A 137,672-nucleotide genomic window follows, 5' to 3' on the forward strand; every position below is an offset into this window, starting at 1 on the left:
TGAGAAGGAAAAAAGGACTGGAATTTTGCAGATAGAAAATGCCTTCCAATGACACCTACACATTATGTGTTTCTACTCCTATAAAAACAAACAGAACTGTGAAAAGAGGCCAGCTCTCTCTCTAATGGTTCTACAATTCAACGTAAATCAGCTGCATGCAGATCTGGAAACTGCAAAAAGGTGACAAAAAAGCAACAGCGGAGAAAAAACAGGTGTAATACTGTTATTTACATTTAGTCTGCTCAATACATTACCTAGAATATATATTTTTCATTAAAAACAATCAGGGGAATATTTGTACTTCTATTCACTGTATACTCACATGGATTGTGTCACAAACAGGACTGAGGAGTCAACCTGCTGCATGAAACTGAATTTAATTACAGAACTGAACAAACACAAGGAGAGAAGGACTTACCAGGAAATGTCTCTCTTTCTCCTTGCTTATAAAGAAAGGAGAAAGAGAAAATGGGAACCAGGGAAGTATTGAAGAGGTTTTGGAAAACAAACTGGAAGACTGAGGAAAGACTAATAAACATAGATAATACATGTGGAACTAAAACCCAAACACTAACATATGAAAACTAAATGTAAAGGGAAGAATGCTACAAATCGATCAAACCCCAATGATTATAATGGACAACAAAATAAGCTGAATGTGGTTAGCCCTTTCTTACATAAATCAACCTAGAAATGAACAGAATGATTACAATATGAAACCCAAACAGCCAGAGTTCACAATGGCATTTCTTCATCTCCAATGAAGCTATGTTTAAGGATTTCATCACAATGACTTGAGGAAGAAATGTGAAGGCTGACAACATCATCCCACTGTGGTGACAGCATCATGTTGTTGGGGCATTATGAAGCAAAAGGGACGGGTGTGCTTCACAAAACAGATTCCACCATGAAGAAATAACATGGTGTGGAAATAACAAAGCAACATCTCAAGACATCAACAGAAACATACACACAACAAAAACACAGTGTTTGTATTTTTTATGTAGGTAATCTCTTTGGGAAATGAGGATTCATGATTCAGTCAGTCATATCAAGAAGAGATGCTCCCACAGATTAAATTCTCCCCTATAGGGACCTTTTTGAAAAAAAAATTCTGCTCTATTTTTTATGTAACAAAAGGTCATATTTGGAACAGTATCATCATTTGAAATAAGAGGTGATATTGATATCATCATCATGCATAAAATCTGCTTCATAATTCTCTCAGACCATTATTTTAAAAGCAAATATGGTGAATAAACTCATTGTAGCAACCCTTTTCCTTTTTGTCGAGCAAATGCTTCAGATTTAACTGACATCTCACTGTCAGAGATCACTTCTCAGTCATATTTATGTTTTTATATTTTGCTGGTCTCACAAACCAAACGTTATGGTCTCAGGAAGTGAGATCCACTCATGAACACATTCATGCACAACACTTCTCAGATTAAATGGATGGATTTTATTTAGGGGTACCAGAGCAAAGAGTTGAATACAAATGCACAACAATTTTTTCAGAGGGCTGTTTCTGAAAAATTGTTGAAACATTGTCCTGTTTCCCTCTCTCTCTCTCCACTTTTGCATTTCTGTCACATAAATCCCAGAATAATAACCAGACATTTGTGTCTGTAACCCGACAAAATGGGGAATAGTTCAAGGGATGTAAATACTTTTGAAATGTATTCATTATGAAGAACCTGCTCTCTGCATACTGTCTTACTCTCCTGATACTAATGTGAAAGAAACAACATTTAATGAGACAAAATGGTGAACGTTACCTGCAAATGAAGAAAAAAAAACTTCTCCAATGTCTGGAACTTTAATAAATTATTTTCTTGTAAAGACTTACCTTTGATCTCAGCACAGGGTTTGTTTACCTGCTGTTTGCAACGCTGGAGGTGTGATTAATTAGGTTAGGCACGTCTGAAGTACACCTATCCACTTTCATCAGTAGAATGAACATCGCCTGCTGGGATCTTTTCTGTTCTTCTATAATAATCTAATAATAATTAACAATTATCTGTCACCATGATCAACGTGCTTGTATCTTTTCAGACAGTGCTTGGCTTTCTTCAGTTCAGTTGGAGGCTTTTAGGCTAAAGCCTGCAAAGGGCTTTAATCTGACCAGAATATGTCACTATGGATTCACCCATATGGTCATCAGCACATGTGATGGTCGTCATGAATGCACCCAGAATTAACTGGAATGTAATGTCTGCAAAAGATAAGCAACAGCTACGTTTTCATCAGAAAACACAGACAGACAGGCAGACAGATTAACCCTTGTCCATTTTCTACTCAACCATTCTCAACCCACCAACAAGTATGGTGGGTTGAGAACCAAAAAAAAACAGTGCCAAAAACCCAGCGTCTGATTTCTGGAACAAGTTCTGTGTTTTGACAGCTAAGTGAGCTTCTGACATTTAGAAATGAAAGGTTATATCTACAGTATGCAGATGACCCTTTCTTAACAACTGGAAGGAAGGCTCTAGGCACCGTCAAAGATGACACCTAACTGCTGGCCGATGGGGCGCATCTCAACATGGTATTTCAGGAAACAGTTCACTCCTGATTTATTGCCCAGGGTTCCTCAGTGATGGTGAGCATGGGTAAGAAAGCAGTAGCTCTGGTGTAAGGCCGTTTTCCAGGAGTTGCATTTGTCCGCAAAAATAGATATTTCATCATGTGCACTGTGCAAGATTAATGCTTGACTGTGCAAACAAACAAAGCCCCAGTGTGACTCAAGAGACTTTATCCAGTCTGAATTCTTTCAGATCATTAAACAAATGCTAATATCAAAGAAAACTGCAATTTAAAAATAAATAAAATTTTTATTACTATTATTATGTTTCTTTTATTGAGGGGAAAAAATCTATCCAAACAAACCTGGCCCTTAGTGGAAAAGCCCCCAAAATGTAACACTGTAACTGCCTCTATGGTAACAATGGTCATCAAGAGTTAGAGTTGAGCCAAAGCTCTGGCGGAGCCAGAGTGGTTTGAGTTGATTTTTCTTGATAAAGTTTTGTGTTTAAAAATGTATGTGTTTATTCCAGCAGGAAGTGTAATGATTAGTCATTAGCCTTTTCAAAGCTAACACCAGTTTACCTTTGCTAATGGACAGCAAATCCAGTGGGTTATCAGCCTAGCCATGCTAGTCACTAGCCTCTGTGATGCTAACAAAAGTGAGTAACCTCCTTCTCATTGGTCCCCCTGAGTTTTTGTTACTGGCCTATTGCTTAATCAGACCAGTGGTAGCAACACTGACAGATTTATCTGCAAGGGTAAAATAACAGTCCATTTCTCATTGTCGGTTTAGTTGAGTAACAACTGCTGAACCCTATACAGTAGACTTTGTTAAAATAGATAGCATAAAACCTATAGTACATTATAGAGGCTGATGCTGACTGTCAGATAAATTACATTTATGTTTTTTCATTCATTTACATTCATGTACAGTATCTTACTACCAAATCAGATGAGACATTTAATTACAATGAAGTAAAACATGAGACCTTCACTTACAAACACTGCTGTCTGCACCGACAGCTCTTGAGAGGATTTTTTATTATTATTAAATCTGTCAAATTACATCATGCTGATTTGTATTTTACGTATTCTGAGTTTCATAAAGAGTTTAATGAAGTGCCAAATTCAAAGGATTGCTTGACATGAATCGGTGTCAAGAAGATAATTACTTTAATTAATGTCAGAAAGACAGAATGTGTGGACATTACCCTTGAGATAATACAGCGCCCTTTATACATAGTCACTGTTAAGATGTGCAAAAAGCAGGAAATAAGTCTCATATTGATTGGCTGATCAGTGTTCCTGGGAACCTTTAGTCTGTAATCGTTGACTTCCTGTTCCCCAGGACAGAAAGTCAAAACGCCAACAGAGAGCAGCATCTTGCTATCACCAAGTCTCCACAACAACCACTAAACTGAAACTTTCTTGTCCTGCAGTCATAAGCTCAAATATGTAGAGTTTGTCAAACTCTTCTGGAACTTCAACTAGAGTTGTGTTCTTTGTTCAAATGTGACAAAGATTGAGTTTTTCAGCAACAAACACTGTGGATAGGAAAATATGGCTGCTGTTATTTATGGAGAACGTCTGATTGGTTAGGAATGTTTCTCTTTCAACACTCAAGGAAACCTTTATGGAGGACATCAACAAGTCTTTACTAATAATAGAAAACCTGTGAGGTAAACTTGGCCAAATTAGGTTATTACTTTGATGATGATAACGGCAAACATTTTGGGGTTTTGATTACAAACATGTACTCACATTAAATGTTTTTACATTTCTCCGTTGTAGATTATTTTACTGCAAGAAAAGATAAACTTAAATTACTTTAGCCATGAGTCATTTGGATCATTGTGTTGTTTGTTTTTTTTAGCCTTTTGAAGTCTTTTAGTTTATTTTTTATACTTTGGTTTGTAAATTATTTATGGTTTGCTCACTCTGTTTTCTGTTGTAAAGATTGCACTCACATACGGCTCTGCTGAATTTTCACATGTGAGGCTGAAACCAGGTTTTAAAGTCCATTTTAGTAAGCAAGGCAAAATGTAAAGGCTGATAACACTTCATAGTGGATGTTAAAGTCCAATAAAATCAGGCTCTTCAGTTACAGATTAATAGAAGTAAACTGATTTTCACCTTAAAGAAAATTCCCTTTTTCAGATAAATGTCTGTTGTGTGTTTTCTCCAGAACTGGCATATGTATTCCTTTTTCTGTTTAAACTGTGTTATACATCTTTCATGCTGTGTAACAAGGACTTGTTTGTACACTAGTGAACACCACACATACACTGTGCATCAGAATTGATCTTTCATCACAAATCATGCTCTTCTCCAAGACCCTACAAAATATTCTTGTTGGATTATAGATGTGTCACAGTAACTTCCTCTGCCATGATGTTTCTATGAGCTCATTCCCAATGTGCTTTGCTCACAAAAGTTTCATACATAAAAACCCAGCATTCACTGAGGTTAGAGACCACAATTTTTAGTTTTCTAATACACTTAAAATAGACAGTATGGTTTTGTGGACATGACTCAGTGTGTAGTAATGGCAATTGTAGCAGTATTGCTAGCGTTAGCAACTACCGGTAATAGGCGACATCCAATGTATATCAAAATACAAACTTTAAAACTGCTAAAAATCTGACACCACTCCATTTCTGTTCACATTTTGTGAAGAAGGAAGTTGCGCTGGTTTTGGTTTTGTGTTGATTTCTTCAGTTTCTCAGTTCTTGGTGCAGTGCCACCGTAAGCGAACCACATCAGCAGAAAATTTAACAAATGTTACAATTTTGTTCCCCAATGGAACTGAGTCTACCAGACTATCCGGTGTGAAAACACCCTAACATACAAATAATTTATGGAACTCTAATAAATATAACCTAAAACTCCAAGAAAAGAACAAAACCAGAGCCCAATCTTGAGGACCAGAACACCATTTTTATACAGCATGTTCCAGTGTGAACGTAGGACCTGCAGACTTGTTGTCAATGGAAGCATGCTTCACACTGTAGGCGTAGCAGTCAGTTCCAGTCCTGGGTTGTGTGTGATGTTTTACAGAGGAACTGAAGAGAAAACCTTCACAGTGATTACTCTGAATTGTTAGCATGAAACAGGATTGATGTAAATAGTGTGTGATCAGGGCTGTTTTGGCATCTTCAGTGCAAGACCTGGCAACCTACTTCAATTTAGCATTTCACAGGAGAGACGGACTGTAAGCAATCAACTTCCAATCGATGTGACAGGAGAGCAGCCCAAAGAAAGTTACTTCTCTTCTCTTTAGAACTTCCTACCTTTCATCCGAGCTGTGACAGAAAGGCTGGCTGAAGTAAACACCTCTCCTACACTCATCTCTGTTTGTTCCTAGCTCTTATCTAACCCTGCTGTCAGATTGAGCAGCAGCAGCGAGCTGAGTAAAGAGCCTGCGGGCTCATGCAGAAAAGCTACAGTACAAACAGTCAACTTATCTGACTAACTGTTCCTCACTTTTTCACTTCAATGAAGCAATGCCTGGAAATAGAAGAAATGCCTTGAATCTCCAAAAGGACATGTGTTTGTTACGATGAATGAGTGACAAATGTTTGACAAATGAATTAATCCCTTATCCAAAGGTATAAATATCACACATCAATTTATTTGCATTGACTAAATCCCAGAACAATTAACAAAAAGAAGTTTGCATTAGTTTTCTCCTTTTCAAGACAGTAACAAGAAAATGATTTTCCTTCTGTAAATTTCCTGCATTAGTATGCTGGAGTTTTGGCCCATTCCTCCTGATAAACCAGTGGAAACCCGTGGAACTGGTTTGATAGGTCTCCCTGCTCACACATCTTTTCATTTCTGACCACTAGTTTTCTCTAGTACTTTGTGACAGATGCTTTGAAAGCACAAGCTAGCTTATTGATGATCAAGAGTGCATCAAGTGGCATTTTTTCCAGGCTGCTTCAGCTTTTTAAGCTGCATTTTATTTTGAATATTTTAGATATAACAAATCTGTGAATGGAATCTTCCAGAATGATCCAGAGAGGAGGCCAATCTCAGACTGACGGAAGATAATGAGTTAACGGGTTGATGAGTTTATGGCTTGTAGAAAATGGCCTGAAAATGCTTCCCCTAGCTGCTGATAAAAACCCATTTTACACAAAGTTCTCAAACTTCTGTTAGAATTCTTGAGCAATAGTTTTCAGAGAAATGTTTCAGGTCAAATGTGAGTCACTTTTTATTCTCCAGAGGAACCAGGGAACATCTCCTGGAAATCCTCCAACAGAGAGCTTGGGTCAGGAGTCACTGTGGTCCGGTGTCAAAGGTCAGCGGCTGACTTAGCTTCATGTTTAAGTGAAATCAGTGCTACAATGAGAGAAACTCTGCTTCTGCAGCTTTTAATCAGTCTTATACTGATTAAACATAGGGGAGCTGTAGAAGTAACTTAATGGTTAATGTGAAGCTTCGCCCTGAGGCTGTGGAGTGTGAACATCAATGTGCTTTGCTGCTGTCACAGAACAAATTAATTCCTAATAACAATGCGGCACAGTCCTAACAATCCAGCATATAGCCCATAATTAGAAATGAGCTATTTTTCTCATATGCAGCTCCAAACTACACCAGAGAGCATTCTCAGTCACCAGAGAACAGGAGATCAAACAGCCAAACAAGCATTCATCATTGTGGTTGCTATGCAACACAAACAACCCATGAGCTGTCTTCTTAGTTTCACTGATCTGAGCTCTAATAACATTAGAATAGTAAAAAATTCACTGTCAGTGGTTCTCCGCTCGCTGCCAAAGAGGAACATGAAAAGCTAATTGTGAATTAGTATGCTGCTGATGCTTCATACTAAAAACGAATTATATAATCATAGCGAAAAGATTAATAAACCAAACCACCAACAGCAGCGAGACACAAACATCCTCACACCTAGTGAACTTCTCCACATTTGGTTCCAAACACAAACTTCGGCTGGATGTTTTGATTTTATATGAAACACAACAACACAACGTAGAACATTTATTTAATGTAAAGAGCAAGAGAAATGAAACTTGGAAAACCATCTTTCCACAGATGGCATCCTCGCTCTCAGTCAGCCGAAAGCAAGGACATCCACATACACAGCTGAATGCTAAAAGAATTAATCTCTTCTTTGATCTGGACTTTGACTATACCATGCTGACACTTTCTGAGTTTAGCCCCTAGCTTTGGTTCATCCACAGGCTCCAAACTCTCAACATGGAGAAATGATTGCTTGCTGGTGACATGGACTCTGTTGATGTTTTAAACAATTGGGTTACTAATTTTTTGGCTATGACATAATGTACCAGATCAATTATGAAGAAAGCTGGTAAGCTATGAAGCTTACCAGGAATTGCATGACAAAGTTCTTTTCTACACTAAGGGAAACACCTGACTTGCTTGTCAAAAGAGGATCCTGGATTCAAAAACCTCAAAAAAATTAGAATTGGTGTTCATAATGTATTTATTTTAAAATTAGTTTGTTTCACACATCATCTGACATATGCTCATTTTACTATTTACAAGGCACTGTGGCTTAGTTGGTCAATGTGCCTGTCTAGGATATCCTGGGTTGAAATCCTAGCAGTGTCTTTGATTATGTGTTCTGCTTTAATGGTAGATGTATGCAAAAACTCCTCCAAAAAGGTTAAGATCAAGGACATAAAGCTGTTAGTTTTGGATTTCTACCCTTTGGCAAGTTTCGGTTTGACTTTGGCAGTTTATAACACAAAGTTGGCAGATAGACAGGACATGTCTCTGAGAAGGTCATAACACCTCCCTCCTACCTCGAAAATTCTGGTTTCCGAATATATTTGAATGTGGAGCAGAGGCAAAATGTCTTTGCCAGCAATAAAGAGAGTTAGCATAATCTACCCTGCTGCTTCTGTGATTGAGGCTCTACTTACCTGCCAGCTTAACTAGAAATCTATGTCTTAGTAGGTCAGCAACTTCCAGGCAAAAGAAACACGTTGGTCAAATTGAGAGATTCCGTTAAGCTTGAATCTACACAGCAGTAGGAACAATTTGGGGCTTAACTGTCTTTTCCTTCACTATATTGTTTGCATAATGACACAAAAATAAAGTATGAAAAAGTTTGACTCATATCAGCACTAGGCAGCTCACACATCCACATAAACGCTCTCATAAATCAGCATTGTCTCACATAAGAGCAGGTGTCAGTTGTTTAGGTCTGTAATAGAGCAGCTAAAACAGAACTAACAAGCTGGAAGCTGCTCACCTCTACCTATAGTGGCCCAGTTGGACACACTTCTGTCAATAAATTGATTCTCCCTCCATACATGCATACCAGGACAATGACAGCTGTCCAATTAAACCGCCTGGTTGAGCTGTAACTATTGCTATAACTATATCTCAACTTAACTGTGCATGGACACACTGTGACACCATGAAAAACATAGCAGAGGGCACTCATTTTACTCTATTGATTTAGCAGAGTTTACATACACCCACACACACAACGCTGTCACATGATTTATGTAGTCTCTGAATAAGTATTTACCCTCTACAGATTTCATCTGTATTTCCTTTCAGAACACCAAATAAACTTCCATAACAGGTAAAAATAGCATAAATAAATACAACATGAAGTTTTCAGAGGTCAGAATAAAAACTTATTTTTCTGTACTTGCTTGATCATCCTTCATGTTTGTTTTCCTTGACCTTGCTTGCTTTAAGTCTCAATCTTAGGCATAGATGAAGAAACATATTATTTGACTACCACTAAGACTTTGTTTTGAATACTTTAACTGAGAGTGAGTCTGCATGGCACTGGTTCCCACATGGAATAGGAATAGATTCTTCCATGTGTGTGTAAGATTGGTGTAGGGGGCAGCAGAAGGTAGAAGTCTGGCTTGGTTAAAGCTAGGTTCATCTGGTGGATGAATGGTTGTGGAATTCTCTCTAATTGTTCAGTGTTTTTGTAGTCATATACTAATTTCTGTCACCGCCCTGTGTAAAGTTAACTCACAAAGTTCCCGACGTGAAATAATTTAGGAGTGTATTGTATATCCACATTTCAGGTGATTTGCAGAATTTTAATAGAATTAATGATGAAAAGATGAGGATTTTGACTTTTTTAGGCCAGACTAACCTTGCCTGGATGGGTCAGTTTGACCCCACTCTCACAGTCTCTGTGTTTTCATTACAAATATGTGCAAAACAGTGTTTCCATTAAATAAGAAGCGTAATTAAAATCACATGTGATGAAGTTTGTTCACACAATGTCATTAAAAAAACATGACCTGTCATGATCCTTCAACTACATCTTCTCATCATTTTCTTTGTGCTTTGTGCTAGTGCCAACATCTAGTTTTTAATCATGTGACTCCTGTGATGTGAAATAAAGTGTTTCCATTGCAGTTCAGAGAAATAAACCAATTTTTATGTGGCCAAAAAAAACAACAAAAAACACTTCATCCCAGTTGCAAACTTTTAATTGAAAAATGTGTTTTTCCGTAATTGCCGTGTTTCCATTAAGCAAATTTATTTTCAAAATGTCAAATTACATAACTATATGGTCAATGGAAAAGTTTATATAGTTAATCATCACCAAGGCTTCAGTCATTAGCCTACATCCAATATATTTCTTCCTTTTCACACAACTAACTACCAACATGCACAGTCTCTACAGAAAGAACCCAACAGAGGATTCAAACCCATGACCGTGTTGCTGCAAGGCAACGTTGCTACCAACTGTTACACCATGCAAATTGTCTTTTAATTAATTGGATTAATTGCTTAGAGATATTACGAAGACGCTGCTGGATGGCCTGCTCCTGCTTGTTCCTCCTCACTTTGCTTCCCTTTGTTGTACGCGGCGTTCCGCTGCTTCTGTTCACGTTGCTGTGGGGTTTCCTGCAACATTTTCCTCTTCTATGGCTGGGCTTCATTCTGCTGCTCAGCTGAGGCCGTTTAAAAACTTTCTATGGGAATGGGATCTATTTTAAGTTGTCATGCACTGTGAATTATTTAGTATTAATTTAATTTGTGTCTGGGTCAATTGATTTCTTAAAAGTAAAATTATTGGCCTCCCTAGTTTTTTTGTTACACTTGAATTTTCAAAGTTACCTGAGTAAATAGTAAGCACTTTTTTTAAACAAATGATTAATTTATCTATGTAAAAATGTAATTGTCATTCTGCGACAGAATGCCTGAATAACATGGTAAAAAAAAAAAACTCATTTAAATAGAACCTGGCGATATGAAGTTGACTGCTGACTTCTAACTGAGTTTTGGTCAGATTATAAAATTTGATTATTTGATATATCTAAGTGCTTCAAAAAAACAAAAAGTAAAATTAACCTTTAAGTGATTGAATACTCTAACAAAGCACTATGTAATGTTTTTTGCCTCATAGTTAAAATACTTTGTACCTGTGATGTAAAGTTAATTTCAGGTAGCCTTCTATATTTTTTGCTTTTGTGTAATTTTTCAGAATCCAGTCCATGTGCTATGTTTTTGCCTTTCCACCAACAATTTGTTAAACTGAAGCTCTGAATTGTAGGGTTGCTTGACTTGGTGGGTTTAAAACTTAGCTGTCTGGTTTTATATATTCATACATGATCCTGATTGGGAACACCCCTCTTACTGTGTGGAATTCACGAGGCACCACTGATCTAATAAGATGTCAGATATTAAGTAAACCTAAACATGTAGTCTTTAGGTAGGAAATTAGCACATGTTTTTTATGCTGTAGTGATGTTGAAATAATGATTTCATTATCCAAAACCAACCAATAAGCCCCTGTTGATAAAATATAACTAAACGTTGAATTCTTGATCTAAATAATTTTTTGGACCACTTTGACTATGTGACAACATTAAGTAGGCCAAAAAGATATCAAAAAGCAACACATCATAACGAAAAGAAATTCAAGAATGGATAAGAAACAGTCAGTTACAAAAGGGAACAACTTTGGGATTTCAGCAAATTAATGTGGGAGGCAAAATCCAGAAACAGAGAAAGCATGAAACAGCTGTGAACCTAATCAGGTGAACATAAATGAGTCTAAGGGCAGATTGAGTCTTCCTGGACGTCACAAAAGACCAAGCATTTATGACCCTGAAACTTTAGTTTGAATAAGAAGTTATTGATAATAGTTACTTTAACTATCAAACAAATTTCATACGAAGTTAGCTTGTTGCAGCCCTCTAGAAATTGTCTCATGGTGTGAGTTACAGAGCTTTATCAGCTGATATGGAAGATATGGAGACCACAGGAGTCAGTGGGGTGTTACAGTAAGCTTTATGAACCTGGAGCATTAAATCTAGCATAGATGACACAAAGCGCTACATACAATTTCTGATGGCACTTCATGGCCTTCTAAAAGTTGTTAGAATTTCTAAATTGTATGCAAAAATTCTATTAAATATTTTTCATTTTCCAATTCCTTTGCTGTTGCCAAAGAGCAATAAAATTTCAGTTGTCCTAGATCGTTTGATGCTCTTGGCCTTAACTAACAAGTCAATAATTTGTTTGACACCTACATGAATTGATACAATTTAATGTATACCAGTAGCTACACCCCACAGTGTGAACTATTAATATTTGCTGCATGTCTGTAGGAATGTCGGCTGCATTGTGTATGATATAGCTTTGCAAATTATGCTAAATAAAAATGTCAATTTCTCTAATGTGTGTTGTTAATCCCCTTTGTATATGGTGTGAATTGCAGAGGGGAGTTAAACATTTTGATCCCCCTTATCAAGGATTTGATCCTGTTAATATATGTATGACTAAACGGTCAAAGAGGAAATAATTCTGCTCTCCTTATTTCCTCAATTCATGAATTTATTCAGAATAATGCTGAAGGATTGTGCATTAGCAGATCTTACTAACGTGCACCACACCAGTTCAGACAGTCATGTTTGTCAAGAATCATATCCATCTTGATGGAAATGATTTTCTAAATGTTGCTCAGCTCTAAAACTAAAATACTGGTCCAGCCTTAACAAGACTATTCCATACTTACTACACTGAAAAAAATAATTCTTTGGATGAACATAAAAATATAATGGAAAGAATTTCCACCTGATTACTTTGCTTTATTTCCACCGCCATGTAATTGTGTTACTCCTATTTAAAGCAAATGTGTTGGCTCAATTTAATTTATTAAGGTTGATTCAACTCATTTATTATAGTTGGACCCAATATAATTTAAAAGAGCCAGCCCAACTAATTACTTGGTCCAGCCCAAATAATCTACTTGACTAAGATTAATGCAAATTTAGTTGAAACCAACTTTTTTTTCTTCCATTTTTTTCTCTAAAGTGCTCGTGGCTCGTATTTTTTTTGAGACAGTAGGCAGACAGGAAAGAGGGCGAGGACATGCGGCAAAGGTCGCGGGGAGTGAAACCAGCGACGTCCTCGTTGAGGCCTCCAAAAGTGGGGCATTCTAACCCCCTGCGCCACCACAGCACGGCCGAGAAACCAACTTATGTTACAGTAGTACCTTCACACTACTTAGTTAAGTAGTGTGAAGGTACTGTTAAATATAAGTTAGCTCAACAAACATGCATCATGCTGAAAGAAAGCCATTTAATCATGTGGAAATCCTTTCCATGATTTAATTAAGTTGATTCAAAGACATTTTTTTAAGTTACATCACATTAAGTGTTTTAAGACAGGACTGGGTGAAAGGGTAGAAAGAACACTCAACAATTAGAAAAGGTACAACAGAACTGTATTTTCAAAACCCAGCCACCTTAGTGTATTTTCATGCTGTAGTTTTTACAGCCATTTGCAGCCATTTACATGCAGTTCTTAAATGCCAATAGTGCCCTGCAGAGAAAAACAAATATCTATAGTTTAATGTGTAACTAAAACCGCTTTGAAGTTTTCCCAGGCACAAAACAATTATGTCGCGTGATCTTACATAATCTCTCATGATACCCTGATCTCGCTAGACCCTCTTCGGAGGAAAATGAATCTGACTAAATTGAATCACGTTATCTCAACTTGAATACATGTTATTCAAGTTGAGGCAAAAAACAATTGTCTCGCGTGGTCTCGTGTGATATCCCGTGATCTCACTCGTCATTTTCAGCACAAGACCAGTCTGACTATAATGAATCATGTTATCTCAACATGATTAAATTTTATAAACTTTAATTTGTTGAATTTCTTGTTTATCCAACATGATTTTATCACATTTTTGTTTGAAACATGAAATTATTTAGTTAAAAGTACATTATATTATTTTGTTAATGTGATAACCGCATAAGTTCTTTTTTTTCAGTGCAGAATCTTGGGAATATACTGTAAATTGTTCCAAACTCAAAGATACCAATCCATTGTTATGCCAATCCATTGACAATCTGAAATACGTTCTGATGTCACAGTAATGTGACTGATCTAAACTTGAAAAGAAGATTCTTGATTTACAAGATTTAAATGACAAAACATAAACAGGCTCAAGAATCCTGAAACACACAGATGTGGACAGAAGAAACATCTTAGACATTAAGATAAACATCAGTGAGAAAAAATGTTTAAAAATCATACACTGGTACTCTTGTAGCTTTGTTCCAGCTTGTCTGAAGCTAAATGCAGGATGTTTTGTCTGCAGGTGTCAGAGAGACTTCTACCAGAACCCGCCCCATAGGAATGTCTGGAACTTCAGAGGAACAGGCCAATTATCCAACCGCACTTTGATATCTCCTTACACACCGCTGCTCAGGCAGGATTCAGAACCATGAAACACTGATTAAAAATATGGTCATCTAAGGCTGGAAAGTCTTTCTAATAACTAATGTTGAGGTTCTGTAGAATGAACAATAAAGAACAAAACATTTAGAGACACAATCAAACTTAGAACCTGAGAAACACAGCGCAGCCCTAGTGAATACATGTGAAACAGAAGTAAAATCACATTAAAGTCACACAAAAAAAAATTTTTAATAGTAGTGGCTGCAAGATGGCTGCATTTACAAAGCATTTGATTGTAAACCATTTAAATGCCTTTACCCTTTAAAACTGGGACTTAGTGGGAACAAGAACAATGTTTGGCACCTTCAGAGCAAAAAAAAAGTCCACATGTATTTCAATAAAAAAATGACAAAAAAAAAGATGTTCTGTCTCAGAAAAAACCCTAATTCCTGAAGTAGGCTCCTGTAGTGGAAACAAACTTTGTCCTTTTTGTGTGGACTTTGATCAGGACATATTCTTTAAGTCTCATCTAAAACATGTTTTTAATATATTAAAAACTACAAATATCCTGTTGCAAAGTGATACAGAGAAATGAGTCCATCCATGCTTTTTCTAACCTGGACAGGATGTTAAACAGAATATCTGTCCTTTGTATCTCTTGATTTTTTTGGTTGCTTTGATATAACAAATGATTAGTCACCTGTTATGTAAGCGGAGTGACCACATACTAGTAAACTATAGATTAGATAAGAGGCCGATTTTTAGTTGCATTAATAATCTCTCAGATCTGAGATCTTATGTAATCTTGCCAGGAATGGTGCCGTTATGAAAGATCAATCCACGTCTGGATCAGATAGTTTGTGTTTTTCTGTGTTCAGGGCAGAACTCAGGCAGAATCGACCCTCTATGCGCTGAGGGTAGGGAACATTTTTATCATTTCCCAAAGGCAGTGCAGACAGAGAAGTTGACGGTGCTTGACTGTTTTGCATAATGAAAGAAAAACAAAAACTTGTACTCCCCAATCCCAGGAACAAAGGATGGGGTCGAACCCCTGTGGTTACATAAACATGTTGGAATTATTCTGCAAACAGAGAAAAACAAACACGGATCCAGTGCATGACGATTATCTGTTTCATACCATGATCAACCATAAATCAATTTTATTGACCAGGGTATGAAAATATCATATACAGTAGAGACAAAAAGAGCTCTAATAATAGCTATACACATAAGAATATAATCATAAACATGCCATTGAAGCTACTTTAATGCTACTAGCGCCACCTTGTGTACAGTCTTTGTACTTCCATGCCCTAAGAGACTGATTGTGCTGTTATAGATCATCAGAGTTCAGCTCATCACAGCAGGTGGAGCATTCCCTGTTATTATTCTTGAACCATCCCTGATAAAAGCTCAACTTACTGACCCTGCAGACGCTTCTTTTATCTAGTGTCTAGAATCCACTTCTCTTTACAAATTATCTCCAAATCCTGAAGGTTTTGATGTTGTTGCTTGGCAACCTAAAGTTTCAGCTTCTTTTACAGATTTTCCACAGGGAGACAGGTACAGGTGTTCCTTATTGAACTCACCTTTGTAGTCTTGGCTACATCTACAGGGTCAAATTCCATTCAAGGCAATTCAGCTCAATTCAATATATATGTAATTGTCTTCTAATTATTTTTTGCAGATCTTGAAGGCTGTGAGGAATCTCCTGTAGCAGTCTGTATTACCACAAATCTGAAGAACCCTCTAACAGAAAATCATGAAGTTAATCCACAAAGCTCCAGATTGTAGACTTCAGACTGTTATCTGTTATTTCTTCATTATTTTGGAATTATGGAGCCATCAGCGGTCTCTTTCATACCGACCACCTCGTGGATTGCCTTGTTGCTGTCTGTTCCAGTCTTTTACAAATCAACAATCTAGTTCCTGGTGGAGAGCTTTAAATGGAAGAGGGTAATTCTGGTAAACTACAACCTAAAGGTGCTCTGTGGGATTGGAAGTTTGTAACTGTGGAAATCATTGGAGTACACTAAACTTGTTGAACCAGGCAATTTTTTTCCAATCAGTTATTGTCTAATGTTGGTGAGTTTGAATAAGCAGTGACCTAAATTTTCTGTTGTTAGCTGACAGGTCTGGCACCTATGTTGTTTCCTCCTGCTGTAGCATATCTGTTCATGGACGATACTTTACATATCTCAGTTGCAACAAGTGATTCTTTGAGCCACTGCTAACTTTTTTCCAAGTCAAACTACTAACTTCAACAAGGCATTTTTGTCAAAACAACTACTACTTACTGGGTTTTCCCCCTTCTATTCCCTGTACATGTGAATTATGGTGGCACATGAAAATTCCAGTACATCAGCAGTTTCTGAAATAACCAGGATAACAACTAATAACTGTTCAAAGTTGCTTAAATCTTCTTTCTTTCCCATTCTAGTGCTTGATGTGACCATACTAATTTAACAATAGTCAAGCAATAATTGACTAACATGATGAAATAAACTTCATTACATTGTAAATAAACTGCATATAATTTCATCTGAATCTGTATAGACTGAAGATATCAGAGCTGGACACTCAACAACTTTTATTTGCTGCACCTTCAGCAAATAAGGTGGACTGGGAAAAATGGAGGATTTATTTTTTCATTAAGGTTGTCAGATCCTCTTGCCTAACTTTTGTCTTCTTCCATGTTTGCCTCAATGAACTTAAAAAAAAAATCTTTGAATATTACAAATGCCATTCTGGTAGGCTTCCATGTTGTTGGCTAAAACGGGCTTTTGGAGCTGGGGCAGGACAGAGCACACAGGCATTGTCTGGCCCATTGATAAAAAGGGAGAATGCTGACTGTGCTGAACTGCAGTCAGTCTAACTACATCCACACCCAGTGTGTAGCTGCTAAAAACCCTGAACCCAAACAGACTGCCCAAGCTTCCCCTGGGCCAGGCAGCCTTTTGCAGCCTTTTGCAGCCTGTCCCAGTTGCTCTTGGCTTGTGGCTGCATGGTGCCACTAAGCCCCCCGTGTTGGCTAGCCAAAGCCCAGAGGGATTACACTAATGAATACAACGGGAAACCAGTGATGGTGAAACAACAGGCTTGTGAAAATCCCCAAACATCTTCTAACACACTATAGCTGAGAGCATGAACATTTATAGCACTTGTGGCCTTGATTCTGTTATTTGTTCTGTTTTTACTGTTACCCTAAAATAACATGTTAAAATGTCCAAGACAGTTGTGAAGCAATAATACTGAATGCCTGTTCAGGTACAGGAAAGGGAGTCAAAGCAACTCTCCCATCTCAGTAAAAACCACCTGCAGGACTCCATTTTGGGGGTTCCCTTTGTGTGAGACATGTTGCCTGTAACGGATTTGGACCTAATTTTTATTTTTGCAGACCTACAAAAACATCTCTTGGATCATTCAGTGTAATCTACAGGCATTGAAGATCAAAAATTATCAAAAGGTTTTTGTTGCATCAAAGCATGTGGGCATTGCCAAGCCACAACATCTGACGTCTCACTATCAAACAGGATTCCACATATAAGGGTGGATCTGTACCAAACATGCATCTGTCATCGCAGAACTCCCTGTGCATTTTTATTACCACCTCTTAAAGCTAAGAGACGTTTTGCGTCCCATTCACTATGACTGTCTCTGTTATTGGTTCTTGCTCCATTGATCCTGGGAATCATTCTACCTAAAGCTGGTCGACAATCAGCCAGGCTGCAGAACAATCCAGCAGCATTATGTCACTGACTGGCTGAACAGATGTGTGTATCTGTTTCATGCAGGTAAAGTTGCTCTGTGTGTCTGTAGGCCAGATTCCTGTCCTTTTTGTTCCTCACGTAGAATTCTTCCATCCACCCATAGTTTGTTTTGGCAGCCATGTGAGTCTGGTGTGTTTGGAGGGCATTGGGTCGCTCCAGGGTATGGTAGTAATGGTGCACCCCCCTCTGTCACCTCTGATTCTGCTGACAGGGTCCAACCCACCATGAGATAATGCCATTCCAGAGGGATTGTTGTTAAAGCCCGTCTTTCTGGTCCTCAGGTATATAAAGAGTTGTCAGCTGTGGAGCAGGGGACGAAGCACCGTGGAAACATTCTTCTCTCAGATTTTTATTGTTTGCTTTATTCTCCTATTCCTGCTACGTCTGCAATTTCTGTCCTACTGGACTCTGAGTTCTGCAGGTGAACCTGCCAACCTGAGCCAAACTAAGCAAACATAGACCAAACCGCCTCCCATCACAATGGATATTGCCATCCAGCACCCCTGGTTCAGACGTGCCCTGGGCTCCATCTACCCCACGCGACTCTTTGACCAGTTTTTCGGAGAGGGAATGTTTGACTATGACCTTTTCCCCTACACCAGCTCCACCATCAGCCCCTATTACAGACACTCACTTTTCCGCAACCTTCTGGATTCCTCCAACTCTGGGATCTCTGAGGTAAACACAATTAAGACCCTGACAGTTGAGAACAAATTAACATTTATTAAGCTCTTTATATTCCTCTTAATGTTAGCTGGAGTGAAATGGATCTTCTGCTGTGTTGTGAAACACACAAGTTTTTTCCACAGTGCTGACTGAACCTCTCTATCCATGCGTGTTTCTTCAGGTGAGGTCTGACAAGGACAAGTTTACAGTCTACCTGGACGTCAAGCACTTCTCCCCCGATGAGCTGAGCGTGAAGGTGACTGATGACTACCTGGAGATTCAGGGGAAGCATGGAGAAAGACAGGTGATGCTCTTGATTTTTCTCCAATCAGGACTAACTTTTGGTGATAATAACAGTTTGACAGCGTTCAAGTCTGATGTCACTAGAGGGATACCAGGAAAGAAAAAAAAGAAGGAAGAAGATGAGGATATTAGGGAGAATAAAGGAGAACACAAGGAAAGGACAGATAAGGACAGGAAAGAAGAAGCAGAGGTAAGAAAGACCCAAGGGGATAGAAGGATACAGGGATAGAAGAAAAGATGGAAGGAAAAGAGGAATGAAGAGGGAACATAAAAAAAGGAAAGAAGGAAAGTGAAGGAATGAGGGGTCAATCATTGAGGAACAAAGAACACAAGATAGGAAGAAAAGAACAATGTATTGAAGAACAGATAAATAGATGAGGAAAGGAAAAAAAGAAGCAACACTGAAACCCAGCAACAGAAAATTAAGTCTGAAAATTCAACCATTTTTCAAACTTAGGTGGACCTGAAAAATACTGAATGGTTCTCTAAATGTTCTGAGTACCACTAAATGTGAATACTCATTAGTTTTCTCGCATCTTAAATGTGACCTCATGTTCTAAACCAATGGCAACATATGGTATACTGTGTCTTATGTTCTAAGATATTTTCTAGTAAAAGCTAAAGCTATAAAAATATATATCCCCAGCTCTTGGGAGTACAGCCAATCAGCGCAAAGGAAAATGAATGGCGCTCCTCAATTGGCTAACAGCAGCCAGTAGTATGTCAACTAGCATTGGGCCTAGGTATTTTAGTTTCCCAAGCTACATTTTCTTTCAAATATTTTAGATATGCTTCAGGAAAAAAAATCTGCCAATGGACAGTTTTTACACAAATAATTTGGCATTAAGTTCCACAAAAAAAAAAGTCTAAAGCGATCTGAACTAAAACGTCATCGAGCCAAATCAGAGGAAGTCTCCAGAATCTAATTAGATTCTGTACAGTCTAATACTGTTCGGTAGGGTGTAAAAATACCATTTCATCTAGCTCGAAAACACAGTTGAACTCCACTTTGACTTAAAACCATCAACCATAACCAGATTTCATAAACATTTTGGGCATAAGACACCTTGTGGAGAAGCCTATATTTAACATATGTTCAAATCTTTAAGAAGTCACTAACTCTGTAAAACATTTATTGTATTTCAAACTTTTGAGATTGAGCTATGGCAAAGTTCGGTCCTAATATTTCTTCTTAAAACATAAATTTATAATCCTCAACCCATTCCTTATGGCACCAACTGCTTTGTTTTTCAGGACGACCATGGTTACATCTCTCGCGAGTTCCATCGCCGGTACCGCCTGCCCACCTTAGTTGATCAATCAGCCATCACTTGCACCCTGTCAACTGATGGTCTGCTGACGCTGACTGGTCCAAAGCTATCTGGAGGAAGTGAATCTGGTCGTGGTGAGCGTAGCATCCCCGTCACCCGTGATGACAAACCCAATGCTGCTCCATCCTCATAGACGAAAATCGGTTCAGTTCCCCAAGAATCTGCTAGTCTGGGATGGACAACCAGAGATTTCTTCTGCTACCCTTCCTAAGAGGATACTCTTGTTCTTCTTCCTTCATTTTTTCTAGTTCCTCTATAGCATCCTCATTCAAAACTATAGTATCATTGTTTTTAAGTATAACATAGATCAGCCCTTAGGGGTTGCTAAGTAAGGTGCTCGAAACCCTCTTCTTTTGTCCTACCCTGTAAGGTAGTGTAGACCTTGTTCATTGAATATCTGCTAATAACATATAATAAAGCTGTATAATTAACAAATTGCAACCAGTCTATTCATTTATTCCCAAAGATTCAGCTGAACTTGGGATGCATGAATAACAGAAAGACTAAGTGGTCTGTAATCAAACATTTTTCATGGTAAAGCAGGTAAGTACAATTCCAACATCCTTCTAACATCTGGTCCTTTCCTGGTTTGGTAAGATCACCATCAGATTTATGACAAGACATAATGTAGGACACTCCTCATTCATCAGCTCCTAGAACCATTTTCTTTATTAGAAATCACTTTCTATTAGACTTGACAAGTCCTCTAAATCATTGCAGAGGAATTTTGGTCCAGTCTTACAAGGTTGCAACAGTTTGTGTCATTACAGTATCAGTGTAGTCCATAAACACCACCTCAAAAAACTGCTTGGATACAATGTTTAGTGAAACATATCTCTAGGATCTACAGTAGTTGAATTTCGCCTTAACATGATGGTTCTACATGTTGTGGATGCTCCTACCACCATGTGGTGTAAATATTGTTTTCAAATCTTTTACATTATTAGTTAGTCAGATGGACAGCTGTAAAGCTGGCGAACCCTGATCAGGCCATAAGAGACAATAAAGGTGATAATTAAAATGGCATCGATAGTTTTAATTTATGGTATGATTAATTGTTTATTGCGACAGGCCTATCCGGGATAGAAACTTTCTCATCATTTTTGATGCCTACACACCAGTTAAAATTAACATTATAACTTATATTTCTCTATGTTGGATTGGTGCAAGGATAAGTAGGTGTACAATGGATGGATGAGTACTGGGATGAGTACCTCCTTGCAGGTGGCTGAAAAGCAGAACAACAACAGAAACACAATTCTCTGTGGAGTGTAACCATCATCTTTATGGTTAATAAATAAATTAAACATACCATGAATATTAATGAAGAACAGTGTAGCAATAGAAGTATAAAATCAATCAATTCAGACCCCTAAAGGTCAGCTCAAATCTAACTGAAAGACAGCAATGGGTGACGACAAGCAAACTGAAGATGCAGAATCCAGAGTTCACACTTCTGGGTTTATCTAACCAGACCTGGAACACACATACAGCTTTGTAAACACACGGAGAAGAGCCAAATGTTTAACAGATTTCCATCTTTACAGCAGGGTTGTGTACCTTGGAGGGCCTGCAGGTCCTCCAGGGTTTGCTGAGCTGTGGCCTTCAGGCTGGGCTGCAGGCTGGAGGTGAGCCGGCCAACCCGAGCTTGGAGCTCCGGATCCAGCAAGGAGGAGCCGAGAAGCAGCACAACATCCTCCTCCAGCAGCACGGACTGGAGGAGGCGCAGGCAGTGGAGACACACCTCCCAGTTCTCATCTGGCAAGGGGCCAATCAGAGGGCAGGATGCTAAACTACAGCAGTCCATTACTACAAAATGTCAGAATGATCAGCCCTACCATCCAACAGCGTCCAGATGAGTGGAATGAGATCTTTATTCTCAATGATGAACTTTAGTCCTTTAATGCTGATGCTCACATTATACAAAGCCATCAGCATCAACCTGCAGCAGAACACCAGCTGAGTCCAGGAGTGTCCTAGTTAAAGTGGTTCTAACAGCTAAAGTTGGGTACCTACACTTTCAGTTTGGGGAAGATGACAGGCCTCATCACCTGCAGCAGCTTCATTAGCGTGTCCAGCAGGACGTGTCCTGAGCTGGACAGGAAATCCCGCCCAGATGTTACTGCTGCTATATCTAATAGGAGGAATAACAGTAGTTGTTTAACATTCAGTCAAACTAAATACATAGTGTTTATATATATATTTCAACATATTGGACTCACTTGTGATTGTCCCAACCAGAGCTAACACAAACTGGTGCTCTTGAGAGTTGTGGTCCCCGGGTTGAGTTTTTATCTCGTCGTCCATGGACTTGACGAAACTCTCCAGAGTCTGAGCAGCAACAGTCAGGAAGGAGGGGAGCTTTCCCTTCGCCATGGAAATGCACAAAATATAGAAACGGAAACATTAGACGGCAAAATCTGACATCTGAAATAAAGTATTATATTTTAGTTGAATGTGCAGTGTGTTATGAGATGAAGACATCAATCAGCGGTGGTTGTCATGGGGATGACAGCACAGAGACGGACGTACATCAGCCAGCCAGGTAGTCACCGTCTCCTCCCTGGAAGAGCCGCTCCACAGAAGGCTGCACGCTGCGGATCCCAGGGTGGCGCAGAAGTCGGCCTGCTGCTGCAGCTCCACTCCGCTCTGCCACAGCTGCTCACGCAACAGTAACTTCTCCTACACACACAAAAATACACACAGGAAGGATGCTTGTCTTTAAAACTTTCCACATTTTGATTTTGCTTTACGTTTTTTGGGTTGCTATGTAACTGAGCAACACAAAGTGGAATAATAAAGTACTGCTGAAATAAAGCCAAATGCAGTTTGCCACCAGTCCAGTTGGGGGCTCCTGCGCCCCCTCCTGCGATAAAAGAACAGGAATCAGATAATCTGATTTCACATATCAGGCAGGCAACAAAATAGCTTTATTGGAGCTATTTTTATTTATTTAATTGGAGCATTACCAATTGATATTTTTTTGTTTTTTTTGCAGTTAGCCAGTACTTTATTGTTCCAAAGGTGGAACAATAAAGTACTGCTGAAATAAAGCCAAATGCCAAATGCAGTTTGCCACCAGTTCAGTTGGGGGCGCAGGTGCCATGTAGAAGGAGGTGAAGCAGGTTTTATTCAGCAATGAAGTGATGTGGAGATGAATGGAGCTAAATCCTGGACAATCCTACATGACATACATTTCATTATTTTCCTTCTCTCTGTGACTTTCCTTCACATACATTTCTCCCAAACCCCCACACTGCCCCTGGCCTGACACTTTTCTGCTCTCACCTCTCTTTCCTTCTGACATTCAGAGTGCGCTGCCTCCAGCCGGGACTGAAAATGTGAGCAGTCCTGTCTCAGCTGATTCTGTTCCTGCTCCAGGTGTTCCTTTTCTAAACACAAAGCCACATTTACTGACTTCCTCTAATGTGACACAGTCTAAACAAGCTCTTTCTTTCCATATGCTCTGCTCTAGTGTGACAAGCTTATGTAAATTTGGATAAGCAGCATCAAACCACAGAGCATCTCTTCAAAAATCTCTTCTTTTTCCCTGATTTAAGTTACTTCTATGGCTTCTTCCTCTCTCAGTGGCATTTCAACTCATGTTGGTAAATAGATGAGTTTGAATGTGGATACAGACTTCTCACACACTTCTCACCAAAACCCATTCATATCTGGGAAGAGGACCAGATATGAAAAGAAGGCATGATAGGTTTTGGTCCCAAGATGTTGCCATAAATTAACTCAAATGATGTGAAATAACAAGGTAAGGTAACACCACTTGAGCTTTCCCTTAATTTCTCTTTTTCCCAAAGGTTTTTCTTGAAGCATCATAAAGTGTGTTGGAACTTTGGTTACTTGTCTCTGCTCTCTGGGCTTTGTGAAGCATTTCAGTCAGATCACCATTCAGAACTCGGGGCAGGAATTCCCTCAGCTGCATCACTTCTGTCGTTAATTTCTCTAAATCCCTCTTCCGCACTCTCACAAACGCATCCTGTAGAAAAAAAAAGAAAGAAATGTTCAGTAAAGGCAACACTAAAGCAGAAAAAATACAACCTGATTGGTCTAATTCTAGTTTTAATAGTTTACCTTAGCCTTGTGATCCACTGATTTCCCGCCATATAGAGACATTTTCGGCTCTGAGGATTGCAGAAGACAGAGTTCTACTATATTGTTAATATTTTTTACAATACAATAAACAAATCAGTCTAAATAGATTCAGGTTAGCTAGCTAACAGTTATGTTAACCAGATAGTAAGATATGTTGAAGTGAGAAAACAGAGAAAGTACTTGAGTTATATGCCTGACATCACTCATTATTTCAAAAATAATCATATAATAACAATAATAATATTTGCCTACATATGAAAGAAAGTGCGGCTGATACCTCAGTGACGTTCCTAATCGATTATTTGCCAGAGTTGTCCGAGCCAGACCAAGTGCCGCCAGAAAACTCCAGTCCAGGTCTTTGAATTCTCCGCACGTTTACAGAGGCTTATGCTGCATTCAGTGTATCTCGGATATGGAAGATTTTTGAATTGAAATAATTTCCGTCCTTTTCATCTTCGACGTTCAAAGTAGATTTAAGTTGTAGTATTTCTTTTCTGCTCATTATAAATATGGCTTCGAAAGTTGTGTAGGTTGCTCAACGTAAGTTGCAGCAATGCTCAAAATTATTTTACTTCTTAAAATATTAATTAAAAAAAAAAAAACTTTGTTAAATATGCAAGACTTTCTTTTGAAAACGTTTAAACTGGTGGCTAGGAAACTGTTCAAATCCATAAGTTAGGCATCCCCCTCTTTTAATAACGTTTCTTTTGATTTTACTTCAGGTCTGGAAATACCGAGTTTCCGGCGACAATTGAAAGCAGCATTATCCCCTTTTTCTTTTGTGTTTCAAACTCTCCGCTGAGACCAGAAGTGATCCAGAGAAACGCTGTAATCCACGCGGAGTGAACAATTATCTTATGTCGGTGGGAGTGGGAGCCGAGTTGTTTCGTGATGAGGGCTTTTTTAATCAGTTTCCCATCCACCGCGCGTGCCGGGATGGAGATCTTATGGCTTTGATGTCATTGTTGGAGCAGCTGTCAAACCAGGCTCATCTGACCGCTGAGGACTCCTGCTATGGATGGACTCCCATTCACTGGGCTGCTCACTATGGACAGGTAGGGTTTTGATTTGCCGAAGTTATTTTTTTCTACATTAGAGAAAATAAAAAGAATACCTCTTATTATTCAGTTTAATTTGTGAGTTTTAACCTCGGCTGGAACAGCAGCATAAGCCGTCCGTATAGACTTAAACGTGTTTGTTTAATTGAGCGTCTGCTGTGTTGGTTGCTTCTCAATAAAGTTTTGTTATGTGAAAGAAAAAACAAAAGCCTAATCGGCGCTGCGCTCTCAATGGTCCCCGCTGAGCCAATCACTGCTTTGGCGCGAAGACAAAAACCGGAAATGCTGTTTTTGTTTACAAGTACAACTAGATAAATAAGACTTTTATTTAATAATTCCATTTAAGACATTAGACATAATCCATTGAGTTCTCTTTGCATTTTTGAAAATGTCTATTTCTAAACTTTCTTTTGGGCAAAAGAAAAAAACATTAATAAAAACACAAACATGACGACCTTTTTACTATTCTTCCTAAATAATATATCTTACATGCTTCTTCCTAACAACACACTGTAGTTTTAATAAATTGCTATACCTGCTCTTAACAGCAGAAGATATAACGCTACGAACATGGTCAAAAACATACAAAAAACAGTGACATGTGAGGATTTAAAGTAAAAAAAAAAAGTACCGGAAAAACTGGGGTTTGTAACAAATTCTGTAAGTAAGAGAAGTTTAATTACAAGGATTTTTATTTTGTTTATTTTTACAAAATAACATAATAAAAACTCGTTTTTAATGCTTTCTCAATTTTAACTATTTCCAGACTTATTCCCTATTCAGTTTTCTAGATGTAGAATTCTTTGTCTTTCCTTCATCGTGATCTTCCTCTCCCCTTACTTAATTAAATGCACCAAAAATTAGTGCAAACACAAAATGTATGTTGTTTTCTAATCAATTTATCAAGGTACAATTCTATATTTACCCATATCGCACAGTATAAGATGTAGTGATTTAATAGAATTCATAACTAACCTGTTCACACTAACATTTTAAAATGATTAATAGAGTAAAGAAATAAATCTAAAACATGGAGTTTAACTTGAAAAGAAATTTTCAAAACAGGCATGTAAGTGGACATGCTACACTGAACTGAATTTATCCTATGCAGGATCAGAGCCAAGAATGTCCTGAGGTTTTAATGCCTTGTTTAAACATTAGAACAACCATTCACTTTAAAGAGAATTGCTTGACCTAAAGTTTCATAACAGCTTCATAGCTGTGACCATCTCAGGGACTATGGAATAAAAGCTCATTTTAGCTCAATGTAATGATGAAGGTCTTTGCAGCAGTCATTCTCAGAGTAAACGCTGTGTGTGCATCTGGATAAAATCACCTTGTATCCTTTTCTCTCTGACTTCCCTAATTTTTTTCCTTCTTTGTGTCCTTTATTTCTTCCTAACGTCCTTTATATCCTTGTGTTTTACCTACTGTCCGTCCTTGTTCAAGTCTCTTCCCGCTGTAGGAACACATAAGTCGTTAGGGAGCATTGATATTCTAGTTTATTTTAAATGGCAAATACTTTTAAAAAAAAAATACTGGAAGGTGGAGTCCGGAAAAGTCTGGAATATTGGCATGAGAAATGTCAAACCCTAACCTCTGGGTTGTTGTGTATTTACACTGTAAATGTTTCCTTGACAAGATAAAGAGGTTGAACACAACAACAGCTGGCGTCCCACATTAAGACTCAACCTTAAACCATGAGGTGCCGTCCAGAATGCAGCTTTTTAAGATTCCTACATGTCACTGTCTGATGTTGTGTTCAACCAGCTGGAGTGCGTGGTGCACCTGGTGCAGATGGGGTGTGAGGTGAACACAGTGACGAGCCGCTTCAACCAGACGCCGACTCACACCGCCGCGTTCGGAGGGCACCCTCACTGTGTGGTGTGGCTCACTCAGGCCGGAGCTGACATCAACAGACAGGTGCGTCTGTGGAACCCGTTCGGCTGTTCTGTGACCAGCAGATGTTTGATCCACATCCTCTGTTTTCAGGACTGTGTTGGTGAGGCTCCCATTCACAAGGCGGCTCGCTCTGGAAGCTTGGAGTGTGTTCAGGTCCTGTTGATAGCCGGAGCAGAACCACAGTGAGTAATCGGGGTCAACAGTTTCTGGAAGTTCTTGGGTTAGCAGGTGGGTAGTTCCAGATCTGAAGACCAAAGTAGTGTAAACTGAAGACCGGGGCATATTTGTAAATGTTTATATGTAAGCAACAAGGGGGACAAGGGCAGGAAGACAGTGGTGAGGTGTGCGGTTGGAATAACGGATTAGGTTTCATGAAAATGCTTATGCGATGATTCTCATTTTAAAAGAAAGAAAAGGATTAAGAAGTCTTGGAAACCGAGGCTGGAAAAATTCTACCTTTAATTCCTGAGCTCTCCTTCCTGTTCAGCTTAAGGAATGCCAGCGGACAGACAGCAGCTGACCTTGCCCAAGCTCACGGATTTCATGACTGCTTCTGCATCATCTCCAACGCCCAGACACAGCTGGTCCAGCTCGGTGTGCTCCGAGACTGCGCCCCCTGTGGGCAGGGACAGCACTGCAGGAAGAGGCAGCTGACCCAAAAGGAGAACCATCACATGAAGAAGGCCCGGAGAGCGGAGGGTAAGAAATGTGACCAATTATTGGAGCTAAATGAAAAAAACCCAACATGAATATAACAACCATGCAGTACAGAAGTGTGTTTTGGAACTGTTGCAGTGTTGGTGCAGAGCAGTGTTGGTGACGAGGTGGAGACCATGAGCATGGAGCTGAGCTCAGGTGAGAATAGAACCAGTTTAGATCCACCAGCCAACGATGAGAGATTTCTTTTCAAACATTAAACCTAAACTCTTACAGATTTGCTTTTGCTGCATTTTCTCCACACCCAGATGCAAACACCAAAGCGTTCATCGGCACACATCAGCCCACCCCTCCCTCTGAGAACACACAACCAGAAGAACGACGCCACTCTCTGCCCAGTCCAGCTGAAATGTGCGGCTCACTGCACCTGACAGGCAGCTCTGGCTCCAACCGCCCTGAACATTGGCGGCTAACAGGCGCCGACTGCGGGGACTCACTGCTCTACGGACACTACCACGGCTTTGGAGACACGGCCGAAGACCTGAGTGACAGCGGCTGCAGGCAGCCTCTGACCAGCTCCGTCCATCTCTACCACGGCTCATAAATGAAGCTGTCGAGACACCGTTAGACTCAGAGTCACAGAAGCAAGACTTCAGGAACTATGGTGCTGAATACTGTAGAGTTCAGGAGGTCAAACACACGAGTCAGGAACTGAAACTTCTTCACTGTCCGGAAGTCTTAATTGTTCTTGTCTGTTTTCCTCAATGTTTCAGACTTGAGAATGGTCCTAAGATTCAGTTTGGTCTACTTTTAATGAAGAATTTGGAAAATAAGTCTGTGGAGAGATGTAAAACACTCCAAAGAATGTCCCCATACTACGGGTTCAGTCAGGAGAATGGTGCCAGAACAAACTTGATTTTCACATTTAAAGCCACTTTGCCAACTGTACTGCACAGAACGGACACACTGTGACCGCGCCACGATCTGAGACATTCCATCTGAGTCAAGTTGAACCTTCTTCAAAACAAATTTTTTGCTTTGCTGCGATCATTTTAATGTTTCCAGAGGTCAGACAAGGTCAACGAGCCCCTCCAATATTTATATCAAACTCATTTGAAGTCAGACTGTGCTGTTAAAATTTTTCTCCACAAATGTTTATTTGGGTAATGTGGAGGGGGCCGGTTAAACTTTTGACCTCTTAAACTTTCATCCATATATTCAAAATATAAACAGCACAAAGATTTGATGCCAATTTTGCTTGATTTGAAAGAGGTGGGGGACCAACTTCACTCAGGTAGACACTTTTCTTGGGCCTGGAAAACTATGGCATTGGAAGATCAGTATTTTTCAGATATTCAAGTATGGAGAAGGAAAATGAGTATGTAAAAATATCTTTTTTTCCATCATACTGTCTAAACATTTTCTCTTTTCTTCCCTGTGTCCTACTTTACTTTTTACATTATTATTCATTTTTTCTCTCTGTACTTGTGTCCATAATTTGTGCCTTCTTTCCTTCGGTTTTCTCCTGATGTCCTTCAGTTCTATCACCCTAACTTCCTTACATCTTCTCTCATTACTTTTTTTTTTGTTCCTACCCTTCTTTCCTTTGTGATTTATCACTTTATTGGAACTTTGTCACTTTTCTTTGGTTCTGTATTTAGTTGGTTTTTTTAGACACATTTAAGGTGCTTGGAAAATAATCTGAAGAGCTGGCAGCTCTTGGAAAGCATGGAACATTGACATGAGCAACTTGCCAGGTTGGTTGCAGTAGCTCCTGTAAAACTGACGGTTCCTACCAGCCACCTCGTGTGGTGTATTCACGTTTACACCGTCGCTGCTTTGCACTATGAGGGCTGGCCAGATGAGCCCTCTCTGTCCATCACCAAGAGGATCTGCTGCACTGAAGCTAATCTGAAGGCCTCAATGTACCAAAGGGAACGTTTTGTACCATGCTGTGATTCTGTCTCCAGGGACTTAATCCAAACTTATGTTTTACGGAAGGGGAACCTTGTGCTAAAAGGACAAGCCATGTCAGCTGTGTTGCTACAACTGCCTTAAACCAGCAACATTGCTTTTCAGAGCTAGTTTTCTATTTTGTCCTGCTCTTTCCTAATAAAACCGGTTTTACACATAGCAACATATTCTGAGTTTTTGTTGTGATTAATAAATCTGCTCTTTCCTTAATGAAAAGCTGAGATCAGAAGTTTTCCGAATAAAAAATGAGACAAGATACTTTATTTGAATCCATACATATATTAAAAAGGTCAAACACTGAGCTGTAGAGACCTGGAGGCCGACGGGTCACTTCCTCAGATCCAGCTGAATGGTTTTCTGCAGATTGGCTATGCTGGCGTCCAGAGCTGCCAGGCCATCTCTGAACGCCGCCTCATCTCTGGTGTTAAAGGTCGACTCCGACTTCATGCTCCAGTTGGACCACACAGACTCCACCTCACTCAACGGGACGTCCTCAGAGACGGATAGGTTGGGGTGATGATGATGATCTTGATGATGAGGTAATGTCTCAACACATTGCTCTCTTTGATGTGATCCATCACCTTTCGAGTTTTCTTCTCGTTCTGCAGCAACACGCAGACTCTCTGTGTGTGTGGGCTCCCCATGGTTAAGGGAGATCAGGTACTCCTTGATGCGGTCAGTGGATGCCACTACTTGATTTTGTTGGCCAAAATACTGCTTGATGACAGACAATGAGTTCTGGACATCCATAGGTTTTGATGAATAGTGACTCTGAAGGAGCCTGAAACAGACAGGAAGCAGGAAGATCAGATGTTAGCAGCAGCGCTCCAATTCCAAACAACATCTTTCTTATCTCTGCTCTTGAGGACACAGCCAGTCAGTTCTATTATGTATATCCAACTTCAACATAAGGTAATTTTAACTGAAGGGTCAAGATCTGAAAATCTAGACAGATCTGAAAATTTTATTTCATTAAATATGGAATTTGACTTTTAGATTGATTTCTTATTTATATTTATGAGATTGAACTCTAAATATATAAATATATTGTAAAAATCTATTTTTTTCTTGGCCCTGGTCTGATCTGTTATCCAGTAGCCTTTAATCAATCTCTTTAAAAATGCTTACCACCGCAGAGTGCGACCAGAGTAACTAAGAGAAACAGATTTTAAAGGAAATATCATTACAGATTGAAGTATATTTGGTAAAGCAAAACTCCCCCAGGTGGACTCTTTAAGAACTACACCCAGACCTACCTCTTAAGATGTTTTATTTCCTTCAGTCTTAGCTGAGCGACTGATGCTAGCTCAATCTTCTCTCGCTCGCTCTCCAGCAGCCGGTTTCTAGCTGCCTCCAACTCTGCAGACACACACATGTTGCTTTACCAAAAGAAGCTTTTGGCTTTACCAAAAGTAAAAACATTTCAGAAAGTAGTAAAAACATTTTAAACCACCAGATTTAAACTAAATACCTATTTTGCGACGCAATAAAAAAAAATTGTTCTATATTTTATATTTAACAGTAGAAAAGTTTTTTTTTCCCAGCTCTCACTCTTATCTCACACCTCACCACTGTCTCACTACCTTTCAACACTCTTCACACTCTTCCTACCACTGCAGTGAGTTGCTATGGATACAATCTCAGTGTGTCTGAACCTGTCTTTATGAGGGCCTTCTCTGCCTCAGTGTCCCTCAGCTGGCTCCGTGTGTCCTGCAGAGCTTTCCGTAGTTCTGTGAGGTCATCCTGGAGTTGCTGAAGGCTGGACTGGGCAGAGATGACTTCCCGTTGGAGGTTTGGTTCTGTGGGGAGAACAGGATGCTGCAATGACAACTTCCTTTAGGTTGAGTCAAATGGTGTCATGAATCAACTTGTCAAACGCTAACATCAGACACAGAGGTTGAGTAAATATGCAATTCAACTCCTAATAATTTCATCTTTCAAAAACATCTGCTGCTGTTTAGCAAAGAACAATTAGCAAAACTTGACCTTCTGAACAAAGTAGTATTTGGCATTTTTCTGGTTCCTCCACCTTCTCATGCAGATTCTTCACACTGAAACACACATCCGCACATTTCAGGGCAGAGATGTGTCTGAAGCCATGGGTGAGTAGAGCATGAAGGGAAACAACGACATACCTGCAGAACTCAGGATTCTGATTGTCTGAGACACAGACGGTCTGCTCCAAACGGCCAAGCAGCCGTTCTGCTACACTGCCTACACACACACACACACACACACACACACACACATATATAAATATATCAGGAGCTGAAGACATGAAGCTAAAGGAGCATTAAGAGGTTTCATTTGAGCACCTTGTCCAGCGATCAGAGCCCGGACTTCTTCCAGCAGAGAGCGGAGCATCTCCTCCCTGCAGCAGCTCTCCCTCAGGATGCAGCCGGCTGCACCATCAGCATCTCCCACAGGAACACACTCCTCCTTCCCATCACACACTGCAGACCCAGAGTGGGAATGGTCCTGATCCCTCAGCACTGCGCTGGACCGCAGTGGAGGAGGGACGGCGGTGGACTGGTGTGCAGATGTCTGCCAACCCGCAGACAGAGATGGAACAGACAGGGTTGGTTTCTTAGGAGGATGAAGCTTCACTCCAGAGTGTGGAGCCGGAGGGGTGAAGCTAATGGCGGCTGCTGGTTGGCGCCGTTCTGAACTCTGAGAATCTGAGGGTGGAAAGGCAAAACAAACATTGGGGTGTTAGGAAATAGAGGTGTGCAGGCGTAGTTTAATAAATAATAATAATTTTTTTAATTAATTTGATTTTAGGAATTTATATCAAAACAAAATCACAGTGTTAAACAGATATTTATCTCAACTTCATAAATATACTTTTTGTTTTATGTTTTTGGCCAAAAACCATAAAACATTAATATTTACATTAATTTTATTTGATCAGGGAAAAAAATGGACGATTCAGAAACCCAGTCCTGCTATTAAAATTTAATTCCTTCCTTAAATCAGAATGTTTGAAATATATCCCTCTATGTAATTCTACAAATTAGATGGAGGGTAATTTTTTTACACTGAAATACTGGAATAAATATACTTGTGGATGATGTTTAAACCCCGACAATTCTGCAGCCAACTTGGATTCAATGAGCTACGCTGAACCTGTAAAGACTTCAATACTCACCAGCTGATTTTATTGCCGGTTTCTTCTCGCTCGCCTTCCCCTGGGAGGTGGATCCTCTTGATTTGACTGTGCCACCCTTTACAATTCTTAACAGAGTTGGAGTGGCTTCCACACACACACACACACACACACACACACACACACACACACACACACACACACACAAAAACACAAAGAGAGAGAGAGACAGAGAGGGAGACAGAGACAGAGACACAACAGCTAAGCACAGGGAAAAGAACCTGCAGAAGATGGTAGAGACTTGCAGCTTTAATAAAAGCTGTTTCTCCAGGGTTTTGACTCACTGGGTCTAACTACAGAAGCATGGCACACTTTTCAGATTTTTCCTACGTAACAAAATGTTGGAATTTCTGTTTCTACTCTGTTGGTTTATCCCCTAAAACCTCAACATAAAACAACCATGCATGTGTTATGTTGGAGCGCACCGTTTCATTCAAACTGGGTTAAAATCAGAAACGGGATTCTAAACACACCAAGTACCTGTCTTCGCTGGGAATTTCTTTCCAGACTTTTTTCCTTGGAAACTGGAGGATCTTGGTTTGCTCGTTACTTTCTTCGGGGTTCTCTGAAGACCTGTTGATGCTTGAACACACAACACAAAATTTGGATATATTTCTTAGATTATTCTGCAGGAAAATCCTTCAACGGAAAGCTGACACGTTAGATGTTAGAAATCTAATTAACAGACGGAATGTTATAAAAAAAAAGAAAAAGGGACTGATGTTAAAATCTTTGTCTTCTTCTGTTAACCTTTGATGAAAGCATCATCATTGTCCATAAACATGGCTTCAGATGCAGGACAATGGCGAAAAAAAGCAGCTTTGCGAGTCTAAATTAATACAATTCTGCAAAGAAAAGTGAGCCAGTCTTCCTGTCTGAGCAGCCTTTCAGTCCACGTTGGTACGCGACAGGAAACGCCACAGATCTGAGGCCATGCAGTTCTTCAACTCAAACGGACACAAACCTAGGATAAATGTCACAGTTCTGAGTCCAGGTATGAAGGAAAGCCATCTGACCTGCTTCATCTGCCATAAGAATGCCACTGAGCAAGGCAGCGCACTTGTCCAGGCCCCTGTGTAGAGTGGTGACCTGAGGGCAGAACGAAGACTTAATAACCAATCAAGAGGCTATTCCAAATAAATGATTTTCATCCTGGTCAGGGATTCATGGTGAAATCTGGGCAGTGCTGAGTATATATTGGTCTTACTGTCATTGTTATGGGCCTGGAGACTAAAATCCCTGAATGATTCTTACCTGGTCCTCTGAGTCTGTAGAGTAGAGAGAGTAGTTAGGCTGAGGTTGGAGTGGAGGTCCTCTATCAGGAGGCGCTCTGATCACACAAAACAAAGACAGCATAAAAAATATTCCTTTAAAATCTATTCTGAATGTTCAAACTCACCTGCTCACTGTAACTTTTCCTGTCAGTCTTCCCGATGTCACAACCTGGCGGTTATAAAAAGAAAAACACACCCAGGTCAGATATAAGCCCGTCTTTATCCCATGTTTCAGACTAACAGCTAATATAGTGATTAAACCCATACTTTGTCTCGCGCTTTTCCACTCATGGTTTCCCCACAGTCAGTCTCTAAAGGCAGCAGATGGACCAAGACGTGGACATGTCTCTAAGCTAACCAGATGGGAAAGAACTTTCAAACAAATCACTTCCGCTGGAAGCACGACATCTAACTGACCAATGGCATTATGTTGCGTTGAACTTTACTCGGAAATCTAGTATTCTAAATCGGAAAAAAAAAATTTAAGATGTAATTCCGACTCGGAAAGTCGGCGGTTCTTCAACTCTAATTTTAAAACCCAATTGGACATTCAAGTCGAAAAATGTCTATATATATATAATACATAGAATGCCGCACTTATAACAAAGAATGCTTCTTAGATGCCGCGAACGCATCATTGTTAGTGACTCCGCCCACAACCAGCGGCCTCCCGTAAACATGCAGTGCTCATTAAAGAGCTTGAAGGGATTTTTGTATTATTCATCCCAGGTCGACAGGGTGGGTCTGTTTAGGAGATACAATGCAAACACGATGACACTGAAATAATCTGGAGACCAAGCAATTGTTTAATAGAACAGCAAATAAGGGCCATTATAGATGGAAAAACAGCTGAAATTTCGAGATTAATCTCAATGTTTTCTAGCAAAAACCTCGGAAAATTCACAAGGTGGACTGTTGGAAACATTTAACTCAACTAAAACATTTTACTCAAATAAAATAGCAAAAGATGTCCGAGAAGAGAGGGAATAGAAACGAGATGGCTTCACAACTACGTTTGAAAACACTAAGTAGCCAAACGTTAAAAGGACACTCTGCGCCCGACCCCAGCTGCCCTCTGTCTCTAAATTTGCCTATAGCACAAACTTCTAGCGGAAAACAGATATTTAAAACTCTCAAACCGAGCGCAGAAACTTGAAAACTCGAACATTTTTTTACTTTTGAAACTCAGAAATGTTCCTGTTTTTTTTTTTTTTTTACTTTTAAAACTGATTCTCAAAATTGGGCTGTTGGTTGAGCTGTTGCCTTGCAGCAAGAGGGTCCTGGGTTCAATTCCCGGCCCGGGGTCTTTCTGCATGGAGTTTCCATGTTTTCCCTGTGCATGCGTGGTTTCTCTCCGGCTTCCTCCCACGGTCCAAAAACATGACTGTCAGGTTAATTGGTCTCTCTAAATTCTCCCTAGGTGTGTGTGTGTGTGCATGTTTGTTTGTCTTGTATGTCTTTGTGTTGCCCTGCAACAGACTGGCGACCTGTCCAGGGTGAACCCCGCCTCTCGCCCGGAACGCAGCTGGAGATAGGCACTAGCAACCCTCTCGGGCCCATTAGGGACAAGGGTGTATAGAAATGTATTCTCAAAATTATAGCTTTTTGGTGAAAATTTGCCAAATTCATTTCTGTCTACAATGGTCCTGATACTCCATAGTTTTCAAGACTTCAATTGTAAATAAAAGAAAAACTAATTTCTTAATTGAGGTCTTAAGATAAGGAATCTACAAATACCTCAGTGCACATCCACAGTTTTGGGGACCACTGTGAAGTCTTCAGATTATGAAGATTAGAGAACCCTCAGCATCCTCTTCATAACTGTTTTAACGTTTCTTCAGTCAGATGCTTCTTCAGATCGCTGAAATACAGACTGCTGCGAGGCATCCATCAACATTGGCTCTTTAAACAAACTTTTATGAGTTGAATTCAGTCACCTTTTGGTATCAAGTCTTATAGAATTGACACATTAGATGATGGAATATAGTCTGGAAACATTCCAAAGTTATCTAACCCTGGAAAGTTCTACACTTTTAAGGAACCCAGAAAAAAGAATAAATGGGCTAACAAGTCATTCATATTTTTGTTACAGTTTAGTATTTTGCAATGAAATGTTTGTTTCAAACAGTTTTTCCTTTAAAGTAATTTTATTGGCGTTCATTTAAGCATGCATACTTCAGGGAGTTGTTTACATTCCATGCTGCTGACCAGGAGGATGAGCTCCACTCTTACTACTCGTTTGTCCCTGCATCACCTGGAGCTCTGCTGATCACATCAGTTTTAATCTCTACACTGACTATATTACTGAACTGTTGCTTTGAACATAGATTGATGGGAAAACTGATGGGCAGAGCAGTTGTATTGCAACTGGAAAGCAGAGCTTTTACCTCTAACTTGCCTCATTTGTTTGACTTTCAGTAATAACAGGAAAAATTCAGGCTGCTCACCATTTATTGCTCGTTTCAGGAGTGTCAATGTTCAAAAGAAATAAAAACACTAAATCTGATCAGCAGACTGACAGTTTTAATTTATCGAAAATTGAAATCAAAACTTCACAATATCACCAAGTAAAAAAAAAGCTGCATGCAAGCCCGGGGTTCTACATTCAACATTCACAAGCTGAGGTTCCCCAGGATTCATTTAACAAACACTGAAACAACAAGTGAACCAAAGAACCAAATCAACAGTCTGGGATCTGGAGAAGCGTCACTCCCATTCCTCGTCATCAGCTGCAGCCTGGGCAGCAGCCTGGCTCGGCCCACTGTTCTCCTGGAAGGAGCCCGTCTGCAGACACACAACACAGCAAACATGTTAGAAGAGCAGAAAATCAGACATTGCTCAGAGTCAGAGTGGAAGTAGATTACCTTTCTGGAATCCGTGGAGCCAAATGTTTTCCTGGGGTTGTAGCCGGCGCCATGGCTGCTGAAGGCAGACTCCTCTAACCAAGGCGGCACTTCCTGCTGCGCCTGTCAAAAGAGCAAAGCACAGGCTGTTACAACAAGCTGAGAACCAATCAGAGCTCAGAGTCTCACCTTGGACAGAACTGTGACCAGGGAGCGGGCCAACGCCCCGTCAACCTCTGGGTCAAAGAACGACACGGCTCTCCCAACGTTCCCACAGCGCCCAGTTCTCCCAATACGATGGACGTATTCGTCGATGTCCTTTGGGAGGTCAAAGTTCACCACATGCTGAACATCTGGAATGTCCAGACCGCGGGCAGCTACAGAGGTGGCCACCAGAACAGGACATTTTCCAGAGCGGAAATCTGTCAGAGCCAACTCCCGTTCCCTCTGCTCTCGGTCACTGCCAGACACACACCGTTACCGTGGGCAACGACAACAACAACAACAGGAGGAAATGGAGGAGTGAGGTACCCATGGATGCTGGTGGTTGGAACTTTCTCCTGGCACAAGAACACAGCGATGAAGTCTGCTTGTCTCTTGGTCTCCACAAACACCATGGTACGCTCCGTTCCTGCGCACAGAGGTCAAAGGTCATCAACCCTCAGTCTCTCACTGGTGTAGCAGCATCTCATCTGCCCCACCAGTTGAAACAGTAAGTGATCGTGTTTACTTTTTCCCCAACTTATGTAAATGTACAACCTGGCCAAGATTTGTCTAATTTGCACAACAGTTAAAGTCCTGCACAGATATAAAGTAAACCGAGTTCCCAGCCACCAGTGTACCTGTGGTTTTGAGGATATCAAGCAGCTGCTCTCTTTTGGAGAACTTAGTGACTTGTACAAACTTCTGTTCCACATCACTGCAGGCTCCGCCCACAATGCCCACAGCCAAGAACAGATAATCCGGCTTTAGGAAGTCGGCAGCCATCCTGTTTAAGGAGCAGAACCATGAATGAGGCGTTGTCATGAAGGGGAAGCAGGAAGACTGTGTGTTCAGCAGACCTACCTCTGGATGTCTTCAGGGTAGGTGGCGCTAAACATCAGAGTCTGACGATTTTCCTTGGACGGCATCCCTGGGGAGCCAACCAGGCGCCGCATGTCTGGCTCAAAGCCCATGTCCAACATCCGGTCGGCCTCGTCCAGCACCAGGTACCGCACCTTACCCAATCCCACCTGGAACACACCCACTCAGTTCCTCTCTGCCTTACCCAGAGAAGTAGGAAGTGTTCCTGTCCTCACCTTCCCTCTTCCAATCATGTCCAGCAGACGTCCAGGAGTTCCACACACCACATTACAGCCTTTCAGGATTTCCCTGATTTGGTGTCCAGTGTTGACTCCTCCATAGACCACAACGGGTCGGACACACGTCCTGAAACACCAGGAGGAAGAGTTCAGCTCCTGCTTGGTCCTCCAGCCAGCCAGGCTGGCAGGTTTCTAACCATCACACCTACCCATAAGCAAACTTCCTGGCCTCCAGGTAGATCTGGTTGATGAGTTCTCTGGTTGGAGCGACTATGACAGCTTCAGGTTCTTGCGTCTCACTGAAGCGACTGGCCGCCACGCCGTCCGTCATGAGCTGCTGCAGGATGGGCAGCAGGAAAGCGGCCTACAGGATAGGAAGGAATGCTTAGTTTAAGATTTTACACACTGTTTGGATCGTATCCAAAGTAAAACATTTTTATCCTCCAACAGAATTTCTATCTTTAAGATCTCACCGTCTTCCCAGAGCCGGTCTGGGCGCAGGCCATGAGGTCTCTGCCTGCAGAGATGATGGGGATGCCATGCTTCTGCACCGGGGTCGGCTTCACATAGCCAGACTTACTGATGTTTTTACTCAGGGACTCACACATGGCCGCCTCGTCAAAGGTCTGAGGGACAGACGGAGTCAGTGTCGCTGCAGTCCTCCATCAGACACACAGCTGAGGTACTCACCATGATGGCCCTGGGGGGGTTGGTGCCACTGATGTCCACCAAGATGTCGTCGTACTTGTCAAAGTTGATTCCACTCTTATAGTGGGAGAAGATGGTCTCTTCATCTTCAGGGAGCGTTGGAGGAACGTATGTGACTCTCGGTTCTGCGTGTCAGAACAGAGACACCATGTTCTAGGTGGCAGAACATGCTGTGATTATCTAAGAGCCCAGATGATCACTTACTTTCACCATCAGGGTCGTCCTTGACTGGACCTTTGTCTTCTCCTGCAGCACACAGAATAGTCATTATAGATTCACACTCGCACACATCAGTTCATTCGCTCAGGTTTGTAACTCAAACCTGGATTGAAGGTCTCTTCGTCTTTTCCACGGTAACCTGCAACGACAGACACAGTGAGCTCTTGCTGACAGAAAACTTCTCTCAAGACGAAGGTCTGGGTGACAAACCTCCACCGAAGCCTCCTCTTCCTCCCTGTTCAGCATCTTAAACAAACAAGCAGTGATTAGTCAACAGCAACCCTGTGTGTGCAGAAAGCTGTGCATTCACTGGTACCTTGTCTGAATCCTCCTCTTCCTCCCCGACCTCCTCTTCCTCGCCCTCTGAACCCTGCCAATCAGAACAACAATCAGCCAATCAGGAGCTCTTAAAGCAGCAGAAGGAAAACCTTCAAGTCGTTCCTACCATTCTCATGAGCTCCATCACCATCCTCTGCAAATCAGAGACCAAACGTCTTAGAGGCTGATCAAATCCCAGGAAACAAAATCAAAATAAAGACTTACAAACATTACCAGAGAAACTCTCTGAGTTCATCCTGTTGAATCCTCGGCCACGCCCTGATAATAGGAAAGGTAGAGTCAACAGAGCAGCTCAAAGTCAGCCAAGGCTTTTCTTGTAAATAGCTGGAGAATAATATACTTAAAATACTTGTGGAGCAGCATCTTTATGGACAAATGAAGGTCTAGTCTGGTTCAACTCTCACCTCTACCGCCTCTCCCACTGAAACCATGTCTTTCCCCGTCTTCGTTAGAATCCCTAGTATCTCCGTCTGCAACAACAAACCTGAAGGCTTAGAGTGTTCAACAATCACTTCTATGCAGACTGATCCCTGATCCCAGGTTGTTTAAAAATGCAGCAAAATGGATACAACAACCTAGCTCGGAGCAGATGTTTTCAATATCTTGGTTGGCTGAGAAAAAAAATCTAAATGGCCACCATAGTCCTAAAAGAAAATTTATTTTTGCACTAAATTTGCCAATACTTATCACAATAGAATAAAACATTCACTTGTGATAAATGGTGTTTAGTCATACATAGGTGGGCCCATATAAATTATATTTACTGACAATTTCTTATTTCTTAAGATGGTTATCATGAAAAACTAATTTTTGCACTAAAGTTGGAAATTAGATAGCGATGAATGTGTTTGCTTGTGCCATAGAAGTCCTAGATAGTCTTGATCTCGTGATTCTCTTTTCTGGAGAAAATAGTTAAAAATTTTTAGAATAATATGCTGCACTATAAAGACAGACAACACCCTGAATCCCCCTGCACTGGACATCATCAGTATTGAAAATGGATGGATCACTGTACCACACTTTCTGTTGAAAACCATTAAACTGAAGTAATGAGGACCTGCGCTGGAGTTCCAAAATCCTCCTCTGCCTCTCCCTTTGCCTCCTCGACCTAGAGGAAAACATCAACTTGGTCTCTGTGACTTTAAACTGAAAGATCAGAGAGTTAATTACAGCAATTTCTTACCTCGTCCAAATTCACCATGATCACTTTTCCATGAGTCTCTTCCTGCCGCTTAGAAAAAACAATTTAAAGATTAGTTGTTGTTTCTTTTAACTTAGCTACATATCCTCCATTTAAATATGATGCAATGGAATGTAGTTAATAAAAAACCAGCAGGGGACATTTGAAACTATACCATCATTAGAGGAATAGCTGGCTGCTGGAAATGTAGTTGCTTTAGTTTCCTGTAAAAAAAAAAAAAAAAAAAAAGTTAAATCACATGTTGACAGTTGGAAAACACCACAGCTTTAAAGTTAAAAATTAGCAGCGAACTTATTGGTCAATTAGGAGATAAGTAGCTCACCTCTTCTTCCCACTCGTCCATATTTATGAAAATCTTTTAAAATAAGAAAAAAAATGTTAATTTAAATTTTTCCTTCGCCATGGAAATTACTTCAGGATTTTAATGCATTACCAGTAACTTAACAGGATCATGGTTTAAAAATCTTTAACCCTTTTAGGAAGAAGTGCCATCATTCTTCTAAATTATTTATACTAGATGTGGGAAGGCAAACCACAATATAGAAATATGTCTACAACTAGAACTTTCTCTTGCATCCCTTAAAAAATTTACAATAAACTACGGGAATGCCCAACTCAAGGGAAATATTTTTTCATTAGTTTTTCTAATACTCTTCGGTATAATTCACAAGAAAGGACAATTGAAAAGGTATAAAATTGAATTCCATACTTTCCCAGACGGTGTTAAGAACCCTGGTTCAATAGCCCGTTGTCATTTGAACGCTAACTTCGACGTAAATGCCTCAAAAACCCGGCAAACACCGTGATAACCGCTTCCAAGCTAATGTTTCGACGACGTGCTGGTTGTGAATAATTGAGAAATGAAGTCTAAAATGCGGTCTCCCGCTAATTATGTGACTCTAATACAACTGCAGGACATCTCAGTGTCGTCCTTATGCGAAGCCACGACCGCCATGTTGCTCCAAACATCAAGGAAGCAGCTTGGCGCCGGTGCTCCGCCGCCATATTTGTTACAGCTTGCACATGCTCCCAGACATGCAAACTCGATGAAGCATGGCCCATTTCTAGCTAAGCATATTAAATTTGACGTAATTTTTCATAAAAAATAACAATATAGAAACGATTAAGATTTCAAGTTATATCGGCGTGATAATAACATTGCACTTTCAACAAAGCTCTTTATAAAATTTGTCAACTTTGACCTAAAAGTTTAAATAGACTCCAACGTTATTTTATTTAATTGTTTTAATAACTAATCTTTTCTCATAGGAAGTGGGAATAAAAAGCAGTAAAATCAATAAACTAGCTAACATTACCTTTAGCTTCTCAGGTAGAAATCTATTCTTGTGACTGTCTCCGTCTGCTTTCCAAACACGTTTGTGACGGAGAGCTCACGAGATGGGTGATGACTCAAATGGTTGCCAGGCCCGCTTCTTTCCCGCTTTACAGGAGCATGTTGAGAATACACTAAACAAACTTCGTTTACGTAATTATTCCGTTTCATTTATCATGTTAGCTTATTTCAATCACTTGAATAAAGACAGTCAAATGCGGAAATTATATTATGAGTTTCTACATCTAAGATAGTATCGAAAAGTATAAATGTGAAAATAATTAAAGTAGCTTTGCAAACATTTGAATGTGAATGTTTCTTGGGACATCCTGATGGGGTTTTGTGAATGTGATCAAACGTTTTAATTTAAACATGTTAAGTTCCAGCATCATATAATTGATCGATTAAATTCACAACAAATAAAATATAATGGATTGAAGTGTCAACACTAACATTATACTGAAAACAGTGATTGCCATAGCGTGGAAATGCGTAAATAACCAATAGTTATTTTCTAACAATCTGTGAAAATCTGACAGTTTGAAAGCAATGCTTGTTTACTCTTAGCGATCCCACAGTAAAAAAAGGATCTTGCTATATCAAGTCAAGTCAAAGTTTATTTATATACCACATTTACAACATTCTCACCTGATCAACGTTCTTCACAACAAACACAACATCACAAGCTCATAACCCTTTATTTTTTCTCTCTTGTGATTAATGTCTCTGGCTTTGCAGATGTTGACATTATGATGACCCAATGATTGCTCTTAATTACATGCCATTAAAAATATCCAGAGCCTTCTCCAGATGATGGAGTCTCAGAGGTCTAGATAAAACTCCTTTGAGTCCATGCTTTGTGTTTGACCTCTGACCTGTTCTGTCAACTGTGGAACCTTATATAGATAAGCGTGTGCTTTTCTCCAAATTAAGACCAATCAACTGAATTGAGCCCTGATGGACTCCATTTAAGCTGTAGAAATATCTCAAGGATGATCAATGGAAATAGCTCCATTTTGAACTTCATGCCAAAGGTTGTGAAAACGTAAACATAAGTTCTTGAGTTTCCGTTTTTAATAAATTTCCAAAACACTAACAATCTTATTTTCTACATTGTCATAATGGGTTATTAGTGTGTTGAATCTTGAGTAAAGAGACTAATTTTTTTATAGTTTTGAATTAGGCTGTAACATAAAATGTGGAAAAAGTGAAGCACTGTGTGTTAATGGATGCACAGTTTGTTCTTGCCCAAACATATAAATTTAGCCCATATTTTCTAACAGAACTGGTCGAACAGGCTTTCAGGCCTCCCTACTCACACACTCCATTAGTGATTACATTTATCACTAATGCTCTCTGGGACTGAGATCACTTTGTAGCTCATTTTGTGGTATATGCTGATTATGCTGATATGCTATTTTTTCCATGTTTTTTACTCAGAAAACACCTCTACAGCATGATGTTGTAAAGTTGCAGTAAAATTAACAGATGTCTCAGTCATTCCACTGTATTTTGTTTATTTATAAATATTTGTTTCAAATAACATATTTAGTTAGAAGCAGAATATTGAGCTCAGAGCTAAATCTAAACCTCACTTACTTATTGTTTCTTTTCTTTTTTTCTTGTCCAACATTTCAGCTTAAAACAAAGGATAAGCTTTTTTAAAGTCAGTACAGATGAATTTATATAAAAAGTGACAGTGTATTTTTTTTTAAGTATTCAGCCTCAAGACCCAGCTTTTATTTTGAAATTCCACTTTCTCTTATTGCATGTTAGCTAAATATTTATCTTGGAGGGAAATACTGAGCTTGCTAGCTAAACAGCTAGTATGCTAACTAAATATCTATCTTACTAAATAAATATCTAACTTGTGAACTAAACTATTTTACTTAAAATTGAATATTTAGCTAGCTAGAAAATATTTAGCTTAGAGCAAATATTTAGCTTAAAGCTAAATATTTGGTTAGTAAACCAAATATTTATATTTATGTGACTTTAAAAAATGAACCCCCATTTTTTGTCTTGTGACAGACTAAATAACCCAAATTATTGCTGCTAAATTTTCACAATGTAGTTTTACAAATGACACAATGACCATTATGACCAAACACTTTAATTATATTTTCATCAGACCACATGGTATGTCTCCAAAAATGAAGGTCTCTGTCCCTGTGTGTGTTAGTGGCAACATTGATACTTTTCAGCCCATGTGGGTACAGACAGGTTTTCCAGTGGATATTGACACTATTTTCCCATCACCCCAAACCAGAAAGTAGCGTACTCCAGATGTGTCCTTAAAATACATCCTCCAGTGTCAAATGTCTCAGTTAACCTATCAGAGGCTTCTCAAGCCAAGACGTCATTATCTAATTCAAATTCAAAAATACTTTAATGTGCCTCAACGTTGAGATTGGCAATTGTCATTTTGAATGCTAAATAAATACGCCTGACATATTTTCTCTCATCATTGTGACTGTCTGTAGCTAGAAATACGTTTTATGTTTTAACTTGTTTTACTTTTGTGTAACTAGGTTGTTGTGTGTTGCATTTCTGCTCAGGTTCCTCTTGAAAATGAGATCTATATCTCGATGGGCTTTTACCTGGCTTAAAAAATAAGGGAGAATTTTGGTTATTCTAATTAAAGTTTGGTCTGATTTATCCTCAGACAGTGAGAAAAATGTGTGTCGTTTTATTCGTTGTATGTACATTTCTGGTCTTCCAAGTATATTTCATATGACTTAAGATTTGATTCCTGAACAAATTAATTTCTTAATACTATTTTTTTATTAAGAAATTATAGCAATTCAACTGAGGTTGAGTCCAGTCCCTGGAGTTGTGATCCAGGCCAGCAGGTTTTGAAGCTGGCGCGCGGAGCATTGTGGGATACTGGCTAACGGGTGAAGTCAACATGGCTGCGGCTCTCAGGCAAAGGATAGAACCTGCAGGAAGAAGGCCGTAAATGAAGCCCGATATACACACAGCTCTACCGCCTTTATAGTGGGCTTAGATCCGCCGCATTTGCCGATTTCTACGCCGCCTGCGGAAGGCCGGGACACTCACAAACAGCAGCAGATAACAAACAAGTGAGGATAAAGTCTCGTATGAATTCCGACGAGAAGGAGGACTGTGAGTGTGCGACACCACAGGCCGAGACCAGCCCCGCCAGAGGAGCTGCTAGGTGAGGAAGCCGAGAGGAGGGAGCCGGGGCTGCCGGGGAGGAGCGAACCGATCAATAGCTAGCCTGCCAGCTAGTTAGCTGTTGCTGCTAGTTGCTGTGTGGCTGCAGACCATCTGCAGCTGCTGTTCTCCCCCAGCTTTGGTGGGTTAATAAGGAATATGTATTGTAAAGTTATTAGCTAGAGGAATTCTGCACACAATGCAGCTGGAGCGAGGAAGCCTGATAGTTTTGCTATCTTAGCCTGCTGGGTCAGCGTCAGAGAGAATCTGTCCGTGACATTTGTCTGACTGACTTTTCTGACAATGGCTGCTAGATTTTCTACGACACAGCAGTTACCACTTATTACGGCGATATATCAGCAGAAATGTGCTACTGTACGGATAATTCAGTAGGCGACAAGACCAAGTCTGGTTCCTGTTTTTCTTAGTAGGTTTACATTATGGCTCTGCATCAGAACAGCTCAGATGTGTCAGTCAGCCTTGACTTTAAATCTTTGTTTTCTCCTTTTAATTAGAGAACAAGAGGAGCCTGACATAGAAAACCCAGAAGCAAGCCGAATGTAAGTAAAATATCTGTAGTTACGCATTTTCATTCATTCCATTTTCATTCCTCCATTCAGAAACACCAATTTCAGGACATGGTTGCTCACTGAAAACTTAATACAGTGAACCTCAAGTATTATGTTAGGTTTTTGTGATGTTAAAAATGAGACCAGACACCTCTGCAACATGATGCTGCCACCACCTTACTTCACAGTTGGGACTGTATTTTGAGGCTAGAAAGCTTCCTCTTTTTTCCTCTAGATATAAGGAAAGTCATTTAGACCAAACACTTCCGTTATACTTTTATCAGACACAGGCCGAGACCACCCTGTGTCTGCTTATCAGACACAGGACATGTCTCCAAAAATTAATCAAACTGTCCTTTTGGTTTTGGGTCAGAACTTGATGGTTTGATATAATCTTTAAAATCCTGTCTGACCATTTTCTGTCTGGTCTTGTTTTAACAGTCACAGTAAGGTACATATTTGATACACCACTGATTTTTCAAATTTTTCCTCTTCTAACATCTAATACATCATATTTTACATAGTTCTCACCTGAACTGCGAGACAAAAATAAAAATAAAAATCCAGACAATCTCATTGTATGATTTTTAATCATTAATTAATATGCTATTGTCTGAAATTAGTACTTGATCTCTTAGCAGCCAGCAAGAATTCATTCTCTCACAGACCTTTTAGTTCATCTTTACAAAGCCCTCCTATCCTCTGCTCATTACTTGTATTAAGTACACCAGTGTGAACTGGTTAACTGTATTAAAGACTACGGTCCACACACTCAATCAGTGAGACTCCAACCTATTTTTTAAACATGGTAACAATTCACTTTAAAGCTGAACTTTAAGTTTTGAAACAAATTATGCAAATATACAACCCTCCTGTGTCATAAATAGTAATGCTGGGCCAAATTGGAACCTCATTGAAGTTGTTACTTTAAGTTCGCCCATTTGAAAATTGCAAACAACTGATTTTAACAGCACAACAAAGAGTTTTTGATAAATGTTCAACAATATCTTTATATCTCTGCCACCAAAAAAAGGTTTTAGGCTCAGATTTTTAAAAAAATTGTATTTATTTATTTTACTTTAAGCCCTTTATGGCTGGGTCTTTCAACCGTCCACTTATTTCATTTAAAAAATGCCAATCAAATATATCAAGGTCATATTATTTATACTTGTCTTTCAAGTTTGCTCTGGAGCCTTGAAATAACCTCTCCTATTGTCATCCTCCTCATTGGTTAGTACTCATTGGTTTGTTTCTGTCTTCTGAACACAGGAAGCGTGCAGCTGCCAAACATCTAATAGAGCGCTATTACCACCAGTTAACGGAGGGCTGTGGGAATGAGTCTTGCTCCAACTCCTGGTGTGCCTCATCAGCGGGATTCAGCCGCATGGACAACAACGCGGCGGCAGTCAAAGCTCTCGAGCTCTATAAGGTCAACGCCAAACTATGTGACCCACACCCTTCGAAGAAAGGCACGGCTTCCACGTACCTGGAGAGCAGTGCTCACAGCAACTCAGCCTGCAGTAACAGGAAGCTGAACCATAAAGATGTCCATGCTGTCAGAGACAATTTCAAAGGTGGGTCCATTCAAGACATATGTAACGTTTGCTAAGATGAAGTTTTGCTTTTTCTCTTAATGAAACATTTGTCTCTGTACGCAGATATAAATTACCTGACAGAGGAGAAGGTGTACGAGATCTTGGACATCTGTGGAGAGAAGGAGGATTACTCTCCTTTGATCCGAGTAATAGGTCGGGTATTCTCCAGCGCCGAAGGCCTGGTGCAGAGCTTCCGGAGATCCAAACCTCACACAAAGGAGGAGCTAAAGTCCCTCCAAGAAAAAGACGAGGACAAGGATGAAGATGAAAAGGAGGCTGCTGCATGCTCTGCCACAGCCATGGAGGAAGACTCCCCCACCTCCTCATCGTCACGGCTCGGCGAATGCTCCTCAGGAGAAAACGACGTCCAGAAGTTGGCCCCTGATGAGGTTTCGGTGGACATCGAAGCCGTGCGGCGGGTCTACGAGCGCCTGCTCTCCAACGAGAAGATAGAGGCCGCTTTCTTGAATGCACTTGTCTACCTCTCACCTAATGTCGAGTGTGACCTGACATACCACAATGTGTACTCAAGAGACCCCAACTATCTGAACCTGTTCGTCATAGTGATGGAGAACAACAACCTGCACAGTCCAGAGTACCTGGAGATTGCTCTGCCGCAATTCTGCAAAGCCATGAGCAAACTCCCCCTGGCTGCCCAGGCCAAACTGACTCGCCTGTGGTCCCACTACAGCGCAGAGCAGATCCGCCGGATGATGGAAACCTTCCAGCAGCTCATCACCTTCAAGGTGATCAGCAACGAGTTCAGCAGCCGCAACCTGGTCAATGACGACGATGCGGTCGTGGCGGCCACCAAGTGCTTGAAGATTGTTTACTATGCAAACGTGCTCGGAGGCGACCTGGACACAGAGAACAACGAAGATGAGGACGAGGAGCCCATCCCGGAGTCCAGCGAGCTCACCTTGCAGGAGTTGCTGGGTGAGGAACGACGGAACAAAAAAGGCCCTCGAGTGGACCCTCTGGAGACAGAGCTGGGAGTTCGCACCAACGACTGCAGGCGGCCGCTCATTCCCTTTGAGGAGTTTGTGAACGAGCCTTTGAACGAAGTGCTGGAAATGGACAAAGACTACACTTTCTTTAAGGTGGAGACAGAAAACAAGTTCTCCTTCATGACCTGTCCCTTCGTCCTGAACGCCGTCACCAAGAACCTGGGCCTGTACTACGACAACCGCATCCGCATGTACAGCGAGCGGAGGATCACAGTGCTCTACAGCCTGGTGCAGGGCCAGCAGCTTAACCCCTACCTGAGGCTCAAAGTGCGCAGAGATCACATCATTGATGACGCTCTGGTCAGGGTACGTGTGAACAATGCAGATGCTTGCTAGCTACTGCACCCAATGAGGTGTAGTCATACCAGGTTGTTTTTGTTGTTCATGCAGCTGGAAATGATAGCAATGGAGAATCCTGCGGATCTGAAGAAGCAACTGTATGTGGAGTTCGAAGGCGAGCAAGGTGTTGATGAAGGAGGAGTGTCCAAAGAGTTCTTCCAGCTGGTAGTGGAGGAGATCTTCAACCCTGATATTGGTAAGAAATCCCAACAAGTGCTCAACGTGTCACCCACATGCTACCCTGATGGTATGAACAGACTTGGACTGATTCCACAAAATTCTTCTCACTCAAAAGAGGATGCTTCTGTTCCACTGTCATGTTTCTGTTGTCCCTTTATTCAGGCATGTTCACGTACGATGAACACACCAGGCTGTTCTGGTTCAACTCGTCGTCGTTTGAAAATGAAGGCCAGTACACACTGATCGGCATCGTCCTCGGCCTGGCCATCTATAACAACTGCATCCTGGATGTGCACTTTCCCATGGTCGTCTACAGGAAGCTGATGGGCAAGAAAGGAACTTTCAGGGACTTGGCTGATGCTAATCCAGTGAGCTTCACTTCAGGATCGGTTCAATCAGCAGTTGATGAGTTGAAGGTTTTGCTGACATTCAGTTGTGTTTTGAAAGGTTTTGTACCAGAGTTTGAAGGAGCTGGTAGAGTACGAGGGCAATGTGGAGGAGGACATGATGATCACCTTCCAGATCTCCCAGACTGACCCGTTTGGTAACAGACTCACGTACGATTTGAGGGAAAATGGGGAAAAAATTCCAGTGACGAATGAAAACCGAAAGGTGAGCCAAACTGAAGCCACCCTTGTTCTTTATTGTAACACTTTCTGCTACTATCTGCTGATGATGTGTGTTTCCACAGGACTTTGTAGCTCTGTATTCTGAATATATTTTAAACAAAAGCGTTGAGAAACAGTTCAAAGCGTTTAGGAGAGGCTTCCACATGGTCACCAACGAGTCGCCGCTGAAGTACTTATTCAGACCAGAGGAGATTGAGCTCCTGATCTGCGGCAGCAGGGTGAGATCTGGAAACATCCATCAGGAATCAGGAGTTTTTGTTGTGTCTGAGAAACTGGGTTTGAGTTCCTCTCTCTCTCATTCAGAACCTGGATTTTCAAGCTCTTGAGGAAACAACGGAGTACGATGGTGGTTATAACAAAGACTCTCGAATTATTAAGTAAGAAAGCAACTTTTTCTCTAGGTCTGCTTTATTATTGTGTGTTAAAGATTGTGCCCATTCTTCCCTTCCTTTTGTGCTTGATTCCTTCACTTTTCTTTCTTTTCACCATAACCCCATTTGTTCCCTGTGTTTCCTTTTTTTCATTGCTCTTTTCTTAACTTTTCCTTTAGTTTTTTCTTTCCTTTGTTCCTTTTCTGTTATTTCTATTTTAACTTTTTTCCTTCCTTCCCTTTTTTCTTTTTCTGTAACTTCCCTCTTGTTTTTTATTTGCTTTTTTCACTCCCCTTTTCCATCCTCATTCCCTTTTTTCCTTCCTTGCTTTCTTTCTCCCTCCTTCCTATTCTGATGTAAACCTAGAGGTTTAGTGACTATGCTGGAGACTCTGTAGTTTTTCCCTCTACATTTGGTTAAGAGGACTTAAGCCATAAACATGCAGAATGTGATAAGAACCAGCAGGTGAAGAGTTTTTCTCCAGCTGTTGATTCCATGCTGTGATAACAGCTTCTGGATTTGTCTCCTGCAGGGAATTCTGGGAGACGTTGCATTCTTTCAGCGAGGAGCAGAAGCGCCTCTTCCTGCAGTTCACCACCGGTACTGACAGAGCGCCTGTGGGCGGGCTCGGCAAGCTGAAGATGATCATAGCCAAGAACGGCCCAGACACAGACAGGTGAGGTGTCACCATGACAACCATCCTGCTCCAATAGACCGCCGGTCAGTCACACAAGGTTCCCCAGTTTCAGAAGGAGAACTTTCTGTCTCGCTGAGTCAGAATGTGAGACTCAGACAGCCTGAAGAAAATATTCAGCAAAATTACCATTAAACCAAAGTTCGGGCTTGTAAATTTATTAACAGGAAAATTCAAACACACACAAAATTAAAGTTGTAACAAAAATAATTGCATAAAGGACTTAAACGTACATGCTTCTTAAAGAGAAATGCCCTTTAATGTCCCACAATGAGGAGGATCAATTTAACCAGCTGCTAGTTAGAGGTAGTAAACCTATTTAAAAATATATACAGGAACTGTAGAGTAAGGGATTAATTTATGAAAATAATATTTTCCAGTTATTAACATTATTTAACATAGACACTTAAACTGGTAACAGTTTTGTCAACATGACATTTTTAAACGATATATCTTCCTAAACAAGTGCTGAATTGTTTCTTACTCATTGCATTTAATTATATTTTTGCTCTTTACTAGAAAGAACCCTAAAATAATGTTTATCATTGTTCTGAAAATGGCGTCAAATATTTTTCCAAGATCAGTATTGAGCTTAAAATATTTCTGTCGTAACACCACCAGTAGGAGGCGCATTTGCCTAATAAACTCTTCTTCTGTCCTTTCTTCCTTTATTCTTCTGTAGTTCTTCAATTTTTCTGAACTTCCTGCCGTCTCGTTTTTCTGTCTGCAGGTTACCAACATCCCACACCTGCTTTAACGTGCTGCTGCTGCCAGAATACAGCAACATGGACAAGCTGAGAGAGAGACTGTTGAAAGCCATCACCTATGCCAAAGGGTTTGGCATGCTCTGAGCCCCCACTACTAACAGACTCCTTCTCTGAAAGCCCATGAAGCCCCGCCCCGCCCCGTCCCGGCCCGCCCCTGCTTTATCAGACACAATCCAAACGGTGACAGAACACAGACCAGGAGAATGAGAGGACAAACGGTTCCAACTGAGCACTCTAGTAGTTTTGCTGCTGTGCCTCCATCATCTTCCATCAGTCAGTGTAAGCACAGAGGCCTCCTGAACTTCCCACTCCCACATCCACAGTATGTGAATGTGTCGCAGCCTCCTTTTGGGTTTTCCATGTACAGAGAGGATGGTTTTCCTTATTTATTTTTACGTTTCAGTGGGTTATCTCATGGCAGCCTGTTAGTTTCCCTAATCTGGGAAAAGGGGGACAGAGTCCAGTCAATAAAAACAGGATGCTAAGATAACCTGGTCTAACAGATGATTGAAGGTTCCCCACTAAAGAAAGAGCTTCACTGACCATTCCACTCTACTGTTGCTTAAACACAATTCAGATAAACGTAAGCATTGGAAAATTTACTGTCCTTTGGTCCAAAATGGCACATCATCTAAATTACTGTTCAAGTTTATTTCTGGGCATTTGTTCCTGCTCTGGGTGGGGGTTTGGTTGGATGGGGGTACACCACAGGTTAGAATAAAATCTTATCAGATCAGAGCTGTGTAAAGTGCACTTAGACATTTTCAGAATGTTTTGGTATTTTTTCTTTCTTGGCAACAGGTCGCCATGATTGTTTGGAGATTTTCATTTCCTTGTCTTCCTGTGTTGACAATTCCAAATAAACACAGTGTTTATATATATGAGTGCAGTAGAAACTGCAGCACCATATTGTACATCATCTACACATGTAGACTAAAGAGGATATTGTCCATGTGCCAACCTACCAGGGAAACCAGATATTTACAAATGCTTTGTATAAAACACAACCTGCTTTATCCATTTGTGACAATGAATCAAGCTAAACCGCCTGTTTAGGCTGGTTAGGATCACAAAAAAGGTTTTTGTTTGGTTAATGTCAGAGTAGGGAAATGTTCTTCAAATGCACAAGTTTTTTTCCGTTGCCTTGGGATTTGATACAATTGTCCTTTAAGCTTAAGTCAGATGAAGGTTTTGTTCCATTAACTTCTCACAGCAGCTAGCTCCTCTCATAACTGATTTATTAGTGCTCCATTACACACCTTTTCAGCTCAGATCACTAATTTTCTTAGGTCTGAAGTCAGGATGTTAAGGAGACTACAAAACAGACTTTAATTTAATCAGTTTTGGCTTCAAAAATGGCATTTTTTGGAATTTTATTTGTTTGGACATCGTCAAAAATGAGTCCCTTTGTGAGCATCTTTACAAACCGTAATCTGGCTTTTCACTTTGGTTTTTCAGTTGAGGCTTCTTCATTACTGAGCAGCATTTCAGGCAGTCTTGATACAGGACTCGTTTCACTTTTAGTTGTTCTGGTGTTGAGTCTCACATTTCACACCAGAACCCATTCATCTATTTCCCACAGATGAATGGGTGAGACACTTCTTCCATGGTGAGACACTCCCATGCTGTTTGTAGTTGCATATAACAGTTTTAGCAGATGTGTGGTACCTTTAGGTATCTCAAACATGAACCAGACTTGTTTAGGTTCACAGTTTTGATTTCTTGGCTGAGTTCTTGAATTTGTGACAATGTCACACAAGGAATCAGTTTGAGATCTTGCATTAAAATACATCAGAAGCTTCATCTGCACTATACCCCAAATAGCTTAAAGACAGAGGAATCGTAGTGTATGTAAATAATAAACATCTTATATTTAGCAAATAGAAAAAATTTAGGCAATCCTGCTGGCCCTACAACTACTTTGTCTGCCTTAACGTCAGACAGGAAATTAAAAGGTTGGATGTTTCATGCTGTGGTGTATGTAAATATCTGGTCCCAGCTCAATTCATTTACTAACTGTTTGTCAGGTAAAAACTCCAGTTTGTTTCATCCACTTTTGGTTTTAACGTTGAACACTTAGGAGGCTCACACTGCAGCAGCTTATCTGGGACCTTCTGCACAGGCAGAGTCAAGAAGATACCAATAGATCTCAACAGTTTGGCTTCTCTGGTCTTTAGTTCTTGGACTGTAGTCAGCGGTGGGACGGCTCAACACCATCCTTGCTCCTTGCTATGGGACACAAGGACCACCATGAGTAGAAGAACCCTACCAAAGGTTTGCTGATCTGTCAAAAAATCCATAAGTCACTTAGTCTCAGGCAAAGCTCTGTGGTGACTTTCCTAGCAGTTCATCTGGGCAAGGTGTTCTGACTTGTATTTGGATCTCTCTGATGTATGCTGTGAGAAATGCATCATCTAAACAAACTAAATGAGCCACTTCCTTATGAACCATTAAATAAATTACTATGAATGTAAATGTAATTTTGTTTGCATACAGACCAGGCAGAAACAATAAAAGGAACTATGACAAAGATCTTGTTATATTTTACCCATTAGTAAGAGGACCTGACAGTCATCGTGTATCATAACCGTACAAATGCCCATCATTTTGTCTTCAAACATTGTCCATCTTTACTTTTTCAGTTCTTCAGTTATAAAAGATGTTCTCTAATTCATACAAAAACCCACTAATATGGTCCCCAGCAGGTTCTGCCTCACTACATGTCTGAAGCTATTTCCAGGAATCTATTGACCATTTTATCTTGGCAGTATTGGTGGAGTACCAAAATAGTTTTTCAGGACATAGATTTGAAAATTAGTCCATAAAATTGTAAGATTTGCACTCAAAAGACATTTCCAGAATCTTAATGTTAGTCTGCATATTCTTTCCAAAACCAACGTGAAATTACTCATGCCACTGGCAAATTTTAATTCCAGATGATTTTAACTCCAAGGAGTTTATCTATAAATCTGACAGGTATAGGGATCATTTTGAGCTAATTGCCTAGACCTTACATAAAGCTGAGCAATGTTGACCTTCAATATTTCAGTAGCTTTGTGATATGCAAGCATCCTCACAATTGATGCCCCTGCCGGCAACATGTAGGTACTTGGTACAGTGTGTCCTGAGATATGAATGCGTGACCTGGACTCTTGTAAACAGACATTGTGTCTCATCTCACTGTAAGACATTTGGTTTTTCTATGTGGAACCCTGTTTTTGGTTAGTGCACTCTATTCTGGTGGTTTCACTGTAGGTTATGGCAGTGGAGTTCCAGAAACGTCCAGAAGATGGCAAAGATCATCCCTTGGTAGTTCCTGGGTAGTTCCATTTATACTTCCAAAGAACATCTGAAAAATATGATGGATGCTTAATTCTGATGGCCTTAATTAAAACCCACTAGATGGCAGTATCAGGTAGGAATTCAAATGTCACATTAAGGCTACTACAATAGAGTTATTCATTATGGATTCATCTCTTCATTGAGTCATTGTTTATGACTCTCTTCTTTTCTGACCATTTTAGATAGAAAAGCATCATGTTCTTATTGCCATTATTATTATTTTTTTGTTTAAACTTTGAAGTTATAATAGGTTGGGTGGTATTTATCATGGTTCTGTTAGCATTGCTTTTGTGTTCAGTGCCTGTAGACCTTACCAGGTTCATCTGTATGAGCCCAACTGGAAAGAGACAATGGAGACCTTTAAAGGCAACCTTTTTATTTTAGTATATTTTGTATGGGGGTAGTGAGTAGAAACACTGTCCAACTGTTTCACTTAGTGAGTATAAAAGTTCTACAGTTCCAAAGACGACAAGCAGGCTAATTTCCCAGGAAACATCACTCATCAACTCTGAGGGTTTTGACCTCATTTGATAAGTTAGTGAGCCGCTGATTGAGTTTACGCTGAGAGGATTCATATTGATTTCTAAGCTTTTGAAGTTTGAGCGTCATGACCTCCACGCTGCCTTCAATCTGGTTGACTTTATCCTCTAAATCCTTGGCATCAACGGCAGCTACCAGTGACTCATCTATGAGATTATCCTTCATCAAAATGGCCCTTCCCTTGTCCTCCAGAGCATATTTAGCATCAGGATATTCAATGAGAGCCTCCATTAGATCATCTTTGGATAGTGCAAATAAATCTGAGTAGCCAACACTTCGGATGTTGGCCGTTCTCCGGTTTCCTGCTTTGCTGCCCTTTATTCCAAGGATACTGATTTCTCCAAAATATGCCCCATCACTGAGGACAACAAATTGCGTCACCCCATCATCTGCCACAACAGCGAGTTTTCCTTCTTTGATTATGTACATTTCCCTGCCAATGTCTCCTTTTTTACAGATGTAGTCACCAGGGCTGAAGACCTGAGGTTGAAGTTTCAGAACCAACTCCACAAGTAAACCTGCTTCACAGTCTTGAAAGATACGCACTTTTCTCAGAGTCTCCAGGTGAACATTTATAGCTATCTCAGCCTTAAGCTTGTCAGGCAGATTCTTTAGTACCAGTTTCTCATCACAGGACTTCCCCTCTGTCCACAAGTAGTCAAACCACTTCACCACCCTTGCCTCCAGATCTTTTGTGACCTTCCGAAATTGCATATACTGCTTGATTGAGTCAATCTTGGCCTGAAACTCCACTCGTGCAGCACTCATGTTGGAAATCATGGCACCAACATTGCCTACAATTGTTGCAAAGATCAAAACCCCAGTGAGAAAATCAGCTACAACAAAAAAGTACTCTATGTCCCTGACTGGAGGTGGGGTCTCTCCAATGGTTGTCAAGGTAAGGGTAGACCAGTAAAAACAATAGATATACTGTCTGCTCAGACGAGCATATACAGGATTGGTTATGTTAGGATATACCCATGTGTCTGAACCAAAACCAAGAATCTTGGAGACAGCAAAGTAGAGACAAGCATTCCAGTGAATGATGATGATAATGTAAAGTACCAGATTTGCAATTCGAAAGATGTTTGGAAAGTTAGTTCGAGTTTCCGTCCGGTCAAAGAACTCAAAAAGTCGAGGTAACTTAAGGAGACGGTTGAACCTCCACTCTGGGTTGTTGATTCCAATATGAAGAAACACAAAGTCAGTAGGGATGATGGACATCATATCTAACTTAAACTGCTGGGTCTTCATGTACTTTTCTTTTAGCATTTTTGCATCCTTCACAAGCAGTCCTTGCTCCAAGAAACCTGTTGGAACATTGCAAGCTTTAGGAAGTGGACTGTCTGTGAAAAAAGCTGAAAGAAACAACTCTGCCTTTGCTTACCAGTCCTGGCTCTCACAAAGGTATCTACATAGTAGATAACATCTGATATGTAGTCCAACGCCATCCACAGTGTTGAATTAGCATATTGGAGTTCATTAAAACATGCCCTACATGGAAGCAAAGTCATAAAAAAAAAGCTGACAATAGAGAATGAAAATAAAATTATATATGAAATTGATTTAGAAAATTACGTCAACCCAAACCTTGCCACAAGAAACATCAAGTTGTAGAAGACTGGCACAGAGACTGTGCACAGCCAATTGTAGTATGTATCGGTAGCAGGATCCATGATCCACACCTCCTTCCTGGTTGATAAGCCATGGTTAGTAGACAACAGCTTCATTAGTGAGGACAGTGTACTATTCATTACCAAAACCACAAAGCTTGACTTTCTAACAAAATTATGACAAATAGAGTATCAGTAGACATACAGTAAATGTCTTTAACCTCTCATGAAGACATCGGTGTACCACTCAAATTCAAGAAACTGATCAAGGTACTTACGGTGGCTCTTTTTTATCATCCTTTTTGTCATCTTTCTTTTCATCCTTTTTATCATCTTTCTTGTCATCCTTCTTTTCCTCCTTCTTTTCATCTTTCTTTTCCTCCTTTTTCCTAAACAGCAATTGTAAAAAGCCAGATTAGGGGAACTTGTGCTGCCTTGTCAGTAAAGAATATCACAGTTCAAGAGACTGGTGGTTCTGAATAGAAATCAGGCATAACATTATGACTAGCAAAGTGAATACTTTTTTGTTACAGTGATACATGAACATATTTACATGATTCATTTCATCAATTCAATTCAAAAAGTGTGGGGCGTGTTTCCGAGGGGGGCCCAGTGCCATTGCAGGGGGGGGGGGGCACGGGAAGCAGTATGGATGAATGAAAAAAAAAAACCCAGTTACACAAAAGTATTTCTCTGTAAAGATGGTTTGTAGCGTGTTTTGTTGCAACCTGAAGTGTGAAATAAACTTCAGTGGAGTTAGAAAACAAAATATGTGTATAGGGGTATGTCTGGTTGAACGATGTGTGTGCCCAGTTGATTTTTTTTTTCTTTTTTTTTCTGGGGAGTACGTGGGGGGTCAGGGTTATTATAATCCATGGGGATGCTCAGAAAATCTTTGGGAACTACTGTCTTCAGGTTACTTTGGTGGACTGGACACTAATCTGTTCAGGATTTTCCATTGATTGGGCCAATCAATTTGCCCAATGAGTTTCACAAAAGAATCTGTCAAAATCAATGAGTTATTTTGACAGAATCACTCATTGGAAGGTTCACCACAGTTTCATGTTTCCCACCATATATTCCTGGAGTATCAAAGTCCAGAAAGTACCAAGGTGTTACAAAGTCATAAAAATGGCTTTGCAACACTTCACACAGACATACAGTTATTAATGACTGTGTCTGATTTTTTTTTTGTATTTCTTTAGATTGGGGCTTGATGTGATACTGTTTGGAATCTTTTTCCCTACTTCATGATTCCAGACTTACCATGTGTACTAAACTAAACAACAGATATCTTAGAATTTGGAAAGGAAAAATGTTTTTGAAAAAAGAAAAAGAAAAAAAACAAGTCTACCTTAGAAACTCTTGACGCATCCATAAAACCAAGAACTGAAAGAAGATGTAGCCATATTTATTCATTGTCCTAAACTTTGGGATGTAGACGTGTTCATGGTCAACTCCACAACAAGTCACTGTTATGCAGACTTTCTGATTTAAGGTTTAAAGGAAGTCTTGGCAGAAGGACAGTATAACCATCTGCTGACTTCAAACGGGCTTTATGCTCTTCACAGCCTTATGAGTAAAAAGTTTTATTAAGAGGTGTTTACGTCAGCTCATCTGACATAAATTTATGAGAAAATTTGTGACTTACCCATCGTTATTGTTGGAGTTGTTTGTATTTTGTGCAGCAAGCGGCCACTGTTTCTCCCTGCAACAGGAACAAATGGAGAAGTTCATTCATTTTGATAAAGTCCCCCAGCATACAGAGTGAGAAGCGTCAGGTTAAATGCTGAGCTACATATGAAGAACTACGTGGTTATGCACAGCTCACCGATCTGTCCTCTGGTTGCTGAGGCCAGACTCTCCAGGACCAACGCTGCTCCTTCCAAAGCGTGCCATGTTTGAAAGCCTTTGAGAAGAGAACCAAAAAAATTATTTGCTGGTTAGAAAAATTAATCAGTCTTGCCTGAGACTTTTGTTGTAATGAGATATATGTCAAATAAGCCTCCTGAAAGTACTAATCTTTATCTGCAGGTTAAGAAACCTGTGGAGCTTTTTAAAGAATGAATTCTTGTTTCTTGTCTTATCGCAAGTTGGGATAAAATAAAATATGCAATGTTGTGGGATTAGGTCTCTCATGATGCCAACTAATAGTAATAATTAGTACAGTTAATAATTAGTAATAATTAGCCCAGTGATGGGCTATACTCCCAATATAAGGAAGACTGTGGATGTTAGTGCCAAGACGGTTTCCTCTGTATTAATGCATATCCAGGTATATTTGGTGTTTGAACTATTAAAATAGCAATTATGAGCATTTTTAGAGGTGGTCTCAAGGATTTGCAGATTTTAGCACACAACAGCTCCAGATCAACTTTGAGGACTCATTATAGAAATATATGCATATTTTTTTTCATATAAACGACACTAACAGAAATTGCAATATTTAAGTACAATGGAGTATGTCATCATTTGCTACAGACACACGAACATATTTTCGGCACAAATGGAACCCCATAATCCATTGTTTAGTGAGGCTTTATCTGCTCTCACCTGGACAGAAGTCCTGTTCTTACCGCCTGCTGCTGGAGCTCCATCTCAGTTAGACTGGCACACAGGTGCTATGAACACACATAATAGAAATATTAATCATGAGTCAATTCCTCATAGTAAACATTTTTTCCAAAAATAGGCACCAAAATCTTGACTGGTTACTTTTGCTATTTTAGGAAATAATAATGGTACTTCTGACTCATGCCACAGACAATTGAGACAGTACCTGGTGTAAGTGTACTGATAATGTAACCCTCAGAAGCATAGTCATTTTGTTAATCCTAATTAGGTTGAAAGGTTTTGTCTGATTTAATGTCAAACAAAGAGAAAAACAAAGATTCAGTGTCATTGATACACAGAGTCTGTTTGTTTTAAAGATCATCAGTGTTACGCAGGTCCAGCAGGACTGCAGACCAACACTGTGATCATCCAGGTTTTTATAATTAATCAGGCACAAACATTAGAAACCATTTATCTCATGTCTGTAAACTGAAAGTGTGGATGACATGTCTGAATTATAAATAAAACCAGAATTAGTTTGTGTTTGGTCACATTAGCTCATTAAGCCTCTACAGTACAGTTCACTGAAATCCTTTTCTCCCAGATTACAGAAACTAAAATTAGATTTTCAGACCAACGTGACTTGCTAAGCCCCAGACTCAAGTAGTTTTCTTCACTTTAACCACCACAGCAGTTGAAATTTACCTGAGTGTAAATGATGATGATGATGATAATTATGATGATAAAGGTTATGACGCAGAAGAAGAAGATGAAGATGATGAAGATGATGAGGAGGAGCGTCTGTTACTGCAGAGGATTCAGGGTGAGCTCTGATTAAACTCCATCCTGCTGTTTCACACCAAACAGAGCAACACTCTCCTCCAAAAAATAACACATCACCAGGAAGAAATTGCAGTCCATCCCCCAGCGCAGCTCAGTAAATGAAGTCGTGTCCTCACTCTGCTGATGGAGGAAATCCTTATCGTAGTGACACCTCCCAGCAGGAGGTGAGAGGAGGAGGAGGAAGCAAGACATTTCTCCTCCCTCAGCTGTGAACCTCGTTCAGGTCGTCGAATCCTGATCGACTGATGGATCTTAAACATCTTTTGAGAGTCATTTATTATCTTTCTCAATCAGAAGATATTAGTTCTATGACTCCACTAATCTTTGAGCATTAAAATAATTCTGTGAGCCCATGACCAGTAATGGCTTTTGATTTGGGCCATAAAAGCAGCTGCCCAGGGCGGCATCAAAAATGGGAAGCAGAATTTTATTTTCTAATTTAGCTCAACTTCTAAGAAGCTGAAAAAGTTGCTTTCGTGCACGTTGAGATGAAACTTGACTTGGAATCTGTTTCTATTATTGAAATATGTATATATTTGGTAAAGTGCCTTGAGGTGACGTGTTGTGATTGGCCACTATATCCATTTGAAACCAAATGGTTACATATAGTTTACCATATGTTACCACTGTTTACCATATGTAACCAATATGGGACATATGGTAACCAATATGTATGTTTGCTTACCCATCTGTAAAAAAAATTATTTGTAAACAAACAAACAAAAAAAAAAGACACACACCTCTTTTTCTCACTGTTTGAAGTTAAATCAAACCAAACTCCTCGCTTTAGGTCAGTTTGAATCACAAAAATTATTTCTATTAGCTAGGTGCTACAAAAAATAATGGAAAGAATATATCAGAGATTTATTTATTAATGTCGGAAGTTTTCATACAGAATGCTTACTATCTCTTCAAACAGTGAGGGGAAACCCAAATGATGATGTCATGGCTTTGGATACTTCTGATATGTTAATGGAAAAGGACAGTACTTGAACAGGAATACATTTAAATTTCACCCTGCATTACTTTTAGCTGTTGCATTATGTCCCATAATGTCACATAACAAACTGTTATTTATGTTTACTGAAAGTATTTTAAAGCATTAACTGCAACACTAACAGGACTTTATGTAGTTTGAGTTCCTTCCTTATTTCTATCCCCTCCAGTCTGAGCAAATCCTCTTAGAGTGGAGAGATAAAGCAAAACATCACAACTCCACCTGCAGCTCAAAGAGGAGTGGGACAATCCTCGTATCCTCAGCTAATCTAAGATGATCACCTCCTGTTTCCCTTCAAAGACACAGAGAACAATGGGACACTAGGGTTGCTGTCTCAGATTCTAGGAGTTTCCTGTTGTCTTCTTCCAGTTCACTCCCACTTCAGTTTCCTTCAAAAGCAAATGGACAGAGCATATTCACAGCGTATCACTTTTTCCACAATTTGTTATGTTGCGTTCTCTTTCCAATTTGTACTAAATTAATCTCTAAATTAATGTTTTTCTTTTCAGTGGGTTGGAGTACTGCAATGCTGTCTAAAATGCTGCTGGCAGAGTCCAGATGCTCTGTGTACATTCAGGCAGTTTGTTTTAAATTACCCCTCCCCAGCTTTTTCATTTGTCTTTTTAAGCCAAAATGAAAGATTGGGCAACAAACTGGTTTGTCAGCAAATTTTATTATTTCTTGTTTCAAATGAAAAAACGAACTTACTAAAAGTAAACAGACCGTAGACGGAGCCCTGAGCAACACCAGGGAAATTGAATGATCTGTGGGTTTTGATGTAGCAGCTGGTAACCCCCCCCCCCCCCCCCCCCAAAAAAAAAAAACAACAACATTCTAACAATAACCAAAAAAATTCCATCCATCCATTTATTCAGAATTATGATGAGTATGTAACACAGTTGTTTTAATATTTCTGTCTCAGGGATTCATTCTAGTTGGTCTCCAGGGTGTGAGATTAATTTTCTGAGACTCCCACCAGAGCTCATCATCTCCCACATGTGCATTAATACCAGCCTGGTGGGCTTGGCTGTATGAACTAAACCCCTTGGCTGCTTCTGTAAGTCAGTGAATACTTCAGTAGGACGGGAAAAGCTGACAACTGTCGCTCACTCAGCAGATCAAACAGGGAAGTCATAATTAATTCCCAGGCCTGCTGATGTGCTAACAAACTGCTGACAGTTGTGCGTCGCCAATTAACTCCATTACAGCCTGAGCTCTGTCAGCGTCGCCATGGGAACGTCTTGTCCCATCAAACACCTGCTGGCTAAAAGATGTTCCAGCGTTACTGAGAGGTCAGTGAAGGATCCAAATGATTATATGAGAAACATCATCGACTGACAGACCAGTAGTAAACAGGATTAGGGCCACTCGGTAGTGGCCTAATCAAAGGCTGAATTGCATTAAGATGCCATGGATAAATTCAATCTGACATTCATGCAGGAAATGTTCCAGTGTGATGCAGGTTGAGAAATTCTGAACAATAAAAGAGAAGGAAAAAAATATTTCTTCCATCATGTTGGAAAATTTAACAGCATAGTGCCACCTGGTGACAGACAGAGGAAGCTAGCAGCAGTTTCCAGCAGATCTGTGAGGAAGTTGCTGGTTGGTCATAACAGCAGAAAGATCTACTGAGGACTAAAGATGGTTGTCACGAAGGGGTTGAAGACATTCAATTGGTGACTGGGTAGTTTAATTTGGAGAAACCAACTCTAATATGAAGTTGTCAAAAATTTTATTGTTGGATTTTTTTAGCTGCTATTTTTCATATTTGGTCATTCGTTTGCCCTGCTGTCTGGACCATGGTTCTGTATGAACTGACGAAATCTCAGGAAACTGATCCAGCTAGAAACCCGCCAGTGTGACCTCTGTGTGTTGAAGGTCAGTGCTCCACCACGTCGCAGTGGACAGTGGATCCTCACACCAAGAAACCCAAACAGCTTCCTTCATCGCCCCCACTGCAAAGGGGAACTGCTACACTTCCAACCTTGGTCTTAGGTTGGTCTTAAGATCATTGAGCTAAGAGCAGTGGAAATTAACCCCTGGCTGGGGGCAGAGAGGCAGGAAGAATGTGATGCATTAAGCAGCTACTGGCTCTGCAGGCTTTTGCCTCAGGGTAAGGTGAAACCCTGAAACAACATCCCTGGTGTTAGCTGGCCTACAGCAGCTCCCTCCTATAATTACAGAGACATGCATCTGCAACTGAATCCCTCAGCCTCCACCTGCCTGCACATCCAAAGCAGAATGACTTCACAGTTACAGAAATCCTTGAGTCACTTGAGACACCATGATCCCCCTCCCTCTCAAGTCTATTATGTTCATTCATTCATGGCTGAGGTGGGACAAGAGGAGGAGGATCAAATCCTTTGCAGAGGAAGAAAACAGGCCCAACATGTCTTCAGGAGATTCTTTTAAATGCATTTTGATCGTCATATTTCATCATTGTTCTTAAACAAATGATAAGAGGCAGAACTTCTCTCTTCTACTGCCTGACATCAGCTACAAAGTGGCTTAGGAAACCCAAAGTCAGACAGTTTAAAGGAAAATTTCCCCACTATTCTAGCATTTAGAAGAAAAATCGTCAAAAATAATTAGATTGGTTACTCAAATGACACAAAGCAGAAAATATTTCGTCATATTTAGTCTCAGACATTGTGACAATGTCTTTTTCGTAAAGTTTTATTGATTTTCTCGAAATATTACTGAAATTATAAAGAAATTATTAGATTGAGTGAGTTCTTATGTTTTAACTGTTTCTTACCGTCAACTCTTAACATTTAACATAGAAAGTACTCCTGGATCATCGCCTCTGTGTTTTTGTGTATGCTTCATCTTAAACCCAGAGTCAGGTGAGCCAAGACAGCTGCCAACAATAGGACCAGTTCTGGTTTTGCTGGAGGTTTCTTCCAGTGAAAGGCGAATTTTCCAATCTAATGTCACCACATTTATGTTCAATATTAGAGATTCCTTCAGAAGTTAGTGTCTTGATGCAGCTGACTGAGTTTCCTCAGGAAACTTCCTAAATGGAATAATAAATGTAACTGTTGCTAGAGTTTGGATTGAACGTCTGTACATTTCTATATAAAATATTGGCCCTTTTTGTTTTTAAAGAACTTGGAGAAACTGAATTGAATTGTGAATTTACCCTGGCTGCTCAGTAGGAGGCAGTGTCGAATGAAGTGGGCCTGTTCAATGACTGAGCAGCAAAGCTCTAGCAGTACATGAAAGAGTTTGACAGACATAAAATGAAACACAGGACAAAGGTTCACTATACTTTATTTGTCTTCATCTCTGATGAAATAAAGGTGGGTGAACTGATGAAAGGCTTGCTAAACATCAGGTTGAGCATTTTACATCAACATGAGATCCTATAGAGTATTTAAGGTACCAGCATTAGGCAGAGTTAGATAGGTTTTTTGAAATGAAAAGAATTTGATCTGCCTGTGACAAGTTTAGGTTACTTCCAAGTTTCCATTGAAAGGTTGCATGGACTTTAGCACTTAACATGATGACCTTCTAGAAAGGAGTACAGCATTGCTTCTCCAACTCACTTTGGTATTGCCTTTATACTTTTAAAAGATTCCGCAAAGAAACAAAAATGTACATCTGCATAAATATAAAAGTTTTCCCACCATGTTTAGATGACTCACACATTCAGCGTTACACCACAATGCTGTTTGAAATCCAGCAGAGAGAGAGAAAAAAAAAGGAACAAGAAATGTTAAAAACAAGTCAGCACCATTGCCCCAACAGCAGACTAAAGTGTCCAACAGCCTGTACACACAAGTCTACATTCAAGGCAAACAAACAAAAAAAAAAGGAAAAAAAAAGAAAAATATTTTGAACCCAAGCAGTAAAACCCACAAGAGGAAAAATAGAATAAAGCATCTCATGATCAGCAGTAAAAGACACAAAGGGGAAAAGGTTCCTTGGACCACAGCTTTCCTTACATATATCAGAAGAGTGAACCGCCTGTTTGAATTCATGGCGTTAATGGAAGTGTGCTTTGGTTTCAGGCACACCAAGAACTGCTCCAGATGCATAGAGGGAAAGTGCATTTTAGAGGGACCAGATTCACCAAGTCCTGCTCTCTCCAAAATCACCACAAGGCAACAATATGTAGAGGGGACAAGCGGGATGAATTACACTCTTCAGTGATGTCCCATGGCTTGTGGGATACTCATTTACATTGGAATAACTAGACGTTTATTGGCCCTATTGCTAATTTCTTCTCTAAATTTAAGTCTAAAGGCTAGAAAGAGGTGCAGAAGCTAGTAATGAAGGCTGATTACCACAACGCCCCAACAAGCATTTCCTTTCATCGGTTTAAGACTAGTGAGGGTTGACTCATCCCTTTGCATGTGCGGTACCGTTTAAAGGGATGTGTGGGGAGAGATGGGGGGTGCTATATTCCGGATGGTCATGAGTCAACCTGGATCTTGATGTCAAAGCGTCCCTGGTAGCGGTCCTTCTCGTTGTAGTAGATGTTTTCTCCAAACACTTTGCACTCGATGCGCAGTTCAGTGTTCCGGGTCAGGTTGGTGAACTGCAGCGCCACCAGTGGCTGGAGGTATTGGGGTTGATGCCGCTTGCCGTAGTAGGGGTAATACTGCAGAGGGAAGCCCTCGCCTATTCCGAAATATTTGATCTCCCCGATTTTATCAGCATCCTCCTCTCTCTGGGATGTGGGAAAAAAGAAATGCATTGATTTGGAGAAAAAAAAGAGGGAAAAGGGTGTTTATAAGATAGAAAAAAGTTAAAAAGGATTTGATACCTTGTTAGTGCAGTAGAGAGGGATGACGTTGGCCTGGACTTTGGGCTGTGCCTCTTCAGGAATGCTGTCATTGTTGCCGGGAGGCTAAAGAAGATAAATCATAGACGTCTTAAAATGAAAGAAGCAAAGACAGCATGACAGAAGGTGGAGTGGGCAGACATGTGGGAAAAAGTTACAATCCAGAAAGAACTTGAACAATTTAAGAAGGAAAGATAAAGAAAGAAAAGAAGGATGAAAAGAAAAAAGTAGGATATAAAAGGAAAATGGCAGCAAAGATAAGGTAGGAAGGAGATGACTAAGGAAGATATAAAGGACCCAGAAGGAAATGTGGATGTAGGACATCAAACATAGAAGTAGTGAGTAGTAGTAAGAGCAGAAGTACCCTGGGACGAAAGTTGACGATCCGGTTGAGCTTCACAATCAGGCATGGCTTGCCATCCTTGAAACCAAAATCATTGTCTTCAAGGCCGGAGCAAGGACCCAGCAGAGTCCTGGAGAACCTGCAAGCCTTAACGCCACCCATGTCACTCTCCAAGTCACCTCTATGCTTGTAATCTGCAGGTTGTTCTGAAAGGGCCAGTGGAATAGGACAGTTGGACATAGAAGCTGTTTTGTTTTTCTGCCTGTTTCTCAAACATCCTTTCAAAGAATAAAAGGAAGCCTACCTCCACAATCCTCAAACAACATGTTGTTGCTCTGAATGCTGTCATCATATTGTTTCATGAAGTCCCTCAGAGCTTTGACGTAAGGCAGGTAGGTCTCAGACTCCCTCATGTTGAAGAACACCTCAGATTTGTCAGAACGTGGGGTGTGTGAAAGGCCTGCAGGGGGCACCAAAGAAGCAGAGTTATTAATGACAGCCGCTTCCCACAGATAGATGACCGGATCCTTCAAACCTGCCCGAAACAGAACAAGATGCTGTCAGATAAGCAAACACCCCATACAACTTCAACACTCTTTGTTGCTGAAGTTGTTACAGCTGGAGGGGAACTCTTTGTATTCTCTAAGAAAACACACTATAGATTGGAGTTACACCTGCTGGTCAGTAGGTGGCATTGTGTTCCGTCAAATGAAGTGGTTGAAAGGAACATCTCTGAGAAACAACACATCCTGTTTAGTACCAGGTTTTAAGTGATGGACGTGAACAGTTCCATGTCTGAAGTGATGAAGAAGTGAGCTGCCAACTTCAGCAGATAACAGGAAACTGAAAAGAGTAGTTCAGTTTGAATCTTTTATGCATTCAACATTTTCTGCTATGCAACATTGTGGACACAGAAATATAAGCTAAAGGAATTAGCACTAGCTGTGCTGAGTGCTAATATAGGACACTAAAAGACAGCTTACAAATTGATTTTAAATCTTTTTCCACATCTATGAAAGCCTGAAAAAATACCAGTCTCAATCCCCAGACTCTGTAGGAACCCATCAAAAACCTGATCACCCCAAACTTTAAACACAGCTGACTGCCACTTGGCCTCCGATTGGCCCAGTTACCCTCAGGTGTGCCCAACCTGCTTTGGCAACCACACTGCAGAGTGTGGCGTCTGGGGAGGCTGCGATGGGACCAAACAAAACAACATGCAACAATGCTGATTATGGTCAGAAGGAGCTCAGGTCAATAAATGTTAGACAGAGGGTTAGGGTTAGGCTTCACTTCCCCAGATTAACACTAGTTTCCTCAAAAGATTATTTTCCCAGAACCTTTTATGTCAGCAGGATTAATAAAAGCTACATCTTCTGATCCACCGAGTAAGCTTCACATCGATATAAAATTACAAAATCTCAGCTGGAAATGAAGCAAATTGATCCTTCCATAAGGCTATAATTTTACATTACTCAGCAAACATCTCAGACACCATTTTCTTACAGATTAGACAGAATATGGGTGGCCAGCTCTTACCAGGGGGTGCAACTCTGTCCTGCCAGGTGGGCTTGTTCTCACTCAAGGTCATCAACATGGCCTGGATGGTGCCAATGAAGACCCCCGCCAGGAGGCCGTAGAAAATGACGTAGAAGAGTGCAATTTTGACTGCAGGAGAGAAAAAGATAGAGCTTAGAGTCACTGTTCAGAGAGCAACACAAGAGGAGCGCGATCCCTCACCAACACATCTGTTCTGCAGAGAAAACCACTCGGAAAATACCCTGACGAGGCATTCTGAGCCTCTTTTAATCTATGAAGGGACATGCGCTTGGGAACATGAGGAAGTGGAAAAAAGTTGCAAAAGAGAAATAAAGGAGCATGCAGCAGTCAACTAATAATTCTCCTACTGAATGATGCAGAGTGACATCACTGCAGCACTTTAATGTTCTGCAAGAGAACATGAAGCTGTGGCAGCCAGTCATCAGCAGCCTCAAGCTCTTTTTGCTGCATGAAGGAAGGTCATCAGGTCATGGTGGAACATTACTTGTACCAGTGACCAGCAGATCTGGTCACTGATCTTGACTGTTTTTGCTTAATTTTGCCAGTACTAGTGCTGAAAATTGTAGTTAAAACCTAAAGTTAATGAGAGCATCTCATAATATCTGGGGGAAACTTCTCATTTATGAGCAGCACATCTTAAATGGGACCAAAGAAGTTGACCTTCGATCCACAGTACTGCGCATGTCAGATTTCTCTCATGCATCAGCACTTTCAGGTGTCCTCAGAAGGACAAATGACCCCTCCCCTCCCAGAGGATGGAAGCGGGATGCAAATGATGCGGACCCCAGCTGGGGCTCGTGCAGAGAGCCTCCCCGCTTGCTGTCATGTTAGCCAGGTGTTCCCGTTTGTCCGCGGCGTGACATTAAGAAGCGGCTAGCGCATGCGCAGTGGCGGTGATAAGGGAAAGGAGAGCAGAAAGGTCGCAGAGAGGTAATCAGTCGTATTCGGTTGTGTCCCGGTGACACCTGATCAGGGGAAGGACGCCGATAGAGATCCATAAACCGACTTTTCGCTTCGGTTCCGTCCAGGCCCCGTCACCTTGAGTCACCTTGGACTGTTGAATGCAGTTTTAAACCTTAGACATCTCATTCCAGGGGAGTATTAAAAACGTAAAAGTTGACGTTTCCCTAACAACCAACACGCTCTGTGTCAGCGCCTGTACAATAAGGAGGAACAAACGTATCTTAACCAACAAGATGCGTTTTATACATTTTTATAATAAAAATAAAATATTTAGAGCTAGCGGAGAGCTTCAGAAATAAGTCATGCAGAGAGAGAACAGGGAAACGTTGTCAAACTTCGCATCAATTGTGTTTGTTCTAGAAAACAGCAGATCAAACAGGTGGCGGCACATCGCGGCACGCGCTCACATTCAGCTGATGATGGGAGAAGAGAAAAGTGGCCATTCAGCACAAATACTCACACCAGCTTCCCCCGGTTCGCCCCAGCAGCTCCCCCCTCTCTGAATTCCACAGGAACTCCTTCCAGCCGCCGTCATCTTTGTTGGAGGGCATTTTGCCTGCTTTTTTTTTCTTCTTCTATCACTCGTTCCCCGGCGGACTCCCTCCGTCTGCCTCCCAGCCTCAGAGTAGTGGAAGAGGTACCAAGGTTATCGCTGGACTCCCATATATAAACCCCACGCTTCTTGACTCCGCCCGAAAACTCCGGACAACTTACCTAGTGGTGCTTACTGAGCGCCAGGGGCCAATTAAGGAGCGGAGACGCAGTGCGTCGATCTGACGTCAGGACCATGGACAAAAACCATTATAGAAGTATACATTAATAATAATTTTTAAAAAGATTATAGACATATATGCTTGGTGACAAAATGTGACGGTATAGTGTTACATTAAACTAGACTTTAAACTTTAGATATAAAGCATCTCTAGTTTGTAGAGTAAGAGATCTTCCTGTTCAGGTTAAATCAATTCATGCCAACTGTTATGGAGCACACACAAAGCCAGATTACAGTCCTCAAACCTACAATTGAGTGTGATGGTGGTTCCTCTAAAACAATAATTACTGAGCAAACAATGTCTTCATCTAATCCCCATAATGAAGTGAAAAGTAGTTTTTTTCAGCTTGTTCTTGTGTTGCTCACCTTTTTATTTTCTATCTGTTTAACGTGGTGGGCGTCCATAACTGTGCCTGTATGCAAACCTTCTAATCAGATATCCTGCACTACCTTCCTACCACAGGTATAATAAAAATAATAACCAAAGTACTGTCATCTATAGTGAACGCTTAAAATGAACTACATAGTTTGGGTTAAATTTGAGAGCAACTAAAGTTGTCATGGTTAGAGAACCACCACGTGCCCACTACTCATTAACATGCTCACATGTTAATGGCACAAGTCTGGGTAATTATTTCAGTTTTACACTCTTGCCAGGTGTGTGGGTTATAAAAGTTCACTCATACAGTGTAGAACTGCTCAGAAGTGTGTGGCCATGTGGGTGTCTTACGCTTATGCGTTTGTTTGGATGTAAACATGTGTGCGTAAGTGTGAATGGATTTCACACATGGTGGTTTTACCTTTAAATATCAGCTCAAGGACAAGGGAAGTCAAATCTCTAATGTCTTGCTACAACATGACTTTGAAAGAACTAAAATCCGGCATTCCACTTTATTATTTTTGCCAAATTTGAAATTTGAGAAATATTTGCTGAATTCAAAAGTTATTACTGTATAAAATAAAAGCTTGTGCAAAGGTCACTTTGATACTCTTATCTCTCCTTTTGATCTCTCCACTAAGTCAAAACTGAAACTTTATAAACACAAGACGGTCTAGATTTACTAAATGCCTCAATAATAAAAAAGAGATTTTCATCTCTAATGATTTTCATCTCTGAAAATGAAAATTTTTAGAATACTTCATCATAAGTTAGACTTGGGTCTAACTTCTGATTAGACCAAAGTCAGAAGTTAGAAGTTAGACCCAAGGATGACCCAGACGGGAGAAGATCCACATTTCTGTCCCAAGTTATTTAAATGACAGTCTAACTGTCTGTGAAGTTCTGCCTTCCACAGTATATGTAAATATCTTATTAATTTGTAGTTGGTAGACGTTCCATGATGGGCTGGAGATGCTTCCTTGCTCTGCTTTCTATGATAGGCCGATATTACTGTCATTAGCGCTGTGTTTAGTCTTTCTTCTTTTTTTCCTCAGCAGGTATCCTTTGATCTGAAGTTCTCATATCTGTTTTCTTCTTTCTGGCATACTTTCACTGCCCAACATGTTGAGGTGGATACATTCTGAGTCTGGCTCTGCAGGAGGTCTCCTCCAGTAAAGTGCCGTTCTTTCTCCTAAATGTTGCTCTCCAATTGGATTGGATTGAACTGTGGACTAAGGTGACACTACAATTAGTTGATTGTGAATATGATGTTTTTCTGGGTCTGTGTTGGACTTTTGCAAAAATGTGTGGAATTGTTGTGACTCCCAGGAGTAACATATAGAAAATTATTTTGCCATTACACAATCAAATTTTTATTAAATACTTTGAAACTGATCCTACTACTACAAAAATAAATATATCTAAAATTAGCTAGTGTTTTAGCTGTACTTTCCACCATTTGTTATTGTTGACAGAAGAAAAGGTCAGATAATTCCTGGGAACCATGCAGATCCAAACTGGACCATAATTTGCGCTGCTCCAATCTTCATCTATTATGTTTGATAAGAAGCTGTCACGTGACGGAACTGATTACCAACCCAGGCTGGTGATGTCCTTATAATGATACAGCTCGGTGTCTGAAAGGTTCTACGCCCTGTTACAACTGCCAACTATTGTCAGTTTGTATACACTATAAACACTTGCGGTGTGGAATGATGTGAGGAGCGAGGAGAATCAAGGTGAAAGGGACTCAACCTGTTTTGGGCCTACCCCAGTTTCATGTGGAGCAAGGCTTTTTCATGTGGAGGTGTCGCACTGAAGGAAGATAGTTTATGCATAACATAATAAACATCCTACCTGAACTTGGTTACTTTTTTTTTCCAGGAAACAACTCAGAACAGGCTATGAAAGGTAAAGGTGAAAAAAATTTGAGATTTAAGTTGATGGAAACTGTCCAGGAGCAAATTCTTTAGTCTTGAGTTGTTTCAGTTTAATGTTAGTCATTCATTGGACCCAATGAACTTTTCACCCACACAGAGTCTAAAACTACATTATCAGAGTCATGCAATACGACGATTAAATTTGACAGTATTTGTAAATTAATATACATATACATTAATAACTAGAATAAGAAAAGAGGACAGAAAGAATTAATATATATCATTATCAACACCCAGCTTTAGGGAGTAAACATATATTATTATCAACATATACATTTCTTCCCTGTTCGTAATATTGAAACTATATATTTACTGCATAACCTTTCCTGCTTTGGGTCTGTTTGGATCAACCAAATGACTTCTGTTTGATGAATGTAAGGAGAATTACAACAGGCCTTTGTAGTGCTTTCTTTGCTTGAGCCTAATAACGGAGATAATTGTTTTAATGCTTTCTTTAAATTTAGATATACAGTACAGTTATCATGCCTATAAATGTTTGGGAAAGCCATGCCATAAGCTTCAAAAATTGGTCTTCCAAATCGGGTTTCGTAAGGACAACAAGGTCAGTGTTTTGGAGTGGCCATCATAAAGAAAACCAAAGAAAATCAGTGGTTGGTGCAAAAAAGGTGTGTGTGAGAGCAAGGAGACCTAGAAACAGGAAATCAAAAAGTTCCAGCAGTTCTGTCAGAACAAATGGGACAAACAACAACAGCAATTAAAGGTAATTCTACCAAACACAGAGGGAGTGGTTGGAAACGTCTGTTCTTATTCTGGCATTTAGCAATCAGACTCAATGGAGGAAGTCTGACTGATCTAAAACAGGAAAAGTTTTGTCTGATTGATTACGTCTCTTATTACATTACCTTTTGGCAGGGATAAATTATAAAGACGTCTTTGTTACATTTCATATGTGTCCTAAAACTCCTCCACAGAAGCTCTCTGTGTAAAAAACATTTTCAGATATTAGTCAGGATGTTGTGGGTCTGTGCTGCTTACATATCAACAATCCTTCACTGACAAGAGTCAACTACCAATTCATTGTAACAGCCCTTCAAGTTAAATACTACTATATACTTGATTACGACTCAATGTGAAACCAACACTAAGTAGTGCATAATTGTGAAGTTAAAAGCCAATAATTCTTTTCAGCATTTTTTTTTTTACAAGAAATTTCTAAAAGGTGGAGTGTGTATTAGTGTTTAATTGTTTTATTGTCACTGTAATCACTCCTTGTTTTTGTGTTGAGGTTTTAGTGAAGTGACAGTTTGTTTAGGGTTACGGCTCCATCCTATTAGCAGCAGGATATCCAGCTGTTAATTTTAAAGGAAATTATAAAATGAAATACTAAGTCCAGAGTTTGTAGGAAGATCACTTTTCCAAAAGCCAGAGTGAATGTGTTGCTAAAGGTAGCTGGAGACGTTCAAAGCGTCTGACCTTGACTATTCACTGACGAACGTAAATATGTCCTGTGGAGCTGTTTACAGATTAAACACTCAGATGAAAATCATGTTTTTCCTATAGGATATCTCTCTGCAAGTGTTCTTCATGAAGTCTTATAACTGAAATTTTTTATATCGTAGGCTTTCTAAGTCAAGCTACTTTACTAAGTGTTGTCTTTTGATTTGAGGTAAGGTAGCATTGGAATGAGGAGAATATTTTTATTTTCTACTCTGGTTGTGGCATGTTTACTCTGCTTCAAGCCTCTTCACAAATGTTCCTATGAACATGTTCCAGGCCCGTGCTCTCCCTGTTCTCCATGTGCTCCCTGTTCTCCCTGTTCTGGTGGAGGGTTGGTTCCGGTAGCTCCGGTTCGCTCCTGCAGCTCAGAGAAATGAATAATAAAAATCAGCTGACAAAGGTTTCTGGAGTTGTGAACATGGCAGTGAGAGGCAAGGGGTTATATCTGCATTGAGGTGTTCTGTTTATCTGAGCTGGTGACATCACCTGCAGTCTGGACAGGTAACATGTGACAACAAGGAAAACTGACAGCTACCAGCCGCCAACGCGTAGAAATAAACATCCGACTGGATTCGTGGAAACACACTGGTTCTGTGGAGGCAAACAGGTTCAGATTGGTGCTATTACTGGTTTCAGCTGTTCTACTATCACTCAAGTCACTGGCCTACGTTCTCACACTTCAGTCACTTGATGTCTAACTTGGAATTCCCAAACTAGACACGACAGTGTGAGACAGAATCGACAAGGACCCGACAAAGACACAAAAACACAGGTGAGATCAAATACACAGATCAGGGAACAAGACACACCTCGGAACAATCAAGGGGAAGAAAGGACAACATGGAGGCTCAAAAGACACAGAAACCTAAAATAAACATGCAGAAAAACTCAAATCCTTACAATTTTTAAATAATTTCTCCACTGTTTAATCTTATTGATGAGTTATCAACAATGCAGAGCAGTTGTGATTGCCTTAATCTGTAACTCAGGACATAAACCCGCTAAAATATTTCAACTTTATTTATTAAAATCTCTTTAAAAGGCTTTGATAGCATCATGTGAAATATCACTATTTCTATTGCAACCAGCATATCTGGTCCATAGAAGGACAGAAAATTGAAGCACATAAAACTTTAATAACGTCAAAGTTGTTAAAGGATCAAAATGAAAATTTAAAATGTTGTTTCTGAAAAGTCTTAAGTTAATGTGTTGTGAAGACAAAAAAAGTATCTGCATTTATTTACGTTTCCACAGTTCATGCCAGTTTTCTAAATCCTAACCAATGTGTTAGTGGGTACAAAGTATTACTTTGACAGGACTGGAAGTTGTTGCTATTTTGGAACACAGAGGAGCTCAAAAACTGCAGGTTCTGTATGTCCTTCAGCTGCAAAACAAACCCACATCAGTAGCTTCTCACCACCTGCATTAGTTAGTATAAATGTTTCTACTGTGTGAGGTTTTTACAAAATCAAGATGTTTAATCTGATGTGAAACAAAACAAAGTTATTTTAAAAATAACAGTTTTGCAAGCAGATTGCTGCTCTCATTAAAGCAGTCTAGAACAGAAAAATGTCTAACTTTTATGTTAATCAAACAACTTACTGGCAAAATGGATCATTTAGCTAACATTTAGCTAATCAGAAATGTACAATATTACAGTAGACCAATTAACAAACATCTATTAAAATCTGAATCACAGCATTAATATTACGTGAAGTGAAGGTACAGTGTTAAAAAATGTTGCTCGTAGAGTGTTTTCTATCACACTTTTTTCTTCCACCCAACTTTCCATGAGCAATTTAGAGGTGAAAGTTATAACCTGCAGTTGTTTGAGTTTGTAAACCCTTTGATGCTTTTACAGATTTCAGCCATGTGAATATTTCTCCAGGTGGAACGCTGATATCCAAACCCTTTTGGGCAAACATGATGTCATGATGCAGTGAAGGTGGCAACTAGATATGGTGGCTAACATTTCATTTGCTGCTGTACTCAATTATGCTTATAGAAGCAGGTTGACTGGAATGTAGGAAATCTCACCAATTAAATAATAGAAAAGCATAAAGTCAATTTATGATGATCAGGTAGTTTAAAACTCTGATTCCATGATAACATTCTGGCATATTAAACAGGACTGAGGGCAAGCAGAGTGTTTATTGTTAATGGTTCGTGTCCCAGTGTAACATACACTCTCGCTATTAAACTTTCATTGTTTTTCCTTGTGCCGTTGTGTGTCAGAGATCCAGACCACAACATGAGAACACCCAACTGCTCAGTGTTGTGGTTCTACATGGGTAACTGTTGAAAAGTTTTCCTCTGGAAACAAAATAATCCACACGTCACTCATAGGTAGCTACTGCTTACCATAGTGCAAAGTTTACAGGAAGTCAGATAATTGTGATAGTGGCACAAACATCAACATGTCTGTTGCTCAGATAGGTGTTTAACAGATGGGTAGTCACGCAATCAACATTTTACACTAAAGAACTGCTTTTCACTGAGTCTGAAAAATATCCTGGCCGTCTGTAACAGTGATTGGGTTAAATCAGTTATATAATGTCTAAAACACAAGTAGTTCTAAAGGCCAGCTCAGTCCTCCTCTGTAGTAAGTGAGAGTTCCGCCATGTTGTAGTTCTAACCTTCAGTCATTGTAGATCTAAAGAGAAGCTTGGCTCTCTGACAACTTTCAGCCAAATGTCATGTCAGGGAGAAACAGAATTCTATCTGTTTGAAGCAGTCACTTTTTTCTGAAAAAAGCAGTCCAAACAACTCCTTCCCGTTCAGGAATCATAAGTCAGTCACTGCCCTCCCTATGCATTGCTATGGGCAGGCCCCAATAAAAAAATTATCACCAGTTTACAGCTTCTGGTTGAGACGGCTGATGTCCTAACCTTGACTTTCTCCCGTTGTTGGGAGTGTGCTGGACTCTGTGTCTTGCAGCTAGCGTGGTGTGATGCCAGAGCCCCGAGGCAGACCAGGTCTGGTACAGGATCAGTGTGGTCTGGTATTACTGCCTGCTGAAAGGCAGAACGAGAACTGATCCCAGGCTGAGACACAATGGAAACACTGTGAGTCTGTGTTGAGCCAAGATGTCCTCTAAAAACAAGGTGAAAGCAACACTTGAGGACAGCCACTCTGTGTAAGATAGGCTTAATTTTCTCATCATCTAAAGCACTAAATCTTATCAGTTCTCTCTTCCAAGGATTTTTGTGATTAATTTTGAGTTTAAAAAGCACCAAAAGCAGAATTAGAATTTACCCCAGGGTTCTGTTTGAGAGAGTTCCCTATCAGAAGTCCAAAGCTGCTTTCCTGAACTTTCACATATTTCCTATAAAGGTATAGGCTGTTCCAGACTGAAGTAAGGTTACTAATTTCATGTTGACCTCCTTCTTTCTCACATCCTCTACATACTTTACAGCCTTTCGCTAGATCTGCTTCTGTTTCACAACACACTGAATGTTTTGAAAACGGGAATGCTGTTTGAGGTGCAGTGCACCCCCAGCTATAGTCCAATTCTTCAAATTTCTAATTGAACATTTGCCTAGTCATGGATATTTTTGGTGGAACATATCCAAAATATTCCAAAGAAAATGCAGCTTGGGAAGCTGAAATACCTTGGCCAAATCCCAGTTCCTGTTCTAGTCTTTTAAAGATGATAGTGTCAAACTTTTTAATCAGCTGTTTGACAATTAATATGGTGTTCAATAAAATGACCACCCTAGTTTTTGTGTCTCTTGATCCCATTTCTGCTTTCTGAAGCATAAAATGTGTTATTTGGACACATTTCACACCCAAGCTGCATTCAACAGAAATACGGAGTACTTAGCAATGTGGGGTAAGGTGCCCTGTTAAAAGGCACATTAGTGTAAATTCGTGGAGAAAGGTAGAGAATCCATAACTTTGTGACTTTTTGTGTTTTCCTACTTCATATCTTAATCCACCGGTGCCTCCATAACTGTGGTCCATTTAGCTATCAAGGGCCCCTACTTTGAGCCCACCCATACCGGCTAGGCAAAGATAGAGAGGTGTGGTCGACTGCTCCACCAATACAAATGCTTTATTAATTCCACTGATCAGGAGTGTCACTAATTACTAAGAAACCTTATTCATGATGAACTACCTTGTCGTCAAGAATCATGGCCTTCTACGATTCACATCTTAGTCATAACACTACATCCTGCCAAGTCCGGTCCTTCTCCTCACTGTACACAAATATGGAGGCCAGACTTACTCCTCCTGCAGAAATACTGTGAAGGTCAAGCTGACGGGAAGAGTCATCTCTTCACCTGGACAAACCTCACCTTGTCAGAGGAATTGAAACAGGCAAACCACAGGTTCAGCACCAAACAAACAGTCCTATAAAGCCTTTCAGACTCATGCATGTTTCGTTCTTTATTGTGCTTATGTTCTAACTTTTTAGTCTCTTTCAGATTTATATGAATATGTAAGGAATATTAATATGTTCCATAAAGCGCCTTATCTCTAATGCTTCTGAAAACACATTCTCTGAGCTGCAGATTAATGGCTCGATAGAGATCTGAGAAAGGAAAGTCAAGGAGACACTCATGCTTGTTACGGATGACTGAGCCTTCTCTTCAGGACGACAAGATGGTGGCTAGCAGAATCCCACACAGACGGAGGTTTGTTTGGTTTTACTGATTGTTTCGGTGAAATATGTTCCCAGGAATTGGCTAACTGATCTAATCAGCTGTTCTGCTCTAAACATACCCTCCGCAAAAGGGAGTGTAGACTTTGTTCAGCTCTGTCCTGCGCAGGAGTCACCTTGTCACTGCAGAACATTCCCCCACTTCCTGTCCAGCCCTCCCTTTTACTCTCACTTCCTGCTTGCACCTCCACTTGTGCTTGGCTGCGACAGGCTCATTTCCCGGGTGGATGCTGAACATACTATGAAAGAAAATGAGTACCTCTACCTCGACCTCCTTCTGCACCCACTGATCACCTGAGCGTTGAACCTGGAGGAGAGGACTGCAGCGTCCTTCGAGGGCTCACTTTGACTTCAGAGTTCTCTCAGTCTTAAATAGTTGCAAAGTAAAAAGGATAATTCGGATGGATTAATGAGAGAGCGATTTGTTTTCTGAATAAGATGAATTACCTGCAGAGACACAAGCCCTCCTTCACATTATCATTGAGCAGAGATCTCATGTGCTGAAGGTCTCTTGACCAGCACTAACCCTGTTTTCAGTAACAACAGAACATTTCCATGTACCAGACACTGTGTACCTGCACACACGCAAAGAGAAAGCGAGGGAGGCAGAGAGTCAAATTGCAGTGGATGCTTGGTGCCCTCCAGATGTCACCAGTGACGGAAAAGTACCGTCACAAACTGCCGGAGCTCTGCTCTGTTCTGCAGGAGAAGGGATTAAATGATTAATCCCCTGGTCGATCTGCTCTCCTTACTTTTTGTTCTAACGTTCTCTCAGTTCAAAAAAAGAGAGGAGGGAAAAAATGCTGACTGTGGTGTTCTTTTAGCAGTTGCTGTGTGAGCATGGAATGAGTTCACTGCGCTAAGTATAGAGATGATGTTTCAGGATGCACACGTCTGATTTGCATCAAGAGAGTTTGAATATAAGCAGTAGAAAGTCAGTGATGGAGATTTTAGGGGATTCTGGGATTGATTTAAGAAGTTATTTTTCGTCGCTGTAAAAGTTACTCATAATCTGCTGATGTCTTCACCTCCGTTAAGGATTTGCTTATTGTTCCCCAAGTGAACTCTTGGTCTGTCCGGACTATCTTTCTTTTGCCATAATAATGTAGTGAGGTCACATCACAACTACTGATGATGCATTACAGCTCTGACGGCACTCCCCTGTCCACGCTACTGCAGTACTGTGAGACTGACATCTAGTGGTTGAAAACTGCACTTCATCTTTTCTGGGAACTAGTGAGCTAATAGTTTTGGATTTTTCATCATAGTTTTGTTTTATTTTGTTGTGACTTTTTGTTTGTCATATTCAGTTAGTTTTAATTAGTGTCGAGTGTGTTTGTTAGTTTTTATTAGTTAATTTTTTTTTAGTTCTGGTTTGGTTTTTAGTTGTAGCTTTAGTTCTGCTGTGCTTTTCTTAATTTTTAGGTCAAGATTTGTGATTTCATATACATCAATTGGGTAATGAATTTTGAACAAAAGATAGCATTTTCACAAAATGTATGATTATTGTTGAACAACTAACTGACTGGCATTTTCTCCCACCTTTAGCATAAGTGTAGCCAGGAGGAGTACGGAGTACAGTAATTTGCCGATAACTGATAACTTGTGTATCTGTGTGTGCGCGTGCGGGGGAATCAATATCACATTCATAAACGAAGAATATTCTATCAATAATTTCAGTATGTTTCAGTTAGTTTCAGAAATGTGCGATAGTCCAGTTAATGGTAGTTTCCTCCCCATTAATTGTCATTTTTATTTATTTTATTTAGCAAAAATGTTTTCTTAATTTCAGTTTTTGTTATTTTGTTGGGTTTTGGCAAGTTTGACCAGCCAAATAATTCTGACCACTGGTATAATCTGTGCTTTGAACCCAGAACAACATGGAAAGCTCTGCAGAATTCACTGCTTCGGATGTCAGAGGTCATGATTCAAGAGAGACTGGGGGAAAACAGCCTCCATGGGACAGTTCCAGGACCAGAATCACTGCTGGCCCAAAATGTCACAAAGACCCATCTCATATTCACCAAGAGACATCTTGACGATTCTCAAGATGTTTGAAGGAAATATTCTGTGTACTGCTAAGAAAAAACTGGACCTTTCTGGAGCGATTGGGTCCTGTTACACCTGGAGTAAAACTAACCTGAGTCCAAGAAAGAGCATCATACCTGCAGTCATATACAGCAGTGGTGGAGTGATAGTTTGGTTGTCTGGGTGTAATCCACAGAACCATAAATTCTCCTCTCTGGAAGAAAATCCTGAAGAATATCCAGCTATCAGCTATGCAGCTGAAGAAAGTTTCAAAGTCCACAATAAAGTTCTTCTGTGAATAGAAGAACCAAAGTGGAGGTTTTAGATTGGTCCAGTCAAAGTGCAGAGTTAAATCTAACTTCTGCAGGCATCCTTGATTGTGAATCCAATGAATTCAGCATATAGCGTGGGCTGGAAAATACTTATCTGCAAAAGATCAATAAAAATTATGCATATTTTTTGTGCATTAAAACGTAAGAGAGAAAACATCTGGAAATAGATTCTCTATAATGCCAAAGTAAACCTACTTTCACATTACAACCTTAAAACATTTTGCTTACTATTTTGTTGACCTTTAAGCATTAACTCTTCTGGAAATGTGTTCCATAAGGTTCAGGAAGGCTTATGGGATCATTTGTGAGGTGAGACACTGATGTTGGACGATAGGGCCTGACTTGCAGTATTCACTCATTTATTCCAAAGGTCTTCTAATGGATGAAGGTCAGGACTTAAATTCTTCTGCTTTGAAATAAAGATTACAAGAGTAAATATTTTAGTGTGAATAAAAGAAATTTGTGAATAAAACCAAATTCCAAAGTTTCTTTTCACCATTCGTTTATTGGTTGTTTACATACATGGATCATACAACATATTGTACCATCATATTATACATCATATTATACGTATATAGCACTGTGAAGATCCACAGTGTTACATATCAAAAGTAAAAGGATGGAAAACCACAGTTAAGAAAATAGAATCACAGAGTTATCAACAAGTTAGCATGGAGGTCAAAGTTCAAACCTACATCTCCTCCCACAGCTGTGACGTTTACTGTCAAATACAATTACAGTACAAAGATCCAGAGATTAATGGGTCTGCAACTGATCACAGAATCAAGGAGGAAGAGCGGTACGGAGAATCCATGCACACAAAAGCTACCTTCATGAAATCCCCACTGAACAGAACAGCATCTATTTTCAGACATTTCTGATGAATAATAAATTCTCTTCAATCCTTATTATAGAAACATAAACATGATAGCCTTGAAGTTCTACATGGTACAGCTTCCATCAAAACGTAGTGTTTACCCCTCTCAGTAGCTGCAGTTTCTGTATGTAGATAAATGAAGCAGCACACAAACACACAGAGAATTTTTTAAAAATAAATTCTAAAAATAAATTAAAAAAACTTGTTTTGACTTGGTTTTCTTTCTTGTTTTGTAGTAATTTTTTTGTGGTTTTCAAAAGTCTATACACCCTGGTGAAATTCAGAGACTGGTATAAATGATTTTTCCACCTTTCATGAGACTTTACTTCTGTCTAGAAATCAGTCAAAAGGGCAATAAGGACATAAAACAGATGAAAAATAGAACTATAACCAGGGTGTGTGGACTTTTGAGGTACACTGTACTCTTAAAAGACGTTTCACATCACAGATCAAATAAGAACAAGTCTAAAAATCACCATGTTACAACGTGGTCACCTGATTACACACACCTAACAAATCCATTGAATTAATGACTTCAACATACAGTCACATACATACACACACACTCCACAACATGAGCATGTCAGTCACCATGGCACCGGTGGAACAGCTGCTGCTTTTTGTTTTAGCTCCAGTCGAGCAAAAATTTCCCATCTTTGGGTGTTTTTCAAACGTTTTAGGTAACATAGCAACATCACATCACAAATATTCAAAGGTTGCAGATTATTTTGGTGACATATTTATGACTGTGTGACGGAAACCCAGGCGATCGGTTCTGTATGACTGTTGGTTAGAATGTATGAAGATTTCACTTTGACACTGAATACTTTGGATGAGCTGCATAATAAACGGATAATAAAAGCTTGAGAGTCCAACATGATGTAAGACAATAAAAACTCAGATCATGGCTAACAATAAATACAAAATAAATTGGAGGAACATGTTGGCAGGTATTGCAGGCGCTTCTGCTTCACATAGCTTTAGTGTTGAGAAATATTAAGTCTTTTAACAGCCCTGATACATCCCACAACATTTAAAACATGAGTGGAAGTGCTTGATTTTGCTCTAATAAAAGCTAATCTGCAAATAGTTCAAATTTAAATTGAAGTTATGGATATGGTGAACAGAACCCAAAGGAGAGAGGGGGTACTATGCTGGACCCAACATGAAAGACCATATAGGCTTGAAACTAGATGGTAAAGTTATGAAGAAAATTGTGTTTTGCTGGACATTTAATAAGGTCAAACATGGTAGGCCAAATAATAAAAATAATAAAAACAGCTGGTATTCTGGATCTCAATGCTCAACTGCAGGCAAGGAGCTGCTGTCTTAAAGGAAGAAGGCAATCCACCAAGGCATATGTGGAGATTTAAAACTGTATGCACTTAATTAAAAAAAGAAAAAAACAAAACAAAACAAAAAAAAACACAACAAAAGAAACATTGTACAACTTGGATGGACTCCATTGGTGGCACAGCATGAAACGAGTTATAAGGCAACCAAAACACTAACAACATACATCCGTACAGCATTATGCAATTAACGTTCTGAATATGCTACATGATGAAAAACGTGTAGAAAGTATTGCTTACAGTATGACTGAAGGTCATACTGTCGCACTCTGTGGCCACTCTGTGGCAGCTGGAATGAGAAGCAGTTCCTGTCATGTACCTAAAAAAACCGTGCTTCTATAAGAAATAAGTCTTAAAAAAAAAAAAAAGGTCGACATTGTCCAATCATGTCTGGTCTTTAGGGGGCAATGAGAGTGAACTGTACTTTCCTACTCACAACCTAAAGTTTACCAACTATGCGCTGGAAGACTATAAAAACCAAGAGTGTATTACCAACAATAAAAGATCACTTAGGCCAACTGTATAAGAAAATATGACATAATGTGGGACTAACTGGTATATTGCTATGGAAACAAAATGTTTCTAGTACACGAAGAAAATAATACATTTGCATCCCACTAGGAAACAGGAAGTGTCTCCACCACCTAATACTGCTGACTGAAGTGGTTACTGAACCACCAAACAAAATGATCAGGCTGGGAAGAAGGTCTAGAAATCCAAGGGTAGAATTATTTAAATGTTTTGGTCTAGTCCACACTCTACTCCAGCGGCTGGGTTTGGTATCTGCAAGAAATTACACCGAAGCCACCCAATGGCTTCCTTTGACCACAGCACTCTGAAGATTGTCGACACAATTTCCTAGATAACAATTATTTAGGTAAACCTGAGTCCATTGCAGACACACAAACTTCCACCTCTGTTCTGACGGTCTCTCCTGACTTCAGCTAAGAAATCACTCTCCTACAGGACATTTGGTCATGCTTATGAGGCAGTTTTTTTTTTTTTTGGCACCAATCAAGAAAGGGGAGCAAGAAACGGGACATTACCTTAGAGAGAGCAAATGAATGCATGGTTTTTGTTTCATATTTTCTACCAACATAATTCTTTGCAGTCTCACTCATTCATGCCTGACTCACATGGACACAGGAATGCAGCCTAGAGGCAGGGTAATCAACAGGACAATGCTAGTGGACGAGTCAGAGAGATGAAACAACATGCGATTGGTCCACAGTTTGTGGTGTTGGTACAGGAGTTCCTTCCTAATTGGTGGCGCTCATGTTTAAATGCTGCAGAGAAGGGAGGTCTCCATGGCAACACAGGCTGCATGAAAGACCTCAAGAAGAAGAAGAAGAAGGGGAGAAGGAATTAGGTAAAAACCAGATGCTGCTGGTCCAGCAGGGTTCTGGTGAAGTTGTTGATAGGCCCAATAGCACTGAGCGACATGGCATTGTCCCGCCCCCACAGCAGGTTTGGGCCAAACACCACAGCCAGGTTGCTGTTGGTCATCTTATTCACTTCACTGTTGGCTGACACCTGGAAAAAGAAACACAGGTTAGTGGGAGCTGGTGGACTGAAGTGGAACTGTTCTTAGAGTGTGTGTTGTACCTGAGCCAGGAATGTGATGAGGTACCGCAGTGAGGCGTAGTTTTCTTCTGGAAGAGACTCCACCAAAGTTTTCATTACTTCTGCCTGATTATCACTGGATACAGCTGAACAAACCAAAGAGACCATCAAACTCATTGGAATTAGCCAGCAAATCTGTCTAACCAGTTATTCCTTAAACATTACAACTGGTTGCTGCAACCCTTTGGGAGTAAATCCTTACAGAATAAAGAGCAAAATTAGAAAGAAAAACTGGATTTTCAGCCATTTCCACAAAAAGCAATAAAGTCCTGAAAACATTTTAGACTGAAAATAAGCTTCTGGACTCCTGCTAGTCTGTCACCCTCCAGAGAACGAAGGATTAGATTGATTTATCCTCATTCTAATAAGTCTTGAACTTACATGTGAAGTTGACAATGTCATTGTAGAGCTGGTAGGTCAGCAGAGGCTCAGGAAGCTCACGAAGGAACGTCTTTAGTATGACAGCGGCCAGGTGAACGTCCTCCATGTCTCTGAAGTTTACTGTGGCTCCTAAATCACAGTCAGAAGACGACAATCAAGACAAATTCTCAACATTAAAGTGATCTACCACATCATAACTACAGCCGCAGATTACTGTTTGTTAGTAGATCTTGGTTCGATCAAAATTTTCTGGTAAATTTCTGATCTTTGATTTTTGTAATGTTCAGATACCAGCTTTAGCTGATTCAGATTTCTGTTTAAGAACTAGAAAATAACTGAATATTAGAAACAAATTCTTGGATGTTTGAACTTGTCTTTAGAATCTTTAAGTAGGGATTAACACAGCTATTTTGGAATAGCATAACCCCAAAAGGTGTGTATTTATTCATGCGTTTCCAACCAGTTGGCCCCTAATCAGAGCTAAAAATCAGCTGATTTCTCAGTTCACTCCAGCTTTAAAAGATATGGCTGAGGAGTAGGGTGGTTCACTTAAAGTTGCCCACCAAGACCTGCCACTCATACCAGAGTTGTACTTGAGTTGGACCTCCTTTACCAGAGTCACATTGGCAGACCGCCTGAAGATCCCCTCAATCTCCAAACCTGACAGGAACAGAGCAGAGAACAGGAAGCAAAGGTTTTCAATGTCTGTTTTACAGAACAACAGCCATCAGCTGTCTGTTCAGACAGCACTGTTGTCTGTTCCACCATATGAGACACACAGCACTTCATTTCTTGCATTACCTTGTTCTGACAGGAAGTGAATCGTGTCTCTCATCACAACAGGAACTAGATGATTATCTGGATCCTTCTGTCTCAGCCTAGAACACAGAACAAAAAAAAAAGTCAGCCATGAGCAAAATCAAAAAACATTCATCTGCAGACAGAAAAAGCAGAGATTCTGTGTGGTGAACTTACATGACTAGTGAAACCCCAAACACCTGCTCGGGCAGTGGGGGGCTATGAGGAGGAGACATGGAGGGCAGCGAGCTGGGTTTCAGAGATGCTCTCAGTTTGTTGTCATACCTGATCCAGATCAGATGTAAACATGCTCAGTTTGGGATGAAGAACCAGATTCAAATTTCTGCAGAGGGTTCTAATGCCAGTCAGTTCTTACTCTCTGACACGGGTTGGGATGACCAGCTGGTCACACTTGACCACGTCCTCCAGCTCACTCAGGTAGCTCACGTAGTTAATCTTCCTGCCAAACTTAAAACTACAACCAGGACACAGAGACACCATCACAGACTATTCACTCACTGGTCAACACATGGAAAGTGATTCAAATACAGAGCAGAGCTGCATTAAACTGTTTGGATAGGTGTGGAAACCTTTAAGCTCGGGCTGTTAGCCTCCCACATCTTGACCAGCGGAGTTTAAAGTGACACGTCTGCAAAGACCTGATCATCAGCCAAAATCAGAATCAGCAGATCAGGCTTCTTAACGATCGGCCTGAAAGCTGCAATCAGTACACCTCTAGTGTAAACTTTTCACATCTGTTGTACATTTAACAGTTAACTGTTTAATATTTTCCTACTTTGTGAAATTTGGTGGTTCTATATTTGAGAGAAGAAATATCAAGTGGGATTCCTCAAGGCTCCATTGTTGAAATATCCATACTTCCCTAGTTCAGATTACCTAATATTCCAATATATTCTGTCATAACTAAAACCATAAAAAAAAACGTTGTAGTTTCTCTTTACATGTTAGGAAGCAAGCATGTTCACAATATCAACAATGCTCCTTTAGGTCAGAATTTATATTAGCTTAATGCAGAAAAGATTGAAGTTATTGTTTTTCTCATCAAACATGGTAGGAGATCTTAGAATGGAATTGGAATTATTATTCTAATTTTTAGTAAGATCAACCACTACTTTGAATTCGAAAACTGGAACAAGATGCATTATAGCAACAAAGCTTCTCACCAGCAGAGGGCAGTACACAAACTTTGTCTAAAATGTTGACCATATGACAATTTGGTGATGATATCATTTATAATTTTACAAATTTCTGAGTTCTCATCACACTATTTTTCTTACTAAAGTCCCAGTTTTAAATCTTTCCCTAAATCCAACCTGATGACTGGTTTGAAGAGGATCAGCAGAGTCTTGATGAACATGGTGGGATGGACGATGTACAGCGCCTTGATGTTCTTCTTATACCTGAAAAAACAACCAGCAGATTTAAACTCAGCATTCTGTCTCAGTAGGTGGACCTGCCTTTACTTATCACTAAGTGTTTCTCATTTTTACTGAGGAACTCGTTTGTTTCTAAACACACAGTCATAAAGAGAACCAGGTTACCAGGGTGCAACCAAAGGATTGTCTCAGTTTGTTGTTGGGGTTTTATTGTTTAGATTTAGGAGCTCTGGATCTGCAGACGGGCTTCTCAGTTCATTAGATTCATTTTAATATTTAAAATATGACAGCTCACCATCAAGTAATGGCAAATAGATTTGTAATTACAAATTACTTGCTTAGAAAGACCTGAAGAACCCTGAACTCAAACTGAAGGCTGTTCCAGAAAGCCGACTAGAAGTTTTCAGGTGATTGTGTGTAGGAACTTCCTGTGAACTTCTGCAAGGATTCCTTTAAGTTAGTGAACTTACTTCCGGTCGAACTCCTTGTACGCTTCTCGAAGCCAGCCGAATGAAGGCTTGTTTTCACTGGTCAGTCCCTGATGGAAATAGATCAGCGTATAGTCGCTCTCCACGTACTGATCCAGAGTGGCTTTAAGATACCTGCAGGAGAGAAACCACTTCAGCATCAATCAGGGAGAAAACAATCAATAGAATTTTATTCAATAGGGCTCTGATTCAGCCATCTTAGTTTCAAGGGTAAAATTAAGCCAGCAATATTCAGTGAAGACTGGACAGAAAAACCAAACCAATCAGATCAGTCTCAGCCAATGATGTCCACACTGGATGTAGAAATAGATGGATGGAGAGATTAATGCAATTCTTAGACAATAGAATTTGGCTGGAAACAGATATGTTTCCAGGCCTTGAAGTACTTGAATTAAATTCCAGACTATTCACTTTAACCACATGAAACTCCAACTTCTAGAAACATTTCTGGTAAGTTTCAACTTGGTAGTAAAAATAGATGCATCATTAAACCCCACGGGGAATGGCGTTGATGTGCAGGGTTACTTACATCAGCAGCTTCTGATGGTCGAGTTGATGCTGCGGCGGCAACCTGCAGGCACTGAATACTATCACCTTCCTGCCAAAGTTGTCATCGCCTGCACACACAGATCAAACAGCATCAATATTAGACACACTTTACTTTAGCAGAAACAAACAAGCAGAAGTTTAATATTAAAGAGCCTACCTGCAACCTCAATGATCTGATGCCTGGCTATGTCATAGAACGGATGGTCCCAGGGCAGGTGGGGAGAGCCGGGGTCAAAGCCCTGGGAATTCTCCGTCTCTGAAACACATGGAGCCACACGTTAATATAACTGAGAGATAAAACATCACTAGGGGAGAAAAACCAGCACGTCTGTCTCACCTGATTTGCTAAGCGAGGATTCATCAGGTGGCCACTGCTGGTCCTCTAGGGTGGAGAGCTTCAGCTGTCCTAACTGTGCAGTTGCAGCATCTTCACCCAGATCTACCAGCAGCTCAGAAGACATCCCACACACAGGATGGGACAGCAATATCTAGGAAACCTCCCCACAGTCTGGAAGACAGAGATGCCTCAGATCCTTAGCAAAATGCTGAATATCTTTTAGCTGATGATGATATTAGTATCAGATTTACATGGAATTACAAAACAAAATAAACATAATTTTTTCATTTACCACTTTTGCTAAGTTTGAGAAAAAACATTAGCTTCCCCTTAGTTTATTTTTCAGCATAAATACTAAAGTGCCAATTTACTTGGTTGTTCTGTAAACTTCCAGTTGAATAAAGGTTGATATCTGTGTTCCAGTTCTAACACAGCAGTTCCATTAACTTTTTTCTATCCCCCAGTAACTTTGTTTCAAACAGAAAACAAAAAAAGAAAACAAAACACAGAAAGTAGAGAACAAGACAAACATAAAAGCAATGTCTATTCTACAGGCATTATACAACACATAAATTATAATGTCAAAATGAGGAAAACTTAACATGTCACTCACATGACATGATCACTTGATCCAAAAACAAGGTGAAAATTGTTTACTGTTGTCAACTTTTTAGGCTAAAAATTCATTTGGTGAATAGCATGGTCACTGCTGAGGTTCAGTCCATGACTGTGTACTGGTAAAGAACCAATGGGAGGAGAAAGGAAGTATGTTTTAGATGTGTTCACAGAAAATCTGCTAATGAAGCCGATTTTCAGTTCCTTCACTGTAGTTACTGGGAAACAATGACAGAATGGGTTAGAATAGCTTCTCTCAAGCAGAAGCTGAAAGTCCTGCTGAAAACCGGGCTTTGTTGCATAACAGCTGGATTATTCATAATCAAAGAGAAAGCAGAATACCCAGCATATGGAACAGATGCTGGGAGAGAAACTAAACACTGCAGTCAATGTCGCTGAAGGGAGCAGCTGATCCGAATCGACTGAGCAGGATGTTCCAACATTCCGATGCTCCCATGTCTATGGGTGTGGCACCCACTCAGGCCTGGATGCAGAGAGATTAGGTGTGAAGTCATCAAAGGCACCGTAAGATCCATTTTCAAAAGCATCAGACCTGCCATCTCCTGGGTGATGCCAGTAGTCCAGATTAAGTTTGGAAACACTGAAGGTGGGGGTGGACATTTGAAACATCTGCTAATACGTCCAGGTTCAGCTGTCCAAGCAAGTTCAATCTGAATGGAGATGGAAAGAAGACACTAAAAAGCCTGATACCCCACAGCTGTCTCTGCCTACAGGTCATAAGAAAGCTGTCCAATCAGCAACAGGATGAACACCTTTAACCTTCATGGAAGCTAAACAAGGAGAACCTCAACCCAACTGTGCAGCATAGAGGTGGCTGCATCATGGTGGTCAGGATGACCACAATCCTAGAATCTGTCATCTATGTAATGGGGCTTCTTCTCAATCCTTGGGTCGCATTGACATTAACTGTAAACTTCATGGTTGGGAGTAACGCATCATAATTAGCTTTTGGTTAGTGACAAAGTGTGCACTAATGCTTAATTGTGTTGCATTTCTGTGGCGAATGGAGACGAGGTTGAAAGTAGCATGAGCTGGAACGACAGAATTCCAATTGCTGGGCCAGGATTGATACAGATCCAGCCGTTGGAACATGGCTGAACAACTGCACTGTGTTTCCTCCTCTCTGACGGCCACAGCACGTAGCCAGATAAGAGCCTGGAGCAGCTCCAGCTCCCGCCAGTGAACCTGAAACTGCTGCATGCTGGATCTGCATCCAAATAATGGGAGCATCTCCCGCCTTCTTCCCTCAGATTAGCTCTGTCCCCACGACGCACTCTCATCTCCCAACCCCCACATGTTCTTCCTTTATTCTCACACACACATACACACACTGCTGTTTGATGTTATGCTGGCTGACAGCATGTTGCTTTAAATAAACATTGCTAGAAACCAACAGTCAGTCAGCTGATTGCTGCTGACTAAACACTCTCACCCACACAGTGAAATGCAGCTGTTTGCACACATTCTGCTCCTGTGTGAAGAACGGAGGAACCGTAAAGGCTGACGAGGTCTTGGAGGTTGAGTGACGCCGACAGCAGCAGGTTCCTCTTCTCATTGTGAGCGTGCTCACACATCGGGTCGCTGCAGGGGCTGCGAGCGCATCCCCACATGACTCAGCTGTGCAGTTTGTGTTCAGAGGTGAAACAGGTGAGGTCCAGCTGCAGGTGGGCCGGAACCATTTTATCTCTGTTACTTATCAGGTTGCTACACACTTTATTCTTTCTGGTCAGTACGTCACACACGGAGGCTGCAATGTTATTAAAAGAGGTGGAGTTTTAGCTGATGCCATCATAAAAAGCCTTAGAAACCGTGGGATGGATGGAGGAATGTTACTGGCTCAAAGAAAGATTTGAGTTTGTTCCACCCATCGTTAAAGTCTGGTTGTTCTTCAGACATGGTGAAGAAAAAAATACCATCAGAGCTGCTAACAGGAATAGTGCAGAGACCAGAATTCGCAGTCTGAATGTGTGTCTTCAAAGAGAGGTAGGCACTTGATGTTATTCCACCACTAAAGTCGAACATGGTATTGGTGGGAGTTACATAGCTCAAATCCGTGAATACTTGAAACTCAGCCTAACATACAACGGACAACTTTAATAATTTAAACACCAATTATTACTTTAAAAAGCATTCATACAGTGCTCACTAGAGTTACAAAACTCTAAAAAGTTGTTTTCAAAGTCTAAAACTTTCTATTTGGAGATACTGCTGATAGGGAAGAACACAGAATGCAATGGTGTGAGAACTAATGCAGGAAGCCAGAGTAATTATAAGTTTATGTCACCACAAGAAGCAGAAGAGAATTTAGCAGCTTTTCACTGGTTCCTACTGGAATTAGTTTTATTTGAATTTGCGTTAATGTAATGTTGAAATGACAGCTTCATCTTTGGTTTGTATCTTGGTATTGTTTTTCTTATTCACTTGAAATCATCATCAGCCTCTCAACACACTTCTCTAGTCAATAAGTTGATGACCTAATCACTCAGTCTGTAAAACCTGTTTGTTAGCTTAACAGCTGTGTAAAGGTGACTTGACAAAATATGTTGGTAATCACCAAGAGACTGTGTAAAGACTATGTTCATGTGGACAGGATAAAATGTAGGCAGCAGTCACAGCATCCTGCCTTGCCTCTATGACAGCTGGCATTTTAAGGTTGAAAAGTGGTTACCATGAAAACTAGACACCAGTGGAAAGCTTTGTTGCTACTGCTGGTCATTTTGCTCCTTGTGTTTGATTTAAACAAGTCATTTTATAGACCCAAAACATCAAGCTTATAGTAACAAACGGTCACAGTTGTAGGAAGGCATTTTTCTCCAACAGTTTGCTTTCAGAACATTTGTCTACGCCTGTTGTGACTCTTCACATATACATCTATTTAATGGTTCTTCTGTCAACCAAAATGTACTAGAATTAGAAAAAACCTCTTGTTAGTTTGTTAAATGCTAGGTGATAGTCTTCACCACGAATGACCAGTACAGCTTCACATCAGATGTTGCGCCAATCCGCCTGTCGATTGCCTGTTGATTCATCCCTTATTCGTGAACAAGATCCCGAGATACTTTAACTCCTCAACTTGGGGCAGCACAGCCCCCTCGACCCAGAGAAGGCACTCTACCCTTTTCCGGCTCAAGACCATGGTCTCGGATTGGAGGCACTGATCCTCATCCTGGCCGCTTCACACTCGGCTGCGAACCGCTTCTGCGAGAGCGGTTTCATCCTATTGGCTTGATGAAGCCAATAACGCCACATCATCCACAAAAGCAGAGATGTAATTCTAAGGCCACCAAAACGGATCTCCTCAACACCTTGGTTGTGCCTAGAAATTCTGTCCATGAAAGTAATGAACAGAATCGGTGATGGAGGGCTGCCCTGGTAGAGTCCAACTCTCACAGGAAACGAGCCCGACTTACTACCGGCACTGCAGATCAGACTCTGACACCGGTCATACAGGGACCTGACAGCCTGTATCATAGGGCCCGGTACCCCATTGTCCCCAAGAACCCCCCACAGGGCTCCCCGAACTCCTCTATCCAAGTCCACAAAACACATGTAGATCGGTTAGGCAAATTCCCATGCACCCTCCAGGACCCTGCTGAGGGTGTAGAGCTGGTCCAGTGTTCCACGACAAGGACGAAAACCACACTGCTCTTCCTGAATCAGAGGTTCAACTATCCGACAGACCCTCCTCTCCAGGACCCCTGAATAGACCTTGCCAGAGAGGCTTAAGAGTGTGACCCCCTGTAATTGGAGCACACTCTCCAGTCCCCCTTTTTGAACAGGGGGACCACCACCCCAGTCTGCCAATCCAGGGGAACTGCCCCCATGTCCATGTAATATTGCAGAGTCGCATCAGCCAACACAATCCTACAACATCCAGAGCCTTAAGGACCTCCAGGTGAATCTCATCCACCCCTGGGACTTATTCACAGCTGAATAAGTCCCGGGGGACCCCCATCCACCAAGGAGCTTTTTAACCACTTCGGCAACCTTTATTGTTCGGTTTAGTCAAAAATTCTGACACCCTAGATAAACTGGAAATTGCCCATTTGACTTTTTTTTTTATTTGACACAATTGTTTCCATAAGCGTGTCAATATATTCCAAACTATAATTAAATGCAAATATTGTGTTCTGTTTAGCAGTACAACTGCAGTACGTAGTGGTAATTTTTATATTAGGAGCAGCATTTATGTCTGCTGGGCTCTATGACATACAGTGCGTTGTTTGGAGGTATTTTGCCTGTGAGGCAAAAGAACAGGATGTCATGCAAGCTGTGCTACAGTTCCGTGGCTCAAGGTCGAGTTGCTCTACAAACTCGATCAAGCATCTTACAAACACACAGTCTAATGTTTAACAGGAATTTCATAAAGTTCATAGTTCCGTTTCTACAGCAAAGTGTTAAAATATTCTAAGCAGAAATTATAGCAACTTCCTCATAGCTGCAAATTATTTATCTGTTCTATAGTAAACTAATCGGGGGAGGCTAAAAATAAATCAAGTAATAGTAACCTAAGAAAACATTAATTATGTTCATTAATGTTAGGATTTTTATCTTGAAACTGAAACTGGGAAGCTGTCCAGATCTAACCAGAAACCATGGCAACCTACTCTGCTGTCTGACAATCAGAGAAAATGTAATGAGTAAACTCATATGGACATGGACCACGGCTGTTATATTGTTGGGAACCTGGATTCCAACTAACTGTTCAACAACTGAATTCACACTTCCTCATGACTATCAACACTTCTACAGGTCTTTATTACACAGATCAGTTTTTGTTTTGACCCAAATGGCAGCCAAATCTCCCATTACGGTTTTGCACTATGGTCTAATCCACCTATTCGCTGATTTCTCTGTGGAACGTAACTCAAACTTATTTGGGAAAAATTTGCCTTATCTGAAATACCTAGTCGGAATGCTACCTGATACAATAACGGACGGTATCTGGAAAGCAGCCAATTTTCTTTGGCCCAAGAATGGAGATGAGGATGACTGTAGATAATAGCATCTAAAATGATTTCTAATGTGCGTAATAATACATATTAAAGTATATTTGGAATTTTAACTACTAAAACCAGGCAGGTATAAGTCCTTGGTGAGGGGTGTCTCGAGAATCCCCTCTGTCTTTATTTTACCACCAGTACCAGACATAGCATTGAGTCTTTGTCAACCCATCACTTTGGGCTACAAGCAAGAAGAGACTATCTAATTCTTGACTTGATAGAGTCCACTGACCAGACTATAAGGAACATGAATATTCTGACAGGCCAGAATAGGAATGCACAATCTGTGGTTGACCAAGCCATCAGTCGTCTGCAACACAAAAGAAGAGCAGGGTCCAGACAGAAAGAACTGGTCTAGAATTGGGAAAAGAACCTCAATCCTGGCCCAAGAATAACTAGAAGGAGAGGAATGAGATGGTGATGACAGAGGCGATGAGGATGAAGGAAGAAAGCCACAAGATCAAGGCTATATCATAGAACACTGGACAACCTTGGAGGGAGCAGACCTCTGGAAGGTCAACAAAATGCAAGAGCCACAATAACCAAAGGTCACAATGGAAGTTATATCAGCATGAGATAACTTCCGTTGTGGCTTTTTGCGGTTGTGTTGCAGCTTTTGTTGATAGGTTGCAATTTTTTCGCTGTCGAGTTGTGGTTCTTGTTGTTGCATCTTCTGCTGTTCCACTGAGACTTTTATTGTTCCATTGTGGATTTTGTTGTGGCTTTTGCGTTTTGTTAACCGTTCTAGGACAATGTGAATTTTCACTTTTACACAATGCAAGTGGTGTTGCAAAATTTTTAAACAGTTATGGGGTGTTATTATTTTTGATCCATCTCTACTTTGACCACTGCTGAATAGTTATAGATCTAGAGGTATCTAAACGTAACCAAAACCAAACTAAAAAGGGTACATTAAGATATCATCTGAAAGTTCCTTTGAACAGAAAGCATTCAGATAAACCTGCAGCATGTCTGAGTAGATCAACGCCAACACATCAGCCATCAGAAGCAGCTGGGCTGTAAAAATGCTAAGTTAGCCACATTAGCTGCGGAGCTACAAAGCCAGTATACCTACCTTAGATAATTGTCCTTTGTGTCAAAATCCTGTTTTCACACATTAGAAGCAATTCAAGGCTAAAGTTAGTGTAAATACGTCCAGAATGGCTAAACCTCATCACAACAAACCAACATGTAGAGAAAATAAACAGCTTGCAGATAGATACAGGAAGCAGCAGCATCAAAGCTTGATGAAATTTTTCTGATTCAACTTCATTCGATTTTAATAAAGCAGTTTCTGCCGTCATAGAAGACATAAATGATAATTTACCGCGTTATGTCTCGGACAGTCGCTTTGGGTTCAGCCGACACGGTCTGAGCTGCCTGACGTCGTTGTTTCTGTCATATATACGACTCTGCTAAACCACGTATCCGATTCGTTTCAAAATACAAGTAGGAAGACGTCTTTCCGTCAAACTGTACCTGTCAAAATAAAATAACTTAACAACACAGAACTGATCCCCTTCAAAATTCAAGGACAAGTGCGCACTCTGCTGTTTTTGGTGGAGTTACCACGACTTTCAAAAGTATCCACACCCCTTTAAAGATGTAAGCATTTAGTCATAGTCCAACAACAAACCTTAATGTATTTTCATAGAATTTTAGGAGACACGCTGACACGCTGCTCTGCCTCATAAAATAAATAATAATAATAATAAAAAGAATAAATCAGCAGTTCACCTTTTTTTAAACAAATAAAATGTTAGGTACAGCCACTCCTAAATATCAGTATTCAAGTCTTGCCACAGATTCTCATTTAGATTTTGTTAGACCATTTATCACATAAATATATGTGATCCAAATCATTTCCTTTGGGCTACAAGCAAGAAAAGACTATCCAATTCTTGACTTGATAGGGTGCACTGACCAGGCTATAAGGAACATGAACATTCTGACAGGCCGTAATAGGAAAGCACAATCTGTGGCTGACCAATAAACACACCTTGTATCTCAGTGTGTTTAACATTGGTAACACTACAGAGTCAAAATTCACCAGAATGGGGTGCTGTGGTGGCACAGGGGTTAAACACAACCCACATATGGAGGCCCAGTCCTGTTGCTGCCCCAGCCTGGTGACCTTTGCCACATGTCTTCCCCCTTCTCTCATTACCCACTTTGATGTCAATTCACTATTAAATAAAGGCCAGTAAAGCTAATAAAATCTTTAAAATAAAAATTCACCACAATTAATCGGAGTATCTAAAAGTATAATTTTCACCATATTGTAATTCATTTATAAAGGTCACAGTTTCAAAGTAAATCTTTAATTAATAAGATAAATATTTAGTTTAGAAACTACAAGGTTAAGGTTAGGATTTTTGAAATTTATTTGTCACTACAGTGAGCTTGCTAGATAAATATTTGACATTTATAAATTTAAAGAATTACACAGTGAACATATGACAACTAATATGAAAGGAGAATCCCCATTTTATTCTCTGTTATTGCTAAAATTTTGACTATGTCACTTTACAAACACCTCAAATATGAATTTAATTTAGCTGCTAAAGAGGTTGAATGTAATTCACGCCACACTTTTCAGAGTTACATTTGCTTTAACTTTATAATGTTACAGTACTGTATGCTGATTTACGATATAAAATCCTTATAAATCATAGCTTCTCTGCATGTAATGTGTCTAAATATAGTGGAAAACACTTTTGCAGGTCGCTGTAAATGTTTTACACCTTTATATTTTAAGCCATAAAACCGGTTACGGAAACTCCTACAGGACAATCTTGTGGGCGGAAGTGCTCAGGCAGGTACGTTAGTTCCTGGATGTGATGCGGATCAAGGTTAGGTCCCAGAGACTCGGTTCAGAACCAGCAACAGAAGCGCTCTGACATGCTGAGAGGGGCGTCCTTCAACCCAGCCCGACCTCCACAGCGATCAGACCGCATTCAGACCTCCCGGGGCGCCGAGAGGGTCATGTCTACACACGGGTTCAGTGGGAGTGGGAGGCTGCGGAGCAGCGGGCTCACACCGTGGCTCAAAGCCACCTTCTCGGTTCTGGGCTCCGCTGTTGCGATGTTTGCTGTGGGTGCCTTCTGCGCTCTCACCTATCCCATCCTGAGAGGTAGACACGGCCCTAAAGCTCTCTGAGTTTGTGAGGGCTAGAGTCTGAGGGTTGTGTCTCCAGCTGTTATGTTCTCACGCTGACCTCTGCTGAATGTTTCAGACCTGCGGGCGGAGAGGCTGAGAGGCGAGAATGGGACTGAAGAGACTATCCTGGGTGAGTATCCCAGAGTTCCTTTCTACACATTTTTCCCATTAAAGGCCATCAAGACTTTATGTTCTAATGTCGCTAAATACGGCGTCAAAATCAATAAGCCAGTGACCAGAAACCAGTAACCAGTGACCAGTCACCTGTGTGTTCCAGGTTTCTGGAGCATCCTGATGATCTCAACTGTTGCCGGATGCATCTCCTGTATCTTCTCATGGACTCTCACTCAGCTGGACTCGTACCAGCCTGGCATGGCCTACCCCAGCCTCCTCTCTCTGCTTGATTTCAGGTAGGCTACTGCAGAGTGAAGCTGCATATGTGTTCAGCTTTATTTACTGGATGACCTTTATTGTGTCTGTTTGCTGCAGAGACCCTTCCAGCCACGGGTTCAATGTGATCTCTGGGCTAGCTGTTCTGAATGGCATTCTGGCCATGCTGACTCTCATCTGGAGCCTCTCCTGAGCTGCACAGACAATTCACTGAAGACAATTCACTCTGTATGAGACTTTGGATTCATATTTCTCTATGACAAGATAAGGGATCTAGCATTAGAGCCCAAGGAACATGGGCGAACCTGGAGATTCTACAGTTGCAATTTGGAATATTGTGCTTTTTTACCATTTATTGCTGTATTCACATTCAATTCTCTCTATTTTTATGAGTATAAAGAAACATCCAAGTCATTTTGTTTCTCTTTTGTTTCCCTTGGTTCTTTTTTACTGAGGTGAACCGTTGCTTTGTTTCTCACTGATCACCAATCCTTAAAAAGGTTGACCTGCAGTTTTCGATTTTTTTGGCCGATACCAATTTTGTTTTTCTGACAGTTATTGCATTTTCCAGATCAGGGAGGCTGACACACCACTGGTGGGTTGGCCTGTCAGTCAGTCGTCTCATAACAGAACAAAAGAAAATTAGCCAATCGCCAATGATCCAGAATTAAGGAAATCGGTGTGCGCTCCTCCTAGTTTTTACTGTGTAATCTTGTACAGTTTCACTGATCAGTCATTCGAATATCAGAATTAGGGCAGTGTTGTAGTTCAGAGGGTCAAATATTTATTTTCCTGCTCTTTTCTTCGAATAAACAGTTTGTTTCAAATCAAACAAAATTTAATATCAGATCAAGATCATTTCAGTTCATGCAAAAATGAATTAGCTGCCATTAAGTGTTTGTGATAACTGGTAATGAGTACCAGTGGATAATGGTTCTTTTAGTAATTTTCTGGACTTTGTAACCTTTTCCAGCTGGATAGATGTCATTTAATTTGTTCTTGAGTTTCCTTATATCAGGCTGTGATGTGGTGCTGCCTATAATTTTTCATTGTTTTAATCTTTTGAATTCTACAATGGGAATCTGCAAATCAGACATGAAAGAAAATCAGAAGTAGGCATCGGTCGATGAATATTTACAGTTTCTGGATTGTAAACATATTTAGGAGAGTTGCTTGGTCTCTCTTCGCTTATAGTGACTGGTTTAAAAATGCTTCAGTAATCCTAAAGTCTCTCTAAGACACTTATCTGATACCAAAGATCACGGCCTATAAAGCATTTCTAAATATCAATTACTAAATTGCTAGGAAGATTCAGCAGCAGATTTCTATCTTGTTCTGTGTTTGATGCTTCCTGGATTCCAGAAGTGCATCAAAGTTCCTCTTCAATGGTGGAAAACGAGATTTTCTGGTAGGAGGAAACCAACTGAGGTTTGTTTGGCAGCAAAGAGAAAACCAGAAACTGTCGCTCTGCCCAGTCCCATTAGTGTTGAGGCATGGGAGGGGTGGAGTCATCCTTCAGGTTTTCATCCTTCTCTACCTTCAATATTTCCACATTCATTTTTATTTATTTTTTCATCTTTGTTTAGTGCAACAAACAACCTCACAACATGATGCTACCATCACTGCACTTCACACTGGATGTTTTTTTTAAGGCATTAAATCTTCCCCCTTTATTATCCAAATGTAACAATCTCTACGAAGGGACGTCTCCAAATATTATGATTTTCATACCAGAAAGCAATTCTAAGGTATAATCTGGATTTTCATGTTGATTTTGGATTAATTGTTTCTTCCTCTCAGAGTGGCCTTTCAGTTCCTGCTGCACAACCTTTTTCACTGACTCTCCTACCAGCTTCTGCAGCATCTTCACATGAGTTTTAACTTTGACATCATCTCATTTTTCAAATTGTATAGAGTCATAAACAGTGTGCAAAATTTGAAGAAAATTATGCAATTTAAAACAAAAATTACAAATATTTTTGCTAACCCCAATAGAGCATAAACAGGAAAAGGTCTGATTGCATGCACACACACACATCTGTTCAGATACATGAAAGACAATGACCACATGTATAAAAAGAATTTATTCAATATATATGACATATTACAAAATGTCATTTTTACTTGTATAAAAAGTATTTGGTTGTATATATTAAAATAATTGCCCTACAGCATATAGAGGGTGAATTTCATGTTAACAGTGAAGTTTGTTTGACAGACTTTTACACGAGCCTGAAACCTTTACTTCAAAGCATCAAAAGATTACAGAAGAGAAATGAAAAGGCATGGAAACAGATTATAAGGCCAACACTGCAACTCAATTAGACATCTCTAAATCTACAGACTAGTGATTAAAGGAGTAGTGTCTAGTTGTACATTCATATGTCAGACGAGCCAACAGAAACTACAGTCTCTGGCATTAAGCTGCTACAGCAAGGAATTCTGGGATATGTATTGTATTCTCTGATTATATCAAAATTCCTTTAGTTGTTTTGCTTCATCACATATGAACTTCTGGCAACAGTGAAACAAGAAGTTCAATATATTTTTGTCTATAAAAGCTTTTTATTTTGCCTCTTCATGAACTGGATTAATTTTTGTTTGACAGACACAAACGTTTCAGATCAAGGTGCACCGATAATTGGCCTAGATTTTCTTAATTTTAAGATTGTGTTGTGCTGATACTTGGTATCGGCCCAACACTGGTTGTTGCTTTTATTGACAACTGGTTGTTCAACTCTTAACTGCTGGAATTTTGGGTCAATCTGAATTTAGCTGCATTAATGGCCTTCACACATTAATTGTTTATAGAGATAAGATATGGCTTAGAAAACTTTCCAAAAAATGTGTTTTTGTTTTTATAAAGAAGTCATGACATAAGGTGAGAGGGGGAATACTTGGGTTGGATAATTTTCCCCAGAAATGGAATCATTTGAAAGCTGATATTTTTCTTCAGATTATTGTTGTCTAATTATCTGAAATATTTACCTCTGACAAAAGAATCAAAGTAGAAACAGAATTACTGTACAATACTTCTCCTTACTGTACATTTATCTTCATTCATGTATTTTAAAGCAGCTTTTCAGTGCAATTTGTCATCAACTAAACAAAAACTAAAAGCAGCTAAAATTATTAAGGTACTTAAACAACAAATGACAAAAGAGCAGAGGATCATTTCAAGTTTCACAATGTAGTGTTCAGTGAAAACCTGCCAACATTAATTGTGCTTCTCAGTACCACTACTTCCAATATGGAAGTATACATCTTTGTTAATTAGTGCATTACAGTCTACAGATTCACAGAAAGAGAAAAAAACATTTACAGTCATATGAAGTCATTTTGGCTGCTAACAAATGGTAGGACACTTAATATGGTACTGTAGTTGATTTGGTTTCAATTACAGCCCAAAAACACTAGATAATGTTTTTCTGTCAATTTGTGCCAACCTTAATTTATGAATTTTTAATTTTTAACAGTAGGAAGCATTAGATCAGACAGTATTTTTCAATGAATAAATGTAACCTAGGACAGTTGATATCTACCATCTATGGTAATCTAATCCATAGCTATAATATACTCAGTGCATTTTATGCACACTTTATTCTCAATTACTGTATTATGTATGAATAGGAATAAAGTAAGGTTCTGATGATGCGTTTCTACAACATGCTGTAATTCAAGTCATTGTAACATTTAGAACTGAGACTCCTGAGATTCTCCTGTTCGATAAGCCATGGTGACAATTTTTAGACTCTCATAATCTGAGTAACAGACTGCAGTCACACTGACTGCTTTGACTAAATTAACTTCTCCCATATGCCAGTGCGACACACATTTTTGTTTTGTGGCTGGTCATTTTTTGGGGGCTTGTCTGGGATTCCAACATCTGAGATGGTGTTTCTGTAACTAAAGATCATTTTCCAAACTCCCAAAGAAATGTGAAATATACCATATTATATATTCCACATAATCACCAAAATGTGCACCTTGTTAAATTGTACCTGCTGAGACAAAATGTAAACCTAGTTAAATAAAAGTGTTTTGCAAATAGTGAACTGCTCCCAAGTACCACCTTAAAAATTGTATGTTTCTCTTCTTTAACCATGTTTATGACAAACCTGCGAATCATCAACAGGATCAAAGTTAAAAAATAAAAAATATGTAAACATACTAGTTATTAATAAATATGATAATGTGACAAGGATGAATCACAGAAAACCTAAAAACATTAAATATTGTGGTTTTAACCATAAAACATTTGAATTAATAGACATGAAGAAAATGCCATTATTAATAAAAGTTGTTCAGACTTCAGTTTGTCAGGTGATAATCCTCCTAATCCAGCATGTTTTAGAGACATCATCTGAATCTTGTTTTAGCCATCCCATTCATTCTTCCATCTGTAACAGGAAACGTCACAAAGTTGCTATAAACGTTGCTAAGAGCTACAAAAGCTAAATAACTATTGGTTGCTGTTCATTATGTCATCATATGCACCACCCAGCTGAGTTAAGAAGTTTTAAAAACTCCCAGAGTGACCAGGAAATTTTAAACAGTTCCAGGCACTAGCGCCCCCAGGAGGCAGAAATCTGGAACAGTTTATAAAAGATTTGGAAAACAAAGGGAAATGGAATGTAATAAAAAGCTTTCAGATATAATATCAAATTAAATAACGTCATAAGAGAGATAAGCACATTTTAATAACTATGATTTGTTTATAGGTTTTATTTTTCCATTCTTGTTTCCATTAAGGCATCACTGAATATCTCGCATTTCTAAATTAAGATAGAGTGCAAAATCAGAGTGTCAAACATCCTCTAAAAACACTTTTAACTGTATTTTAATAGTTTAAACACCAAATATTGGTGTTACATTCCACTGAAAATATGTAAATACTGAATCAGTAATAGGTGGGTGTCCAATATAGTTGCTTTTATTTCTATTGAAAACAAACCCACTGACTTCTGTGGTTAAATTTCAGGCCTGCATCACTTAGACCTGAAATTACTCATCTCAGAGGAAAACTTGGATCATAAATACTTTGGTGGAGCAAGAAGTTCAGGTCCAGCCCACTTCAGCATATGAGGACATCATGAAAAGCGCCCATTCAGTTTGTTCCGAGAAAGTGATTCAATCTCCTTTCAAAGCATTAAGGTGAATCATTCACTGTGTCACGGCACCATCTGGAGGAGGGTTAGACTCTCCATTGACTTCCTGCATGGTCCGCCTGGAGGAGAAGACTCTGTAGAGGCCGGCCAGGAGGAAGACCACTGAGATGACTGCGAAGTAGCCACTGTAGATGAAAAACTGAGGGAGCGAGACCAAACAGGCGCCCATTAAATGCAATTCTGGCATCAGCAAAGCTTTCTCCACATCACCAAACAACCGACATGTTACCTGAGTGACAACATCAAGGCCGAGTCCAGCTGAGTCCACCACGACCACGGTGATCAGAGTCCAGAGCAGCAGGGCTCCGAACGTGTTGACTCCAAACACCAGAGCGTATCTCTGCATGCTGAGGCTAGCCGCTATCTGGTACCTGAAGGTCAGGGAGCAACACTGAAACGAAGCACAGTACTCCTCCTCATCTACATTGACACGCTGCAGAAGAAGCTGCAGGTGCTTCATGTTGAAACAGCAGGAAGCTTCAGATGGAGCAACAGCTGGTTGCTGCAATCTGGATTCACTGAGACACACTTCTCCTTTCTGCCTTCCCCCTTTTCTTTCAAAAGGTACCAAAGAATCGTTCAAAATTCGCTTCCTTCTCACACTGTGGTTTTCTACGCCATGTTAGACTCACGTTGCCACGGTGATGAGAAGCATGTAGATGGTCCTGAAGATGACATAGGAGCTGTAGCTCACCCAGATGTTCTTCAGCAGGGTCATGATGAAAACGCAGGCGGCCATGAGGAGGGAGAGGACCCACAGGAGCAGTTCTCCCCAGCGGGTCCAGTCCACTGGGAGGCAGCCCACAAGCAGAGCAGCCAGAGCGCCTGCAGGACACGACACGACTCAGACATCTGGACTCAGAATAACTAGAGATGAAGAAATCACTTTTTTATGAATATGATTTTGTTGTAGTGCTGTAGAAAAGCATTTACTCCCCTTTTGACGGCTGTGATTAAAAAAACAGAATGTGGTTGTCACATCAAGGGGATAAAGCTAACCCTGTTTGATTAAAACAGTCCGGGTTACTTTTGGTAGTTTTCATTAGAAGTAAATGAGCGCTTCAGGATTTATTCAGAAAAGATATGTTAGGGGAACTAATTGCACTAAGCATTTTCAAAGTTAGATTGGACTGACTTGTCAAGTCTGACATTTGTGAATCATCAGTCTAGAAATTCATAAATGAAAGCAGAAGGCGTACCGAGCAGCGTGGACAACGTCTCCACGTAGCCGTTGTAGATTTCATGATGTTGGGATGAATAGAACGTCTCCCAAAGTGCCTGAGCGTAGTTGATGATCTGGAAGTAGCCACATGTGGCCAGGGCCCACCACACCGACCATGCCAGCAGGGGGCGACACCTGTAGCACTGCACGAAGTCATGGAAAAGCATTCTTAGCACCTGCACAAGCCCACTGTTGCCACCTGCTGCTTCAGATGTCCTGGATATCTGAAAGAGGAAGAGTTCCCTTCTTAATACAGCACAATAACTTTCAATAAGATGTCAAGACGTGCAGGTTCCTCACAATGGGCACTCTGCTTTCTGAATCCTCTGCCTTATCAGGGCTGGAACTGCAGCCAGCTGCAGGTTCCTTGACTACTCCTGGACTCATGTGGAAAAACAAACTCCTTTTGGGCATGGGGAGGAACCAGGGGGCGACGAAGGCCACGGCGGCTGACGCCAGCGTAATGATAACGAGGTGCACCAGCTCCGCTTTGGCCAACGACAGCAGGAGCTGACCGAGGAGCGACCCAGCGGCCGAGCCGAACAGAGTGATGCTGCGGCAGTAACCGGTCACCCTCTGGTAGAGCTCTGGCTCCACCACGCTGTAGATGTAGGAGTAGTAGGCCACCTCCGACGCTGTGGCCAACCCAAAGAAAAACTCCAACAGTTGCATGGCCAGCATGCCCTGGGCCTTCCAGAGTAAAATGTAGGTCAGTACCAGGCTGCAGGCCTGCAGTACCAACACCGGCTTGTAGCAGAGGTAGTCTGTAGCCAGGAAGACCGGGAGCAACAGGGCGAGGTAGGAATAAGTCCATACGGGATAGATCTCATTGACAACCTGCAGAAAACACAAGAAATTGATTTTTATATTAGTAGAATTATAAAAAGACAAAAAAAAAAAGTTTCCCCCATTAAACTTGCTAAGTCCAGGGGATAGCATTAGTTTTACACCAGATGTTGCAAGACGCATCTGGTCTTGGGTTTCATTGGACATTTCCCAGAAGTCTTGGGGGTCATCAAGATGTTTTTTTAGTAAATATGAAACGGGTCTTTCTGTTCTTGTGGGTCAGTAGGGGTTCTGGCCTTAGAATGTTCCCATGGAGGCTCATTTTTACCTTCATGGGAGGCAGTCTTTCCTTCATATTGCTTAAGCATGACCTTTGACCTCAACTGAGGCAGTGAGGACTGCAGAGCTTTAGATGTGCTCTGGATGACTCATTGATGAGCTCTTGGAGTAAGAAGAGGATTTATGCATCATATGAGGAGATTTTTCAGTTTAAAGGCCCAAATTAGAAAATGTTTGTATATGTGAAAAGGCGTGTATGAGCGAAAAAGTGAGAAAAACTGTCTTTTTAATTGGTGTATGTAAACCTCTGGTTCCAAATGTATTCCTTCAAGTTTCATTATAATATTTGTGACAATACAATATGTATAAAGATATTTAATCCTAAATTGAATACAGAACTTAAAAACATGCACATCGTTAATCCTTATGGGATATTTGTATTTCATGCTAAGTGGATTGTTGCACCTTAGAGGGTTGCTAGTATTTTATGCTAACTCAACTAATCTCTAATATAAAGATGCTAATAGAAATTAGAAATCAACTCCATATTTATATTTTAGAGTTTGTTTTTCACGGTGTTGCTTCGCCTCTGCTTTTTGATATAATTAATTCCTACAAACAAAAAAAAAAGTGTTAATTTAGTTAATGAAAATGTATTTTTATACCAGTTTAATCAATGTAGCGAGGTCAAATTATTAGCCTCCTGGAAAAATTAAAAATTAAAAATCACACAAAACTTGCAATATTTACAAAGAAATGACTATAATAAAAACTATTCACATTTTATTGCTTCCAAAAGACCAAAAACAAAATTTCCAAAGATTGATCAGTATGTTTTATTGATGTGCTAATTTGTCAAAACTGAAAAATCAATCAAAAATGAATTACAACTTATTACAATTTTGAAGTTGCAATCAGCAACAATTCTACCATTTATTCTGACTCCAAACTTCAGTTAAATGCATAGCAAAAACTCAGTTTCTAATACTGGACTTTGTGGAACACCAAAAGATTTTCTTAGACTATGGTTTGGTATTATTGTTCAGCACTGAAACCTCTTCTGAATAAATTCTGAGTCTAAAGTTTTAAAGCATCTAAATCAGTTTTATTTGGTTTTAGTTTAAGTCAAGTATGAATCAAAAACCAGCAGCAGGATGTGAAGTAGAACTCTGACCAATCAAAATCTGTGTAAGTAGAACACTCAAAAACTGTTACATGTTTCACCACAGCACAGGAAATGGTAACAATTTTATAGTAACAACTACATTAGATATAGAACAGTCATATGCTTCTGCCTGATTTTCTATTAGTTACTACTTCTCTTCCTTTCCCGATGCAAACATAATATAATGTGGCTACATGATCAAAAGTAGAAAATTTTCATGTTGATAGATTTGTTGCTGGTCAACATTAAGACCTGATGAAGGTCATTATTTAAAGGATTACCAAGAAAGCTGACATTTTTTGAGAGATTATCCCAATCTGAATAAAGTGTGTCTGAGCCTCCTGCTGCAAACAGTACGACTAGAACAGAGAAGTGCTGCTCACACACCGGACCTGCTGGTTTTACACAATCGCCTTCCAAAGTATGGCTTATTAACCATAACAGCCACTAAAACTATTTTTGTTTAGGATGCACCAAAATACAATTTTTAGCAAGGCAGCAAAACTAAAACCTGACACACCTTTAGTGTGTAAATGGATCAACCAACAACCTGTTCTATCTGTGGCTTAAAGGAGTCAAAAAAGTTTAGGGACATATGTTTTATTGTGTAAGTGAAGTGAATGCAAAATTAAAATGAATGCCAAAAACATCCACTTCATTCCAAGTGTTTCTGAAGCCAAAGAAAAGTGAATGAAATACAAGATTTTACCAATTCAATTTAATATATTTAAACATCAGGGTTGTTCCCCGTGTGGAGGGGCACCAGGTTTTCCTTGAGCACCTACCAGGAAATCATTGCTTATTTTTTAAAGTCCAGCAAGTTTTTCTGGGGGAAACCTTGAACATTTAAGCACATGTTTCATCTTTTTTTCAGTTACTGGTATATTTGAAGGTAGAAAAAAAGTAGATTTTTTTGTCTTGATTTATTTAACAAATAGGAAAATTAAAAACAAAATAAAGCCCAAATTTAGGTTTTCTTTTTTTAGAATTTGAATTGATGGTCAGAGCTGATTAAAGTTAAACTGTCTTAATTGACTGTAACACTAATACATAGTTATGTTTAAATCTCTCACAATGAACAGAGTAACACAACATAACAAAACTCAACAACTGAAGGAACATGTGGATGTAGAAAAACTAATTTCCTAAGAGGCATATTCCTGCTCTGCCAGCCAGTAACATACCTGGTCAGCTGGATGGACTAATCACTGACGTCGATGATAAAGACCACATGAATCAACATGCAGATATTTGTACATTATATTTTCAATTATTCAAGGCCATTTTTTCCTGTGAAAAATGTAGTCTGGAATTTTTACTCATGAGTAAACTGTGATAAACGGAATTCTTGGTTCCCTTTCATGATCCACACCCAAAACCAAAAAAATAAAAAATAAATGAATAAATCAGTTAAATCCAAAATGATGATAGATCTAAAATAACAGCAGCATATAAGACATTTATCAGAAGGAACACAACTCCATATGAGAGACTGAAGGAACTGTTCTCAGTGGAGAATAATTCAGTTCAGGTTTGATCTGTCTGTTCTCTGGATTCCAGGAACTTGTGCGTCTCTGAAAGCAGAATATAAACAAGTGAAGAACTGGATCAGAACCTCTGCGTTTACACATTCAGCAGGTCAGGTTCGTCTGGAAAAGGTCAATTCGGTGCAGCGTAGCACGTGGGTTCTTAAAAAACAACAGGAAGCTCTTTACAACTATAACTTCATACCCAGAGAAGCTATCCGAAGCCACAAACAGCGGGACCAATTCTCCTATATTTAGAAGGTCCAGAACCAGTCAGATCCAAATGTGTGTGGAAACAATCTGGAGAGTGATGCAAGAGGTGCTGTGACCCACAGCAGGGGAACCTCACCTGGGTCTCCGTCAAGTTCTTGTCCGGTCCCATTAGGTAAGCGGTAAGGAAAGGTTCCGACGGCCGCAGGCTGGAGAAGAAGCCGTACACACACAGCAGGACAGTGGGATACACCGCAGACATCGTGGACCAGTTCGTTTCGACCTCCAGTGCTTCTGCTTCTACGGTTTCTCTCGTTTTTGACAGGACGCTGCAATAATTTGGTTTGAGTAAATTACCGCCCCCAGCTGTTCTGAAGATGAACTGCAGCTAAAGGAGTTGATCTTCCTAAGGTAAAATAAAAATAAACTGATCAGTTTTAAAGGGTTGGCTTTAGGAAAAAACAGTTCCTTTATATAATCTTTTATTTTGTCACAAATTACAAACTTCCACATATTTTATTGGGATTTTATATAATGTCTGTTCACAGCAAAATCTTCAAATATGAGCGTTACACCTCAAATCAACTCAATTCTTTTTATGAGTAGTAGTGGGATTTGATTTTAAAAAAAATCCAGTCAATGGCAGAGCCTGTAATTAATTAATAAAATTTTAATCAAAACAATATAATTATAAAATAAGTATACAAGTATGTATATGTACATATAAATGTATATATCTTTCTGCGAAAGAAATTAAAAATAAATATTGATTCCTGTGCGTTTTGTGGGTGAGATTTGGAGACAATACACCTTTTTTCAATTGCGACTTCATTAATGTTTTTAGAAAGATTTAAAAAAAAAATCTATTCCATCTTTAAGTTTTAATATAATAAAATTTGGTCTTCTAACAGGGGATGAAGAGTTAAATTATGATATATTTAATACTAAGTTTTATTCCCAAATACTGCTTTCTAAAAATCACCTCCATTTTTAAAGTGAAAAGATTTTCACAAAAGCCCAATCTTTATAAAATGTATTACATTAAAATCAATGTTAAAATTAACGTAAATAAATACTCAAAACTAAAGTCTTAAAGTTCCAGCCCTCGTTATGATGAATAACCAACAATCTGGGAGCAAGTGATCAATATCTCTAATAACCAAATAACCAAACCAACAACGGGGAAATCCAAACAATTCATGTCAGGGATTAGTCTATCTAATTTAATGAGGTCTTGCTCCAGTATGAAAGACTGTTAGATATTCGTGGATATTAAAACAGAATTGAAGGCGGTTCAAACATTCACAAGCACACCACAAACGGATTTATTCAGCTGGACTTCATTTATTTTTTAGAACCTGACTCGTACATCTAAAGCAGTGAGGAATGATTAGTTTAAAGTTGTCAGAATGAAGCGGTAGAGTTGAACAGTTGATAGAAACCATCAAAAGCATCTGGGCAGGACTGTACAGATGCTAACTTTCATCACATCGGGTTCTCACCAAAAGCAAGCAAATTATACAATAAATGATTCATCACGTGGCTTAATACACCGACATCAAAGTAACATAAACCGATTGTATAGTTGTGTTGAGACCAAGCGGACCAGACATACTGTTAGCTGAAGCACTTCTATGCAGTTGGAACTACATTGTAAAGTGTCTTGTGTAGTCATATTCTATCGTGGGAATGACAGCCTGGACAAATTTTAGGAAAATGAGAAGATACCTGGAAGTCTTAGTAAAGGACAATAGTTGTAGGATGGAAGGACAAGAACACAGAAACAGCAAACTGAACGAACCAAAGGAATATACAGCAGTTTGGTTTGGATCAAGCAACTTGGAGCAGTCGGTATCACATGGTGTAAGATTAAAGGATACATGTGCACTCCCAGCTCTCCACCTCCTTCAGCCACCGTCTCAATGATCTTTTTCATCACTTCAGCGTGTCTGAAAACGAAGGTCATATTAGTGAGGTTCTTATCGACGAGTCTGAGATGACGACACAACAAAAGTATCTCAACCTTGTGGAGAAATGGAAACAGTTTGGGAGTTTTTGTGGTGTAGACTGTGTAGGAACTGGTCCCAAGTGAATTCCTCACCTGCATGGATGAACAGAGCACATGGCGGGTGGAGGCAGGTGGGGGTGGTTTTCAATGGTGACCGTCTTCTTCACATGATCCTGGCTGATGTCCTCATACATCTGATCCACAGTCAACGGCTGCCTGTCCTGGGAAACAGAGCTTCCCATCAGTTTGCATTTTGTCCGTACAAACCTTAATTTGTTGCTGTTTAATAAGAAAAAGCAGTCTCAAACGACTGAGCAAAACGTTTTGATAAAGAAGAAAATGGAGCAAGTAAACAGTCGTTTGCAATTTGTAGGTTCAATCATTTTCACTTTATGTTGTAGAGTTGAATAGAGTTAGCATAACCGCACCAGAAGTAGAGTTGTCTACTTAAGCTAAACAGGCTAATCATGTGACTAGAACAACTGGCCTGTGCCTTTGTTTGGTCTATAGCAAACAAATCTACAGTATAGTTTACATGCTAAGCTACAATAGCATGTTAGGGCCATCGTACATAAAAATAACAAGAGGTAGTTAATTTCCACCAAAAATACAAAGATTTTTAGTTTAATTTTGTAGAAAAAATGGAAAATTTGACATTTGAAATGTCAAAACGTTTCAAGAGATTAGTTTCAAAATTTCAGAGAATTTTTAACTTTTCCAATCTATACAGGCCCTAATACACAGTTATACTAAAAAGATCCATGTGTTCTGTTTGGTAAATATTTAGATGAACTAGCAGTTTTACTGTGTGACCCTCTACAGATTGCACATCTGCCTGGAAACAAATCTAGACACAACCCTCCACACCTTGAGCGTTCAACTACATACTTCATCATATCCAAAGAGCCAGAGTCGAGGTGTCTGGTAGTATTTGTCGTAGGTGATGTAGAGGTCGTAGGTTCTGGTTTGGAGGATGGCGTCCTCACTGCCGGGTTCTGCTTTGGCTTTGGTTTCCACCATCCTGCTGGTGTCCAGCGTGGCCTGGAAGCAGGAGACAGATGGGCGTTAGCCAGATGGATTCCCCTCCGCCGGCACCAGGAAGCCCTCTGAATGTACCTCGTCTGTTTCCAACAAGCCGCTCTCCTCGTATTCTGGAAAAAGTTCAAGAAGGCATCGTCACAGCGGCGACAGGCACTGAGATCTGACAACACACTCAGACAACGGTACCTTCCATATCCGCTGCTTCTCCGTCTTCATCCTCCTCTTCGTCGCCATCACAACACAGTGCCGACGTGGCGTTCATGTTCTTGTCCTGGAAGTATTTAGAGTTCTGACTGCGTACTTTGACCATCCAGAAGGAAGAAGAAAAACACTTTGATCTTAAATCAAACTTTTTAAGATCATAGCAAGAAAGTTTAGTTTAAGGAATGCAACAAAGCTGATTGGTTCCCTGCATCACAAGTAGATGCAGGGAACATCCTGGCAGGAATGTTATTACACTGTTCAGACAGAAGAGGGAGCTGACGAACAGCCTGCGTAATCTTATCTCAGCAAGATTTGACATTTTTGTCCTATGAAAATCAGAAATGTGACAGAAACAAACTCCAAATATCCAATGACTGGGATACTTGGCCATCTGGATGGACTCTTGTTGCCATAGTGTTATTTAGAACTTATAAATTCTGAAAAGTGTGACATGCATTTATAATATTCCCCCCTTAGTAACCAATAATCCCACAGCATGTTCTTGCCAACACCATGTCCAGCCTCAACTCTCTTGTAACCTCTAGCAGGTTTTTCCCCAGGACTTGGTTCCATCCATTTTCTCCACCTGATGAAAAGCATGCCCGCAGCATAATGCTGCCACCACCTTGTTTCACTCTGGTGATGCATAGTGGCAGCTTTCCACCATGTATCTGTTATGTTAATTCCGATTTGTTCATTTCTTGTTGTGGCGTGTTTTAACAAATATTTCTTCTGGTTTTGGATGCTTTGCAGTCAAACTTTTTCTTTTCTGACATTTATTGGGATGGGTAGCCATAGCAACACATTTTTCTTGTTAGTTTCTTTGTTTTTCCTAACAGTGAGCTGCTAATTTACATCCTAAGAGTTCAAATAATACCTGAACTAAAATTCCAGAGAAGTTAAAAAGGAGCAGAACCAAACAGGAAATTCAAACCATCTCGTGGCTTCTACTGATCACACTGGACAAGGAGGAGGAGAAGCAAAACCAGAGGAGGTGGAAAAGGGTTTTATTATGATAGTAGTGCACCTACTACCTTAATGAAACATTTAGAATGTTAACGTTGGTTATAATAAGACCAAATGTGAAAAGAAACAGCAGAGATCCTGAAGTCAGCTCAAAAAACAAGCTTGGTTCTGTCATTCTACGAAGGAGTAAAGTAGCTGACCTTATTGTTGTCCAGAGAAATCTCTCGTACTGCATCTGTAACGCCTAACACACCTGCTGGGACACACACCCCCACACACACGTCAGCCTTCATCATACATTAGTCAGTGTGGAAAAGAAACTACACAGACAAAATTGGAGGCTGGGATTCCCGGTGATTAGATCCGATCAGCCACATGCTGATCAGAACCGGTTCTGTAAGACTGAGCGTCTCCTACCTGAGTTGTGGTAGGTGTCCACCCAGCCGCCGTCTCCATCATCCTCCTCTATGATGGCTTCCAGCTCATCTGAATACTCCATCTGTTTACAGCGCTTGTGGCATGGAACTGGAAGAGGCAGAGAAGAAGAAGAGCAGGAAACAGACGTTAAGAGCAGAAATCTGAGCAAACTGATTCATCTGGAGTTTAACGCAAAGAGGAAAAAAAAAAAGAAAAAAGAGTGAGCTCTGAGAACCCAAAGATCTTCAGAAAACTTAAACAACAACCAATAAAGATCTCTATAAACCGTCAGCAGAAAGTCTGACTGCTTGGGAGTGAGGGCTTGACTGACAGCAACATACCTGTCCTGTATGCCATGTCAAAATTCCAGACTTTTCCACAATTCTCAGTCCTTTACATTCATTTTAAAATATAAAATATGGGTTCAATGGATGGATGGGATAAAGGAAGGAAGAAACAACAAGTAACTACAAAGAAATTAAGAATGAAACAAGAAATGAAGGACAAGACGGAAGGATCAACAGTAAATGGGGAAAAAGGAAACAGGATACACTGGTACTGAAGGAACAGGAACTTAATCAGAATATTATTCAATGAACTAAAGCAAAAACAGAAACTAAACTGAAATGTCTGCTGAACAGTCAGAACCAACTGTGTTCATATTTGGTATTCTGGAACCAAATATGAAAAACTAAAACTGTTTTCTCAGAGTACAAACGTATAACTTTAAATTAATTTCCAGATGGGAATGCAACTTTCAGAACAAATGGTTCAGAAGTGTGATCTGGACCTGGACTTACCATTCCGGGTCAACAGAAACTGTTTGTCCTGTGGCAAATAAGGCTTCACCTTTGCTTCTTCCCCAGAGGCCCTACACAGAGACATTCATTCATATAAGGCAAGGTTACATCAGGAAACCATGGCAACAAGCATTCATCCAGATGGCCAATAATCTTTCTTAAAAAAACATAATTTTACAGTAACCCTGATATTTACTCAACCTTCAGTTTCACTTCCTGTCATGTCAGTTCCGTCTCCTCCTGGATGTGAGCAACATCCTGGTTGGCATGGTTACTCGTCAAATCAGATTTTATAAACATAGATATTTATCAAACACAGTGGTTTGTTTTGATTTTTTTCTCACACTTAAATAAGTCAGATAAAACTAATTAGAATATCAAAGATTGGCAAATGTTTACAAAATAAATTTCATTTAATAGCAGAAACCGTTCTAATTTTATACAAAATTAAAACTTTATCACTTACTAAATCATGTTACGTTAACTGTACTTAACTAAATCTGTTGGTTCAGTTTCAATATCCAGATTTATTACTGCCTGAATGTTAAATCAGAACCTATCTGACAACTCGAAGTAGGCAGAAAGCATAATAATGCCTGCAGACAAACAGTGCTTTAACGTTAACAGTGAATGCATTAAAAATCTTAAACAGGCTGTATATTATGAAAATTTTAACATCAGATACTAGGAAGATTAGTTAATGGAGAAAAAAAATGAAATTATTATTTGGAAACTACTGTTTGTTTTGATCTAGAATGACATTTTGGAACATCAGAGTGTGACCAAAATGAAGCAAACACAAAAGAAATCTATAATGGGGGAAGTATTTTGAATTGAACTGGACATTTCTAGTCCAGTTCATGACTTTATCTCTGCAAACAGTTGAATGTAACCTCTGACTCCACTGTATCTGGGAGCTTGATAAGGCCAATCAAGAGCCAGATGTGGCCACTCACCACTTCCACGTGGGACAGTGATGAACCAGGTGATCTCCAGCTGCTACAAACTAAAACAAGACACACAAACGGTCCTGAGTTAGTTTGTCCTCATTATGATGTTTAGATTTAAAGTATTCTCTCACCTCCTCTGGGGTGATGACTCCAGTCTCTTTGAACTTAGATTCCTATAAGGAACAACCCAAAACTGTGTTAGGAACCAGAAATATATAAAACTACAATATTTTAATCTTCCTAGAGCTTCAGAGGAAACTATGTTTGAGTGAAGCAACGACAGATGCAACTGAACGCAGCTCTGTTTACTTCTAAGGTTTCCTACTCCTAGATGAGCCACTACCTTTGCTAGCTTCTCTCTGGAAGTTTACCTTTAACACGGGCGTGAGGAACTCGGCCACTCCCAAAGCGGTTCCTTTCATTGTGTTTATGACGTTCTGCATCTTGGATCAGATCTTCAGCAGCAAAACGAGCTTGTTCGGAACCCCTTCCTCTAAAGTCTACCCTTATTTTCACATACCTACTCAGGTAGGCTGCCAAAAAGAATGATCACATGACACGAGACTGACACTTCCGGATCCATGTTATCGCGATACACAGGCACAGGCAGAAACGATGCTGTCCGCCACATTGTGGGTGGCAAATAAACTTAGAGAACCGTTTGGAATTTATTATTATTATTATTATTATTATTATTATTATTATTATTATTATTATTATTATTATTATTATTATTATTATTATTATTATTATTATTATTATTATTATTTTATTTTATTATTATTTTATTATTACTTTGTTTGCTTCTTCTTCTCTGAATGACCTTTCAGTCACTGTTAGTCTGACTGCAGAAATATGCCACAAAAGTTCTGTTCACTGGAAATTTTCTCCCAATTCAAACCATTTATTATTTGTATGTCGTGTTATTATCTTTTGAGAAATATGAGGAAAAAAGTCAGCTGAATGCTGAATAAAAATAAACATATAGGTAAATGTGACAGGAGTAGTTTTGGGCTTAACTGTACAGAGAAATATTATATATGTATATATATATTTATTTATTTATTTTCCATTTGTTGTTTACTATGCAAAGTACACGGAACTTGAACCAAATAAACCTTATTCAGCTCTTTCTTTAACAAAAATGCAACTCACAACATGGCGGCAGTTCTGACATGCAATCTTTCAGGGACGAATTTCTTTCTCAACATTCATTATGAAAACACACTCATTTTGAACACATTAAATAAGAGAGTACATGAATGGAAAAATAGAAATAATAAAGTTACAAAATAATTACGACGTCATTACGTCTCAAATATTCAAATTAGCCGTAGACGTCACTGAGCTGGAAGCCTATATGTTAGCATGATTTAATTTCAAATCACTTTCAGTATTATTACGCTAATAACAGATATAGAGGTGGGGTGTACGGCATGTTGATGATTACAGCTGGGACACTGAATGGTGTAGCTGCTGCTCCAGAAGCTAACAGAAGCTAACAGCTAACAGCGGTTGCTCAGAGGGCACTGTGACTGAATGAGCTGAACCATGATCCGGAGTGGAAAGGCCCTCTGCAGGGTCTTCATCTCCAGCTGCTGTGTCCCTGTCAGACACAGTGTTTCGGGGAAGGCCTGGATCACTCCTAAAGGCTTCGACACGGGAATAAAGATCTTCAACAGCTTGACCAAACAGAAAGAAGCTCTGATCCTGGCAAGAGAAGGAACAGCCACCTGGTAGGGAACTCACATGACTCTCACTCTGACTTTATCTGCTTTTATGAGCCACAAAGCTTGTTTTATATAACAGGTACAGCTGTGGACCTACAGTGTATGACCATGCTCACCTGGGCCATGCATGGTAAACAAGTCGACACTGATCTATTCCAGGTTGAGAGGCAGGACTGAATGAGTGAACCTGAACCCTCTGCTTCCTCCCAGTTCTTATGTCAGGTTTGACATCCTGCAGAGGATCCTGACCAGGTTGTTTGGTGTCACTGTGATCCACGCCATGGTCATCACTGACATCGATGACAAAATCATCAGAAGAAGTTGGGAGGTTTGGATCACATTAATATGTCCAACACAGGGAGACTGCAGAGCGGTTGTTTAGTGTTTTCTTCTCATGACAGGAAAATGTTTCTCCAGATGTCATTTCCAGAATGTATGAGGAGGAATTCAAGAGGGATATGCTGTCATTAAAGGTACATTACAAACTATAATCATGTCTCCTCAGAAGAGAGGATGATTGCTATGTTGTAAAAAAAATAAATAAATAAAGTTTGACTTCTGCTTGTCTTTCAGGTGGTTCCCCCTGCTGTGTATCTAAGAGTCACGGAGAATGTGCATCATATTGTTGCATTTATTGAGGGGATCATCAGAAATGGGCATGCTTATGCCACAAAGGAAGGTGAACATGAATCATTTCTACTTTTCTAAAATAACGCTTGTGTTTTTCTTGTGTCTGAGTCTGCTTCTTTTGTTGCAGGCGACGTATATTTTGACGTGCAGTCCATCGGTGACCGCTATGGGAAGTTTATTGGAGCTGTTAGCCCTCCTGGGCAGTCTGGTAGGCATTGAGAAGGCATTTTGAGAAGATGAATATCATGTTTTTCCAAATTTTTGAGTTCAACCTATGAGAGTTGAACTCCTCCAATGCTCCTCCAATATATGATAACATATTGGAGGAGCTCTGTTGGGTTAGTTCTGATTTATTAGTGTATTCACTTCCTCTCGTTGTGGCTGCTGTGCAGCTGGACGTATTACAGGCTGAGCTAAACCAATATGGTTATGTATCGTTTAGTCAATTTCTGCTTCCAACTCTATCCTTTAAATCATAAATGGGAATTATTTTGTAGTTTAGGGTTAACTTCCAAGTGACCAGCTGGTTTTTTTCAAGAAACCTGCAGTGCATTTTTTTTCTTCTAATTGTAGATATTATATTTTACCACTTAGTTATCCAATAATATAACATACTAATAAATGTTTTTTCCTCCAGGTAGCTCAAACAAACGAGACTCCAGGGATTTTGCTCTGTGGAAGCGGTCTAAAGCTCAGGAGCCACACTGGGAATCTCCGTGGGGCCGAGGAAGACCCGGCTGGCACATTGAGTGCTCCACTGTTGCCAGGTTGGATTCACCAAACTTTGTTTTCTATTGTCTAGACCTGCCAATAAACTGTATCACAGTGGAGCAAATGAACTTCGTCACTGCTGCATTGGAGATTTTTTTAAATTTAATCTGAAAAAGCTATGTTACATAAACTAAACATGTAGATATTTGTTTTAACCATCATTTTCTTTATTAATGAATATACTTTCTTTATTCAAAGTGTTTCTGAAGGAAATAATTGTGTGTAGTTGATTGACTCTCATATGATTTCACTAAAAATCCATCTAATTCTAATTGACCTGTACAATGAAAAGTTTTGTCTGATTTCATGTCAGACAGAGAGAAATAAAGTCTTTTTAAACAGTGAATGTAGATATTTGGTTTCAATTGGACTCTTGAGACTTCATCTGTTTGAAACTGCAGAATTAAAAATCGCTCACAGTGGATTAAAGTGTGAGAATGAGTTGAGTTCATTTTTCATCTTATTGAGGGGTAACAGCAGTTACTGGTACAATTTTTAACAGCTATCTCATTGTGCTGCTGCTTTCAGCCACATGTTTGGGAATCAGCTGGATATTCATTCTGGAGGAATCGACCTGGCCTTCCCTCACCATGAGAATGAGATCGCTCAGAGTGAAGCCTTTCATCAGTGTGGACAGTGGGCCAACTATTTCCTTCATTCAGGTGAATCCTTTACATTTTCTAAAGCCTTTTGGACTTTGTCACTTGAGGCAAATATGAGGACTCTTCTTTAATTTAAGGACTTATGTCTCTCTTAGCAATCATACTTTTTGACACATTTTATCAATATATTTCAATACTTCTTGGGTGTTTGAGTGTGAAATATTCATGTGTAGCATGTGTGTAAAGTTCAAGTGATACAGCAGTTGGAGTGAAAGTGTTGCATCAGCAAAGCAGCAGGGAGGGAATATGAAAATGTTCCAAATTCTTTTGGGAGTGGCCAGAAATTCTTGTTTCCATCTGAGTGCTTTTGTACATGTGTAGTTATCCAGTTTGTACATGGATAACTACACATGTACAAACTGTTTAGCATACTGAGGAAAAGATGACTGGCAAATCATAAAATTTTTGACCCAGCTCCTATAACTTTGTCTCGGTACACAATACTGATATCTGGATATTTTTCACACATCTTAGTGGCAGTGACAAATTTAGTGGCATCCACAAAATACACCAGTGTTTTATGGCTTAACGAGGTCCAATAAACCAGATGTAAAGTACAGAGTGATGTGTTGTGTACAACAAAGTTAGTCATAAACTGTGAAGAGCCAAAAAAACGTCAAATCTAATCAGGACCGTGCAAAAAATGTCTGCATAAGAAATGTAAATAAGATTAAAACAGGGAGCCAGAAATGGAAACAAACACTATTTTTACAATTAAAGTCTATTTTAACTTTTTTAACTAACTTAAACATGTTGAAAGGGAATTATCAAGAAAAATATCCAAATATTTATAGGACGATAGTCTCTTGATAAAAGTTCTTCCTCTGTGGTAGAAATGCCATTATTATCTGAAATACAGAAGTTAATTGGGAAAACATTTATATTAATAATAATCAATTTTAATGTAGGCTGCAGCAGCAGCCTTCACCAGGGCCTAAAATTAAGCCCTGGTGAACTCCTTTTGAAATCCAATTTGTAAAAGTCTTTTCAGGTCTTTCAATCTGTGCTACTTTCACACCTGACACAATCATGTTCCCCCACTTACCCACAGCAATACCCAGTGTCCAGCATCCAGTAACAATATGGTTGATATAAATGTAACACTTTATCTTTTAAGATGTGTCTGACTGACTGGTTGCTCTTATTCTTTTAGGTCATTTACATCATAAAGGCAGTCCAGAGAAAATGTCAAAATCTCTGAAGAACTATGTCACTATCAAGGTAAAAATATTATAGATTATTACAATTCAAGCTAAGCTGGAAACCTAAGATTAGTTTAGGTTTCCAGCTAAAACTCCAGCTTCTTTGAATTTAAAAAAAAAAAATTTTCTTGTTCTTCACTCTTGTTTCACATTAGCGAAATCCTTTTCATTTTATTTGTGTAAACATTGTCTATGTTCACATTGTTATGCCGATTGGTTGAACCTTCTCTTAACAAATCAGCTGCTGCATACCATTTTTACAGGTACTTCTGTAATGTTGAATAACCTCTTCTAGGTCTGTCACAGTATCAATTACCTACCAGTTAAGGTGTTCAAAAACAAGGCCTTGGTGAACTCCTTAGTGCTCTGTAGTTTCACTGAAACTATAGAGCAACTTACATGTGATGGAAGCTTTTGTAAAACCTCTAAACTTGTTTGTTTTGCTAGAAAGTGTCCAGATAGATCTCATATTTGGAATTTCTACCTCAACTGGAAACATTTCATTAAATTAGAAAAACAAAAGAAACGATAAACAGCAGCAGCTTATCTTGTGCTTTTCATGCCTTAAAGTAAATAATTTTTTTCTTTTATCAGGATTTTCTACAGTCTCACACTGCTGAAGAGTTTCGGATGTTTTGTCTGTCGACCAAATATAGATCTGGTGGGTAACCTGAAAAACAAATTAGTATATAGTCTCTCTTTCTGCTGTTAGTTGAACTGATTCAATCAGCGAACTTTTACTGATTCTACATATCTACTTCCTCTGTATAAAAAACAAAACCCTCTGTTTCTCTTTCTGACATCTAGTAAAAAGAGACTGAACATTTCCTGTTTTAGGTCAGTTTGGATTAACTAAATTATTTCTATGTGCTAAATTCCAAAATGATTTCACTCCAGAATAATAGAAATTTAAATTCCTGATTCATGTTGAGAGATTTTGGTTAATTTGACTTTAAACCTCTCCTTAAGCCTCTTTGTAACTTATTTGATGACCACAGCAAGTCTCCACCATTTAAAGTCTTTGTCCCTAAGGACATTTACAAACTTTAATCTGGCTTTTTATGTCTGTGTTCAAGTAATGGCTTCTTATGATTGGCCTTTTATGTTAGTACAGGACTGGTTTCACTGTGAAGAATGCCACTCTCATCTTTTTTAATTTGAAGGCTTAGCCATCAGGTACCAAAGATAATTCTCTAAAAACCCTTCTGTGTGTTTTATAAAGTGCGTGAACATCTGGTGTTAACAGTAGTTGTGCCCCAGCATTCTTCTGTCTGAACTTTGACAGTGACAGATCAGAGTGTGATGTTGTCCTGCTGTCTCCACAGCTATAGATTACAGTGACGGCAGCCTGTCAGAGGCCCGCACCTCTCTGGAATCCATCCGTACGTTTATTAGCGCCGCTCAGGCCTACATGAAGGGCCACCTCCACTGTCCACCCATGCAGGAGGAACTTCTCTGGCAGAGGTATCAAGGTCTTGTTGGTTCGTCCATAATTTGTGTTTTTCTCCATTTAATTCTCTGCATTTCATTGTGTCCTCAGACTGACTGAAGCTAAATCCAACATCCTGACAGCACTAGCGGACGACTTTGACACACCCAGAGCTGTCAGTGCACTGATGAAGTTGGTTTATCATGGAAATTTCCAGCTGCAGCCCGTTTCTACGGTAACGCAGGGTCTCTGATTCGGCTATTTGGGGTGGCGGCCTTGTGGTGAGAAGTGTGTGTGTTTATGTTCAGGCAGAGGGAGGCGTTCGGAGCCCAGCAGTGTTTGGAGCCATGGTGACCTACATCAGAGATGTGCTGGACGTGTTCGGGATCGACCTGCTGCACAGTCGGGTCAGGACCTGCATGTGGAGCAGCTGGTGGTCTGACTCCAGATTTCCTCTTTACTCTCCCATGACTGTTTTATTTTTATGTGAAGGAGGCTGACGTGATGAGCAGCGGGGTAAATCTGCAGCCTGTGGTGGAGCAGTTGACTCGTTTCAGAAGCGAAGTCCGAGCGTTTGCTCTCACCCGTCAGGACTCTCAGGATAAGAAATCTGACTTGTACCCAGACAGAATCTCCCTCCTGAAATCTTGCGACACCCTCAGGAAGGACCTGGCCCCGTTAGGAGTGGTGATAAAGGTAAACTTAATCTGAATCTGGTATATATACAGACCGCCTGTGTTGGCAGTAGCTACAATCTGTGAATACCTGAGACTTGCCCTAAAATCATAATTATTCACACACCAAATGAGTAATTTGGTGCGTGCATTAATACACAGTAGAAACCCTCTTACCACTACCACCAGTGGTAATTTAGTAATAGCAAAGCTAATTTCTCTAACTTTTGCTAACTTTAAAGACATTTGGTGCACTTAGCTCCTCATAAATACATTCTTCTGGGTGAATTCTAAAAGGCTAATTAAATTGGCTGTTTTGTAAACTTTCAGTTGATTATGACTTCTTGAAGTAGACATTTATATTAATGCTCTTATTTTGAAGTGAGTGAAGATTATTTACATAGCAATTCCATTTTCTTTCCTTGCTTTGTTTTTCTCCCCCAATAACTTTATTTCAAACTTACAAGAACAAAACACAGACAATAGAGAACAAGATGGCAGTCCTCACTCTGACTGACAACTACAGTCTGTCTAATCTCCACTGTTGGGATACAGCCAATCATCAGCAAGTAAAATGAATGGTGCTCATGGATTGGCTGCTTTGCAAACACCAGCCAATAACATGTCAAGAATCATCATGCTGACACTTCAGATTCAAAGCCAAATATTTCAATTATCCTTTATATGCTCTAAAAAATATAATTGAATAATTTAAGAGTTTAACAGAAAAATTCACCACAGGCTGAAATGATGTGAATACCTCTGTCCTGTTTGTGTTTCCAGGACAGAGGAGCGACGTCCACCTTTGAGATAAAGCTGACTCAGAGTGGACAGAGAAGCCACGAATCGGACCAGCAAACATGACTGATTTCAGAACTTTCTTTTGTTTTTGCCTAGAAGTAATCAGATGGACTGAAGGTTTATCGTCACTGGTTTTGATCTTTGGCTCAGGATTCTGACCAAACTAGTCACAAAATGTAAAACTGTTAACTGTTGTACAGATTCTCAGCAGTTAGTAAATATGGCCCCATTTCTGCTGCATTTAATGTTCTCAGAACTGATAGATCCCTGTCCGTATTATATGAAGTGCTGTCCTATTGGGTGTACAAACTATTAGCAGGGGAAGCAAAAACTGAGCCACTAGGTAAATATTTTCTTTTTTTTCCCCCAGGTTTTTTTATGCAATGTTTCCAGTGATACCAATATGCTTTTGGAGGATATTTCTTGCAGACTCTATCCTGGAACTTGAAATCAAAAGACGGTTCAAGAATTTAAAAAACATATATATATATATATACATTCTGGGAAATCTTTTATATTCCAGAACATTCTGAGATCTCATGTCACAATTCAGCAGATGTTAAATCAAAGAAAACATGTTATTTTTATTTCTTTTCAAAGTAAAAAGTGTGATCAAAATGAAGCTGTAGCCTCAGCTGCTATATGCTCCAGTCCCGGTAATTGTGCAGAGCTCCCCCTGCTGCCCGTCAGACGGAGCTGCAGCTCTCAGGCATCAGGTTGATGAGGGAGTTGCTGGCCTGTGCCAGCTCAGTGATTGAGACTCTGCCTCTCTGTTTGATGAACTGAGCCACCGAGTCCAGCTCCTCTGGAGTGATGAAGATGAACTTCCCTCTGTCGTCGATCACACCTGCAGCAACACGGACAGTGACTTGAAATGTTGGAGATGTGCTATGGTTGGATGATGAACGGGTGCTAACCTGTGAGCGCGCCTTCAGCTAACAGGTCCTGCAGCCTGGCGATCGCATCCTGTGTTCTCATCCCAAAATGAGACGCCAGGTCTTCAAGGAGAACCACTTTAGACGTCTGCAGACACAAATGGATCCCAGTTATCTCAGGAACTGTAGCAGAGTGTAATATGTAAGCAGAGGCTCAGGCTCACCTGGATATATTCTATGAAGTCCTGCAGCAGGGTGCGGGACTGAGAACACAAAAAGTGGAACAAGTTTAAAACCATCGCTTTGGGAAACAGGACGGAGATGTGGCAGACATCTGACCTGGTCCTCTGACAGCTGCTCCTGCTCTCCCTGGTCCTCAATGATGAACGAGGATTTGAGCTTCAAGTACTCTTCCTCCTCTCGTCGCTCCTGCTCCTCTTTAGCGCGCCGCTCATCCTCCTCCTGCAGAACACATCAGCTCAGGCTCTTAGTTCCTCGTGACGCAGCAGAACTCAGCAGAAGAGGAACCAACCTGTTTCTGCTCCAGCTTCCGTTCCCTCTCCTCCTCCTGACGTTTCTCCTGCTCTCGGAGCTCCTGCATCCTCTTTCTCTCCTCCCGCTCCTCCATCTCTGCCTAACATAATAAAAAAAGTCAAACCGAAATGATAAAATCACCTTTTAATCTGCACGTCCAGCATCCAGAATGTCTAGTCACCTCTCTTTGGGCTTTCTTGGCTTGTTTCTCCTCCAACTTCTTTTGCTTCTTAGCTCCGATTTTTACAGTTGGCTGGGCAGCCTGCAGCTCTGCGTCCTCGTCTTCCACAGGCTCCTCTTCTGAAATCCACAGGAACTTTGTTACGCACTCAATGGTATTCACCAAAGGGGCTGTTTATGTCAAAGTTTAAGCTGAGGTTTGCACCAAACAAAAAGAAAGCTGCTGGAGTTTACCCTCCTCTGGTCTCTGAGGCCGCCTGTTGGCCATTACAGCGCCCAGGTTCCTCCTCCTGCGGGGCATCCCGGCTCCCCGCTCCTGCGGGGCCCGCAATGGGGCCGCCGCTGCTCGGACAACATCCCTCCTCTGCTCCTGATCAGCTGAAAACAACCAACACATCCGGTTCCAGCTCAGATTGTTGACATTATGGATTTATTGCAACAATGACTGATAGGTTGATATAATAATTGTGTCTGTTTTAATACATATGTGCACAGAAAAAGATATAAAACAAAACAGATGACTCAAAGATTGCGTTTATAAGGACCTCTTGGGCCTCCATAGTTTCGAAAGCTGAAAGCTGACGTAGCCTGACAGCAAACAGTAAAACCAACAACTTTCATCCCCGCAGCCTTTATAAGTGTCTATATCTACAGCAAACAGAGCTCTGAATTATAAAAGTTCTCGTCTAAAAGTTAAGAACTTCTTAAAAGTTAACGTAGCTCCTTAGCATTAGTCTCAAGCTAACCTACCGTCCTGTGTTTTCCTCTGCACCTTCAGCGCGAACACAATGAGGACGAGAAGGACCGCAGCAGCTAGAATATACAGCACTATGTCCATGGTTTAATAAATACTTGTTTTATATAAATAACCATTCACGTCATTACTATCGAGAATGCGACGTTTCACCAAGACTACTACTACTACTACTACTACAGCGAATTGGAGCGTTTCCGCCACCTGCTGGTACTTCAGATATGTTCTTCTTCTTCTTCTTCTTCTTTTCTATTATGGCGGATCACAAGCAACTTTAAGGTGCGTACCGCCACCTACTGTACATGAGTGTGTAGCAGCGTTACTTCACATCAATTAGATTCTATTTTTTAATTTTGTATTCTTAAGATAGATAAACAATGCTTTCCTTAATTTATGAATATCTGTTATGTTTCCTTCATTTCCTGATATACCTTTAAGATTCCATTCATGTCCTATACTTCTAACTATTCTCTTTAATTCTTCCCTTTCGAGTTCATATGACTTACCTTCAGATATGTTGCTGTGGGGTGGAGCGCATACTGCTGTTAATCAACATTACAGTAATATGAAATAAAAGTTGAAACTGAAGGACTAAAAACAATTTTTTCCAAATGTGTAATTAGATCATGTAATCTAGGGTGACCATATTTTCATTTGGGAAAACCAGGACACCTTGGAGCAGGGCGATGGGGGTATCTCTGTTCCCATGCATAGAGATGTCTGTGGCATGCACTCACTTAACATAGGCCTACGTAATCCTACAATAACATGATATTTACAGTTGGTTTATTAAAAATGCTTTTGAGTAAAAGTCAGCAGCAATAACTCCAATAACAAATGATAATTTTATTCAAAATGTAATGAATGAATAGCACAATGAAAGAAATAATGTCTCATCTAAACATCACTCACTTAACAATAAAAGTTAACAATAACTCTCAACTCCCAATAACACATGATACTCAGCCTCAGTAATGAATGAAATAATGCCTGTTCTGTAGGCTATTGGAAAAAATAAATTAACAAATGCTAATTGTCTCGACCCGGTCTGAAAGCGGGGAAACTCTTTTGTAAATCGTCGGTAAACATACATTTGCACTTTGGCATGTTGTTGGCGTACTGACAGCCACTCTATCTATCTTCTGATTAAGAACAGGGCTGCCCGCATTGACGGGCTCAGGGATTACATCACACGCAGCGCCGTGCGCAGTGCCCTGGTGCCTGTAAATTTAATGGTCCAATGAAGGTAATTTAAAAAACAGGACATTTCCTCACTTTAAAAAAAAACACTGGACAGGACGTGAAATACGGACATGTCCCGGGAAATACAGACGTTTGGTCACCCTAATGTAATCAGTTACTCTTAGATGTTGAAGATTTCTGTTTTAAAACAGACCAGCTCTTGCTGCTATTATTCAATTCAGTAGATTTTTTTCTCAGCATGAAAGATATGTCAGTGATCTGCACAGATACATATTAAAAAGCAATGGTGCAATAGAACTTTCTTTTACCATAGACATATTTTATTGAAGCTCTCTGTCATAACAGTGTCATGATAAACATTCAGAACAGTGCAGGAGACTAACATTAACTGAAAGGTCACTGAGAGAGGAACAGGTCATGAGCCCTGCACACAAAAACCTAGATGTACTCTGCAGATGCAGTTTTTTGGAGACGTCGTCAAAACTGTGTTTTCTCATAACGACCTTCTGTTACCTCTGTTTAGACAGAGGGAAGCTTGCAAGCCTGGACTTTACAAAACTGATTCCATTATGAGGAAAGAAATTTTGATGCAACTTGTATCGTCTTTTCTATGGACGGTACTCGAACTGTGTGTACTGGGAAAATATGCAAGCCTTTTATTAGGAGCAATAAAAGTATGAAAATTTATGATTTAAGTGCTGGTAGATTAGTGAGTGAATAAAAACTCATAAAACAATCTTTTAGTTCCCATGCTTTGTAATAAAGTTCAGATTTTTGCAGGCATCAACAGTATCATTTCCACACTCAAAAGCTTGTGTAAAGTAGGAATTTTTACATAAATCCTAGAAGGTTCCTTTATTTCCCCCTTATTACACCATCATAACTTGTGATAAGTCTCCCACTTCCTCTTTTCTAACTCACTTAGTTGCAGTCAGAATTGACCAATCAGCAGGCAGGGCTGATGCCACTGTTGTTTTAAAGGGGGAGCAACAAGAAAGCAACCTCCAGTCTGAGGATCTGAGCACAGACACCACTAACTCCTAGACACAGGTAAGAGACTCAAACTTTCTATTTCTGTTTTTTAACAATCTCCATCCATTTATAAACATTGACTGCATGTTTTTCTATCGTCAGTTTAAACCATGGTTGATTTGTTGACATATTTGTTATATGCCAGAGAATCTGAACTGTTTAAATTTAGTAAATTATTTGTCATATTTCAGAATTAAAACATTTTTTTTCTAATTTTATACATTTGCTTGATTTCATTTTCCAATATTGTGACATCTGAGAATTCTCAACTTAAAACAACGAGCTAATAAATGCTAAACAGTTTTCAACCTTTCTGCGTGCCCCTTTTCAATTTAGTAGTCTTTAATGACAAACAAGTGTTAACATTTTCACATTATAAAAAACACACAAAAAATATTTTGTGTGGTTTTTTTTGGACTTAGATCTGAATAGAATAGAATAGAATAAAATCAAGAGCTTTCCCATTTGAATGAATTTAAATTTATTGATAGCAATGACAAATTGATCTGTTACAGTACAGTCAACTTTACTTGTTATATTTTTGTCGCTCAGTCATGAGGAAATATCAAGGAAATATCACACAAAATTTGAATAATTTATCACTGATTCAATTTATTAAATTACAGAAACCTGACATATGGCTTGTGTGGTCTAGAAATCCACCCTGCTTCCAAACTTTCATATCACAAAGCTGGGGGTAAATTAAAGGTTCTGGTACACATATGTGGTGAGGAAGAATAGGTTTTCTGGAACCTGACTGATTTTGTTTATTACAGATAAAATGAGGCATGCACTGGGTGTTTTCTTCTTCTTGCTGATTCTCTGTCAAGGTGAGGACACAAACACAGTCTGTGTCTGGAAGCTGTAATCATCTGAAAACTCTCGGACGTCCCTAATAATAAACAGTTTATAAAAATGTGAGCAGATTTCCACAGTCTAGCGACATTATTTATTGCTAATTCATTTCCATATTTATTGGTGTTTCCCAGGAGAGTCCTTGGAATGTAACTACTGTTACTCGTCCAGCAGTTCACTCTGCCAGCCCACCGGCACTCAGACATGCTCAAGAAGCCAGAATGCATGTGGTGCTGTCATCCTAACAGGCGCCATCAGTGAGTACTCAAGAAGACCAGCATAATTAGTTTGAAAATTAATTCTGATCATTAGAATATAAACTGGTTTATTTCCTCTCTTAAAATGCAGAACATTGTCATTTCTAAAGTGCTGCTGCTCTGACATGTTTGTCTTTGGTTTTCTGATTTCAGGCAGCTCCTTTCGCCAGTGTATGAACATGGCCGTATGTCAGGGCTTCATCACCACACCCGGAGCGTTTGCCACCTGCTGCAGCACCAACCTCTGCAACTGAGCCTCTTCACAGCAACCTGAAGCCATTGAGTTTCTATACAGGCTCCATTAAAATCAGAAACTACTTCATTTCATTCAAACAGCTCAGCTAACTAAAGCCAACTTTAAATCAACGAATCAGTATGCATAGTTTGCACTAGATGGCAGTATAAGGTTTCCCTCTGATTTATTTCCAAAGACAAACAAATAAACATGTGTTTGATCACTCTTGTGTATGTGTGTTTCTCATTTATATCTTTACATTGTTAAGTTGATTCGTTCACCAGCATGAGTTCTTCAGTTGCAGTGGATGAGACCCTGCAAGGACAAGTGACTGTACACAGCAGTTCTGAACAAAAGTAGTTTTTTTTTCTTTTTTTCATGTAATTCCACTTACTAACCAACCACATTCTATCTTACCCAAGGCAGGCGCACGTGGTTGAAGCAACTGTATAATTAGACAGAGTGAAAGCAAAAGCATGCATTTGTTACTGAAGACAAAAACACATTTTAATCTGAGCATCTATAGAGAAAAGACTTCTCAACCCACCAGCTTACAGGTAGAAGAGAACTGCCTCGACTGCAAAATCTTTGTGGTTAGAATGTTTTTCTTCATGCCGTTTCACTTGTGGAGCTCTCACCACCAGCTTTTACTTGTTATCTGGAACAGACAGTTTTTCAGATTGACTTTCCTTGGTGCGCTGTCTTTATTCTCTTTGTCCTCCATGTTTTTAATGCTATTACTGTTTTAATGTGAGATGAGTAGTCACATGATACACACATGTAATTATATTAAACTGCCCTACCGATCTTAAAGTGAAAAGGTAAGCAATAAAGTTTACAGGCTTCGGTGTTAAGTTCCTCATAGTCTTGAGTTACAACTTGTACAGAAACTAATTAGAAAGTGAAACAATATATTGTCTAGTTAAGCTCTGCTGTCTTTGACTTGTGGTTACTGAGATGGATTAGACAAGTGTCAGGTTTTTGACAAGCAAGTGTAAAATCTTCAATAGTGAATTCCAAGTCAAGTCTTAAGTTTTTGAGAGACAAGTCTGAGTCAGCTCACGATTTTAGAAGGCATGTCCTGGTCTCTGAGGGGCAAGTCCAAGTCTCTGCAGGTTGGGACTTCAAACCCTGGACCATTTGTTAATCAATTGTTACTGCTGTTTGCCATGAGTTTCTGCAAAAAGCGAATTGCACTAGACTGATCTGCGCAGGCTCAACTGAAGAACACTGCTTACTCTCTTTCACTTTCTTTTTTTTGCAGACTGACAATGAGGTTTGCAGCGGGTGTTTTCTTCCTCTTGATGACCTTGCACCAAGGTATGCAGCTAAAGCTTCCTTGTTTCAACTTGAAGTGAGACCCAACAGAGACAAAACTTTAACAGAGCCACACAGCACAAGGACAATGTCACTGTATGGCCTTTTTCAGTTAAGGTTATTCTGAAATTTTACTAAATACTATGAAAGAGTTGCTTGTTATTATTGTTATAAAATTATTGTTACAGTTCAAAACAGATGTCACAATTTCTATAAGTCACAAAATGATTTCTACTTTCTAAAAGTCAAAACAATTGGCACAGAAGGTTTTATTATTTTCTTCAAAGTCAGAAGTCACAAGCAGACTTCTCTATAGAAGTTGCAGTCAATGCTCTACAAAACGCCATAGGTATTAGTTGTAAAATTCTTTTTATGTGTGTCATTTCCAGGAGACACGCTGAGATGTAACTTTTGTTTCTCCTGGTCCAGTGAACTCTGCACACCCACCAGCATTCAGACTTGTCCAGTGGGACAAGATGCCTGTGGGGCTGTCATCCTTACACAATCAGTCCGTGAGTTCTTTATAAAAACGGAAACCTTCCAATGCTTAACATTGTACTTTATTTCATGAGTGACAAAGCCATATTTTATAAAACATATAAAATCTGGAAAAATGTGTTTTTAATTCTAGAAAGCTCCTTCCGTCAGTGCATGAACATGGCCGTGTGTCGGGGCTTCATCACCACACCAGGAGCGTATGCAATATGCTGCAGCACAGACCTCTGCAACTGAGCCTCTTCACAACAACCTGCAGACATTTTAATGCTGGTTTTGTTCCATCTTTGCTTTGGTGACACATTTAAATCAGTTTATTTGATTTGATTTAATGATTTTCTGCTGTTTAGTGTTTGTATGTATATGTTCCACTTTTTTCAGTTTCATAATGATTAATTAAACAATTATTTACTGCTGAAATTAAAGTCATCATTTGTTTGTATCTTTTTTTCTTGATTGAAGTGGACTAAAAACAAAATGAACCATGATTGCTGTTTGCTGGTATGTTGGCCACAAGATCATGTTTCTGTGTAATCTGCTCCGTTTAGACAGAGGGCTGCTGTGACTACACAGATAAACATCAGAGAAAATATATTCTTATATAAAACTTATTTCATAGAAAATAGGTTCTTTTAGTCACTGCTCCAGAATGAGCTTGTAGCAAACAGGCAAATCCATCATGTTGTTTACTACGTATCAATCCTTTATGCTAGTCATGCATGTAGCAATATTATAAAGGAAAACACCTCATGTTTTCTAGAGGCATTTCTGTGTTTTTCCTGTTTCTCTTTTGTAACATCATAGCTGTAATTATTTGTTCAAAATTACTGATATACTCACTGTTTCACTTGATCAGATTTTTCCTTCTCATACATCAAACGGACTGTGATGAATTCTGTTGCCGATGCCCGAGTCAGGTTTGAAAAAATGAAACATTTTACCATAAAATCTGTGTTTTAATTTTCACTTCGGGTAATTCGAAATGCAGCACACACTTCTCCACACTGTGATCACAAAAAGCCCTTCAGCATACAGGCCCTGACTGTGCCCCCACTGTAGCTCCACCCTTAGCTGGAAGCTTTCTGTTCGAATTTCTGATGCTCAGATCTGCTCACTTCTCCTCAGAGCAGGAAGGAAGATGCAGAGGCTGAGCAAAGGTACCTGGATGAGCTTGGTTCTATGGATTGTTGGGCTCTGTGGCAGCGGTGTGTGTGCTGGAAAACGGTATGCTGATGCTGATGAAGGGGACTCTGGGTCAGAAAGTGTTTTCAGGGCAAGGTGTGTGTCCCGCTGCCTGACCCTGCACAGCGTGGCTGCACCTTTTATTTCCCTGCAGGTAAGGACAGGACACTTTGTTTTAGTCAGCAGATTCATTATGAGGTGCGTATTCTAATGGCTTTGTAGAAACTCATCATTCTGGCAATATTTAAAAAAATAAGTGACTAAAATTTGAAATTGAAAATAAATTGCTCATATTGAAAGTAAAATGACTGCAATCTTTCAGACTCTACCAATAAACAAAAGAAGTGACATAACAGTGATTTCATCCAAATTAAGCTCTAAATCTTGGGTTTATTGACATGATGATGTCCGTCGTCTCAAACATATTCAACCCTCTGAATTTTAGGACGGTATTTCATCCAGTGGTTCTGTTCCTCCATCTCAACATGCAAAGCTGCCAGGTCAGGAGTAGCTGCACTGGAGCACGCAGTGATACTGTTCTGAAACTTGGCTCTGTTAGTCCTGACAGAGTGAGAGAAGAAGAGCCGTTCCCTTCAGTCCTGAAGCCCAGCAGGACATTATTTGACTCGACTCTCTGTCGCTTTACGCTCTATTTGTTTATTGATATGCTGTCCCAGTGTTTAATGCGTTCTCTTTCTGGTGCTGTTAGTGCACCGACAGTGTGTGATCCAATAACTTTTAACATTTTGTTAATTTATTAAATGTTTGAGTTTTAAAATGATGGGAATTTATCAAATTTTTGTCTTTAGATTTGAGCTCTGACTCTGACCCCCAAATAGTTCCAACATAGCACCACCTAGGAGCTGGACCAACATATTAAAATCATAAAATGTGCAATAAAAGGCAACCAATGAATTTGTCACAGGGATTATATTTTATAGGTTGTACTTTAGTTGCAGTTTGACCATTTGGAGCTTGTAGAAGAGAGAAAAGAAGAGAATGAACAGCTCTGATCCAGTGTTCTTTCCGTAAATAAAGAAATTATTCACACTTTGTCCTGAAAAGACAAAGTAAAGTAGACCTCGCTCAATTTTTTATTCAGTATTCACAGGTATTTCTGCTGTTAGTGGATTTTTTTTCAATGATTATATATCTAAATGCAGCTCAGGAGGCTGAGGTAAGTAACTACAATGCTGCCTATTGGCTAAATTGTGCAAATCAACCAATTCAAACTGTAATATAAAGCTGCAAGGATTATTAGGCCATAATTTTAGGATGTTCTGTGGGAATCCGGGGCTTAAGTAATTTTAGAACTTTAAGGTGTTACTTTCAGTGAGTATTTAGGTAAAAAAAAATATACATATTTTTTCTATTTTTTTGCAGTGTGTAGACAAATCAACGTGCCACTAAATGCAGTGACATGCTGCATGTTGATTGCACTCTGATCTCTATATTCAAAAGAAACCTGTTCCAACATCATATAAAATTATACAAGTTATATACAAAGCAACAGTACAAGTGCACTTTATCTGTCTAACATGTTAGTAACATGACCACTGATCTCTTAATGAATTCAAATACATTTCACTAAATGATCTACGTACAAGGCTACATTTCACAGTAATGAAATATTCCTCCATGCACTTAATTAAGAGTTTACAAATGTAAGACATTACATTTTCTAAACAAAGAATTTTGACTACATATGATTCTCAAACTGGCTCATATAATTCGTAATTAAGGAGACAGAGTTCATGCCTTTTATGATCAAACATGAAGGCCATGCAATTCTGCATCTATTTTGATCAGAAAAAGTTCCAAAATGTCCAAAAATATTTGTATTTCCTGCAAATTTTATGTTACACTTTTATACACTTCAGGTGGCCAAAATGATCACATTATTGTCAGATGCTACATTATCATCTGTTATCATATTGCTTCCTTAATTAAATCTGTTTCATGGTAGAAAAACTGAACTTACTATTCTACAGCAGTCAATCTCAGGTTCCACCGGACTTCTTTGAGAACAGACTAGTGTGACAGAAAAAACATCAGTGCTTAGCCTCTTTTTAGACAAAAGAAACAATAGCCCCCGGTAACAGAGTGAACTGTTATTTTAAATTCATAAACTGTAATTCCTCTCATTTCCTAGGAGTTGGGACGATAAAAAGGTGAAATAATATTTTTCTGTATACTGTGTACAAAGACCAACTTTTTGTCTTCATCTTCCATCTTGTTCTCCTCAGGGTAATGGATCGCTGGGTTGGTGCCATAGTAACAAACACTGCTCACAGGTAGGAAACAAGTACATTACATTTTTAATGTTTACTGCAGTTCGTATCATAGATGTTACAAAACTTGTATCTGGTTCTGATAATGCATCACCTACCTTGTGAAAGACGAATGTAAAGAATAAATTAAGGTTATAAAAAATAGCTTTAACAGCATTTTACTTTCTGCAGAATACACATAAAAACCTCTGCTGCCTCGGCTACCAGAGGGATCTTCAGGATGTTCCTCACATTTCTTTATCATATCATAGTGTTCTCTCTTGTCTTATTTCGGTGTGATGAGTTGATATAAGGAGGAAATGAAGCAGAAAACAATGTTAGATTGAAAAATGGGACAGTGGCGGGAATGTCATTCTGTATTTAGTGGACATGCTGCAGGGAGATCAGTGAGGAGAAATTGGAGATGGCAGGGTTGCAAAGCGGCTACCGGGCTGCCTTTAGTTTAGTTCCTTTGTATTTCTAGTTTTGCCTTTTAGGGTTTCAAAAAGTTGACTCTGAGAATATTGTGTCATCACAGACTTGATATGTAAATTTCCATTGGGAATTGGGATCTGAGAATAGAACTGAAGGAAAATGTTCTGTTGTACATGTAGCAACTTTTCCAATGCTAATTACAGCCCCAAGAGCTGGGTCCTCCAATTAAAACTTATAACACAATTCATAAGAGTAGTATTTATATTTTGAAGAAAGTTCAGCAAAAAAGATTGAAAAATATTCATATTGCTTCTGCAACTTTAAGGTGAGTCACTCTCATGTCCTTGTGATGTTTCATTCCCACTCTTTCTCATAACAGCATGAAATTACACCATAGTGTCCATGCTGTTAACTCTGTGCGCTGCAGAAACATCCAGAGAAAAGAGCTTTGGTAAACACAAAAATATGATTGTCATTATGTTCACAGTGCCTGGAGCCATGCATTCATGACTGGAAGGTGAAGAAGAAAAGTAACTGCAGAGAACTTTGTGAGGTAAGATGCTACAAACATACATCTTTTCTATGAGGAACTTATAGGTTTGTTAGAGAATCCCTTGAACCAAGAACACAGATCAGGAACAATATAACAAGCTTTGAACATTTCCCAGAGTTCTGTTTAATCCGTCAACAGAACATGAAGAGAGGATGGACCAGCTGCAGTTTTTATTTCCTTTGATTTTATTTCTGATAAATATCTTCTGCCCTTTTAAAAGAAATCTTATTCTCAGAACAAGAAAATTAACTTTGTTTTTCAAAAGAGGATGGATACATTTTCTCCTTTGAGATGTTGACATTTGTGAAAAATGTCATTCCTTATGTGGATTTTTCTTTTGCAGCAACTACTCTATGAAATACAAACAAATAAAAAAAACTTACGTTTAACTTCAAGCAAAAATAATTAACTCAGTAGTTAAATATTTAGCTTGAAGCTAAATATTTAGCTACGGAATTATTTAGTATTTGTGGCAAAAATGATACATGCATATAATTTCATAGTGAATATAAAATTTCGAATTCTGCAGTTTGTTTTAACGTGTTATTGTCAAAATGATTTTAACCAATTAATAAGCTTTAATTATGCAGCAAGTATTTCAGAGGAAGCAGTGGGAGTGCGTGGCCAGCTGTCACTTCCTTCACTCAGTCCTGGCAGCGAAGCAGGGCAGCTGTCCACCACCAGAGGGAGCCAGTGAGTTTGCAGCTGCGTGCATAGAAAGTTGTGACCATGACAAGGAATGCTCTATGCAGAAGAAGTGCTGCTTCAATGGGTGTGGACACACCTGCCAGCCTCCCAAAGACCTATTCAAAGGTACTCTTAAAAACAAATAAATGAATAAAAATTTAAAAAATGTGACAAAGTGGTTCAGTTTATGTTGACCACACTATCTCACATGCCTGAAATGTTAAGGCAAGACTTCTTAAGTTTCCTCCATACCAAGCTACAAAGTGGCTTAATTATCTGAAACTTTGTCGGTTTGATATTGATCTACATCTTATCAGGCTTGAGTCAATGCTGCTGTTTTCTTGAAAATAACATGACAAAGCAGTTTATAACACAAAGATGGTAGCTAGATACGGACATGTATCTAAGAAAGTTGAAACACCTGACTTGTACCTAGAACATCCTGGCTTCAGAAACCAGCAGTGTCTCATCACTGTTAGTAAAATTAGAAGTAATTTTACCATTGGTGCTGTTAATATTATGTTGAATTTAAAATAGCTGTTTTATATGTATTTTGACATTTAAAGAAATAACCATTTCAGCATTTACAAGGCGCTGTGTGACTCGGTTGGTCAAAGAGCTTGTCAAGTAAAAAGACAAGCAGTACCTTTAGTTAAACATTCTCCTGGATGTATTTTAAAACTCCATGGAAAAGAGGAAGACTGGTTGAGGATGTTAATTGGGTTTCTCGTGGTGCTAATTTCTTAATTTACCATTGGCAATTTCACAACATAATTTCCAGAATCATTGTTGGGTTGACTTTGCACTTCCCTCGTCATGCTTGAGTCAATGCTGCAGCATTGAAAAAGTCAGCATTTTTCAGTGGCCATATCAAAGTCCTGATCTAAGTCCCAAACCTGCTGCTTCCATCTGTTCTGTCAGAAGGAACGGACCAAAATTCATACAAATTATTGTGAGAAGCTTGAGGAAGGAAACTCAAACATTTGACCCAAGTCAGAAATAAATGAAAAAGAAAAAATGTTGTGTGGATTTTTACGTGGGGCGATGTCTATGAAGTTTCTGTCTGGAATTTTGACACACCTTAAAATATCACTTTAGAAAACAAATCATGTTTAACATCTCCAGATCCAGAAAACCCTTGAATTTAAAGCAGTGCACTTTCTTTTTCTTACAAATGTGGTTTTACAACTCCCAAATTTTTGTTTTTATTAACAATTTGCTGTAAATGTTTCATCCAGGTGTTCCTCTGAAACCAAAGAAGGATCTGAGTTTTGAGGAATCTCCCTCTGGGCGCTTGACCGTCAGCTGGTCGTCCCGTTTGAACATCTCTGCTGAGCCAGTGGTCTACGTTTTGCAGAGGAGGTGGAACTTTGGCATCCAGCCCAGTGAGGACACCGCCACCCCCTGGGAGGATGAGACTCAAGTCAGTGCAAACAATCTGTGGGGACTAGCGCCACGACAACTTTACATTTTAAGGTTTTGGATTTTTATCTGTTTGAACTGTTAGTAAGAGCTTGAGTTTACATTGTGTTTTCCAGACCACAGAGTTGGAGGCGAGTCTGTCTGACAGCCGGCCTGGTCGCTGGTACCAGTTCAGATTGGCGGCTGTAAACCTCCATGGGACCAGAGGTTTCACCGCTCCAAGCAAACACATCCGCTCTAACAGAGGTACCACTGTAAATCTATTGTTCCTGACATCTTACACTCCAGCTAAAGTGTGTAGTGAGTCCATTAAGTCGAATCATTGTGTGAAAAGAAGAACCCTGTTCAATCTCAGACCCCTCCAGTCCACCGGCCCCGTCTGAGCTGAGGGTTGCCGACATGAACTTTGGCCCTGGCAGACTAGTGAGAGCGAGGATCGTCTGGGACATTCCGACAGACCTGGATGTTCCCATCCACCACTACAAGGTCAGCTGGACCTGGACAGCAGCTGGACACTCATCCATGACCAAGAGGAGGAAGACAGTCAGAGAGGTAAGACCTATGAAATAATTGAAAGATTTGTAAATGTGCAACAATTTACACAAATAGATTGCTTTTTGTTTGTTCTAATTATTGCTAGCCTATTTTATTACTTATTTATAATGTGTAATTATGTTGGATGAAGTGTTATGTTCGCTGAATGAAAATATTTTATAGAACTGGAAAATAAATGTAACACCTGGTGTTCTGAAATGTGAAATACTAATTACCTGAAAAGGTTAAAGAATCATATCAAATATGGGAATGAATGATTATTCTTCAAAATTTCAAATTTGGATTCCAAGCAAACAGTGTGATGCATTAACACTTTTTGCTCCAGCCAAGTTACTTACTTACTTCTACAAGTTTGCTTGTCTGTGTGCCTGAAGAACCAAGTGGAGCTGAGCAGCATGAGATCCAACAG

General features: G+C 39.8%; 15 protein-coding genes across 22 annotated transcripts in view; 6 read left to right on the top strand and 9 right to left on the bottom strand.

The window, feature by feature from the left end:
* Positions 1 to 18,253: 18,253 nt before the first annotated feature.
* cryaa (crystallin, alpha A) lies at positions 18,254 to 20,677 on the top strand. The gene is made up of 3 exons (XM_044109465.1): positions 18,254 to 18,641; positions 18,811 to 18,933; positions 20,187 to 20,677. The coding sequence occupies exons 1-3, from the start codon at positions 18,444 to 18,446 to the stop codon at positions 20,394 to 20,396; spliced, it is 531 nt and encodes a 176-aa protein (XP_043965400.1). The 5' UTR covers positions 18,254 to 18,443; the 3' UTR covers positions 20,397 to 20,677.
* Positions 20,678 to 20,997: 320 nt separating this feature from the next.
* LOC122827010 (heat shock transcription factor 2 binding protein) lies at positions 20,998 to 25,100 on the bottom strand. 3 transcript variants are annotated; one of them, XM_044109470.1, is made up of 10 exons: positions 24,651 to 25,100; positions 24,353 to 24,402; positions 24,122 to 24,257; positions 23,552 to 23,655; positions 22,796 to 22,945; positions 22,486 to 22,630; positions 22,280 to 22,397; positions 22,102 to 22,205; positions 21,824 to 22,021; positions 21,000 to 21,739 (listed from the first exon to the last, which is right to left on the bottom strand). In XM_044109470.1, exons 2-10 carry the CDS (start codon positions 24,392 to 24,394, stop codon positions 21,726 to 21,728), a joined length of 1,011 nt encoding a protein of 336 aa, XP_043965405.1. In that variant the 5' UTR covers positions 24,395 to 24,402; positions 24,651 to 25,100; the 3' UTR covers positions 21,000 to 21,725. The 3 variants fall into 3 exon arrangements, with proteins under 3 accessions (XP_043965402.1, XP_043965404.1, XP_043965405.1); XM_044109467.1 differs by having other exon boundaries at positions 20,998 to 22,021; XM_044109469.1 differs by having other exon boundaries at positions 20,998 to 22,021; positions 24,353 to 24,426.
* A 77-nt stretch (positions 25,101 to 25,177) lies between these two features.
* On the top strand, positions 25,178 to 30,123 carry ankrd10a (ankyrin repeat domain 10a). The gene is made up of 6 exons (XM_044109471.1): positions 25,178 to 25,428; positions 27,202 to 27,354; positions 27,424 to 27,515; positions 27,821 to 28,032; positions 28,129 to 28,188; positions 28,299 to 30,123. Exons 1-6 carry the CDS (start codon positions 25,231 to 25,233, stop codon positions 28,592 to 28,594), a joined length of 1,011 nt encoding a protein of 336 aa, XP_043965406.1. The 5' UTR covers positions 25,178 to 25,230; the 3' UTR covers positions 28,595 to 30,123.
* An 82-nt stretch (positions 30,124 to 30,205) lies between these two features.
* ccdc14 (coiled-coil domain containing 14) lies at positions 30,206 to 34,803 on the bottom strand. Its single transcript, XM_044109466.1, has 12 exons — positions 34,672 to 34,803; positions 34,530 to 34,573; positions 34,385 to 34,460; positions 34,147 to 34,219; positions 33,611 to 33,712; positions 33,113 to 33,217; positions 32,280 to 32,642; positions 32,100 to 32,178; positions 31,951 to 32,015; positions 31,620 to 31,763; positions 31,221 to 31,323; positions 30,206 to 30,745 (listed from the first exon to the last, which is right to left on the bottom strand). Exons 1-12 carry the CDS (start codon positions 34,693 to 34,695, stop codon positions 30,292 to 30,294), a joined length of 1,632 nt encoding a protein of 543 aa, XP_043965401.1. The 5' UTR covers positions 34,696 to 34,803; the 3' UTR covers positions 30,206 to 30,291.
* A 2,102-nt stretch (positions 34,804 to 36,905) lies between these two features.
* Positions 36,906 to 42,461, bottom strand: ddx4 (DEAD (Asp-Glu-Ala-Asp) box polypeptide 4). Of its 4 annotated transcripts, none has more exons than XM_044110119.1 (22): positions 42,332 to 42,461; positions 41,338 to 41,370; positions 41,170 to 41,218; positions 40,998 to 41,039; positions 40,872 to 40,922; positions 40,219 to 40,284; positions 40,028 to 40,072; positions 39,921 to 39,947; positions 39,792 to 39,845; positions 39,686 to 39,721; positions 39,579 to 39,614; positions 39,461 to 39,502; positions 39,239 to 39,381; positions 39,022 to 39,174; positions 38,758 to 38,912; positions 38,546 to 38,675; positions 38,313 to 38,479; positions 38,090 to 38,235; positions 37,779 to 37,878; positions 37,437 to 37,707; positions 37,269 to 37,370; positions 36,906 to 37,188 (listed from the first exon to the last, which is right to left on the bottom strand). In XM_044110119.1, the coding sequence occupies exons 2-22, from the start codon at positions 41,356 to 41,358 to the stop codon at positions 37,111 to 37,113; spliced, it is 1,914 nt and encodes a 637-aa protein (XP_043966054.1). In that variant the 5' UTR covers positions 41,359 to 41,370; positions 42,332 to 42,461; the 3' UTR covers positions 36,906 to 37,110. The 4 variants fall into 4 exon arrangements, with proteins under 4 accessions (XP_043966054.1, XP_043966052.1, XP_043966053.1 ...); XM_044110117.1 differs by having other exon boundaries at positions 40,998 to 41,045; positions 42,332 to 42,460; XM_044110118.1 differs by lacking the exon at positions 42,332 to 42,461 and adding an exon at positions 41,725 to 42,049 and having other exon boundaries at positions 40,998 to 41,045.
* A 2,703-nt stretch (positions 42,462 to 45,164) lies between these two features.
* Positions 45,165 to 54,206, top strand: LOC122827314 (ubiquitin-protein ligase E3A). 2 transcript variants are annotated; one of them, XM_044110115.1, is made up of 11 exons: positions 45,165 to 45,526; positions 46,041 to 46,085; positions 47,364 to 47,668; positions 47,753 to 49,002; positions 49,087 to 49,231; positions 49,378 to 49,583; positions 49,663 to 49,827; positions 49,907 to 50,062; positions 50,148 to 50,221; positions 50,748 to 50,891; positions 51,640 to 54,206. In XM_044110115.1, the coding sequence occupies exons 1-11, from the start codon at positions 45,450 to 45,452 to the stop codon at positions 51,758 to 51,760; spliced, it is 2,688 nt and encodes an 895-aa protein (XP_043966050.1). In that variant the 5' UTR covers positions 45,165 to 45,449; the 3' UTR covers positions 51,761 to 54,206. The 2 variants fall into 2 exon arrangements, with proteins under 2 accessions (XP_043966050.1, XP_043966051.1); XM_044110116.1 differs by lacking the exon at positions 45,165 to 45,526 and adding an exon at positions 45,633 to 45,952.
* A 1,302-nt stretch (positions 54,207 to 55,508) lies between these two features.
* On the bottom strand, positions 55,509 to 60,443 carry LOC122827316 (cyclic nucleotide-gated channel cone photoreceptor subunit alpha-like). The gene is made up of 8 exons (XM_044110121.1): positions 60,430 to 60,443; positions 59,725 to 59,792; positions 59,003 to 59,080; positions 58,823 to 58,879; positions 57,450 to 57,560; positions 57,149 to 57,250; positions 56,946 to 57,052; positions 55,509 to 56,868 (listed from the first exon to the last, which is right to left on the bottom strand). The coding sequence occupies exons 2-8, from the start codon at positions 59,766 to 59,768 to the stop codon at positions 55,514 to 55,516; spliced, it is 1,854 nt and encodes a 617-aa protein (XP_043966056.1). The 5' UTR covers positions 59,769 to 59,792; positions 60,430 to 60,443; the 3' UTR covers positions 55,509 to 55,513.
* Positions 60,444 to 64,820: 4,377 nt separating this feature from the next.
* On the bottom strand, positions 64,821 to 69,943 carry atp1b1b (ATPase Na+/K+ transporting subunit beta 1b). Its single transcript, XM_044110122.1, has 6 exons — positions 69,680 to 69,943; positions 68,236 to 68,364; positions 67,001 to 67,156; positions 66,718 to 66,902; positions 66,336 to 66,419; positions 64,821 to 66,239 (listed from the first exon to the last, which is right to left on the bottom strand). The coding sequence occupies exons 1-6, from the start codon at positions 69,768 to 69,770 to the stop codon at positions 65,982 to 65,984; spliced, it is 903 nt and encodes a 300-aa protein (XP_043966057.1). The 5' UTR covers positions 69,771 to 69,943; the 3' UTR covers positions 64,821 to 65,981.
* Positions 69,944 to 81,276: 11,333 nt separating this feature from the next.
* On the bottom strand, positions 81,277 to 95,694 carry arhgap1 (Rho GTPase activating protein 1). The gene is made up of 13 exons (XM_044110123.1): positions 95,560 to 95,694; positions 88,594 to 88,764; positions 88,414 to 88,512; positions 88,237 to 88,324; positions 87,690 to 87,821; positions 87,157 to 87,243; positions 86,199 to 86,297; positions 86,000 to 86,107; positions 85,826 to 85,902; positions 85,607 to 85,684; positions 85,025 to 85,153; positions 84,626 to 84,729; positions 81,277 to 84,553 (listed from the first exon to the last, which is right to left on the bottom strand). Exons 2-13 carry the CDS (start codon positions 88,715 to 88,717, stop codon positions 84,386 to 84,388), a joined length of 1,293 nt encoding a protein of 430 aa, XP_043966058.1. The 5' UTR covers positions 88,718 to 88,764; positions 95,560 to 95,694; the 3' UTR covers positions 81,277 to 84,385.
* A 1,331-nt stretch (positions 95,695 to 97,025) lies between these two features.
* On the top strand, positions 97,026 to 98,195 carry arl6ip6 (ADP-ribosylation factor-like 6 interacting protein 6). Its single transcript, XM_044110127.1, has 4 exons — positions 97,026 to 97,365; positions 97,468 to 97,521; positions 97,669 to 97,801; positions 97,881 to 98,195. The coding sequence occupies exons 1-4, from the start codon at positions 97,134 to 97,136 to the stop codon at positions 97,972 to 97,974; spliced, it is 513 nt and encodes a 170-aa protein (XP_043966062.1). The 5' UTR covers positions 97,026 to 97,133; the 3' UTR covers positions 97,975 to 98,195.
* Positions 98,196 to 102,290: 4,095 nt separating this feature from the next.
* slc19a2 (solute carrier family 19 member 2) lies at positions 102,291 to 108,549 on the bottom strand. Its single transcript, XM_044110124.1, has 6 exons — positions 108,277 to 108,549; positions 104,472 to 105,008; positions 104,149 to 104,395; positions 103,582 to 103,774; positions 103,179 to 103,320; positions 102,291 to 103,088 (listed from the first exon to the last, which is right to left on the bottom strand). The coding sequence occupies exons 1-6, from the start codon at positions 108,397 to 108,399 to the stop codon at positions 102,945 to 102,947; spliced, it is 1,386 nt and encodes a 461-aa protein (XP_043966059.1). The 5' UTR covers positions 108,400 to 108,549; the 3' UTR covers positions 102,291 to 102,944.
* Positions 108,550 to 109,438: 889 nt separating this feature from the next.
* atg3 (autophagy related 3) lies at positions 109,439 to 115,092 on the bottom strand. Of its 2 annotated transcripts, none has more exons than XM_044110125.1 (12): positions 114,895 to 115,092; positions 114,655 to 114,696; positions 114,530 to 114,579; positions 113,574 to 113,644; positions 112,774 to 112,881; positions 112,557 to 112,612; positions 111,373 to 111,457; positions 111,262 to 111,296; positions 111,034 to 111,186; positions 110,239 to 110,366; positions 110,018 to 110,086; positions 109,439 to 109,865 (listed from the first exon to the last, which is right to left on the bottom strand). In XM_044110125.1, the coding sequence occupies exons 1-12, from the start codon at positions 114,964 to 114,966 to the stop codon at positions 109,784 to 109,786; spliced, it is 951 nt and encodes a 316-aa protein (XP_043966060.1). In that variant the 5' UTR covers positions 114,967 to 115,092; the 3' UTR covers positions 109,439 to 109,783. The 2 variants fall into 2 exon arrangements, with proteins under 2 accessions (XP_043966060.1, XP_043966061.1); XM_044110126.1 differs by having other exon boundaries at positions 112,557 to 112,609; positions 114,895 to 115,091.
* A 773-nt stretch (positions 115,093 to 115,865) lies between these two features.
* cars2 (cysteinyl-tRNA synthetase 2, mitochondrial) lies at positions 115,866 to 122,842 on the top strand. The gene is made up of 15 exons (XM_044110128.1): positions 115,866 to 116,259; positions 116,333 to 116,383; positions 116,464 to 116,581; positions 116,655 to 116,726; positions 116,827 to 116,932; positions 117,011 to 117,091; positions 117,521 to 117,650; positions 118,183 to 118,316; positions 119,470 to 119,537; positions 120,113 to 120,179; positions 120,844 to 120,982; positions 121,059 to 121,182; positions 121,256 to 121,354; positions 121,440 to 121,643; positions 122,405 to 122,842. The coding sequence occupies exons 1-15, from the start codon at positions 116,075 to 116,077 to the stop codon at positions 122,483 to 122,485; spliced, it is 1,659 nt and encodes a 552-aa protein (XP_043966063.1). The 5' UTR covers positions 115,866 to 116,074; the 3' UTR covers positions 122,486 to 122,842.
* A 144-nt stretch (positions 122,843 to 122,986) lies between these two features.
* LOC122827323 (DDRGK domain-containing protein 1-like) lies at positions 122,987 to 124,996 on the bottom strand. Its single transcript, XM_044110129.1, has 8 exons — positions 124,762 to 124,996; positions 124,246 to 124,389; positions 124,013 to 124,131; positions 123,830 to 123,931; positions 123,637 to 123,759; positions 123,522 to 123,560; positions 123,340 to 123,445; positions 122,987 to 123,269 (listed from the first exon to the last, which is right to left on the bottom strand). The coding sequence occupies exons 1-8, from the start codon at positions 124,847 to 124,849 to the stop codon at positions 123,109 to 123,111; spliced, it is 882 nt and encodes a 293-aa protein (XP_043966064.1). The 5' UTR covers positions 124,850 to 124,996; the 3' UTR covers positions 122,987 to 123,108.
* A 6,301-nt stretch (positions 124,997 to 131,297) lies between these two features.
* LOC122827498 (anosmin-1-like) overlaps positions 131,298 to 137,672 on the top strand; it is a 10,363-nt gene continuing 3,988 nt past the window's right edge. The window contains exons 1-8 of the mRNA XM_044110505.1: positions 131,298 to 131,495; positions 133,588 to 133,635; positions 134,534 to 134,599; positions 135,190 to 135,412; positions 136,525 to 136,709; positions 136,825 to 136,954; positions 137,064 to 137,260; positions 137,638 to 137,672. The exon at positions 137,638 to 137,672 is cut by the window's right edge and continues 92 nt beyond it. Of these exons, the coding sequence (XP_043966440.1) occupies positions 131,298 to 131,495; positions 133,588 to 133,635; positions 134,534 to 134,599; positions 135,190 to 135,412; positions 136,525 to 136,709; positions 136,825 to 136,954; positions 137,064 to 137,260; positions 137,638 to 137,672 (1,082 nt within the window). The remainder of the gene's footprint in view (positions 131,496 to 133,587; positions 133,636 to 134,533; positions 134,600 to 135,189; positions 135,413 to 136,524; positions 136,710 to 136,824; positions 136,955 to 137,063; positions 137,261 to 137,637) is intronic.

This window comes from Gambusia affinis, linkage group LG24 (assembly GCF_019740435.1).
Source record: "Gambusia affinis linkage group LG24, SWU_Gaff_1.0, whole genome shotgun sequence".
Classification (NCBI taxonomy): domain Eukaryota; kingdom Metazoa; phylum Chordata; class Actinopteri; order Cyprinodontiformes; family Poeciliidae; genus Gambusia; species Gambusia affinis.

Coding starts and splice junctions, on each gene's coding strand:
- LOC122827010 (XM_044109467.1), bottom strand. CDS start 24,394: ATGTCTCTATATGGCGGGAAATCAGTGGATCACAAGGCTAAG. Junction 23,656..24,121: donor AGCCCAGAGAGCAGAGACAA/GTAACCAAAGTT, acceptor CTTTGTGTTTAG/AAAAGGAACACCTGGAGCAG. Junction 22,022..22,101: donor CATCTGGACGCTGTTGGATG/GTAGGGCTGATC, acceptor GCCCCTTGCCAG/ATGAGAACTGGGAGGTGTGT.
- LOC122827316 (XM_044110121.1), bottom strand. CDS start 59,768: ATGGAGCTCCAGCAGCAGGCGGTAAGAACAGGACTTCTGTCCAG. Junction 59,081..59,724: donor AGAACAGGACTTCTGTCCAG/GTGAGAGCAGAT, acceptor CTCTTCTCAAAG/GCTTTCAAACATGGCACGCT. Junction 58,880..59,002: donor AGCAACCAGAGGACAGATCG/GTGAGCTGTGCA, acceptor TTCCTGTTGCAG/GGAGAAACAGTGGCCGCTTG.
- cars2 (XM_044110128.1), top strand. CDS start 116,075: ATGATCCGGAGTGGAAAGGCCCTCTGCAGGGTCTTCATCTCCAGCTGC. Junction 121,355..121,439: donor TCGACCTGCTGCACAGTCGG/GTCAGGACCTGC, acceptor TTTTATGTGAAG/GAGGCTGACGTGATGAGCAG. Junction 121,644..122,404: donor CGTTAGGAGTGGTGATAAAG/GTAAACTTAATC, acceptor TTGTGTTTCCAG/GACAGAGGAGCGACGTCCAC.
- atp1b1b (XM_044110122.1), bottom strand. CDS start 69,770: ATGCCCTCCAACAAAGATGACGGCGGCTGGAAGGAGTTCCTGTGGAAT. Junction 67,157..68,235: donor GGACAGAGTTGCACCCCCTG/GTAAGAGCTGGC, acceptor TGCCCCCTGCAG/GCCTTTCACACACCCCACGT. Junction 66,903..67,000: donor GTTGTTTGAGGATTGTGGAG/GTAGGCTTCCTT, acceptor TGGCCCTTTCAG/AACAACCTGCAGATTACAAG.
- arhgap1 (XM_044110123.1), bottom strand. CDS start 88,717: ATGTCTTCTGAGCTGCTGGTAGATCTGGGTGAAGATGCTGCAACTGCA. Junction 87,244..87,689: donor TACAAGGAGTTCGACCGGAA/GTAAGTTCACTA, acceptor TTGTTTTTTCAG/GTATAAGAAGAACATCAAGG. Junction 86,108..86,198: donor ATCCCAACCCGTGTCAGAGA/GTAAGAACTGAC, acceptor GATCTGGATCAG/GTATGACAACAAACTGAGAG.
- LOC122827314 (XM_044110115.1), top strand. CDS start 45,450: ATGAATTCCGACGAGAAGGAGGACTGTGAGTGTGCGACACCACAGGCC. Junction 47,669..47,752: donor TGTCAGAGACAATTTCAAAG/GTGGGTCCATTC, acceptor CTCTGTACGCAG/ATATAAATTACCTGACAGAG. Junction 50,892..51,639: donor AACGGCCCAGACACAGACAG/GTGAGGTGTCAC, acceptor TTCTGTCTGCAG/GTTACCAACATCCCACACCT.
- LOC122827323 (XM_044110129.1), bottom strand. CDS start 124,849: ATGGACATAGTGCTGTATATTCTAGCTGCTGCGGTCCTTCTCGTCCTC. Junction 123,561..123,636: donor AGCAGCTGTCAGAGGACCAG/GTCAGATGTCTG, acceptor TTGTGTTCTCAG/TCCCGCACCCTGCTGCAGGA. Junction 123,270..123,339: donor AGCTGAAGGCGCGCTCACAG/GTTAGCACCCGT, acceptor GTGTTGCTGCAG/GTGTGATCGACGACAGAGGG.
- arl6ip6 (XM_044110127.1), top strand. CDS start 97,134: ATGCTGAGAGGGGCGTCCTTCAACCCAGCCCGACCTCCACAGCGATCA. Junction 97,366..97,467: donor CACCTATCCCATCCTGAGAG/GTAGACACGGCC, acceptor TGAATGTTTCAG/ACCTGCGGGCGGAGAGGCTG. Junction 97,802..97,880: donor CTCTCTCTGCTTGATTTCAG/GTAGGCTACTGC, acceptor TGTTTGCTGCAG/AGACCCTTCCAGCCACGGGT.
- ccdc14 (XM_044109466.1), bottom strand. CDS start 34,695: ATGAGTGGAAAAGCGCGAGACAAA. Junction 34,220..34,384: donor CTACAGACTCAGAGGACCAG/GTAAGAATCATT, acceptor TTCTGCCCTCAG/GTCACCACTCTACACAGGGG. Junction 31,324..31,619: donor GAAGGCCCTCATAAAGACAG/GTTCAGACACAC, acceptor GTGTGTCTGCAG/AGTTGGAGGCAGCTAGAAAC.
- atg3 (XM_044110125.1), bottom strand. CDS start 114,966: ATGCAGAACGTCATAAACACAATGAAAGGAACCGCTTTGGGAGTGGCC. Junction 111,187..111,261: donor GCTTGTTGGAAACAGACGAG/GTACATTCAGAG, acceptor TCCTGCTTCCAG/GCCACGCTGGACACCAGCAG. Junction 110,087..110,238: donor TGCTCTGTTCATCCATGCAG/GTGAGGAATTCA, acceptor CTTCGTTTTCAG/ACACGCTGAAGTGATGAAAA.
- ddx4 (XM_044110117.1), bottom strand. CDS start 41,358: ATGGACGAGTGGGAAGAAGAG. Junction 39,722..39,791: donor AAGAGGAGGATTCAGACAAG/GTACCAGTGAAT, acceptor TGTTTGTTTAAG/ATGCTGAACAGGGAGGAAGA. Junction 37,189..37,268: donor GCTCCACGGATTCCAGAAAG/GTAATCTACTTC, acceptor GTGTGTCTGCAG/ACGGGCTCCTTCCAGGAGAA.
- slc19a2 (XM_044110124.1), bottom strand. CDS start 108,399: ATGTCTGCGGTGTATCCCACTGTCCTGCTGTGTGTGTACGGCTTCTTC. Junction 105,009..108,276: donor AGAACTTGACGGAGACCCAG/GTGAGGTTCCCC, acceptor TGTTTTCTGCAG/GTTGTCAATGAGATCTATCC. Junction 104,396..104,471: donor CAGAAAGCAGAGTGCCCATT/GTGAGGAACCTG, acceptor TTCCTCTTTCAG/ATATCCAGGACATCTGAAGC.
- ankrd10a (XM_044109471.1), top strand. CDS start 25,231: ATGTCGGTGGGAGTGGGAGCCGAGTTGTTTCGTGATGAGGGCTTTTTT. Junction 25,429..27,201: donor GGGCTGCTCACTATGGACAG/GTAGGGTTTTGA, acceptor GTGTTCAACCAG/CTGGAGTGCGTGGTGCACCT. Junction 28,189..28,298: donor GAGCATGGAGCTGAGCTCAG/GTGAGAATAGAA, acceptor CTCCACACCCAG/ATGCAAACACCAAAGCGTTC.
- cryaa (XM_044109465.1), top strand. CDS start 18,444: ATGGATATTGCCATCCAGCACCCCTGGTTCAGACGTGCCCTGGGCTCC. Junction 18,642..18,810: donor CCAACTCTGGGATCTCTGAG/GTAAACACAATT, acceptor GTGTTTCTTCAG/GTGAGGTCTGACAAGGACAA. Junction 18,934..20,186: donor GGAAGCATGGAGAAAGACAG/GTGATGCTCTTG, acceptor TTTGTTTTTCAG/GACGACCATGGTTACATCTC.